The sequence below is a fragment of the Trachurus japonicus genome, unplaced genomic scaffold, assembly GCF_045865225.1.
Source record: "Trachurus japonicus isolate A0001 unplaced genomic scaffold, Traja_1.0 AP030749.1".
NCBI classification, from domain to species: Eukaryota; Metazoa; Chordata; class Actinopteri; order Carangiformes; family Carangidae; genus Trachurus; species Trachurus japonicus.
The window spans coordinates 592627-736805 of NW_028220882.1; the positions used below are offsets into that span (position 1 = coordinate 592627).

The following is a 144179-nucleotide window of genomic DNA, read 5'->3' on the forward strand; positions in this document are numbered from 1 at the left end:
ATAACTGTTTATAATAATAATTATCACCTGATTCATTCAAAGTTCTCCACTGAGTGTTTCATGTCAGTGACAGATAATTGTCATAGTGTCTGGTTCAGTTCACCTTCATGTTAATGTTGTGTGTGTGATAAATGTTCTTTGTTCACTTTGGATTTTATTTCTTGGAGCAAAGTGCAAAGAAGCAGAAGGTAATTAGTCCATGAGCCAGACCACCAATCGCAATCGAAAGGGTGGGCAAATTTTTGTTGCTATTTTATTATTCCTATATATGTCCATATTATTAATTGGTATGATAACCTTTGCACAAGAGTAGCTTAACAATATTTATCATGCATTCACTATTTTGACCATAAAAATGCCATATACACCAATTATGGCCATTCTCCGATGTTGCACATTTCATAATTTGTGTGCCACTACTGATGATTTAGAGCACCTTTGCAGTTGCAGAAAGGCCCTGCAGATAATATTTGTTTGCACCACTAGTTGGCGCTAATTCCACTGGGTGCATGAGGGAGCGAGGGGGAAAATCAGCTTTAATACTGCTGTTAGCAGGAAGTAGCAGAGGACTTTTGTGAAATCATATTATAGACCTTTTCAGAGAGTATAAACAAATACAGGTGTTACCAAGGATACTAATTAAGGCTCCATTCCATTTAGTGTACCAGAGCGTTTTCTAATGAGCCACACCTGTCTTTGTTTATACTCTCTGAAAAGGTCTATACAGGGAACATTTTTAATGGTTTATATATACATCCAAGGTTAAAGCAGATATCAGTGGAATGTTTTTGTTAATATAAGTCCTAAATAGTCCTATTTTCCGTCAGCAATCACTTACATGAAGTATTTCAGCCTAAACACGAGTCTCTCCGTCACTCTGCTCTGCTGTAACCTGAGGAGAAAATTTTCCTTGTGGGATACAAGTGTTATCCAATGAGGGGAGAGAACGGCATGAAGGGCTGTGTGTGCAGCCAAGGGATGCGCGTGAATGTGGTGACGTAGCACGAGGACCAATTGATGCCTGACAAGGGCGGGGGCTGCTAACTCATGGTGCGTTCAAGGAAACTCGTACTTTGTGTTTTTCCTTCCTGTGAAGTCATACCAGTTCGATCTGGTACGAGTTCACGGGTCGGAAGTTACGAGTGGCCGTTATAGGGAACTTTCACAGACAACAGGACGGTAAAAACACGAGCTACGGGTTACCTGGAACGCTACCAAGTCGTAGTTGTGACTTGAAGCTGTAACTTACGGTTTCAAAAGCCTGCCTTGAACACAGCATTAGCCGAAACGGCCGTGCCGCTGTTATCTGCTTTAAGAAGGCTAAGATGTAGTGAGTAAAGATGACATTAACATTATAGCATGTTACATCCATAGGTTTAGGGTTATTTAGGGGGAACTGGGGCATTGTTCATTAGGCTGACTGCAGAGACGAAGAAACTGTTCTTGTGGTGTGAGGTCCTGGTCCGGATGGACCAGAGCCTTTTGCCAGAGGGGTGGGACTGGAAGAGTTTGTGTCCAGGGTGAGAGGGGTCATCAGCAATTCTGGCTCTGGTATCCGGGTCCTGGAGATGTACAGCTCTTGAAGAGATGGGAGGCTGCAGTCGATCGTCCTCTGGGCAGAGTGAATGACACGCTGCAGTTTGGCCTTGTCTCTGGCAGGAGCTGCAGCACACCAGACTGTCATGGAGGATGTGAAGATGGATTCAATGGTGGCAGTGTAGAAGTTCACCAGCATCTTCACAGGAAGGTGAAACTTCTTCAGTTGCAGCAGGAAGTATATCCTCTGCTGAGCCTTCTTGGTGAGGGAGCTGATGTTCTGCTCCCATTTGAGCTCCTGGGAGATGGTGGTGCCCAGGAAGCAGAAGGACTCAACCAGGGTCGCTGTAGAGTCACAGAGGATGACAGAAGGTTGGGCAGCTTGGTCCTTTCTGAAGTCCACTATCATCTACACTGTCTTCAGAGCGTTCAGCTCCAGGTTGTTCATGCTGCACCAGGACACCAGACGGTCCGTCTCGCTCCTGTAGGCCGACTCGTCCCCATCAGAGATGAGGCTGATGAGGGTGGTGTCAGCAAATTTCAGGAGCTTGACAGACTGGTGTCCAGATGTGCAGCTGTTGGTGTACAGGGAGAACAGCAGAGGAGAAATCCCTTGAGGGGATCCAGTGCTGATGGTCTGGGTGTCAGAGACATGCTTCCCCAGCCTCACCAACTGCCGTCTGTCTGTCAGGAAGTCCGTAATCCACCTGCACATGGAATCAGGCACATTAAGCTGGGAGAGCTTGTCACGGAGCAGAGCTGGGATGATTGTATTGAAGGCAGAGCTGAAGTCCACAAACAGTATCCTGGCATAGGATCCTGGGGAGTCCAGGTGCTGGAGGATGAAGTGGGCCATGTTTACAGCATCATCTACAGATCTGTTGGCTCTGTAAGTGAACTGTAATGTAAGGTGGGTCAAGACGAGGCACTCAAAAGTCTTCATGACCACAGAAGTCAGAGTAACGGGTCTGTAGTCATTAAGGCCTGTGAGCCTTGTCTTTTTGGGAACTGGAGCAATGGCTGAGGCCTTGAAGCAAGCTGGCAAATGACAGGTCTCCAGTGAGGTGTTAAAAATGTGTGTGAACACCGGAGACAGCTGATTGGCTCAGTGCTTCAGGGTGGAGGGGGAGACTTATACTCCTTTCCCACTGGCCAAAAACCCCGTTTAAACCCAGAAACAATCGGCTTTTAGTGGCAGAGAGAAAGGCGCAGCGACCCGCGTCAACCCGGGACATCTGTCTGACTACCCATTTCTCCGACCATACATTTCTTTATTTTTGCGTCCATTAGTCCGACCTCCCATTTCTCCGACTTAAGTAGCCCTAACCCTCAACCTTACCCTAAACCTAACCTTAACACTGTAGCACTTTTGGGCAGTCGGACTGATGCATGCTCCCCCGTCGACCCGCGTCAAATGACTCGGCAAGAGACGCGGGTTAAAATCGCCTTAAATCGGCCCGGCTCCGATCGGCTTGCAGTGGGAACACCAGACCCGGCTCAACCTGCTAATTTATATGACATTGGGCGTTACGTGACGCCACATCATCGCACCAGTCGCGAAACTCTGCTTGCATTCAAGACTAGGATTTGATCAAAAGATCAAAGAACACTGACCAAAAAAGATTGAAGAAAAAGAAGCGACAGTCTGTTTAACTGACATGTTGTGCCGCGGACGTGCATCATAAGGCGGCCGCGGCAGACTCGCTGTCCTCCGTGACGGGTGGCTGGGGCATGACACGGTGTTTCTCACACTGCAAATGAAAGCGGGGCAACTGGTTTATGCGGGGGTTAGACAGACAGACCCGGCTCATTTTGGTCAATGGGAAAGGAGCCAAATGCCGATTGTTAGCGGGTCGACCCACATTTAAAAAACCTGCGTTGACCCGCTGATTTTAGTAGGAACATGGCTAGAGTTTGGGCCTGCAGCTTTGCAGGGGTTCAGCCGTTTAAACAGTCTCTTCACCTCTCCTTCTTTGATTTGATTTGATTTGTATGATGGAGAGAGGCGTGAGAGGTGTGGGGGGGGGGGGTGGCACTGGGGTGTGGGGCTGTGTAGGTGATCCAGGTGTGGAGGAGCTGTTGCTGATTGATAGCTGGTGGTCGGAGGTGTGGGGGATATCAGGTCTGTCCCATTGTCTTTCTAAGCGGCAGTAGAACTCGTTAAGGCTGTTGGCCAGGCGTAGGTCGTTGACAGAGGGACACTTGAAATACTGTACTGACAGTATGCTCCACATTATTTGTGACAGGAGGAGCAAGCTCTTTAGTTGATTTCAATTATGTAAAAAAAATATTTGTTTGTTCTTGTTATTGCATGAAAAGTAAAACACTTTAAAAACGTTGGCTATTTCATGTATGTTCTAATTTTTAGCACATTTTGATTCACATATTCCTGAGGTGAGTCTATTATTATTAATAGTAGTAGGGTCTTGATAAAAGGGAAAAACATCCTTGAAGTGATTTAGGCACCCTGAGTGGTCAACAAACAGCATAATACCGAACAAGCGCTATACACAGTTTTCAAGTTTCCACTCTACCGGTCCACCTATTCAACACATGATAACCACCACTAAGCTACCTGTTTGCAATGGTTATCATGCCAAACTGTTCACTAGAGATGTCTACCAAGTCAAAAAAACAAACTAGAAATTGCCCACCCGTTCGATTGCGGGAGGCCAATTTTGGGGTCTTGGCTCATGGACTAAATTAATCCAGATAAGATAACATCATGACGAACAGTCACAGTTCAAAGTGTTAAAGTTGACCTTTGACCCAGCGGTTGTGTCGCAGTTTATTTCCCCGTGTGAAGGTAAGGTGAACAGTCTGAATGTTTTCCTCGTTAACACCTGTCGTTACCTGAGTTCTCTGCCCTTCAACGTGTCGTTGTGTTGTTGTTGTGTTGTTGTTGTGTTATTATAATGTTACTGTAGCTGAGTCAGAGCTGTAACTGTAAAGTCTGGACCGACAGAACCGTGTCCTCCATGTTGTGTGGATGTTGTGGGTAGAACCGTGTCCTCCATGTTGTGTGGATGTTGTGGGTAGAACCGTGTCCTCCATGTTGTGTGGATGTTGTGGGTAGAAGCGCTGGAATAAGAGCAGAAGCTGTTACTGCCTATATCACTGATCAATACTGACAGTTTCTTTATTGATGATGCAGCCGCATCTTTTACTCAAGAGGCTAATAAGTGATTTTAATTTGCCCCACCAGATTGTCTTATGGTTGTCAGATTTTTTAACCAACAGAAAGCAGAGGGTTTATGTAAATGGTTGTGTTTCAGACTCCTTATCTTTGTCCACCGGTTCACCACAAGGGTGTGTCCTTTCCCCCCTACTTTTTATTTTATATACAGACGAATGCAGGAGCATTAGGCAAGGCAGCTACCTAGTCAAATTCTCTGACGATACTGCACTGCTGTCTCTTCTTCAGGGATCTGAAGCAGGACACGGGGAGGCTCTTGTTGATTTTGTTTCATGGTGTGACAACAACTACTTAGACTTAAAGCAACATTGCGGAGTTTCAGCTCAGTGCTTCCACCATCTGGTTGAGAAGCGCTATCGTCTGGGGGGGAAAAGCGTTTATTCCCATTAATAAACGACAGTATTTACCACATACTTGCAAGGAGACTGTGTGGCGGGTGGTCGGGGGAGGGGAGGAGGGGGGTCGGGGGGCGGTGGTGGCGGCGGCAGCGGCGACGACGACTGGAGGGGAACGTAAGTTTCGCTTTTACCCACTACGTCTCTCTCCGACGCAGAGGGGAGGGGGGAGGAGGGGGGGCAGTGATTCGTACCCGTGCAGGGAAGTTACATAGTGCAGTTTCAGCCGACGCGACCCCGCTCAGGCTGCGGCGGCAGCACCATTCATCCTATTAACCATTTTTCTATCACTGCAATGAGTCTGGAAACATTATTTTAAGGCCGAAAAACTCCGCAATGTTACTTTAAATGTGTCCAAAACAAAGGAGATTATAATTGATTTTAGACGCAACAAAATCCCAGCTGCAGATAGCACCATCCACGGTGAAACTGTGGAAAGAGTTCCCTCATACAAATATTTAGGTACCTTTCTTGATGAGAAGTTAAAATTTGATGTGAACACTGCGGACATTGTAAAGCGAGGGCAACAGAGAATTCATCTTCTCCGCAAATTGAACTCTTTTTCTGTCAGCCCTGTTATCCTGTGTCGTTTTTACCAGTCTTTTATGGAAAGTCTCCTGTGTTTTTCCTTTATGCTGGTTTCCCAGCCTCACAGTGAAAGATAAAAACAGCTTGTATAGCATTATAAAAACCTGTTCCAAGATCACAGGAATGAAACTTAGGGACCTGAACAGTTTTTGTGACCAACAAACTTTGAGGAAAGTAAATAACATTTTGTCTTCTCCTGGTCACGTGCTGGCAAGTGAATTCTCTCTGTTCTCTCTCTCAGGTCGTCGCTATGTTTCACCTGTCTGCAAGACAAACCCTTTTTTGGAGTCTTTTGTCCCCTCTGCTATTCGCCTCTTTAATTCTTTGTAATGATTTTATCCTTCTTGCCATGCACATTTTTATTGGTCAAACATGTGCAACTTATGTACTTATTCACTCATTCAACGGATCTTTGACTACACTGTACCCATGGCATCCTATTCTATCTATTTATTTACCTTATCTGTTATATGTATTATTGTGTGTACTCGTACTGTGTTTTTTGTGGACTGTGCAAGCTGCTGAAATCAATTGCCCCTGGTGGGATTAATAAAGTTGTTTGAAGTTGAAGTTGAAGTTGATGATTGATTTCCAGTGTTGATCAATGTTCAGCTTCAGGTCCTTCACAGTAACTGAGGACATTTAGTGCAGTACAGTTGTGAGGTACTTGTACTCTCCTTGAGTATTTCCTTGTTGTGCTACTTCCTGCTTGTACTGCAGCTCATGTACCCAGGGGCGCCGCTAGGGATTTTGGGCCCCATGAAAATAATCTTTACAGGGCCCTCAACACAGCGGCAAAATTTTTTGATGCTGTTTTACATACAATTATGCACTGTAATGGTATTTTTGACAATGGTTTTGAGACTGTAGTAAATGTATTATTATTATTACTATTATTTTAATTATTAATATTATTTCAACACACACAGCTGCTCACCTCCTTCCTCATGTGGGGGCACTGGGGCTGGTTCAGGGGCAGGGGAAGTTGGGGGCTGACAGAGAGCTGTTGCTGCAGCTGCTGGTGCACTTGACTCTGTTCAGAATGAGGCATCATTTTGACAGAAGGGAGGTCAACTAATTGAATAAGAACAGCTTGATAAATGTTTGACTGGATTGATTATTTAACTAAAATAACAGTGAAATGTAAAAATCCAGAGTTTTCTTGAGCTAACATGGTGAGAAAAGTGAGCTAGCTTATAGACCACAGACAGGGACACAGTTAATATTCCATAACTATCCACAACAACTAACAAACCCACCTTTTTTTCTGAAATACTGGGTGACATATTGTCGAACCTTCAACTCCTTCTCCTCTCTTAATTTCTTTTCTTTTCGTTTTGGGCTGCCTGCTATTTGAGGCCTTCTCCTCCACCTTGCCCGTTGTGGCGCTGTCTGTGACAAACCGCAGGTGAGCTGATCCAGTCGGACTAAACCATTTTACATAAATAGAGGGGGGGAAGGGGGGGCCCTGCAGGCGTTGATGTTTCCAAAACAAATAAAGTTATCATTACCAGGACATTGAAAATAAAACATTTGTGATTATATGTTAGTTAATGACTTGGTGTCATTATTCTTTTCTGTATTATCATTTCATCATCATTAGGGGCCTCTCTGGGCCCTCCTCAATCATGGGCCCCTAGAATCCGTCTCCTTTACCCCCCCTTTTCGGCGCCCCAGCATGTACCTGACAGGTGAAGCTACTGGTCACTTTGCAGCTGCAGGTTGTAGATTAAAAACACCTGATGAGCTCAGAAACACACGATTAAAGATGAAACCACAGCATGTTTGTCCTGTGACTCTGTAGGTTACATCAGCTCACTGACTCATTTAAATCTATGAGAAGAGGAGCAGCTGGACACTGTCTCTGTGTCCTCACCATTCATGTCTGTGGTTACACACAGCTAACACTCTGGGTTATTGATTATTGGACACAAATCATTAATATTGTTGTGGAGAATGTTTTAGAGCTGCAACAGTTGTTCAATCAACATTTTTCAAGCAGAAATTTTCAATTTTCAACCTCAAAAATTGAAGATTTCCTTGTTTTCTCTGTTTGATTTGACTGTAAACTGAATATTTCTGTCTCTTTGATTGTTGCTGTGACAAAATGAGACATTTGAAGACGTGGCCTCAGACTGAGAGGAACTTGAACGCATCATTTGTATTTTGTGACATTTGATGGAGCAGACGATGAATGGATGGACAGAGACAATCAGTGGCAGTGGCAGCTGGAGAGTGTTTTTCTCTCTTTGAATTTCCAGTGTGAGTGAAATGACTGAATGTTGTGATAGTGGAGCTGTGAGGTGAAATAAGTGGAGGCCCAGTTGTTGTGTGTGTAGCTTGTTTGGTCCAGTGGTTTTCTACAGGGACGCTGTCCACACAGAGACTGTGTCACATCAACTCAGTGGATCTCAGTCCTTGTGTGTGTCAGTGGATGGAAACAGTGGTCCATGGATCATGTTGCTGGGCTGCAGCTTCATGACGCCATCTAGTGGACTGATAGTAGAAGTAGAGCAGCTGATGGCAGCTTCCTCTTCCTCACTGCTGTGTGACTGCATTCAGCTGACACTGATATGAAGCAGAGGAGAAGAGCCAATCAGTGGAGGAGCAGCTGGAGACATGATGGACATGTGAGCTGCTGTGCAGATGAATGATGTGTGTTTCCTCTGCAGGTGAAGCTACAAAGTGTGTGTGAGCTGATGTGGATGTGAGCTCAGCAGCATGGATCAGTGTGAGGACAGAGAGGAGGGAGCCCCTCCCTCTAAAACCAAGAGCCAGACCACAGGTCAAAGGTCAGATGAGCATCTCTAACTGTCCATGACTCAGATCACTGCTCCATCATTATTCACACTCAAAGCTCTGTGTGTGTTGTGTTCAAGGCCGAAGCAGCAGCACAAGACACAGTCTGGACCTGGACCTGGACCTGGACCTGGACCTGGACCTGGACCTGGACCTGGACCTGGACCTGGACCTGGACCTGGACCTGGACCTGGACCTGGACCTGGACCTGGACCTGGACCTGGACCTGGATCCAGCGATGAGCCCATTGGTCGTCATCAGTTTAACAAGATACGATATTTATTTGAAGGGTCAGAAATTAAAACAGTCAGAAAGACTTTTCTCTCTAGAAGTCAGTTGTTGTGTTTATTAAAAGATTGAAGATATTTCTCATCAGTTTTTCTCCAACATGCACATTTATCAGTTGTGTTGTTGTTTCAGGATCCAGCAGCAGAGACCAGACTCTCCTGAACCCAGCTGTCTGTCTTTAAAGAGCAACCACTCAAAGGACTTGAAGATTAACTTTAAAGGAGGACGTGGATCAGCTGATCAGATGTAAGAGACAAAACTACATTTCAAAGGTTTTGAGTTTCTGTTGAACGTTCTTCCTGTGGAGTCACATTTAAACCCGCTAACAACCGGCTTTTGGTGGCAGTGACTCGGCAAGCGACGCAGGTTAAAATCGCCTTCAACTGGCTCAGCTCTGATCGGTTTGCAGTGGGAACGCCAGACCCGGGTCAACTCGCTAATTTACGTGATGACGTTGAGCGTTACGTGCCGCCACGTCATCGCGCCAGTCACGTCTCATATCACGTACCAAAACAAAGCTCTGCTCTCATTCCAGACTGGGATCAAAAGATCAAACAACACTGACCTAAAACTATTGAAAAGAAAAGAAGCAACAGTCTGTTTAACTGACGTGTTGTGCCACGGACGTCCGTCATACGGGTCTGCCACGGTCCTGGTGCTCCAGGTCAGCCAGACGCCTCGTCTGCCTCGGCGGACGGGCCTCACACTCCGCAGCGGGCGGCTGTGGCATGACACTGTGTTTCTTGCACCGTGGATGAGAGCGGGGCGACCGGTTTATGCTCTGTCTGAACCCCAGCGGGGGGGCAAAAAGAAAAAACCTGCGTCGACCCGCTAATTTTAGTGGGAAAACAGCTAATGATTCTCATTACAAACTGAGTCATAACTCAGACACATGTTCAGTGAATGACTGACAGCATCCCATGCATCTTTCTTTCTGTTATTGCATCCACTGCTGACGCTGCTAAATATAACAGCAGCTTTTTGTTCACTTCCTGCAGCAGTCGCTCCACTTCAGCACTAAAGTTCTTTCTATGTTTGGAGTCCGACGCTCCCTGTAGATTTTTGTTTGGACATTTTACATTTTCTTCTCAACTCACAGTCTCTGGCATTCTGGATTTAACAACACGTTCATGAATCTGACGTAGAGTTTGCATGTTCTCCCCGTGCATGTGTGGGTTCTCTCCAGCTTCCTCCCACAGACCAAAGACATGCAGGTGAACTGGTGACTCTAAATCGCCCATAGGTGTGAATGTGTGTGTGTGTGTGTTGGCCCTGTGATAGACTGGTGACCTGTCCAGGGTGAACCCCGCCTCCTGCCCAAAGTCAGCTGAGAAAGGCTCCAGCTCACCCTCCACCCTAGTGAGGATGAGCTGGATAGAAGATGAATGAACTTAAAGAGATATTGGTGAATGAGGCCCATTGTTACAAAATGTAGGAAAAGGAACTCATTCACATTTGTAACCCTTAAAATAACTTTGCAGAGAATTATTTTGAAAACCTAAAACTGTCAAACATGAGTTGTGTTGTTGTTTCAGGATCCAGCAGCAGAGACCAGACTCTCCTGAACCCAGCTGTCTGTCTTTAAAGAGCAACGACTCAAAGGACTTAGGCATTGAGTTTAAAGGAGGACGTGGATCAGCTGATCAGATGTAAGCTGTAACTGACAGTCAGACTCAGGTTATTGTTCAACCAGTTTGTACGACGTGTTGTTGGACCAGGTCTGAAACCAAAGTGTCTCTGTCTGTTGTGAACGTCCTCAGGGGACATATAAAGTCCATCTTGTATTATCTCTCTGTCCTGATGTTGACTTGACACTGATTCCTCCACAGAGTGGACCAGGAGAGCTCAGAGGTTCCCAGTGGTCAGTCTGCCCAGCAGCATCAAACACACCTGGACTCCATATTTATGGTGAGGACATGTCCAACAGCTGCTGTCACATCTGTTGTGTTCACCATCATCTCCATGCTGCACTTTGACACCAGTGGATTGTCAGTCTGTCCAACATGGATCTGATGTTTGGCTCCATGGTTTTAGTTTGATGCTGTCACTCATAGAGTTTCTGTTCCAGCTGCTGGAGGAGAACATGGTAACTTTTGTCAAGAACGAGCTGAAGAAGATCCACAAGGCTCTGAGTCCAGATTACCCAGAATGCTCAGGGAGTCAGAGGGAGGATGAGGAGGTGTTGGACGGTGAGGATGAAGAGCAGAGGAGGAGCAGCAGAGAGGCATTAGTGAAGATCACAGTGAACTTCCTGAGGAGGATGAAGCAGGAGGAGCTGGCTGAGCGTCTGCAGAGCAGTAAGAGGATTTCTCTAAAGATTCAACATGATGAACAAATGAGACGTTCACTGACATCAACACATGGAGGGAAACATGTTCATATAGTCGTTATTTAGGATAATAAAAATGTTATATTGTCTTAATGATCTAATTTCTTGCGTTTTCATTCAGAATATTTTGCTCCAGTTTGTGGACGTAAACTCAAATCTACCCTGAAGAAGAAGTTCCAGTGTGTGTTTGAGGGCATCGCTAAAGCAGGACACCACACCCTTCTGAACCAGATCTACACAGAGCTCTACATCACAAAGGGAGGGACTGGAAGGGTCAATGATGAACATGAGGTCAGACAGATTGAAACAGCGTCCAGGAAACCAGACAGACCAGAAACAACCATCAGACAAGAAGACATCTTTAAAGCCCCTCCTGGAAGAGACCGACCAATCAGAAGAGTGATGACAAAGGGAGTGGCTGGCATTGGGAAAACAGTCTTAACACAGAAGTTCACTCTGGACTGGGCTGAAGAACAAACCAACCAGGACATACACTTCACATTTCCCTTCACCTTCAGAGAGCTGAATGTGCTGAAAGAGGAAAAGTTCAGCTTGGTGGAACTTGTTCATAAATTCTTCTCTGAAACCAAAGAAGCAGGAATCTGCAGCTTTGATCAGTTCCAGGTCGTCTTCATCTTTGACGGTCTGGACGAGTGTCGACTTCCTCTGGACTTCCACAACACTGAGATCCTGACTGATGTGACAGAGTCCACCTCAGTCAACGTGCTGCTGACCAACCTCATCAGGGGGAACCTGCTTCCCTGTGCTCGCCTCTGGATAACCACACGACCTGCAGCGGCAAATCAGATCCCTCCTTACTGTGTTGACATGGTGACAGAAGTGAGAGGGTTCACTGACCCAATGAAGGAGGAGTACTTCAGGAAGAGGTTCAGAGATGAGCAGCAGGCCGGAGAAATCATCTCCCACATCAAGACCTCACGAAGCCTCCACATCATGTGCCACATCCCAGTCTTCTGCTGGATCACTGCTACAGTTCTGGAGGAGCTGTTGAAGACCAGAGAGGGAGGAGAGCTGCCCAAGACCCTGACTGAGATGTACATCCACTTCCTGGTGGTTCAGACCAAACTGAAGAAGGCCAAGTATGATGGAGGAGCTGAGACAGATCCACACTGGAGTCCAGAGAGCAGGAAGATGATTGAGTCTCTGGGAAAACTGGCTTTTGAGCAGCTGCAGAAAGGAAACCTGATCTTCTATGAATCAGACCTGAAAGAGGCAGAGTGTGGCATCGATATCAGAGCAGCCTCAGTGTACTCAGGAGTGTTCACACAGATCTTTAAAGAGGAGAGAGGCCTGTACCAGGACATGGTGTTCTGCTTCGTCCATCTGAGTGTTCAGGAGTTTCTGGCTGCTCTTCATGTCCATCTGACCTTCATCAACTCTGGACTCAACCTGATGTCACAACAACAAACAACCTCCAAGAAGACTGAAACAACAGGAGTCAAATCTGCAGAGACAAACTTCTACCAGAGCGCTGTGGACGAGGCCTTACAGAGTCCAAATGGACACCTGGACTTGTTCCTCCGCTTCCTCCTGGGTCTTTCACTGGAGACCAATCAGAATCTCCTACGAGGTCTGATGACACAGACAGGAAGTGACTCACGGTCCAATCAGGAAACAGTCCAGTATATCAAGAAGAAGATTGAAGAGACTCCCTCTGCAGAGAAAAGCATCAACCTGTTCCACTGTCTGAATGAACTGAATGACCGTTCTCTAGTGGAGGAGATCCAACGGTCCCTGAGATCAGGACGTCTCTCCACAGATAAACTGTCTCCTGCTCAGTGGTCGGCTCTGGTCTTCATCTTACTGTCATCAGAAGAAGATCTGGACAAGTTTGACCTGAAGAAATACTCTGCTTCAGAGGAGGCTCTTCTGAGGCTGCTGCCAGTGGTCAAAGCCTCCAACAAAGCTCTGTAAGTGTAGAGATAGTTGGACTTATTCATCATTAGATAAAAACCCATCTGTCTTTTCAACAGGGCAGATAATAAACTCCTTTCTTCTTTAATTCCTCATTATCATCTCTTCAGACTGAGCAGCTGTAACCTCTCAGAGAGAAGCTGTGAAGCTCTGTCCTCAGTCCTCAGCTCCCAGTCCTCTAGTCTGAGACACCTGGACCTGAGTAACAACAACCTGCAGGACTCAGGAGTGAAGCTGCTGTCTGGTGGACTGAAGAGTCCACACTGTAGACTGGAGACTCTGGACCTGAGTAACAACAACCTGCAGGACTCAGGAGTGAAGCTGCTGTCTGCTGGACTGGAGAGTCCACACTGTAGACTGGTGACCCTCAGGTGAGGATCCATCCAGCTGTTTATCTGATGCCACTTGAACACAGCAGCAGGTGTTGACAGAGGGTTCCTGTGTGTTGTTGTGTGTGTTCAGTCTGTCAGGATGTCTGGTCACAGAGGAAGGCTGTGCTTCTCTGGCCTCAGCTCTGAGCTCCAACCCCTCCCATCTGAGAGAGCTGGACCTGAGCTACAACCATCCAGGAGCCTCAGGAGTGAAGCTGCTGTCTGCTGGACTGGAGGATCCAGACTGGAGACTGGACTCTCTCAGGTATGGAGAGGCTGCTGCAGCCACACACACTGTCTGATAGAGGAGGAGGAGCTGGAACATTTTCTATGGCCCCGTTCACACCTGGTCACACCTGGTATTAACATCTGTCTCAGGTGATCCAGGCATTGATGACATCAGATCCCATCAATCTGACCATATCCAGAGGTGGTGTAGGCCACAGTGAAGCTCCGCCCACTCCACTGACGTCCTCTGTCTCAGTCTGACTCGTCCCAACACAGTTTATACTGAAGCCAAAGTCTCAGAGTGTTTCAAACATGATCTGTGCAGCTTTCATCAGTCACAGTGATGAACTACTGGGATCAGGAGTTTCTCCTCATGATGACTTCAGTGTCTCATCATGACTCACTGTGTCATATTCAGGAGAAGAGATGTCAGTGATAAAAGCAGCTGTTGGCAGCTGTGCTCTGAGTCTCTCCAGATGTTTGGATCAGACTTTATTTCAGAGTGTATCAGGAAACATTTCAGCTGCAGCTGGTTGAACTGCTCCTGAACCAACAGAGTGTTTGACCTGAACAGTCCCAGAGACTGTAGACACCTGTTGAGTGTGGACACACTAATAACAACACAGCAACAAGAATCAAAGCATGTCCACTGCTCAGAGACATTCGTCTCCCAGCGTCTCCAACCAAGGAGGAAATAAGAGACAGAAACCAGGCGGCACCATCAGGTCTCTGTCTGGTCAGATATTGATGATCAATAATCAGCTCAGTCTCTCAGAGATCCAGATCTTGTCCTGATGAGATGTGTTGTTGTGTTGAGGAGACAGTCAATCACAGTGTGACATCCAGATGTCCTCACTGTCCAGAGGTCTGGAGCTGTCAATCAGAAGACAGTGAGTGTATAGTCCAGGCAATTTAGCTCATTTTGGACCCTAAAATAGAAATAATTGTCACAGAAGGTTTTTCACCATACATCATTTCTATGACGTGTCTAGAACAACATACTAAAAGTCCCAAGAAATCCTAGTTGGGGAAATATGTTTAATTCGAATCATTGTTTACTGTATAAAGTCTATGGTGCCGACAACAATACACCCCAATGGGGCTATTTTTTTCCTTTACTCCTATCACAATGAAACTTTACATGATGAAAGTATCCATGAAATGTAACATTTTTTGTATTACAAGTTTCTTTGAAAATGAATTTGAATATGCAAATGAGCCTTACACTAATCAAATATGCCCAAAATACACCCGAATAGGCTTATTTTCATCCTTTACTCCTACCACAATGAAACTTCACACAATAAAAGTATACATGAAAAGTAACATTTCTGTATTTCAAGTTTCTTGGAAAATTAATTTTAAATATGTAAATGAGCTCAACACTAATTGACTTATGGTCAAGAAGCCATAAAGCTGCAAGCAGCAAAAACAGGGGCCAAATAACTTAGTTCTTAGTCCCGCTCATATGTTGTTGAACATAACAGCATATTTAATATAACATCACATACAGTCGTTGAAACGACTTTGATGAATTCTGACTTTCTTCTGATGTTCTCTGCAAACTGGGAGGAAAGTCGTTAGGTAAGGCTTGTTCGCTAATAATAAAAAAAGAATTAAAAAAAGAATTTAGAAAGCAACTGGAGACAAGACTGTGCAATTAATTCTTAAGGTCAATATAGGTCTTTTAAGTGTGGCAAGTGACAGCACTCAGTGCATAGGCTAACTTATTGAATGAACATTAATGTGTTAGTTATTTGGCCCCTGTTGCTGCTTGCGGCTTTATGGCTTCTTGACCATAAGTCAATTAGTGTTGAGCTCATTTACATATTTAAAATTAATTTTCCAAGAAACTTGAAATACAGAAATGTTACTTTTCATGTATGCTTTTATTGTGTGAAGTGTGATTGTGGTAGGAGTAAAGGATGAAAATAAGCCTATTCGGGTGTATTTTGGGCATATTCCATTAGTCTATTGCTCATTTGCATATTCAAATTCATTTTCCAAGAAACTTGTAATACAAAAAATGTTACTTTTAATGTCTATTTTCATTTTGTAAAGATTCATTGTGGTAGGAGTAAAGGAAAAAATAGCCCCATTGGGGTGTATTGTTGTCGGCACCATAGACTTTATACAGTAAATAATGATGCAAATTAAACATATTTCCCGATTCCGAACTAGGATTTCTTAGGACTTTTAGTATGTTGTTCTAGACACCTCATAGAAATGATGTATGGTGAAAAACCTTCTGTGACAATTAGTCTGTCGTAAAACGCTATTTTGCCTGGACTAGTAGTGAACAGTGTAATAATCAGTGTTTGTGGCTGAATGTGTGTGTGATCAAACAGCTGTTTTCAGACTGTGTGTGTGCTGACTCCAGATCAGATGAAGCCACAAAGTGGCTCCTTAATGAAAGTCTCCAGCAGCTGGAGCTTCACTTCCTGTCTGAGTCCATGTGCTCTGAGCTGAGCCTGCTTCTCTCTGCTCTACAGTTTCTCTGCTTCCTCTGGACTCTGACTTCAAGTCCAGTCAAAATGTGTGGACAGGTTTGATGGAGCTCAGGACTGGTCCTGAGGACGGCTGCTTTATTCCACATGATGTGACTGATCTCAGTGAGTCAGTGTGTTGCAGCTGATCTGTGTGAAGAGCAGAGAAGAACAGAGTCATTGATCATGAGATCCTGATCCGTCCTGTCACTGTGATCAGATGGTTTCTATTAGAGCTCCTTCATCCACTCACTGCTGCTGTGGCTCCTGTGGAAACCTGCTCACAGCCTCATTCTTCAGCTTCCTGTGGAGTTTTCTTCAGACAAACACAAGTTGTGTTCACACTCAGTGTTTCTCACTAAACTCACTGTGTGTTTCACTGAGCTCTAACAAACGTGTTGAGTGTGTTTCCTTCCTCATCAAACACTGAAACCACACTGCAAAAATTCAAAATCTTACCAAGAATATTTGTCTTATTTCTAGTCAAAATGTCATTTCTAGTCAAAATAAATCTAATTCTACTTAAAATAAGACTCATCACATTTAAAAAGTAGCTTGTTTTTAGACACTTTTTAATTTTTTCAAGCAAATTTTCCACTTTAAATAAGTAGAAAAATCTGACAGTGGAGCAAATTTTTCTTTCTTATTACAAGCACAAAAAACTTGCTTTCACTGGCAGATTTTTCTACTTATTTCAAGTGAGAATTTGTTTGAAACAAGTGAAAATGATCTAAAAACAAGTTAATTTTCTTATTTTAAGTGGAAAGAGATTAGTTTTGACTAGAAATTAGACATTTTGACAAGAAATAAGACAAATATTCTTGGAAAGATTTTGAGTTTTTGCAGTGCATCCACTCTTCACAGCTGCACTGTTCTTCTTTCCTGGTGCATTGTGGGATATCTGGGCTGGTCAGCTCCACCTGTTGTGTCTTCATCTTCTTTGCTGTGACGTGTGTTTGTGCAGCTTGAGAGTCAGAGAGTGAAAGTGTGTGTCTCACACTGCAGTGACATCAGATGGAGAAAAGACATGATGAAGTGTTTCCTCCTGGTCTCCTCCTGCTCTGTATCATCACTAGATAAAGACTCCAGCTCCTTCTTCTCTGTGCTCAGTGTTCATCCAGACATACCAGCCTCCATGTGAACACAGTGATAAAACAGTGTGTGTGTGAGAGCCATGTAATGTCCATGTGTGCATGCTGACAGAGAAGGTGCTGCTCTGACCCCCCTCCTCCTTTCAGGGTGGAGCCTGCTGGAGTCCCATGGTTGACACCAGGTCTGAGGAAGTGTAAGTCTGTTTTTACTTTGATTCATGGAAACGAGGGATGCACATGTTGAACCGTTTAACCGTTAACCGATAACAAGAACTTTGACCGATTAATACTATCAGTTTTTTTTTATTAGCTCCTTGTCGTCAACTCACGGGGGCGTGTCGACACGTGCAGATTTCCACGTGTCTTCAGTCATATCTCACGGTAAAAAGTTCCACAGGAGGACTGACAGTATGTGCAGCAGCCCCCGTGAAGGAAGGTCAGACCATAAATGTAGCTACACAGACATAGATGTGAATCACCTGTAACAACGGCGCTGAAAACAATGAAAAAAGCTAAATAAAAGAGGAGGCTGATGCAGCTCTCCTGCAGCTCCACAGAGGAGCTCTGCTGCTCCTTCAGTCTGGTGTTTGGCTGCACTTTGTAACTAAAACAGTTCTACACTGGACGATCTAACCTCCATATGAGAGATCAGCTGAGACAGAGCAGAGTGGATGTGGCACTGATCAGCTGTCACAGCACACGTGTGTATTTAAAGGGATAGTTCAACATTTTGTCAAATTGGCCCATCACCATAATCCCTATAGTCATAGCAGCAGGTTCGTTACCTTTAATTGTCGGTGCAAGATATTTTTAGAACGGCGGAGCAGAGCCGTGAGCTGCTCAGAGCTACGCTACGGAGGCTCATTATGGGATTTCTTGGTTTCCCTCATCAAACTCATCAAATACAAAATCCAACAACTCCACAACGCTCTGGTGGACAAGTTGTGAGCTGCACATTCACCACGCTATGAGATAATAACACAACGTTACCACACAGAGTTGTTTTAGAGGGAAATACAGAGACTGATGATGAAAAACTGTCCCTGAAGGCAACGTGCATCAGTGGTTTTGCATGAATTTCCCTCTAGTCTAGTTTGATGAGGGAAACCAAGAAATCCCATGAGCCTCCGTAGTGTAGCTCTGACCAGCTCACGGCTCTGCTCCGCCGTTCTAAAAACAGCTTGCACCGACAATTAAAGGTAACAAACCTACTGCTATGACTATAGGGATTATGGCAATGGGCCAATTTGACTAAATGTTGAACTGTCCCTTTAACTGCAAAAAAAGAATAATTGGAGCGTAATCTTATCGGTTAACGGTTAATAATCGGTTAACGAGCGTCGGTTATCGGTCAGAAAAGAAATTCAAAATGTGCATCCCTACTGGAAACAAAGCAGCACATTCAACCATCTTCACACTGTCACATCACTGACCTCATGAGTCTTCATCAAACTGTCAATAACTGATCAATGATCAATAACTGCAGCTGTGTCTTGTTCTCTCCATCAGATTCCTGTCCACTCACAATCGACACAAACACAGTGAACACAAAGATCAAACTGTCTGACAACAACAGGAAGGCGACATGGGTGAAGGAGCATCAGTCATATCCTGATCATCCAGACAGATTTGACGAGTGGTCTCAGCTGCTGTGTTCAACTGGTCTGACTGGTCGCTGCTACTGGGAGGTCGAGTGGAGAGGAATGGTTGATATATCAGTGAGTTACAGAGGAATCAGCAGGAAAGGAAACAGTGATGACTGTGTGTTTGGAAGGAACGATCAGTCCTGGAGTCTGAGCTGCTATGATGGTGGTTACAGTGTCAGGCACAATGACAGACTGACACGTATCACCTCCTCCTCCTCCTCCTCCTCCTCCTCCTCCTCCTCCTCCTCCTCTGTCTCTAACAGAGTAGCAGTGTATGTGGACTGTCCTGCTGGCTCTCTGTCCTTCTACAGAGTCTCCTCTGACTCACTGATCCACCTCTACACCTTCAACACCACCTTCACTCAACCTCTCTATCCTGGGTTTGAACTCTATCCTGATTCCTCAGTGAGTCTGTGTTGAGTGAAGCAGAGTCTCCTCCTGTCACAGAAACCTTCTCTCTGTTGAACAGACAGTTCAGTCTCTACACGTCTGTCTCTGCCTCTCACTCACGTCGTCTTCACAGGACAGAGATGAACACAGTTTAATAATGAACTCATCAGCGTCATGGCAACAGAAAAATCACTGGGACCTGAAAAACAAGAAGAAGTTTATGAGAATCACTGAGAAGAGTTTAAAAAACCAACTGATTTAATCCATGAATGTAAATAATCTGATGTGAAATAAACAACAACGTGATTTAATAAAGAATCAGTAAATAAATGAATTAATAAACAAACATTTACATGTCGACATTTATTACTGGATTTATTTTGAGATTCATTTCCTGACAGATTTTAATTCATTCATCAAGTTTTGACTAAAATGTCTCTCCATAGGCGTCAACGTCTTATTCTGAAATTGTTCACTGCTGCCAATGTGTGACTTGACTTTGTAGAATGTTTATCAGTTGTTTTTCTCTAGTTGTTAAAGGGATAGTTCACCCAAAATTCAAATTTCTGGGAGAAGTTTCAGAGTCCTCCGTGCCTTCTCTGAGTTACGGGGGGTCGGCGCAGCAGTATTTGTCCATATAATGGTTGTCAATGGATACCACTTTTCTTCGTCCAAAATGACACACCAAAAAACATCCAAATACCTCCATGCTGCTCGTCTGTAATGTCCCTCTTGTATTGAAGCCCCGACATGAGAAATTGTTCCGTAAAAAATGAAATAAGTCTATATTTTAAGCTTGTTTGTAGCGGAAGCTCCCAGTGTCTCAGTTCACTGCTCTTCCTGTGTCGCGGAACAATTTCTCATGTCGGCGGCTACCTAAAGCACCAGAAAAGAGACCAAGATGGATCACTGCAATCCGGAGAAACGGCTGGGCTCCTGGCAACGACACCTGGATTTGCAGTTCACATTTCGTGTCAGGTAACTTTAAATGATGTTGTATTTTTGGGCAGAATCATTTCATTACATGTATTGGCCAACGTTTCCCCAGTAAAACTCTGAACACTAGCGTCTTTCATTTAGCTACATCATAAAAATAAAACTGTTTGACTTTATTTCCTGGACTGTCATCATTTATGCTAATTACCTGTAGTGGGAATAACAGTTGGATTGTTTCAGTGGCATTTTTAAAAGTGTCTAATAAAAAAAAAAAGTTTACTCTGTTGGTCCTGCCCACAGTTAAAGCTACTGCAGGTATATTCATAACATCATACAAGCTTACTATCAAAAAAAAAAAAAAACACTGAAAAATTAGAAAAGTAGCGTTTTATTTAGCCTAATATATAAAGAAAGTGACTAAACCTCCATAAATTAATTTTCCTTTGGGGTTAATAAAGTAATTCTTATCGTATCTTAAAGTCCAAATTTAGGTGTAGGTAATACTTTTGGTAACACTTTACAATAAGGTTCCCTTAATTAACGTTAGTTAGTACATTATTAAGCATTAATTAACTGTTTACAGATATATTAACAATCATTATTATGTATTACTTAGGGTTAGGAAACACATTAATTAATGTAGCCTATTAATAAGCAGTTAATTAATGTTTACTACTCAAAGTTAGTTAATAAATTAAAAGTTGAATAATATAATTATTTATCATTATGTATGCATTACTCAGCATTACTTAACACATTAGTTTATATATAAATGCTTAGTAATGTACTAACTAGCGTTAATTAAGGTAACCTTATTGTAAAGTGTTACTACCCTTTTTTCTAATTGTTATTATTCATTAATCATACTCTATTACAAATACTGCTTTCTTTTTATTGCTGTTGCTCTTTATTATCTGTACTATACTATACTTCCTTTACTGTTGTCTGCTGCTGCAACCTTGTAAATCCCCTCCTCTGTGGGACAAATAAAGGATGATCTTATCTTAACCCTAACCCCTAACCCTGTAACTAAACTTACATAATATTATTTATAGTGTTTCTAATGGTTCTTCTCCCTGGCTTTCTGCAGACGACCACAGCCGTGATGTTTGTCTTTGCCTCATAAAGCAGGTCAAAGGTCAGAGAGGACTGAGGCCTTGAACTGAGCCCACTGGCAGCAGAGACATTTACAAACCACAGGTCTATTCTTACCACTCACATGATGAACCTATTTCTGTGCTGTCAGGTAGGGAGGGGGAGGGGGAGGGGGGGGGGGGTCAGATGATCTATCTCTACAGATCACAGATAAATAAACACACACAGACAAAAACATCAATCATATATAAGAAATTTTTTAATTTTTGTAGAAAAAATAGTTTATAAATCATGCAGTCGGTACATCTCTGGAGCCATCTCACATTCAACACATCATCATCATCATCATCATCATCATCATCATCATCATCATCATCATCATCATCATCACAAACACTCCCCACATGAAACTCAGACTAGAACCGTTCTCTTTAAAAGCAGTGAATATAGTTCTTTCTTATGTGATCGTCTCAAAACCGATATTTACACTTGAACTAAGTCATAAATATGATAAAATGAGAATAATGTTTAGAAATGAAGATAAATACGCTGCCAGGAGGCCAGGAGGAGGCACTGTATCTATTAAACAGCTGAGAGATTCAAGTAAAAACTCTTCACTTTGACTCCAGCTCAAAAAACAGAAGAATAAAAACTATTTCTTTACTTCTTTGAGCTGCAGAGGTCAGACACTGCAGCTGCTGCTACTTCCTGTTTGAGATCAACCAATAACAACTCTTATAATAACCATAATAATAATAATAATAATACATCAGCTAAAAGCAGCATCAATAACAACAGCTTGAAGATTTGTATTTATCAAGGTTTCAGATTAAATCTGGCATGGATTTGATTCTCTATCACAGTCTAAACATCGTCACTGTCTCAGTCTTGTATCATCAACAGGTTTCCTGTCACATCGTCTCTGTTTGTGTATTTATATACAACAAATACATCACATTGTTGGTATTGTTAGTGACAGTGGGTTTTCATACTTGCTCAGCTGCATTTCAGAAATAACACTTACACTGCTCTTATTGCACACATGAGAAAAAACAACACAAACACCCTTTAGCTTTGTAATAATTCAGCAACTCTTATGTCCAGCATCGCTCTCTAATAATAATGACCAGAGCATAGTGTAACAGGAAGAAGAAGAAACAAAACACTGCCCCCTACTGAGCAAAAAGTAGTAGTTACAGTACAGTTAGTCCGTCTGTCTAACCTGCCTCTGCCCTTCACTCTTATATTTATATTTATATTTATATATTCTACTATAATATACAACATGTGTTTGTCTGTGCAGATGAAGAAGTCTTTAAACCACGGTGTGCAGGTTAGTAGCTGAGCCTCGTCTCTGGTTTTATACCATGACGTCATGGTTTTAAAGATTAACAATCTATATATTGATTGATTGTAACAGGAGGAATCCTGACACCAGCGATATGGATTTAAGTTCCCTGATGTAACGACGTCGACTTTACAACAGGAACAGAGTGAAAATATCTTTAGTTAAAGGTAGATTATTAAAAACAGATATAAACCAGCCACAAAAAAAAAAAGTAATGTATCCCTAACAACAACACATTGACATTTACACTGGTTAATGTTTGATGGGGAGTCTGAAGTCACACCTGGTTTAGTTTCTACTAGATACCTGAGCAGAACCTGAACAGTCTGGTGCAGTCAGATCAGATCTGGTCTGAGTTGTTGCGTTGTGCCCTTCGTCACAGACCATCATCAAGGTTTCTTAGTGTGTTTGTATTGGACCCTGGTCGTACAGCGATTGGTGCAGCCGACTGTGTCATCACATCATCGTCATCATCATCATCAAAGTCTGAGGCCCTGGGGGCTTGAAAACGCAAAAAAGTGACACTGCCACCTCGGCGCCTGGCGTGCTACAACATTCAATTCCACAGACTTTTGCGTCGCCGTGTGCACGCGGATTTCCACCCTAGAAACGCTCGTCTAAACGCGGAATAAAAAGTGAGAACGGAACAACGCCACTTCACACTGCAAAAACTCAAAATATTTCCAAGAATATTTGTCTTATGAGACTCATTTCTAGTCAAAACTAATCTCTTTCCACTTTAAATAAGACTCATCACCTAAAAATTAACTTGTTTTTAGATCATTTTCCTGTGTTTCAAACTAATTTTCACTTGAAATAAGTAGAAAAATCTTTTTTTGTGCTTGTAATAAGAAAAACTTGCTCCACTATCAGATTTTTCTACTTATTTTAAGTGAAAATTAGTTTGAAACAAGTGAAAATTATCTAAAAACAAGCTGCTTTTAAATGTGATGAGTCTTATTTTAAGTAGAATGAGATTGTTTTGCCTAGAAATAAGACAAATATTCTTGGTGTTTTGAGTTTCTGCAGTGCAGGGTTTTCTGTTCTGACCGTTTCCGTGTGAACGAACTCTTTAACGGGTCAATAATGAAAAGCAGGAGCTCCTCTCAGCTCTCTGCTTCCTGTCTGATCCTCTCAGCTAATTATTATTATTACATTCAGTCTGTTATCTCCTTGACAACATCCAGAAGCTTCACCTCAGACTCTGCACAGAACGTGTTTTTTCTCCCTTCGTTGTGTAGAAACTGAATATTCAGAGGTTTTCTGACTCTTGAAGACATTCCTCATCTGTCATGGTCGTTTTCAGACCAAAATAACTGATCAATTAATCAATATAATGATCGATCAGTGATGAGATAGTTGCGTGGTGTCGCTGTCATTAACTACATCTGGTCCATGTTATGTATACACTCTCCATAAACGGGTGTTTTATTTTGAAGGGTGCCGTGCCGTGCCGTCTTTTCAAAGTAAAGGTCAGCGCAGGTTCACAGGTTTAAATAAAAGGCACTGACATGAACATTCAGTTGAACTCAGGTGTTCTCTCTACTAGGGATGTCACCATTACTTGTTTTCACAGTTAATGTGGTATTAAACGCCACAATTAATTAATCGTAAAGATTCCTAAATACCGTCACCGTCCAAAAAAAGATTATGTCAGAACCGTATCGGCAGATGTGGCACCAAAGTAAAGGTAAATGCTCAGATACTGGTCCATACGTAACATTGAATTGGGAGGAATTTAAATGCTAGAGTCAGTGTCATTTGTAATAATAAAAAAAAAAGATTAAAATTAACTTAAACATTTGGTATAGATAGAGACAATTAATTAATGACTTATATATTTCGATCACTTAATAACTGGTCATATTTTAATAGATACTTTGTGGAAATAATTAGTAATGTAGTTATATTTTCACTATATTTGATTTTAATTGATGCAATCATGATAATCGTAATCCACCTTTTTCCGAACGTCAAAAACCTAAGCCGGTTCTGCTCTTCCGGTGGAATTTTATGTTCACGTTTCCATGGTTTCGGTAGTCGAGGTAAATGCATGGATTTTTTTTCGTTTGTTTTTTCCCCCCAATGCAAATCTGTAAAACGCATGGATCATCACACCAGCTTTTTTTAACAATGGAACTGTAAAAGCCAGCGTTAATAGATCCGATGCGTTTACCGTAACTATGACGACAACGACTGAAAACCACGGAAACGTTTAAACGTAAAATTCCACCGGAAATGCAAAACGTTCGTTGGGAAACTTGTTGTGGGCACTGTGATTATTTCTCTGATGATAATCGTGACATCCCCAGTCTCTACTCTCCATCTCCTTCCTCTGGTGTTGGCATCGGGCGTCTGTGTGTGTCTGTGTGTGTGTGTCTGTGTGTGTGTGTGTGTGTGTGTGTGTGTGTGTGCAGGGCCGTTGTATAGGGGAGAAAGGTGATGATAACTCTAGGGGCCCAGCGCCCAGTGGGGCCCATAAAAAACCCCAGTAGTCTAATCTCTGTATGACTGAATTATTCTGCGTAAGACCCTGACTAATACTCATAGTACACTGTAAAAACTCAACATCTTTCCAAGAATATTTGTCTTATTTCTTGTCCAAATGTCTCATTTCTAGTCAAAACTAATCTCTTTCCACTTAAAATAAGACTCATCACCTAAAAATTAACTTGTTTTTAGATCATTTTCACTTAAATTCACAATAAATAGAAAAATCTGCCAGTGAAAGTAAGTTTTTTGTGCTTGTAAGAAAAACTTGCTCCACTATCAGATTTTTTCTACTTATTCCAAGTGAAAATCTGCTTGAAAGGAGTAAAAAGTGTCTAAAAACAAGCTGCTTTTTAATATGATGAGTCTTATTTTAAGTAGAATGAGATTTGTTTTGACTAGAAATGACATTTTGACTAGAAATAAGACAAATATTCTTGCTAAGATTCTTGAGTTTTTGCAGTGTAATGCTGCATTAGCATCAAAACAAAGAAGGCTAAATAAAAAACGATAATACATAACAGTAGTCTAAGAAAAAAAAGGAAAAGTTAGGGGGAGGGGCCCACTTTAGTATTCTTTAAGGGGGCCCAGATCTCCTAGCAACGGCCCTGTGTGTGTGTCTGTGTGTCTGTGTGTGTGTGTGTGTGTGTGTGTGTGTGTGTGTGTGTGCGTTGCAGCAGGGGGCGGGGCTACGTGTGGTGGACCTCGTGGAACATCAGCTCTCGGGGGATGGCGGTCTCGGCGCCGTAGACCTTGGAGGCTCGGCGCTCGAACGCCGACACCATCTGCTTCACCACCTCGTCGAAGAAGACGTGAGCCAGCTGAGAGTGGAGCAGCGAGCGGAACTCAAAGGAGATCTGGGTGAACAGACAAAGAGCCAAACTCAGACACGTGAAAGAAGCAGCACATGGAGACAAGAGACAGGAGACCTCATACACACACTTTGACATACTGATGTTTTCAATATGGGATTAATTCTTGGTTTCAGACAATTATTGATCCATGACTTTGTTAATCCTGAATAGTCTGTATCTGGATCAGACTGGTCCCGTCCACCTGAGCTTTTAACAACTGGGATAAAAGTAGAGACAGATTACATAATCCTGTACGGATAAACCAGGGATTTCTAAATCCAGTTATAAAACAGAAAGGTGAAATCCGGCGATCTGATTGGTTGTTAACCGTGGTATATTGAGCATATACCACTGTAGCTACTATTCTAAAGCCTTATCACAGTGTAGGCTATCACTCCGCCTCAGGCAACGTATGACTGGTATGGATGGAAGTTGTTGTCATGTATCCATGACAACGGACTGTTGCAGTCGGTAGCAAAAGACAGTCGATGTTTTTACGATGTTAAAAAATGTAGTAAAGTAGTGTAATTGACATGTTGAAGGTGAACTTTGACCTCCAGAGGGTTAACAACGGTAGAGGGGACTGAGCAGTGACAGAGGAAAAGACCAGATGCAGAGCTAACTTGGAGCTAACGTCTGGAGACAAGGGACTAGTTTTTTATTGGATAATATGTATTTCTGGTTGAATAAAACTACATGAAATGGATTGTGTATCCCTCTTTCATATTGTCATTATTGGTAACCGTTTTATAAAAGCAATAAATCACTCCAGTCCGTGGTATATGCTCATTCATTATGCCACTCTAAGGCGGTAAGAACGCCCCTTAGCCGTGGTATAATGAGCATATACCACGGCCTGTCGTGATATATTGCTTAGATAATCGATCAGTTCTGACCCAGTGAGCAGAAACAGATCTCTAACAGATCTCACATTGTTTGTCCTTCTATGTACTTTTCATTTATTTTTCTTTCTTTCTCTCTGCACTAAGCACTTACGTATGTATTTTTTTGTATTTCATTTCCTCTGTACTTGGTTTTATGTAAAGCGTCTTTAAGAGCTGTAAAAGTACGACAAAGTATTAGGGCCATATTGAGAGAAAAAAAAACACAGACTTTGAGAATAAAGTCATAAATTTACGAGAATAAAGTCGTACATGTCATACGAGAAAAAAGTCATAAAATTGCAAGAATAAAGTCATAAATTTACGAGAATAAAGTCGTACATTTAATACGAGAATAAAGTCGTACATTTAATACGAGAAAAAAGTCATAAAATTGCAAGAATAAAGTCGTAAATTTACGAGAATTAAGTCGTACATTTAATACGAGAAAAAAGTCATAACATTATGAGAATAAAGTTGTAAATTTACGAGAATAAAGTCGTAAATTTACGAGAATAAAGTTGTAAATTTACGAGAATAAAGTCGTAAATTCACGAGAATAAAGTCGTACATTTAGCCTAATATGAGAAAAAAGTCATAACATTGCGAGAATAAAGTTGTAAATTTACAAGAATAAAGTCGTACATTTAATACGAGAAAAAAGTCATAAAATTGCAAGAATAAAGTCATAAATTTACGAGAATAAAGTCATAAATTCACGAGAATAAAGTCGTACATTTAATACGAGAAAAAAGTCATAATATTATGAGAATAAAGTCATAAATTTACGAGAATAAAGTCGTAAATTTACGAGAATTAAGTCGTACATTTAATACGAGAAAAAAGTCATAACATTACGAGAATAAAGTCGTAAATTTACGAGAATAAAGTCATAAATTCACGAGAATAAAGTCGTACATTTAATACGAGAAAAAAGTCATAACATTATGAGAATAAAGTTGTAAATTTACGAGAATAAAGTCGTAAATTTACGAGAATAAAGTCATAAATTCACGAGAATAAAGTCGTACATTTAATACGAGAAAAAAGTCATAACATTATGAGAATAAAGTCGTAAATTTACGAGAATAAAGTTGTAAATTTACGAGAATAAAGTCGTACATTTAATACGAGAAAAAAGTCATAACATTATGAGAATAAAGTCGTAAATTTACGAGAATAAAGTCATAAATTCACGAGAATAAAGTCGTACATTTAATACGAGAAAAAAGTCATAATATTATGAGAATAAAGTCATAAATTTACGAGAATAAAGTCGTAAATTTACGAGAATTAAGTCGTACATATAATACGAGAAAAAAGTCATAACATTACGAGAATAAAGTCGTAAATTTACGAGAATTAAGTCGTACATATAATACGAGAAAAAAGTCATAACATTACGAGAATAAAGTCGTAAATTTACGAGAATTAAGTCGTACATATAATACGAGAAAAAAGTCATAACATTACGAGAATAAAGTCGTAAATTTACGAGAATTAAGTCGTACATTTACGAGAATAAAGTCGTAACATTGCGAGAATAAAGTCATAAATTTACAACTTTATTCTCGAAGTTTGTGATTTTTTTTATTTGTCAATGTGGCCCTAATGCTCTGAAAGCACTGTATAAATAAAATGTATTATTATTATTATTATTCCAATTAAAGGAGTAGATGTACTTCATTACATTACTTAAGTAGTTTTTTTTGAGGATCTTGAGTTTTGTTTTTTTACATCAGGACGTGACCGGTTGATGTTGAGCAGCTGTGGTCATTGGTCATGTGACAGAGACAGAGAAGTGTTTCCTCCACTCACAGAGAAGTCCACGGTGCAGGTGCGAGGGTAACCAGGGAGACCGGGGCTGAAGCGCCAGACCGTCTCCAGGTGGTTGAAGAGTTTCCCCTCCGAGCAGGAAGCCTGACGACACAGTTAGGAAACACTGACTCAGCTCTCTGTTACACTGCATTTTCTACATCCGGGGGGAAATCCCAGATGTTTTCAGGTTCAACATGTTCAGGTTTTTAATATCAAACTGTTCAGGTATGAAACCATGAAGGGAAACCAACAGGAAGGATGAAGACTACAGTTAGCTGAAATCATATAGTTCTACATTTATTTTAGAGCTAATCTAATCAATACAAGTTGTAGCAGAGAAGGTCAGCAGGTCACCCTACAGACCCCGGATGTTGATAACAGCTAACCCCGGACTCAGAGGGGAATAGCACTAGCCTATCAGAACTAAATATTGGTGAAATGAAGGAGTTTCTCTGCAGATAATGTGTTATTTAGAGGCTGCATTCTGCTGCCCTGTAGACTCCATTATACGGATATACGCGCCTCTCGGCTGGAGCTCATTTCATCACAACCACTTGTAATGACACCAAAGTTATCTGGGGGAGGAAATGATCGGATTTTATGCTAGAAATAAGGTCCAGATAGGAAAAAAAACGCTAATTATCCTTTAAAGATTCCTCATGGACTCTCACTGAGTTGGTCCAGTCAACAGTTTGGTGATTGTGACTTTGATCATTTGTGACCTGATCCATCAAAATGAGTCACAGTGACCCAAATTTCAATGTTGAGATTTTGGTATCAATGGAAAGATTAGAAAATAAGCTTTAAAATGATTCCCCAGTCAGAGTCATACATTTGATGGTTTTCTAGATGTGGCCATTTGAATTACGTTCTCCTACTCTCTTATTCTGTTCTAAAACCTGAGAAAACTGCAGTTAAAGTTTTTGCCGGTGACTCTGGCATCTGTTCCTGTACCACGTGATTACACGCACCCTTTACGGCCCCTTGTTGTCATGGAGACGCCATTCAATGACCCTCGGAAAGCAGGGAATCTCACAATTCAGATGCTGTTTACAGCTCGTCTCTGTCATAAACGGTTCAGAAGTTGTCATGTTTTGTTGACGTTTTGTAAAACATGTGCAAGCGTGTACGTTCGGGCTAGCATCGTTGCTACGTTCGGTTTAGCATCGTTGCTACGTTCGGTTTAGCATCGATGCTACGCTCTGTTAGCGTCGATGCTACGCTCTGTTAGCGTCGATGCTACTCGGTTTAGCATCTGTTTCTGTACCCGTCCCTTCTCGTCATAGAGGCACCATTCAATGACAGAAAGCGGAGAATCCCGCGATTCAGATGCAGTTTACAGCTCGTCTCTATCATGAACGGTTCAGGAGATATTTCAAGTTTTGCACCGAAGCAACACTCATTTTCAGAGGGTTTAAGTTGCAAGTCAACTTTAATCATCATTTACCTACCTGCCTTTTCTCAATTATCTAGACTGTGAAACTTTGGGAGATTGTTTTTGAATGTCATTGCTTTGAAATTAGGGTAAAAAATGTTTTTTGATTTTCTATGGGTTTTCCACGTTATCAGCTGATTATCTAAAAATTGAACGTTGCGACTTCTTTTGATGGAACGGGTCACATTTGGATCAACGACCTTGAAACAGTGGATGTGGAGGCTTCAGGACGGTTGTGGGTGCAGGTGTTACCTTGACCAGGTGGGGGCGCACGGTGGTGACCAGGGAGGTGTAGTTCTCCATCACGGGGGGGAAGCCCACGGCCAGCTTGGCCTTGCTGAACCCAGACCTCTTGAACACCACGTCAGACTTCTTGCACCAGGGGACAAAGTGTTTGTAGTTTTCCACGCCGGCGACCACGTCATAGATCTCCTGCATGGAATACCTGGAGAGTCAGGGAGCGGGGGAGAGAACCATGAGTCCTAAACACACACACACACACACACACACACACACACACACACACACACACACGGAGGAGCTGCAGGGCTGCACGTCAGGAAGCAGCTGAAGGTCAGTGATGGTGACATAACACGACACAACGCAACGCTGCTGGTGACCCACTTCTGATCAATGTGATTCTGACAATACAAAAAAGAAAAGGAAAAAAACAGTTTCCACATCTAAAAAGACCAGATCAAGTGCAACACACCTGAGAGAGGTGTACCTACCCTATCCTATATGATCAATGGAGAGAAAAGCTAAGTCTTACAAGATACAGAATATATATAAAACATTTTAGAATCCCATAGTTCATATTCCATAAGGTTTTTAAGATAATTTCATGGATTGGGTGCATTTAGAAATACTAAGATACATTTTTTTTAAAAGACACATACGTCATCAGTCGTCTCTGCTGGCTTTCACATAAGCAGACGTGAGGAGCTTTTGCCACAAATCCTCTATTCAAAACCATGTTAACTTAATAAAATAAAATAAAATTTAATGCAGACTGATTGGTTCATTGTAAAACATTTATTTATTGATGTAAATGTGGTGATTTCTGTATAGGCTACAGATCCCCCAGGCAGTGCTGCTTCCAAAACACATGAAGCTTCACTTTTAATTCAAACAAATTAATGCGACAATTGTTACATTTCATGAATGAGACCAGCATTTATCTCCTAAAAAGAATGTAACTACGCGGCGGTAAACCTTTAAAAACCTGCGGGTAAGTTAATTAGCGATCGTCTTTTCTCCCGGGATGACGACGGAGGTTGGCCGGCTGGCTGCTCTACTAAGGATGTGGCTGTCTTGAAAAATTGCAGTCATCTTGAAATTTAAAGTGGTCAACTTGTCGGTTGACCGATGGAGTCAACTCATTCCAGTTTTCATGCCGGTACCACCACAGCAACTTCATATAAACATGTGCCGTCCAAACGGTGGAATTTATGCAAATTTATGCAAATTTGCTCATGTTAACAAAGAATTTCAAAAAAACTTGTAATACATTTTTTGTTTGTCTTAATGTAAGTAATCAACTCAGTAATTTTCATGGAGATATCTAAAGGTTAAAAATTTTACCCTATTCACGTGAAAAACATTTTTTATATGCGTATAAATGGGATATGTTTGGGTGTTTTTCTAAACTTTCCCCTAGTGGGATTCTTCGGGGCTTTTTTTCCCTCACTCAGGACATGTTGAGGATACAAAACCAGATGAGTTTGCTTCTGTTGCAATTTGTTTAACCGTTTCTCATAAAATGACTGAAATGAATTTAAATAGTTTGATCTGCTTTTCAGGGTTTCAGGCAGCTTGTTCCATTCTTTGATGGCTGTCCGTGAAAAGGCAGATTAGGCAGCAGAAAAGGCAGCTCTATGAATGATATATCAACAATCCCCTCAAACAAACAAAACCTTCAGAGTATAGAGAGGAATAAAAAGTAATGAATGAGAGGCTGTTATGTAAGTGAATGCGTCCAGCTGAGACGGCGCGGCTGCCACTCGGCTCTATTCATAGCAGCAGATTTAGTGATGATGACCTCTGGCCGGGACACGGGACGGGACATCTAGTGCGTCACTCTGGAAACTCACACACACACACACACACACACACACTGCTGCGCTTCTACTGGGATGGTTTTCTACTTTAAATAATACAGATTAATGGTTGTCGTTAGGGAGGCACGGTAACTTCCTGTGATAGATAACCAATAACATCTTTAATAGTTTCTATCCACAGATGTACTAGTAGAGTAGAGATGAATCTATATAACTTTAGAGCTCTGCCTTATCATTCTATTACTCAACAATCAACATTCATGTTCATTCTGTTCTGTGTGTTTATTACTTGTACATTTATTTTGCTATTTGTATGTTCTCCTTGTTTGCCATTTGTATATTTTGCTACTGTACTGTTCTAATGTTTTCTGTTATGTATGTTGTGTAAGGCGACCTTGAGTGCCCTGAAAGGTGCCAACAAATAAAATGTATTATTATTAGCATTATTATTAATGTTTCAAATCAACTTAAGGGGCAAACGGACTGAAAATGAGAAAAAAATCTTAGGAAATAATCAACAAAAACTGTCATATATCAGACTTGTCCGTGTATTTTGGCTGATAATGATGTGAACTGATAGTTTTCATGCATCCCTTAATAAGCTGTATGTTGCTTTGGGGTTTCTGTGATTGTGCACCATCAATAAACTATTATTATTATGGGATATACTGGTAGTGACAGCAGTGTCAGGGCCCTCATGCACAGCCGACTGTGTTGTGATGACTCCTGTTGATACCGGTCAGTGTCAGAGACTCGTCTCACACTAATCTCACACAGTCTGAAGTTCATGTGAAGTCTAATCCTCTCTCTGACACATTAACCCTTCAGAGAGAGGATGTAGAAAAAGATATATGATATAAAGATATAAAAAACAGAAAATAACTCACCTACATTTGTTGGAAACACACAGAAAATTATTATAAACTTCTTTTTAGACACTACAGAACTGTTATTTGAGCTCTTGGGGATTAGGGAGAAAGGAATAAAGGCTCAGACTATGATACAAAATATATTATATACACAGTGGCGTAACATCATGGTGATGGGCCCCGGTGCAAATATTTTTTTTGTGCCCTATACCTGTTGCCCTAAACACAAGCGCGCACGCACACACACACACACACACACACACACACACACACACACACACACACACGGACACACACACACGGACACGCACACAGCCACTTGAGAGAACTGCTACACAAACTGGTGCAAAAATGACACATTGTTTCATTTTGCAGCCCATATGTATTACATTCACACACGTTTGTTTTTTCTCTGGTCCAAACCATGGATGTGTTATGATCCAAACGCTGCACCACTGTCAGAGCGTCATGTTTCCATCATGACAACTGACGAGAGAAAGACGTGTGGCACGTTGTCATGTTTACATGAGCTCAAACTTGTGGCGCACACTGAGCAGAAGGCTCGAGGTCCGGCTGCTTTCACATACACGGACCGCGAGCTCGACTGCAGCCGCACCGAGACCTCGCGCTGCTCAGACTCACGTGCGTATTCTGTCCGCGTCAGTCCCGACAGGGATCGACACGGTCCGCCGAGAAAAAATGCAGGTACTGGCGTATTTTTTGCGTGTCAGCATGTAGAGGTATCAGTTCTCGTGGCAACCCCAGTTACAGGTGACTGGCCACAAACTCACCCTGCAAACCAGCGCTTAAGCACCACGGACAGCAGCTCCATATCAACACCAGCCTGCCCTGAGCTGGGCTCAAACCGCCGCTCATCTTGACTGACAGGTATCAAGGTGATTGGATAAATGATAATTTCCTCCTCCCATACCAGCCACTCAGCGTTACCTTATACCGACCCGCGTCGAGCTATGCCATTCACAAAAACAGGGGCCTGTGGCAATTCTGGACAGCTGTTTTCTCTCTCTCTCTCTCTTCCTTCATGGGCCCCTGACGGCGCCTGGGCCCCGGTGCAGCTGCACCGGTTGCACCGTCGATATTTACGCCACTGTATATACATGTTTTACAGAAATGCCCCACTGGCCTGGTGTGAAAACAGTTTCAGTCTGCAATGACAGAGGTTTTTTGTCTTGTTTTCCTGCAGTAACAAACTTTCCATATGATATGATCCCATGTCTTAGTCTTAGCTTGTGTAAAATGCGTTGATGCTAATCTGCGCATTATTTATCTCATCTACGGCCGATTTTCTGATAATGGTGATCATACAACAGCAGGACTGAGTCCAGACTAACTTTGTTTAACCCTAATTTAAGATTTTAGTAGCGTACACCATACATCAACTCACAAAGCAAATTTCAAAGCACATTTCCTTTTCATCCATGATCCTCCCATACATCGGTCTGACACCTGAGATGTCAGATTACAGATTCTACGAGTCGTCCCGTCCACGTTTCATCACCAAAAAACTCAAACTATAACTGCAAATGTACTGGTTGCACACGTGCGCAAGTAGATGAAATATTTACTTGTACTGTCTCAAGTTTTCGGGTTAGAGTCTGGAGGCCTGAACAGAGCAACAACCGTCTGGATGTCAATGAACTGAAGGCTGAAGTGTCTCGCTTTCAATAAAAAAATAATTACGTCGCTATCATTTAAAGGTATAGTACGTAGGAATTCCCCCCATCTAGCGGTGCGGTTGCATATCTGAACGTATTCTTGATGTTGCATTCAGGTGAAATGGGGCAGACGTCAGACAGACAACAGACGCTGCATGTAACAGGATAAACAAGTGGTCTGACAATGATGTGGTATTGTTTTACCGTCTTTCTCTGGTGGAGTAAAATGACATCCGGTTGGCCTGTTTTCTTTAGCAAGGAGATGCAACTCAACTCACCTACTTCTCCTCCGGGAGCCGCTCGTTGGTGAGGAAGCCCTGACGAGTCGATCACCGAGTGCACCGGAGTTCCGCAGCTCTTAAAAATGCTCATTTGCGCCTATATCGTGGCCAGCACTCGATAATAATAGTTATAAAGTGATATGCAAGATAAAAAAAAAAAAACTCTGATTGTATTTCCACGAGGTAATTGTTGATTGAGCTGCGGAACTCCGGTGCACTCGGTGATCGACTCGTCAGGGCTTCCTCACCAACGAGCGGCTCCCGGAGGAGAAGTAGGTGAGTTGAGTTGCATCTCCTTGCTAAAGAAAACAGGCAAAGCTAGCAGATGTTTGACAACTCGTACTACGTGCTGGGACCCTGTGTGTACTATTGATGACATTTGGTGCAGTTCTGAGCATTATTTTGGGCAAATGGTGGCGTTTTGGTTGCGGTCAGACAGTGGATCCGGACAGCGCCGTGTGTGGCGATATTGCGGTATTTGCTGAAGTTGGTGGATCTCGTGAATGTAGCGGTCGGGCAAATTGATCTCTCGAGGGGGGGTCTAACTCGGTGTTACGGTGTGTTTGACCATGGTTTACACTTACGCCGGAATTTCACTTTAAGTGTCATTCGGTAAGTTATGTCACTTTTGATGCAAAGTTGACATTGTTTGAGATGTTTTTGTTATGAGAACTTGACATCATTTTTAAAGTTTGTCCATTAGGTCTGCTATGACAGTTTAAATTGTCTTTATGTCAAGTTGCCAGAACAAAAACATCTCAAACAATGTCAACTTTGCATCAAAAGTGACATAACTTACCGAATGACACTTAATGTCATAAGTATTCATTGATGTTTATGACAGCTGTTATGTCAATCTTATGAAAACCTATTCAAGTAAAGTGTTACCACTCATTCTAAGGAACCAGAAAGCTTTCATTTGTATGCGGCTGTGATTCCACTTCAGTGAAATACGGATTCATGAAGGACAGATTTGATTTTTGATCATAAAAAGCCAAATAAGTTACACACTGGGGCTTTAATGTTCTGGAGATAGACAGAAAAGAGTGAAACAAACATGTCCTCCGTGTCAGCTGTGCATGTGGACTCACCCGATGATGCGTCTCTCCGAGTACTCCTTCCTCTTGGAGAAGGAGTCGGCCAGGTTGAAGAAGCTGCGCGCCGGCATCACGGCGCCGCCGGCCGGCGAGGTCACGCTCAGAGGGGCGGGCGGCCGCGTCATCAGGATCCCACATGACGACAGATACCTGGTGATCACAGAACACACAACGCCGTCACGCCGTCACCATGGAGACCAGCTGCACCGGCACAGGACAGGTCAGTGTTGCTGTAGAGAATCAGTCTGACTCTGTCTCTGATGAGTCTAGAGCTGAAACTAAACATTATCTTCATTATCCATTAATCTGTTGATTATTTAAACCATTAAAGGACAATTCCAGGCGAATTCAACTCGAGGGTGTATTTTCATATCATTTTAGGTCTAAAAGAATGAATCTAAAGATTTTCAGTTTAATTGCTCCTGTTTTGCGGTAGCTGCGTCTGTCCGCGCATCGCCACGGCAGCAATGAATGGGAGTGGATGTAAGTTCTGCTGTTTAGGCTGTTTCCAGCCCTCAAAGCCACAGACAGCGTCAGATGGAGACTCAAACATGCACCGAGAAGTTTATTTACTTCAAGCAAGCCGACATGTTTGTAAAACTAGATCTAATTCAAAGTCTCCCGGAGTCTCGCGCGAGACCCAGTTGCCGTGCTCGGTGTGTTCAGGAGCAGTGGGAAAAGCTACCGTTTGTGTCATAAACACAGGAATATCAACTCTTGACTTGCTTCAAGGAAAAAAAACTTCTCGGCGCATCTTTGAGTAGCCACCTGACGCTGTATGTGGAAAAAAATGTACACTTCAAGCAAGTAAAGAGTTGATATTCCTGTGTTTATGACACAAGCGGTAGCTCCGACTGCGCCTGAATACACCAGCACTGCAACTTCGGGCTTGCGCGAGACTCCGGGAGACTTTGAATTAGATCGACTTTTACAAACATGTCGGCTTGCTTGAAGTAAATAAACTTCTTGGTGCATGTTTGAGTCTCCATCTGATGCTGTCTGTGGAAAAAAATTGCGGCTTTGAGGGCTGGAAACAGCCTAAACAGCGGAACTTACATCCACTCCCATTCATTGTTGCCGTGGCGATGCGCGGACATACGCAACTACCGCAAAACAGGAGACATTAAACTGAAAATCTTCAGATTCATTCTTTTAGACCTAAAATGATAGGAAAATACAGCCCTGAGTTGAATTCGCCTGGAATTGTCCTTTAATTCATTAGTTGTTTGGTAGGGGTGGGAGAAAAAAATCGATTCACATATATATAGCGCAATATCTTTTTTGACGATTTTTAAATAGATTTTTTTTTTCAAAAATCGATTTTTTAAAAACTTTTTATTTATTTATTTATTTTTTTACTTTTTTTTAATATTGTGCAATGTGCATTTGTTAGCCTTTTTACATACAGAGAGTACAAGTTTTGAAAAGGGTTTAAGTTCACTTTATAATGGAGTATGTTAATTTATAGGCTCCTACAGTGTTTGTGTGCAGATAAATGTTAAAAATGCTAAAGACTAAAAATCATAGAGAGAATCTGCAATATCGTAGAATCGCAATTTAAATCGAATCTCCATCCAAAAAATCGTAGAAGAATCGAATCAGGAGAAAAGCATATCATCCCAGCCCTATTGTTTGGTCAATAAAATGTTAAAAAATGTTAAAAACATCAACCAGTGTTTCTCAAACCACCAGACGACGTAAACCGACTCAAACTTATTATTAGATTATCAAAATAGTTGACGATTAATTTAATAATCGATTATTGTTTGATTAATCAATGAACTGTTGCAGCTCTGAATGTATTTAACAGTGTATTGCTGCCTGAGTCCATGAACACATCATATTGTGATTATAAATTGTTTCTTAGTTCTGGGTTAAATTTAAATGATGTAAAGATTTCATATTTATATTATAGACATAAACTATACAACAAATATATATCATTCATAACTCATAGTACCAATATTATATCTCCAGCATTTATCTGTTATTTTCATGTCACTACCTCATCGTCTATTTTCATTTACATGTGACTGCGCAGTACAATCTGCTCACTTTACTTTATTTATCTTATTTTATTTAACTTTTTTTGTACTATTCTTATTTTTATTATTCTTTAACTTTTTGTTCAGTTCTTGTTGTTGTACGTCTTCAACGTGCAAGTCAGAGAACTATGCAAACCAGAGTTAAGTTCCTTGTAAGTGTGCAACATACAGGTCAATAAATACGATTCTGATTCTGAAATTAATTAATAAATAAATTAGTCTGAAAACCCTGTTGCTCCACAGTTCATCCAGATGTTGCTCTGAGAACAGCTGCTGTTGCCCCTGACAACAACACAGTGACATCAGTGAGAGTGAACCTGCTGCTGCTGCTTTAACCTCTTTAATTAAAGCCTTAACGAGGACAGGAAGGCCTCGTTAGGATGTCGGGGGTTAATGTGGATCAGTGCACCAGTTGGACTCAGCCGCTCACTAGGGGTGGTTAATTGGCCCAATTTCCCGATTCGATTCGATTACGATTATTGAAGTCTCGATTCGATTACAGACCGATTTTCGATTATTAACGATTATCGATTCGATTTTCGATTATTAATGATTATTGTTATGATTATTATCAGTCAGTCAGTTGCTGAATTATTATTAGCCTATTATTATTTATTGAAAACCACAGATTGATTTTCTCTTTGTGCGTTGATTGCTTGTTGGCTCATTTTTTGATTCTTGGATTTTTTGTTACAATAAGTTACTTTAACTGATCATGGACACTTTGTATTTTTGGACGTGTCACAAATGAGATTTAAATTAGTAAGTCTATTTTTTTGAAAGACAGATGCAACACATATTTTACTGTAGCCTTTAGATAATGTACACATAAAAACAGAACACAACACACGTAACTAGTGATCAAATAATATTGCTCCGGAACAACCAGCTTACACATATTTTACTTTAGCCTACTGTTATAAAAACAGAGCACGCTGTGTAACTTCAACTTCAGTGATCAAATCATTGCTCTGGAGCAACCAGATTCTTATGGAGGAAGACCAGCTGGTCCTCATGTTGTGACGTGTTAACAGCGCTAAAGCCAGAATTAAAACAGCTTTTAGCAGCTTTACTGCTATGGTTGTAGCGATGCTAATTTCTGTTAGCCCGTCTATGGTGTTTTACATTATACAACGTTAGCATTAAGCTAGCGGACTTTATGCTTCAAAAGCAAGCTTAGCTCACTGCTGTCTGTCCCATAGAAAAACATGACAGCGGCAGCCTAGTTTGGAACATGAACCACGTGACCGCGCTGGCGGCGACATCAAAAGCTGTCGCCACTCAATTGTATCAATCTTTGTCCCGCTCCGTATTACAATTTGAAAAATATAAATAATCGATTTTTGGAAAATTAATAATCGATTATGGATTTTTTTCACCACCCCTAGCTACCGCTCACACGCTGGCTGCTGCTACACCTGAACACCAGCGCTGCTCATTCAGATAAAACCAGGAGGGAACGAGGTCAAGGTCACTGACGTTTCCTCTTTGAATGGAAAAACACACAACACAACACGACACCAAATCCACAACGACTGCTGCAGCCTGAGAACTTATCAACTAAAATTAAATACCAACTGATTAACCAAACAAGTAATAAATCAATAGAGCTGCAAGGAGCAATTATTTCCCATATTAATTACTCCTCAGTTGTTTTTGCCCTATTGCACCTACAGCCTTCAGGCAAATGGTGGATGAGCTGCCAGACTGATGGATTTACCTTTGGGGGTAAATAAAGTTCATATTTATTGACTTATTATTCTTATTAATTCCAGTTATTAGGATGTGATTAATCCCCACAGCCCAGGGTGATGTATTCAAACAGTCTGTTTTATAGGGGTGGGAGAAAAAAATTGATTCACATAAATATTGCGATGTCTTTTTTGACAAATTTTTTTTTAATATTGTGCAAGGTGCATTTATTAGCCTTTTTTACATCCAGAGAGTCCAGGTTTTGAAAAGGGTTTAAGTTCACTTTATAATGGAGTATGTTAGTTTATAGGCTCCTACAGTATTTGTGTGCAGATAAATGTTAAAAATGCTAAAGACTAAAAATCGAGAGAATCGGCAATATCGTAGAAGAATCGAATCGGAAGAAAAGCATATCGTCCGAGCCCTACTGTTTTATTCAGTTTTAGTCACAGAGCAGCAAATCAGCTGCACCTACAACATGTTTGTGTTTTTTTTTTGTTTCTTTTTGCAAGATTAGAAGCCAATTTCCTTCCTGCTAATCAATCATTGCAGCTTTAATAAGTCTAATTCCCCGTCCTGAGCAGGAGGATCGAGTGGATCGTGGTTAAAGCTCCTCTCTGACTCCATGAATGGGAGAGGACTGTTGATAAGATTACAATCTGCCTGGTAGGTAACCTTCACCGGAGTTAATGAAAGTCTAAATGAAGCCTCTGTTTCCTGCAGCAGCAGCAGCAGCAGCAGCAGCAGCAGCAGCAGCAGCAGCAGCAGCAGCAGTCTGCAGGGTCACCGTCCTCCTGAGTCTGGCGGACGTCCAGGACACCTGTGTCCCTCCGTGTCCCTCCGTGTCCCTGGCACGGCCGCAGGTTTGGCAGCACAACTCAGCTCTCAAGGTATAAGATTAGATTTAACTACCAAATGATGTCACAGCTCGGCGCCCTGCCTGCAGCAGTGCAGTGTATTAAAGCAGTGGTTTTCAAAGTGGGGTTCGGGGACCCCCAGGGGTCCTTGAGAGGGTTCAAGGGGGTCCCCAGGTTTTTTCTAGAATTTTAAAGGGACAACGAGAAGTTTCTAATCGGTTATAAAAAAGTCTCACGTTAAAGCAGATATCAGCGGCAGGGCCGTTTCGGCTAATGCTGCGTTCAAGGCAGGCTTTTGAAACCGTAAGTTACAGCTTCAAGTCACAACTACGACTTGGTAGCGTTCCAGGTAACCCGTAGCTCGTGTTTTTACCGTCCTGTTGTCTGTGAAAGTTCCCTATAACGGCCACTCGTAACTTCCGACCCGTGAACTCGTACCAGATCGAACTGGTATGACTTCACAGGAAGGAAAAACACAAAGTACGAGTTTCCTTGAACGCACCATGAGTTAGCAGCCCCCGCCCTTGTCAGGCATCAATTGGTCCTCGTGCTACGTCACCACATTCACGCGCATCCCTTGGCTGCACACACAGCCCTTCATGCCGTTCTCTCCCCTCATTGGATAACACTTGTATCCCACAAGGAAAATTTTCTCCTCGGGTTACAGCAGAGCAGAGTGACGGAGAGACTCGTGTTTAGGTCAAAGAATTTCACGGTGCGGAGGCTCATAAATGTAGTGAGAAAACACTTCGCTTTTCCAAAACTCCTAAACTAAACTAAAGTTTTTTTTTATTATTATTATTTTTAACATTTATATATAAATATATAATTTGAAATTTGACCACTTTTTCTACATGTATTTATTTATTTTCCTTTTTTAAAGAAGTTTTACCAGTTTCTTCTAGGATTTTCTGTTTTCCAGAAATTTCTCTACAATATTTCCAAAGATTCCTGCCATTGGCCCTAATTGGAACATACATTGACTAAAAAAGTTATGTTCTTCAGTCTCATAACAAATATTTGTGTATTTGCTTCAAAAGTCTGTCCAATGGGGGTCCATGCTCTGATTTGTGTCAATTTAGGGGTCCTTGGTGTAAAAAGGTTTGAGAACCACTGGATTAAAGCATAAATAGGACAGGATCACATGTTGTGTTTGTTTCAAACAAGGTGGAATATATTCGCGTAGTACAATTTGCACAAACAGTTTAGGTTTCTTCAAGTAAGAATATCTTACTAGAAATGAAATATGATCATAATAATAATCACAAAATTAAAGCAGAAGTAAGTGATATATTTGTGTTAATATAAGTCTTAAATAGTTATATCTTCTGACAGCAATCACTAGACCGAATCTCGTTGTTGTTTACATTCTACTTCCAGGTAGAAAACCAGCACGTAATTTGAATGAGATCAATAGTAACTAACGAGAGTTTAGCTATATATCATATTTTTCAGGCCCTATCACCGTTTAGACAAATCTGAAATGATTGAAGAAACATTACTATTTCTGTGTGTGTGTTTTGTGTTGCTATGTGTTGTATTTATTCAGTTTGGGGGAATCACGGTGTCTAGAAAGCATCAGTGGCTCAGCTGACAGGGACAGCTAACGGTAGCTAAGCTAACGGTAGCTAAGCTAATGGCGGCAGCAAAGCTAACGGCGGCAGCTAAGCTAACAGAAGCAGCTAAGCTAACAGAAGCAGCTAAGCTAACGGCGGCAGCTAAGCTAACGGCGGCAGCTAAGCTAACGGTAGCTAAGCTAACATCAGGACGTCAGCTGTTAAAACCCTCCCGTTGTGGGACACGACATGAAACTACTCCAGTTAGCTCAGTCATGTTGTAACTCAGATATCCGCTGGAGAAAATATTTTTTCATGGAGCGTTTATTGAGTCACTGAGTTATTAAAGTTAAACAGGTAGCTAACCGTTATCTATGATAACTATGATTAATTACATAAATGTGCACACAGAAATAGTAATGTTTGTCCAATCATTGGTTTTATAAACTTTACAAACATCAGATTAGTCTAAACGGTGATATAGAGACATGAAAAATTATAGTGAAACTCTCGTCCGTCACTATTGTTCTCATGCTGGTTTTCTACCCGGAAGTAGTTGTAAACAACAAGGAGATTCGTCCTATAGAGTGTTTGGTCTGAAACACGGGTCTGTCAGTCACTCTGCTCTGCCCTGAGCCCAGGAGAAAACTTTCCTTGTATCCTACAACCTTTATCCAATGAGGAGAGAGAACGGCACGAAGCTGAGATTACTCAGCTCTCAAGGTTAGGGATGCAAACAATTAATCGACTATCGATTAATTGTCGATAAGAATTTAATCGATTAAATTAAATTACTTGCAATTAATCGTTCCTTTTCAATGGGAGTTTTACTGTGAAATGTAAACAAGCAAAGCCGACATAATGTAGCAGATCTCTGTGTAAACGTGTGCAGCGCTGCGCACTGCAGCACACAAGGGAGAGAGGGAGAGGAGGTGAAAAGAGACAACACTGTTACCTGTTGTAGCTATACGGGACTCAGGCTGTACCATCGCTAACACACAGACGACCGGTGAGTAACGAGTCAAAAAGCCGCCGACACGGAGCTGCCTGAGGAGTTGTAATGCAGCCTGAACGCAGCTCAAACCGACCCGGTGCCTCAGCACGGCGGACAAGCTTTGATAAACACACCGGATCCGCGCTGGTTTACAGTATCCTGCCGTAGTTTAGCCGGTCGCTACCGGAGCTTAATTTAAAAAAAAAAAAAGAAACGAAAAAAAAAGCGCTCGTTGCGGTGCCGCGGAGAACAGCGCGTGTGTCCAAGCTGTGTTGGTTTATGTAACTTGAGGGGACAAATGAACCACATGTTTATTGTCATGCATTGCTGACCTGGGCATTGTTTCTCAATAAATTAGAAAACCCTTTCCTACCATTCCCCTTTTCCTTGCATGGTTGAAGGAGACTGGCTCGCATCCACGCTCCCACTCCTCCTGCGCCGACATGTCACCTTAAGTCACATAAACCAGTACGGGTGTGTGGACACAATATTGTTGTCAGCGCGACAGCGCCTCATCACCGCTGGTGTTAAAAGGCTCCGTTCTTTCTGCAGTCAGGTTAAAGCGCACATCCGCTGTGTTGGTAAACAAATAATCCCTCTATATCAACGGAGGCAGCCGTGCTTGAGCAGCTTGGGTTGGAGGTGGTGTGAGTGCGGGCCAGCGGGGGACAGGGGGGGGGGGGGGGGATTCGGGCTTCAGCACGGTACGGAACAACTGGCCCGTGTGAGTGCGTCCTTATTTGTGGCCGCTGCAGCGCCACACGGGCTTTGCCTTTCAGCAATCAAGCGCTGTTTTCGTCTTTGTTAATAACAAACAGCTGTCGGCAGCTGAGATTGCTGTGCCGTCACCATAGAAACGCAAGACGCATTACGGCTCATTCGCAAAATACCTTTCAATGGAAACACCCGCAAATGGCAATTGCACTTTTTCGAAGTTTCAGAAATATCGCTTTTATTTTGCGAAAATCTGTAATGGAAACGCAGCTCTCTCACCTCATCTCATCTCATTATGATAGGACTTCAACCTCAGAGCTCTCTGTCCCAAATAACGTGCTACTTAAACATTTTCATTGTGCTGTGCTCTTAAAATAAATTAACAAATACCCTACTAGTGTAAAGTCCATAAGGAATTTTCCCCTTAAATTTAGGTTCTCAGGAAAATCCCCGCTTATCAATTAATCGATCATCGATCGATAAGGTCTATCAACTATCGATTAATGAATTACTCGATAATTTGCATCCCTACTCAAGGTATAAGATTAGATTTAACTAGCAAATGATGTCACAGCTCGGCGCCCTGCCTGCAGCAATATCAATGTCAATGTCATCATCATCATCGTTGTCGTCGCCGTCGTTGAGCTTCAACCCACCGAACCTATTCTGTGCTCGCCGTGACGCGCTGCTTCACATTCCTGCTCTGGGACTGACACTTCAACCAGAGAGACGGAGAGACAGGGAGACAGGGAGACGGAGAGACGGAGAGACAGAGAGACAGAGAGACACAGAGACAGACAGAGAGACACAGAGACAGAGACACAGAGACAGAGAGAGAGCGTCCACTACAACCTGACATGTGAGACAGCAGCTGAGCCTGAGGCCGGGCTGGCATTGACCTCACACTGACAGAGTTATATATTATAGCAGTCACAGAGCTGCACCACTCCACTCCAGAGCAGAGAGGAAGGACACTGTGTGCACTTTACACATCCCATCATCATCATAAAGGACTAAAACCAACACACAGTAAACTAATTATAACAACATATTTCAAACTCCCGTAAGTTTAATGAAGGAACTGTTGATCAACGCTGCTGTCAAATTCAACTTAAATGTTTGTGCAGTGATGGACAGAAACACAGTAAAACACCAGGCAGCTGTTCCCAGATGTTAAAACTGACATGGCAACTCCATGATCCATAACACCCTGATCAGGTTAGGCTGCAGCTGCAGGAATGTAGGTCAAACACACACCGGTATTCCAGTTTTTCTGCTACTTTGAACTCACTGCACGCTGACAGCTGACAGCTATAATTCAAACGCCAAAAAATTAACATATAGCCTAAACAGTATGATAATTTAATAATATAGGCTGTATCTTGCAGATTACAGCAGCAGTTTTCTTCTTGATGATGCATCAGTACTTTGGATGAGTTTGCAGTTTTGTTTTAGTTTAATAGTGAGTGATAATGTTAATGCTAGGCTACTTCCAGTTTTCTTGCACCTTGAATTAGGACATGCATTAGCCTAATGTTAATAGCAACTAGCCTAACTAACTTGTATTGCATCATATCATAACTTGTTTTCAGTTTATTCAGTATAATGCAACACAGTTCAACAGCAACACACATGATACATCCACCAAAGTGGAAACTAAACATTTCTATTACAGTTTCAACACAAACTGAACATTATATACATAAGTGAAGCAGGATTTATCAAAGAACTGTTGTGTTAAACTGTATTATTATCATCTAGGTGTCCCTAAAAACTGCAAACTGCATATATTAGCCTATATTGTTATATTTTGTCATATTATTATGCATTATCTGTGCACGCAACAGTCTACACGAGTTATTATAACAATTTATGAACTCATTTGCCTAATAAACGTTTTAGAAAGTACGTTGTTGGTTGCATTCACTATTGATCAACAAGTGCAATAATAACTATCTCAAGTGATTAAATGTCTTTAGTAGCATTTCTGTTGACAAAACAGCTTTCACTTGTATATCTATGTGTATTTTGTCATATTATTATGTGCATGCAACAGTCTAAACGAGTTATAACAATTTCTGAACTCATTAATAAACGTTGGCTGCATTCACTATTGATCAACAAGTGCAATAATAACCCTCTCATGTGATTAAATATTCTGTTGACAAAGCAGCTTTCACTTATCTATGTCTATTTTGTCATATTATTATGTATTATCTGTGCATGCAACAGTCTCCAACAATTTCTGAACTCGTTAATAAACGTTTTAGAAAGTACGTTGGCTGCATTCACTATTGATCAACAAGTGCAATAATATCTATCTCATGTGATTAAATGTCTTTAGTAGCATTTCTGTTGACAAAGCAGCTTTATGCTTTATGCTTATGCATTTGTTAAATGTCTGTCAACTGTTTATAAAAGCTAAATATGATGTTACCACGTTAGTTAGTCGATGTTCAAGTTAAAATAGGCGTGTTTGTTTAGTTTGCTGCGTGTGAACTAAGTTGAGCTGAGTGAGGAGGTGAAGTTACGTTACAGCCTAGTTTTCCTTTTCCTCGACACTTTGCAGCGTTAAAGTGCAGTAAAACAGTTAAAATACTTTACCTAACGCTGTTCCTGGTGTGTATTTCCCGGCTGGCTGTAATAACTGTTATGTTAAACTGTATAATTATTATTATTATTATTATTATTATCAAAGTGTCCCTAAAAACTGGCAACTGCATATATCTATGTGTATTTTGTCATATTATTATGCATTATCTGTGCAGGCAACCATTTCTGAACTCGTTAATAAGAGTTTTAGAAAGTACGTTGGCTGCATTCACTATTGATCAACAAGTGCAATATAATAACCCTCTCATGTGATTAAATATTCTGTTGACAAAGCAGCTTTCACTCCTATGCATTTGTTAAATAAATGTCTGTCAACTGTTTATAAAAGCTAAATATGATGTTACCACGTTAGTTAGTTAGTTAGTTAGTTAGTTAGTTAGTTAGTTAGTCGATTTCTTGTCAAAGTTAAAATAGGCGTGTTTGTTTTGTTTGCTGCAAAGCTGAGTGAGGAGGTGAAGTTACGTTAACGTTACAACGGCTGTTTTCAGCTGTTAGTTGTTGTTTTCCTTTTCCTCGACACTTTCCAGCGTTAAAGTGCAGTAAAACAGTTAAAATACTTTACCTAACGCTGTTCCTGGTGTGTATTTGCTGCTTCAGACAGTCGGCTACTCTTCTCAAGCTCCTGCCGCCTCTCGCCATCTTTCTTCCCTTCTTCTTTCTCTCGCTTCGCTTCGCTTCTTCAGTTCTCAGGGATCATCATCATCACACAGCAACGGCAACGACTTGTTCCCGCCCACCGCGCTAGGCCACGCCCCATTCGAACGCCACGCCGGCCTCCCATTGGCCAGAGCCCGAATCCGCCGAGCGTTCCCCATTGGTCAGTCGCGCCGTTCGTCACACAGGGGCATTTTTTTTTACAGACGTTGACGTTGGTATCTGTATCTGTCACGAGATGTTGGCTCAGGTTGCACTGGGTAACCTTTACACACTGAGCTCCAGTACACACACACACACATTCTCACGCTCATTGGGTGGTCTTTGACTTTTTAATCTGGAAAACATTTCAGTCATCTGTTTCACACATAATTTGATGACATCAACTGTAAATGTAATAAACTTTTTTTTTTTTAATTGACAATTTGACAAGATATTTCAATGTAAAAACAATGGAATAGGCTATTATTGTATTATTAATATAAATATTTTTATATTATACTTTTATAACATTATATTAAAGCAGAAGTAAGCGATCCAGTCGTTTTGGCTAATGCTGCGTTCCAGGCAGGCTTTTGAAATCGTAAATTACAGCTTCAAGTCACAACTTACGACTTTGTAGCGTTCCAGGCAACCCACTCGTGTTTTTCCGACCTGTTTTACCTGTGAAAGTCACTATAACGGCCACTCGTAACTTCTGACCCGTGAACTCGTACCAGATCGAACTGGTACGAGTTCACAGGTTGGAAAAACACGAGTTTCCTTGAACACACCATAACAGTGCTCGTCCCTACGTCGCCACATTCACGGCGTCCCTTGGCTGCACACACAGCCCTTCATGCCGTTCTCTCTCCTCATTGGATAAAAACTGTAGGATACGAGAAAAGTTTTCTCCTGGGCTCAGAGCAGAGCAGAGTGACTGACAGACCCGTGTTTCAGTCCAAACACTCTATGTAAGTGATTGCTGTCGGAAGATAGAACTATTTAAGACTTATATTAAAGGTGTACAGAAAAGAAAACTGAATTTGAGCCCACTCTGGATCATAAAATTAATGTGATAACTCATCTTTCAGACGATGTAGACCAAACTTTGTGCAAAATTCTATTTTTGAGTAAATCCGGGATGAAAGTGTGTATTTTTTTTTTCGCATTGGATAACGCAGGCGCACAGATTATACGTCAGCCTGTACACGATTCACTAGCCACTGATATTGGATCCGTAATCCGTCATTCAAACGTCTGAGACACGCACACACACACGGAGCTCGGCCTCGCCCCAAGCTTTGAATATCCCGCCCGCTCAATAACGACCAATCAAATTCATTTTCCTTACTCGGGTAAACTCGTGTTGCAGCTCGTGACAACTCGGCGCGACAAACAGGACAAACGGCCATTTCTGTACACCTTTAACACAAATATATCACTTACTTCTGCTTTAATATAACACTGTTCAGGTATCACAAATATTAGTTGTTGTTTTTTCATTTTCTTTGTTTTTTTGGTCTTATTATGACTTATAACATGTTGTCGTTAGCCTACACTGCACAACGTAACAGTGATGTGATGTAATAGAACTCTATCCCGCTGACCACTTTGTGTATTTCTCTAGATTGTGCAGTGACCTGACATGCTAGGATAGGATGAATTTTTAGGGCACAAAATAATGTTTGCAATGATGTAAGTTATGTTTGATGGTCACAAAAGGATAAAAAGCTATTCGTTGTGGAAGGGACATGGTAAAGTGAAATTCTTACCCTAGTAAAAAGACTTTTGCTGATATCTTTGGTGGTTTTCCTATTTATAGGAAAGATATTTACACATATCAATGTATAAATTGAATAAATCACACAAAGCAACAACTATAGACTGTATATACATAGGCAAAAAAATAGGACAGGATCACATGTTGTGTTTGTTTCAAACAAGGTGGAATATATTTGTGTATTTGCACAAACAGTTTAGGTTTCTTCAAGTAAGAATATCTTACTAGAAATTAAATATTATCATAATAATAATCACAAAATTAACATAATAATGCAATGTGATGATGACCCTGTGTTTAGTGGTCAGGAAAATAAGATATATCATGGCACAGAACAAATTTCTTATACTTTGTGGGACAATAAAGTTCATCTTGATGCATAATTAGCAGGCAAAGTTTTGTTTTTGTTTCTGTATAATATTATAATCTGTTTCACACCATTTACAGTGTTTTTTCTATTAACCAACAAACCAAAAAATGTGTATTAATGCATAAGTAGGTCAGGATCACATGTGGAGTTCCTATAGTTCAAAGGTCCATAGTTGGATTATTCACAATTTACAATTCACACAGTTACAGTGATTTAAGTTTCTTCAAGTAACAATACTATCTTTACAGTAATTAATAATAATCACTAAATTATTAAATAATGTATTGATGATGTGACTCTGTGTTTAGTGGTCAGGAAAATACAATATATCATTCATAATTAATTAGTAGGCCAGGTCAAAGATACTCTACTATTTCTTACCTGTCACTGGCTCAGTTTAATTTTAGTTTCAGTATAATATTTTTATTCATATTGTTTACATTTTAATCACAATACTTTGATATACAGTTTTGAACGCATGGCATTTTCTTTCAATTGTATTTGAAGAATGTAAATTTTCCACTCTGATATTTATTTATTTTTAAAAATCTCAGGATTATTTTATTTTATTTTATTTATTTTTTTAAACCTTATTAACATTTATGTACAGAACAATTATTATTATTTATATTATTTTATATAGATATTTTTTTATATATATATACATGGTAAGCATAATCTCTTTTTATATTTATATTTTATATATATTTTTATTTTTTTATTTAATTTTTTAATTTAATTTATTTATATATATATATATATATTATGCTTACCATGTATATATAAAAAAATAAAATATCTATTATGTATATTAAAAAAACAAAAAAAAAACATTGAAGTAAAGAAGATCATATTATCCAAAATAAAATTGTTTGGTGTTTCAAGTCCTTTGGTGTCGGTGCCATACTGAAAAAGCTCTTTCAAAAAAACTGCAAAGTTTGGTTTTCCGTCAGTCCATTTTCTTTTGTGAATGTGAAATTTTCCTAAAAATAAAACAAGTTGTACAAAAAAATTAAATCATTATCCAATTCTCAGGATAGTTTTACCTTTTACAACTAATGTTTATTGAAGATGTTGTAAACTGATCTGGGAGCAGCGGGAGAAGACGGAAGTCTAGATAACGCACTTCCGGTTCCAGACTCAGACAACCACCACCAAAATGGCGAAGATCGCCAAGACGCACGAAGGTAAATTAATTGCAAAATAAATATTTAAAAGCCTAAATTTCCAGATCTTTTTTTGCCTGTTTATATTGAGTTAGTTGTTGCGGTTCATGTTGCAGTGACTGAAGCTCTGAGTGTTTTAGTATTTAGTTGTTTTTTAGCAGCGCGGCCTTGTGACGACGCAACGCGGACGTTGAGATAATGGCGCTGGTTGTTAGCATGTTAGCTTCGGCTAGCCTACGACGCCGTGCAGGATTTAACGATTTACCGCTTTAAAAACGTGTAGTTAGCGAACATGTAACTTCAAAATCACACAGTCCCCTTCCTTAACAGTATAAATCAATATATGTTTAGTCGTTGGTGGTTATTTAATGCCGTTTTTGCTGTGTTATTGTGTTGCTTTCTGCTGTAACGTTAACTAACCCAGTTCACAACACGCTAACGCTACTCAACCACACGGAGCTAAAGTTAGAAGAAGCTGCAGCTCTTAGGTTTCAACCAGCCTGGTGGTGTGAATTAAAGATACCTGTGATTCTCTAGTCTGGTTTAATGTGTTTAACACTTGGTAAGTTAAGCCTGAGGAGCAGTGTTGTGTGGTTTAGACCCGGTCTGATGATGATGGGATGTGGTCTGATTGAACATAAACAGCCGCACCGCCATTTTCTGCGTATGTAGCCCGATGTATTAAACACAAGTACAGCGTTTCAGCCAAAATGAATGAATTAAGTTGAGTTAAAATGTGTTCCCTTTTGAGATATTCAACCACAATGAGTTGTAGATCAATTGTAGTAGCATGTGTTGACAACTATGATGCTTTTGTGATGATTTATACTGATTAACATTGAGACATGTGAAGTGGCTGCGACTGGGGAAGGTCGTGTTTACAATAATGTAATCATGAGTCATGAAATCACCACATAACAACACGCAAGAGCTCCAGTCTGCATCAAAATGGAGGCGTTTTGCCCCTAAAATTTGAGACGGTGCAAGTAAATTGTTCATCTACTTGCGCATGTGCAACCACAACCAGTCTATTTTTCTAACCTTGGAGAAGCGTGTAGGCCAATGTGTGTGAGGATCATGAATGAAAAGGTGAATAGTGAAAGAAATGTGAACATATTGTATATTTTCTGGGGCTATTTTGCCTTTTAATTTCACAGTATAGTAGTTGAAAGAGAAAGAGAGAGGGGGAATGATGCAGGGCCGGCTGCAGCAAGGGCTGTGACCTCAACCCACTGAGCCACACATGCTCCTAAATGTTTAATTAAGGGGCGACTGTGCCTTCAGTGTGAGAAAAGTTACTCTGGAGCCCTGTATCTGATTGTTTTAAAATGCTTGTTCAGATTGTGTCCCCATGCATCACAGCGATGTGAAGCTGGAGCCTCGGTATCAGTGGACACAGCTGAGAGTTAACTATGAGCTGGTGGTGATGTCCTCTCCTTGATCCTATCAGGTGGAAATAGTTGGAAAACTTGAGTTTTTCCTCCCTGAAATGTTTCCCAGTATTTATAAAAATACTTCTTGTTGTGGTTCATTTTCTCCTCTTCTCTAAACTGTCCAGTCGCTGCTTCCTTGTTCGCCATAATCTTGTTGACATCTCCTGGTGCTGTGTGGAAGGCACAGTGAAAAGATTTTATGACTAAAGCTCGACACAAATATAAAATTATTGGTCCAGGAAAAAAAAAAAACATTATGTATAATTTAAATAATATAACACCTTTATATCAATACCTTTATATCACCTTTATATCAATACAATCAGTTCAGTTAAACACAATCATGATTCATATACATATGCCACCAGACAGGCAACACAAGGCCGGTTCACCAACTTTTTGAAGCACACAATAGAATACAGATCAATTAAAGCATGGAACTACTCCTTTACCACAGCCAATAACTAAACTCACACACAAACTAACATTCAAAAAGCATATAAAGCAATATCTTGGAATTTCATATCTGTAAAATAACATATGCAAGGGTTTTATTTAGGGTAATAGGGTCTCTTGTTGTCATTTTCATTTGTTTTACCCTCTTATTTTATTCATTTTATTTTATAACTGCTGTACATCGGAGTTATCTTACACATGTTCTTTGATGTGGATGACAATCTGATTGTACAGATTGTTGACTTGTCTTTTTCATGTTGTGATTGCAGATTTATGTTTAAATGTAGCTACTGGTTTTAACTGAGGACCCCAGGAAGACTAGCGCCGTTCTAGAGCGCAGCTAATGGGGATAAATAAATCAGGCGATTACATTTTTCAAATATTATAATTTGTCACTTTTTGATGATTTTTTTTCCCTCGTGTCCGTTTCCCCTTGCAGACATCGAGGCCCAGATCCTGGAGATCCAGGGGATGAAGGCCACCCTGCTGGAGGAGGGGGAGCAGGGGGTCGGCCTCGTCTCCACCGGGTTCTTCGACCAGGAGATCTACGGAGGCAACGACAGTCGCTTCGCCGGATACGTCACGTCCATCGCTGCCAACGAGCAGGAGGATGTAAGTGTGTTTTCTAGATCCAGATCTCTCTCAGGAAGCTGCAGGAGGTTTGTTATTCTGGCGCCGACCGCTGCAGCTGGAAGTGCTGCAGGCCTCACCTCTTATGCTGTTAATTATAGATGATAGATAGAAGGCACAGCTTTGTGCAGCATTTAAAGGGATAGATAGTTCACCCAAAATTGAAATTGCACTCATTATCTCCTCCCCCTCATGTGGACTAAGGGCTGGGAGAAGTTTCAGAGTCCTCCGTGGCTTCTCTGAGTTACAGGGGGTCTCGGCGTAGCAGTGCATGTCCATATAACAGTTGAAAATGGATACCAACTGTCTCCGTAACAAAAAGACACACCAAAAAAACATCCAAATACCTCCATGCTGCTCGTATGTAATGTCCGTCTTGTATTGAAGCCTCGAAATGCGAAATTGTCCCGAAAAAAATTAAATAAGTCTATATTTCAAGCTTGTTTTGTAAATTTGGACGAACTGGGACGAGGACAGACCCTGGTTTGTCCAAATTTGACGAACCGGGAAGAGGAGCTTCCACTACAAAACAAGCTTGAAATAGAGACTTATTTAATTTTTTTCGGGACAGTTTCGCATTTTGGGGCTTCAATACAAGAGGGACATTACATACAAGCAGCATGGAGGTATTTGGATGTTTTTTGGTGTGTCTTTTTGTTACGAAGACAGTTTGTATCCATTTTCAACTGTTATATGGACATGCACTGCTACGCCGAGACCCCCTGTAACTCAGAGAAGCCACGGAGGACTCTGAAACTTCTCCCAGCCCTTAGTCCACATGAGGGGGAGGAGATAATGAGGGAAATTTCAATTTTGGGTGAACTATCTATCCCTTTAATGCTTCAATTCACCAGTTTCCAAGTCAAATCTTCTGTGGTTTCCTGTGAGTTACGGCTCAGAGTCCAGATGAAGTTGTGTCGGTTGTGTTGTTGCAGTCCCACGGTTGTTTTGTTGCCGGAGCTCGACTGCTCCTCTCTGCCTCTCTGTGTCTGAGCTGGGAGAGTCTTGCCTTCCACGGTGAGATTTGACCAGACTCTCGTTTCTCTTCCTCTTCTCCTCAGGACGATGAAGACGACACATCAACGAGCTTGTTGGGACAGAAGAAGCCCGGCTACCACGCGCCAGTAGCAATACTCAACGCCATTCCTCAGTCAGATGAACAGGTGTGTGTGTGTGTGCAAAGAAATAACAAATCCCCCCAAAAAATCAGCATTGTTGCTAATCATTGACACTTCCCAGACTGTAACTACAACGATTCTACTTTGCATTCCATATATTAAAAATACTGGCACCTAAAATGTTAAAATTAGCACTTAAAGCCTTCAAATTGGCATCTATGAATGAAAGAACTAGATAGTTTATTTTGGTCACAAATCACCAACGTCAAAGTCAACCATTTTGCACATAGCATACATAAATTGAATCATACAGTGACCGAAAAGGGAATAGTCTTATATTTGCTTATCCTGTACACTCCATGAGATTAGATTAGATTGGTAGTTATGATCAGGACTGAAGTGAAATAAAAGATTTATCATATTAACGTATGATATTTTTTCACCAGTTCTGTATATTTACACAAAACATTCAGGCGCTGAATCTAGTGTGCAGACTCTATTTCACTATTTTTGATTCATTCATTCAGTCCAGCACCTAGTTTTAATGTTGAGGATGTGCATGCTTCGCGATTCTCTAATATTGGCACCTAAAATGTTAAAATGAGCACCTAAAGCATTCAAATTGACATCTAAAGGGTTAAATACTTGAAAATAATTGAATACTTGGTAGTTATGATCCGGACTGAAGTGGAATGAAAGATTTATGACAAAGATGTGGAAAAAAATATTAATATGATATAATAAAAATGTCTCTTTTCTTAATTGAAGGAGGTAGGAAAATTGTGTAGTATAGGATTTGTGTTTGGACCAAATATAAATAGGAACACCACATCCGGTGTGAAATCGGAGGAGAACGTGCATTAGAACAGTTGTTCTTGAACTTTTTTACATCAAGGACCCTAAATTGACACAAATTAGACCACAGACCCCCATTGGGCAAAATTTTGAAGCAAACACCAGAACTACACAAATGTTTGTTCTGAGACTGAAGAACGTTACATTTTTTTGTCAATGTACATTCAAATTAGGGCCAATGGTGTGAATTTTTTTGAAGTATTATAGAGAAATATCTGGGAAAAACTGATACAAGAAAAAAGTAGTAAAAAATTTCAAAAACAGAAAAATTCTAGAAAAAAGTGGTAACATTTAAAAAAAAAAAAAAGTAAAACATTTTCCAGAAAAAGGTGGTAAGATAAATACTTTTTTTTTTTAAAGTGGTAAATATTTCTCAAAAAAGAAAAAATCTAGAAAATAGTGGTAAAATTTATTTTAAAAAAGTAAAACAAAAATCCAGGAAAAGGTGGTTAAATTAATTTTTAAAAAGTGGTCAAAGTTTCTCAAAAAACTTGTAAAATTCTAGAAAAAGTGGTAAAATATTAAGAAAAGGTTTTCAAGAAAAAGTCCCCGGACCCAAGTTGCATTAGAAAGTGTATTACGGTTTAACTCAGACCCACTCACTCTCGTCTCCTCCGTGTCTGTCCTGCAGTACGACCCGTTTGCGGAGCATCGCCCACAGAAGATCGCGGAGCGGGAGGACGAGTACAAAGCGCGGCGCAGACAGATGATCATCTCGCCGGAGCGTCTCGACCCGTTTGCAGACGGTAAATTTCCCCATGTTTTGTTCTCATTACATCTTCCCCATTTCCTCCCCCTTTCCTTTTTTTCATGGTTCACTTTTTCGTGACCCCCTCATGACTGCCAATGGTTTTGACACCCGTAGTTGTGCTGTTCAACCCTTCGACCACAATGCAATAGCTTGCCTCCCAGACTCTCAGCCTTCCCTGTGGTCAATCCTGTGTGGTCAAACTCAACTCTCTCTGTGTCACTCTACCTTTTTGTTTTGTTTTTTCTCTTCCCAATAAACGATCATCTACATTCACACCGACTTCCAACTTTGCAGCAAATGACAGTGATGGCTCATAGTAGTTTGTCTTGATTTGTCAAATAGTATTTACTGTCATAATCTCAATAATGTGCAAAATAAAAAGTTTCCCCCGGGTGTGTGCCTTTTAAAAGATTTATATAAAAAGAAAAACCAAACCCACTGTGGGGTTACCATGCTTTTCAGTGGGACAGGTGGTTAGGTGTTGAATGTTCAACAGAAGGAAAGTCACCTAACACACATGGGTCGCAGATGTTTTGTGTGTGAGTCGAAGGGTTAACAATCCCATGTTAGGAAGAGGCAGGAGCAGCTCTGGTGGAACTGACTCTCTGATCCCAGAGCAGGAGAACACACAGACAGGCCGGATTATTAGTATTATTACAGTTTATATAAATATTAAAGGGATACGCCAACATTTTTTTTGTGTGTGTCTTGCCTCACTCCCGAGTCCATGACCAGCAGATAGACACCATCCTTTCTACTGTGCGTGCAGTAACAAGGGAGATAGAGCCGTATCGCCGCTAATTAGCTTAGCTCAAACACTGGAAGTGTATGGGTAGTGTTAGCCTGCCTCCTACCTAAAGTCGCTAATTAGCTTAGCTCAAACGCTGGAAGTGTATGGGTAGTGTTAGCCTGCCTCCTACCTAAAGTCGCTAATTAGCTTAGCTCAAACGCTGGAAGTGTATGGGTAGTGTTAGCCTGCCTCCACCTAAAGTCGCTAATTAGCTTAGCTCAAACACTGGAAGTGTATGGGTAGTGTTAGCCTGCCTCCTACCTAAAGTCGCTAATTAGCTTAGCTCAAACGCTGGAAGTGTATGGGTAGTGTTAGCCTGCCTCCTACCTAAAGTCGCTAATTAGCTTAGCTCAAACGCTGGAAGTGTATGGGTAGTGTTAGCCTGCCTCCACCTAAAGTCGCTAATTAGCTTAGCTCAAACGCTGGAAGTGTATGGGTAGTGTTAGCCTGCCTCCACCTAAAGTCATCAGAGAAACTCTTCAGCAACTCTAAACGGAAACCGGCGGGCCGATCTTCGTCTCAGAGCTGACAAAACTCTCCGGTAAGGCATCTTGAGCGGTCAAATGCCGCTAACGGGACGAGATCGGTCAAAACGGAGGGTTCAAGCAAAGACGCTTTATTTTGGTTCAAGCTAGCTACATCGAGGGTAGGTTAGCTTCCTGTTTCAAAGTAAAAGCACAAATTCTATCCTCATGGTTTTCTGTATGTAAAGGGCAACGGGTGTTTTATTTTGTGAAAGTAACCAGAAGTGCGTTGGTCACAACGGCTAGCTTGAGTAGCGCCGAATTCGTCCCAACAAAATAGTAAACAGCTGGTATTTAGACAAATTAACGACACACTGCTGATGTAAACGGCTACTTTCTCACCTAAACATGTTTGAAATGTGGATAAAGTGATAGATTTACAGAGTTTAGAGCTAAAATGAAATCAGCTTCTGACTCGGGTAGGAGGCAGGCTAACACTACCCATACACTTCCAGTGTTTGAGCTAAGCTAATTACGGCGATACGGCTCTATCTCCCTCATTACTGCACGCACAGTCGAAAGGATGGTGTCTATCTGCTGGTCATGGACTCGGGAGTGAGGCAAGACATGAAAACAAAAATGTTGGTGTATCCCTTTAAATATGAATGAACTCTCCCAGTTCCTCTTGTGTCTGGGTTAGTGATGGACAATAAAGTAACTGCTCAGCTTGTAGAGTTTCTGTAGTTTATCCTGAATGATCCTGCTCTTAGTTAACGCTGCAGGAATGTTTTAGTTTAAACACATTAAATGATCATTATAGGATAGTTTTTAGTTTTATTCATTTAGCTGCAGCTCCACCTGCCCTGACCAGCTGCTGAGCTGGAGGGGCCGACCATGAGTCCGCCTTTATCTGAAGAAGCCTGCATGTAGAGACGAGCTCTTTGTACAAAAAAAAAAGTTGTTGTGTAATAAATAATATATTTTTATTTTACAACTCTCTCTGTAAAATAGAAATATGTTACCAAAGAAAAAATTGTGTTACCACGATACCACAGGCCCATACTAACTGTCCTTAATTTCTCTCCTACAGCAGTACTGCTTTGCCAGTCCTGTACTGCACTCTGTTAAGGGTGCAGCAACTCATCCTGTGTAGGTTATGGGGGAAAGAAAGAAAGAAAGAAAGAAAGAAACACAGAGAATCACTGTCACTTTTTTTCTATTTGGCCTTTAAAAGAAAAAAAAAGAAAAGAAACCAGCATATAAAAGCTGAAAGCCGAACATTAGACTCCAGATTGGACCTTTTGTCCTGAGAGGGAAACAGTGAGCAGTGCTGTTGAGACTCATCATCATCTCTTTTTTAATTTTTTAAATATTTTTTTAAATATTTAAATGTGCTAATGTGAATCCTAGATGATATAAAAACCCCAGAGTCTCTTGACTTGACTTCATCTCTGAGCTGCTACTGTAAATAAATACACTGGGAATCTGGCTGATGATGATGATGATGATGATGATGATGCCCCAAGAAGATGCTTTTATTTTTTCTTTTTTACATTTTTTTTTTGAGTGCCGTTAAATCAATGACACCCAGGTGGTATACTGTTGTGTGTGAGTTCAAACCCTTTTCCAAAGTGTTACTAATGGTAAAGAGAAATTTTCTAGGCTTCTTTTCTGCCGGTTGAAGTCTGACTGCAGAAGGACCCTTGGCACTGAAAGTGTACGTATTCTGAAGAGCGCAGCCCAGGACCCTGCATCAGTGATGGCTATAACTTCTTAATCCACTTAAAGAAAAGCACCACAACCACAGCTCTGCTCTCTATGTATCTGCTTGTTTTTCCACTAGATTGATGCATTGACTGTATGTAAGAAAGACCATGTATATTTGTATGTAATTCAGTATGACTTTTGTTTGTGAATCAGCTAAGCAGGAACTTAAAAGTTAATCTGTTGGTAACGAACGAGTCAGGGATAGCTGGCTGTGTATAAGAGTGTGCGTGTGTGTGTGTATACAGTACATATATATATATATGTGTGTGTGTGTGTGTGCTGGCTGTGTTTGTAGTCACCGGGGTGCAGGAGTGTGTGACTGATGAGTGTCCTTTGTTCTTGTTCGTGCTCTTTCGCGCAGGGGGCAAAACGCCGGACCCCAAGCTGCAGGTCAGGTCGTACGTGGACGTCATGTTGGAGCAGAACCTGTCCAAAGAGGAGGTGAGCACACATGTTCATTCACATATCAATTCACCACCAATTCCCTCATCCATTCATCTGTAAATTACAACTGAAATGCACAGTAAATAACACATCCACTGCAAAAACTCTACATCTTTCCAAGAATATTTGTCTTATTTCTTGTCAAAATGTCTCATTTCTGGTCAAAACTAATCTCTTTCCACTTTAAACAAGACTCATCACCTAAAAATGAACTTGTTTTTAGATCATTTTCACTTGTTTCAAACTAATTTTCACTTGAAATAAGTAGAAAAATCTGATAGTGGAGCAAGTTTTTCTTTCTTATTACAAGCACAAAAAAAACTTGCTTTCACTGGCAGATTTTTCTACTTATTTCAAGTGAAAATTAGTTTGAAACAAGTGAAAATGATCTAAAAACAAGTTCATTTTTAGGTGATGAAAGTGAAAAGAGATTAGTTTTGACAAGAAATTAGACATTTTTACAAGAAATAAGACAAATATTCTTGGAAAGATTTAGAGTTTTTGCAGTGTATTTGTCTTATTTCTTGTCAAAATGTCTCATTTCTGGTCAAAACTAATCTCTTTCCACTTTAAACAAGACTCATCACCTAAAAATTAACTTGTTTTTAGATCATTTTCACTTGTTTCAAACTAATTTTCACTTGAAATAAGTAGAAAAATCTGATAGTGGAGCAAGTTTTTCTTTCTTATTACAAGCACAAAAAACTTGCTTTCACTGGCAGATTTTTCTACTTATTTCAAGTGAAAATTAGTTTGAAACAAGTGAAAATGATCTAAAAACAAGTAAATATTTCGGTGATGAGTCTTATTTAAAGTGGAAAGAGATTAGTTTTGACTAGAAATGAGACATTTTGACAAGAAATAAGACAAATATTCTTGGAAAGATTTTGAGTTTTTGCAGTGTATTTGTCTTATTTCTTGTCAAAATGTCTCATTTCTAGTCAAAACTAAACTCTTTCCACTTTAAATAAGACTCATCACCTAAAAATGAACTTGTTTTTAGATCATTTTCACTTGTTTCAAACTAATTTTCACTTGAAATAAGTAGAAAAATCTGCCAGTGAAAGCAAGTTTTTTGTGCTTGTAATAAGAAAGAAAAACTTGCTCCACTGTCAGATTTTCCTACTTATTTAAAGTGGAAATCTGCTTGAAAGAAGTAAAAAGTGTCTAAAAACAAGCTGCTTTTTAATGTGATGAGTCTTATTTTAAGTAGAATGAGATTTGTTTTGACTAGAAATATATAAATATTCCCAATCTTCTTCCCTTAAAACTCGATTTCCTTCCCTTTCCGATTTCTGTATTTCATGCAATGGCTAACCATGAGTTGTATTATGATGATGATGATGATGATGAAGCTGTGACTGATCCAGATGTTTGTTCCTCCTCCAGAGAGAGATCCGTCAGCAGCTGGCAGAGAAGGCCAAGTCGGGGGACCTGAAGGCTGTCAACGGGTCCGCAGCCTCCCAGGCCGCCGCTAAACGCAAGCGCCGCTGGGACCAGACAGCCGACCAAACGCCCAATAACGCCACGCCCAAAAAGATGTCCAGCTGGGACCAGGCTGACAACTCCGCTGAGGTGAGTCAGGTCGAGTTCACCACTGGGAACGGTCTCTGGTTCATTAACAAGTCAAGATTTTAGACTCTTTATTTCAATTAATCAATCAAATCTTATCTGTAGAGCACTTTTCATGAAAAAATAAAAACATAGAGGACATTTACATGCACATTTGCATAATCATGCATCACACCCAAAAATTAAAACACTGAGGGAACTCTGTCTTACACTCGACAATTTGTACTTTGCAGTGGGGAAAACACTAGAGTGGATAAAAATTAAGATTAAGGAATATAAATAGATACAATACAAAAAAGAACAATTAAAACAATAAATAGTGCTATAAATCTTAAAATAATAAAATTCAGTTAAATGCCAGACTGAAAAGGGAGGTCTTAATTTTGCTTATATAGTCATTAGAGTTACAGTTACAACAAGACTGAGCTGTCCCTCAAATAGCACTTAGATTAAGATTAAACAATATAAATAGCAAGATAGGTAGATAAATGGGTAATTTAATTATCCCAGGGGTCCCTTGGTCCTTCTTTTTTGATTTGCGGATCATTTTGGCTGTGTTACAGCTAAAGGTATAGATTTCTGCAAGAAAGTTTCTTTTTTGACAAATCTTTTGAAATTTAATGTCAGTTACTTTTCAGTTCAGTTACATTTATACACTGGGAACACTTTTTGCACCCTTTCGGGACACTCCTGTCCAAAAATGGACACACAGAAGAACTGCTATAAAATCATCATATCAATATTCTTTTCAGCCAGTTTGAAGACTTAAAGGGATAGTTCAACATTTTGGCAAATTGGCCCATTGCCATAATCCCTATAGTCATAGCAGTAGGTTTGTTACCTTTAATTGTCGGTGCAAGGTGTTTTTAGAACGGCGGAGCAGAGCCGTGAGCTGCTCAGAGCTACGCTACAGAGGCTCATTATGGGATTTCTTGGTTTCCCTCATCAAACTCATCAAATACACAATCCAACAACTCCACAACGCTCTGGTGGACAAGTTGTGAGCTGCACATTCACCACGCTATGAGATAATAACACAACGTTACCACACAGAGTTGTTTTAGAGGGAAATACAGAGACTGAAAATAATATTGATATATGATTTTATAGCAGTTCTTTTGTATGTCCATATTTGGACACGAAGGTCCTGAAAGGATGTAAAGTGTTATTTAAATACATAAAAACACCAACAAGCTGTTTCTAGTTCTAGTTTCTAGTCGTTTCTAACTCCTCTGTTTGTAGTTGTTTCTGTTTCTAGTCGTTTCTAACTCCTCTGTCTGTAGTTGTTTCTGTTTCTAGTCGTTTCTAACTCCTCTGTCTCTTCTGTTTCCTCAGCAGACACCAGGACACACCCCCGCCCACACGCCGTCCAACAGCCGCTGGGACGAGACCCCCGGCCGCCCCAAAGGCAGCGAGACGCCCGGCGCCACGCCCAGCACCCGCATGTGGGACCCCACGCCCAGCCACACGCCGGCCGGCGCGGCCACGCCCGGCAGGGACACGCCCGGCCACGCCACGCCGGGACACGGCGGCGGAGGAGGAGGGGGAGGAGGAGCCACGGGCAGCGTGCGTAAGAACCGCTGGGACGAGACCCCGAAGACGGAGCGAGAGACCCCGGGGCACGGCAGCGGCTGGGCCGAGACGCCGCGCACCGACCGGGGGGACGAGTCGGTCGGGGAGACGCCGACGCCCGGCGCCAGCAAGAGGAAGTCGCGCTGGGACGAGACGCCGGCCAGCCAGATGGGCTCGTCCACGCCGCTGCTCACGCCGGGGAAGACGCCCATAGGAACTCCTGCTATGAACATGGCCACGCCCACGCCAGGTACACGCCGCTCACACGCTGCTCACACGTGATCCGATTGGCTCTGTAGAATTATTTTAATTTTAAAATGGATTATGTGACATAACATCGATTCAGAATAGTCAGAAATTGAATTGTTAACATCTGGTAGCTGATTATTGCTCATGGTACGGAAGTATTAGCAGTTTAGATAAAGAAAAACTTTATTTTTTAGGAGTTTAGTGAAGAAAAATACTGCACATTAAAGCAGTACTAAAGAACTTTCAGTTTTGGTTGAGTTTGGCGGCGCCAGTGGTCCAAAGCGGTAGTGTTTTGCCTGAAGGAAGACTCCATTTCCCATGAACACTAGCACGTAGCCCCGTAAACATCCTGATCTCCTGGTGCATGGAAATTAACAGAAGACGTCCAAACTAAGTTTCTGTTTCCAGCGGATCATTTCACAGTAAACACACACACACAATCATTGCTGTTCCCTCCTCGTCGTGACTCGTGAAAGTTAAAGTGAAACTTAGGTGAGAGCCGGGTTCCTACCATGCTCCTCAAAGCTGCTTAGTGCCAGTGAAGGCGATACAGACCATAATGATACAGACCCCCTCAGACCATGACAGAGGTGTCATTCAACCTGTTGTAAGTCGATGTACCATCACAAAAGTTATGAAAATATTATATGAAGGTTGAAAAGTTCCTTAGTGTTGGTTTAAGTTTAGATTTCTCTGGGTTTACAAAAAACAGAGCCAAAGTGGACTCTGTTTACAGGTTTAGAAGTGCAACTGTGTATTTAACCTCAGCTAACAGATGTAAACGCTGTGTCCAGGTCACCTGATGAGCATGACCCCCGAGCAGCTGCAGGCCTGGAGGTGGGAGAGGGAGATCGACGAGAGGAACCGGCCGCTCACCGACGAGGAGCTGGACGCCATGTTTCCAGAGGGATACAAGGTCACTTCCTCTATTTCATCCTCATCCTATTCTAACCCAACTTTTTCTTGAAATGTTACCACTTTTTACTAGAATTTTAAAAGTTTTTTTTTTTTTTTTTTTTTTTTTTGGAGAATCTTTTACCACTTTTTTTTAATATATGTGTATTTTTTTTTTTTTTTTTTTTAGGAAATTTTACCACTTTTTCTAGAAGTTTTTTAAAAACTTTTTTTTTGTGAGAAATTTTACCACTTTTTTCTAGAATTTCTAACGGTTTTTTAGGAATTTTTTTTAACCACTTTTTATATTATTATTTTTTTCCTTTTTGTTTTGGAAATGTTACCACTTTTTCTAGAATAGTTTTTTTGGTGAATCTTTTACCACTTTTTTATATATTTTTTTTTACTTTTTCTAGAATTTTTTAAGTTTTTCAAGAAATGTTTTACCACTTTTCATATTATTTTTTCTTGTACTTTTTGTTTTGGAAATTTTTACCACTTCTTGTAGAATCTTTTTTTTACTTTTTTTTTTTAAAAAATTGAGAAATTTTACCACTTTTTTCTAGAAAATTTAAAAATGTTTTTGGAGAAAGAAAATGTTCTCTACAATATTTCCAAAAATTCACATGCATGGACTAAAAAAGTGACATTATTCGGTCTCAGAACATAATATTTGTGTCGCATTGCTGACGTCTCCATCTCTCTCTCTCTCCTCCTCCTCCTCTTCCTCCAGGTGTTGCCTCCGCCTGCAGGCTACGTGCCGATCCGAACGCCGGCCCGTAAGCTGTCGGCCACGCCCACTCCCATCGGAGGCATGACGGGCTTCCACATGCAGGTGGAGGATCGCACCACCAAGCAGATGAACGACCAGCCGTCAGGAAACCTGCCCTTCCTCAAGCCCGACGACATCCAGTACTTCGACAAGCTGCTGGTGAGTGAGTTTATTATTAAGATCCCCATTAGCTGCAGCAAAGCCACAGCTATTCTTCCTGGGGTAAATATACAGTTGAAAACATAAACATTATAAAAATTAAAAACAAAAAAACAAGTGAGCGATAAGCTGAACCTAACAAAACAAAAACAGAGTCAAGTGTTTACATTTCTTAACTGTGCTTCATTCATTCTTCGTTATATTAATTGTTCACATACTGATCCTATTACCCACATTTCTACATATCATATATGTATACTGTACATCATTACACATCACACATCATACTTGTATATACCTTCATTCTACAGAATATACATTATAATAACACATATCATATATCCATCGAAATATACTCCATAATGATGTGGCAACGGCAGCGTTAAACCTGGTTTCATTTCATTCATTTATTTCTTTAGATCTCCATTAGCTTTGGCAAATAAGGCCATCATGGCTATTCTTCCTGGAGTCTACCTGCACAGATTAACTCTCCATTGCAGTAGATAATTACAGAAACACATCACATTTCCACATTTCCACAGTGCAGCTATTAACCATAGTAGTGAAATAGTCAGATGTTCAACAACATACGTTCCTCATAATTACATTAACTTACAGAAACAGTACCCGATACATAAGCAGACTTAAGATATTTCAAGTAAATCAGACAAACACTAATTGATTCAATTGTACCAAATAGCTTCAGCTAGATAGAGAGCTGTTTGACTAATAAATGTTCTTTCAATAGATCTTTACATCTGTATTTGTTATGTTCTTGGATAATATATCACCACGGCCCTAAACATTACCGTGCTTTTCATCTGGTTTGTTTTCACTTTGGGTATAAGGTGAATCTACCCTCCGTAGCATGTCTTGTTTTGTAACAGTGTTCATCTGAACTGAAAGACAAACGTTTTGTATAAGAACCCTTGGCCATATCGTCACAGACCGTCTTCAGCTGCTACCGAGGCAGTGAATCTGTTGTTGACGTTCAACCGAGCGAGACAGTTGAAGCATTTTCATGTGGTTGTGGTCGTGACAGGTGGAGGTGGACGAGTCCACGCTGAGCCCCGAGGAGCAGAAGGAGAGGAAGATCATGAAGCTGCTGCTGAAGATCAAGAACGGGACGCCGCCCATGAGGAAGGTCGGTCTCACTCACAGCACATTACTTTTAAACAGTGGTTAGTTTTAGTCACAAGTTACTTTCCACAAAAAGTAACAGAGTTAGTAACTGAATTACTACATTATAAAAGTAACTAATTACCAGGAGAAGTAAGGATTGCGTTACTTTTTTGTAAAATGATCAAATATGTCAAATTACTTGGAATCGCCCCAACTAGAAACAGAAATTGCGATTCTACGATATTGCTGATTCTCTCTATGATTTTTAGTCTTTAGCATTTTTAACATTTATCTGCACACAAATACTGTAGGAGCCTATAAATTAACATACTCCATTATAAAGTGAACTTAAACCCTTTTCAAAACCTGGACTCTCTGGATGTAAAAAAGGCGAACAAATGCACATTGCACAATATTTAAGAAAAGAAAATTGATTTAAAAATCGTCAAAAAGATATCGCAATATTTATGTGAATCGATTTTTTCTCCCACCCCTAATAAACAGTTTTTTTCTGACCAGTGGATGAACAGAAAAATTGTGTATATAACATAACGTACACTTTAACAGGTGTATTTTTATTTAGTGACGGGACTTCTTGAGTCAAGTAACCGAGCGTTTTATTTTTAGTAACAGTAACAGTGTTATAACGGGGGAAACGGTAACTTCTTGGATTACTGTCACTGAAAAAAGTAGCGTCATTAGTAACGCTGTTATGTCCCATCACTGATCTACACACTGTAGCTGTGTTTGAAATCTCTACTGCACTACACATCCAAACAACAACAGGCAGCATTTTCTTTTAAATAAAGAAAACCCTACAGTATTTGGCCAAACTGGACTTCCACTCAATCGATATTTCAACCAATTAATTGATCCAGAAATCCAACAACCACCTACTACCTGCAGAATCACATCCTCACATGTTCCCGTAAGAAGAAAATCTCCTTTAGTCATTATCATATAGGACACGATGTGGTTACTACTTATTACTAGCAGCTCGATCTTCATTTAAAACAGGGGTGTCAAACTCATTTTAGTTCAAGGGCCAAATTAAGTGCAATGTGATCTCAAGTGGGCCGGACTGGTAAAATAATAGCATAATATCCTATAAATAATAAAAACTCTAAACTTTTCTCTTTGTTTTAGTGCAAAGAAGCGCATTATTAAGATGTTTACATTAAAGAACTATCCTATTACAAAACATATTATGACCAACCTGAAAAATATGCAATTTCAACAACATAATGCCTCTTCTGTCTTCTAATTTTTAAATCTGGTAAATTCATCCCGCGGGCCGGATTGGACCCTCTGGCGGGCCGGTTTTGGCCCGCGGGCCACATGTTTGAGACCCCTGATTTAAAAGATCTGATATCGATTCATAAAATGGAGCGGAGTGGGTCATGTTAGATAAATGTGCATTAATGTTGCTGCTTTTTGGTCAATTTAATGTAAACATGAATATTTTTTAACAATACACCAGGTTAGAGAGTTCCATCCTTGTATAAATTACAGCATTAGTTTAGTGAAAATCTCTTTCATAACCAAGCAGCTTGGCGTTAAAACAGTCTCATATCTATTAAAACATATCTCTAAATTAGACCTGAACACACACAGGATCGATCGTCTTATTGGCCGATGGATCATCTGAGTAACCGATCCCCTCCTCTCTCTGTCTCTCCCTCCTCTCCCTCCTCTCCCTCCCTCCCCTCTAGGCGGCGCTGCGTCAGATCACAGATAAAGCCCGTGAGTTCGGCGCCGGTCCTCTGTTCAACCAGATTCTGCCGCTGCTGATGTCGCCCACGCTGGAGGACCAGGAGCGCCACCTGCTGGTCAAAGTCATCGACCGCATCCTGTACAAGCTGGACGACCTGGTCCGGCCCTACGTGCACAAGGTGCGTTCAGCTTCACAGCTCAGAGGAGGGGGGGGGGGGGATCGCACAAAACCTACTGTAGATAAGGGATTAAGCCGAGATGTGTTGTAGGGGGTGGGCGATATGGCAAAAACATATCACGATTTTTTTAAAATGAAGTCACGATTTCGATTTCATCACGATCTTAAATCGAAAAAAGGAAAAATAGACAATTTAGGCCAAAAAACCTTTCTGAACAGATTTTAATCTAAATAGTTGCAGTTTTGCCAACATGTGCAAACAACGTAAACATAGTAAAAGGTAAACAACAACAACACTCTGATAAAGTGCACTCTTGCAACATAAAAGGTAGCTTTCAATAAACATGAAAGTAAAATATTAATTAAGACATTACTGTTTGTTTTATTCAACACAGTCATTTTAACAGGATTTTAAGTATCAAAACACTAAATAGCTGATTGAAAAGGGTCAAATAAAGTAACTGTTATCTCTTATAGCAAACTTTGCAAATGTCCTTTGTTTGCGCTTTGCAGCATAGAACTGCAGTTTATAGAATGAGCCCCAGACGATCCTACGATCTCTGCACTTTGGCAGATCGTCTACACGCTCTAATCCTTCACCATCTAAAATCGCCATATCGCCCAGCCCTAATATGTTGGTTATCCTCCTGGCTGAATTTAAGTTCAAAGTTCAAATCTTTATTGTCCCAGTTGGGAAATTGATTTGCAGCCAGGATGTCCAAAATACATAAAAACACACAATACCAATAAATACACATGAAACACACACACAGAGCAATCAACCTCTGTTCGGAGAAACAGCACACAGTGTTTCCCCTAGAATATGTTTTAGGCCCGGTGGTACCCAAGGAAAAACCCTGAACAGACCCCCCCTCTATTAAATATAAAGGAGGCCCACATCAGGGTCCGACGTTAAGGTTTTTTCCTACTTGTCCTGTCAGGCAAGTACTTCTCAAATCTACTTGCCCCATCTAAATTCTTACTTGCCCTGCCTAAGAGGCTTTTTTTTCTGGCTGTGTGGTGCATACTTTAGCTCATGACTTATATATCTTACTAAAACTGAATGCAACACTACACAACAACACTTATATCTTCAGAAATCAGTATTTATCATTATTTATAATTATATTTAAATGGCAACCATTGCAGACATGTAAAATTAGGATGAGGATTACTACGCCAGAGTGGAGGGCAGAGAGATCATCTCTAACCTGGCCAAGGTAACGACAACGTGGTTAAAAGCTGCGAACTATTCTCGCCTGGTCGTCCTGTCCGTGGTCACATCAGGGCTAGAAGTTCGCTAGAGAAACACACCGACACGAGAACCAGCAGACGAGACGCCGCCTCCTCGTCTGTTCTCACCCTGCACCCGTTGGTCACAAGCACTCATTCATTCATCTGTCCTTCTTTTAATGAATGAAACACAAATCATTAACACATGGTTCATGTTCATGTTTATCAACTGCTAATTGGTGATGTAATGAGTTTTAATTCACTGTGTTTGTGTTTTGATTGTGTGAGAATGAACTTAAACTTCAGTTTAATCTTTCGAGTTGACTTCATTTGTCACATAAGTAATTAGAGTGAAATGTTTCCTACTTGTCCTGTCGGGCAAGTACTTCTCAAATCTACTTGCCCCATCTAAATTCTTACTTGCCCTGCCTAAGAGTGTTTTTTTTCTGGCTGTGTGGTGCATACTTTCGCTCATGACTTGTATATCTTACTAAAACTGTATGCAACACTACACAACAACACTTATATCTTCAGAAATCAGTATTTATCATTATTTATAATTATATTTAAATGGCAACCATTGCAGACATGTAAAATTAACTGCTATTTCACATTATTTGACCAGTAGCAGACAGTTACACCCTCCATGCCCTGTCTGAACAGGTGAGCCACCTGTTTACTGCCCGATCACAGTTGAAATCTTGAACTGAAGGGCCTTTAAAGGCTAAAAACATTAACCTGGACAACATTTTAACAGATAGCTGACAGACTGTGTGGTCAACACAGCTGTCAATGATCTCACTGTTTAACACTGTTCAGCATTGTATTGTATTTTTATTTAGCACATAAAAGATGTATAAAACAGCATATTAAAAAAAGTGGAACGACAAGATACAGCTGCCGATATGATTTTTTTTTCCTAATTGCGGGCTGCAACAGTGCACTTACTGTAAGTGTTCACACTACACACAACTGTTTTTTTCATATGTGATAATATGATGATATTTATGGTGGCACATGTGAGAGTGTGGTCTCTCTGATAACAACCGAAGAGCTGCATCCACTGCTGACTCTACTAAATATAGCCTAAATATAAAAATATAAACTAAATATAAGCCTTTTGTTTGTTTCTTAGTTTCATTCCTGCCACAGTAGCGCCACTTCACTACTAAAGTTCTTTTTACGTTTGGAGTCTGGTGCTCCCTCCCAGATTTTCATTTGAGCATTTCAACTTTCTTTCTCACTTCACCTTCTCTGCTCAGTGCCTGTGGGTGCTGTGTGCACACGGCCCTGCAGTCTCATGCCCTTTTACCTATGCTAATCCTATGTTAATTAGACTCACCTGGCACACGCCCTCAACTTACGAGGAGATGGCATAAGAACACAGCTGCGAACAATTCTGAGGCTTACGAACGCGTTGATGAATCTGACGTAGGGTTTTCTTAAGGAACTTCTTAAGAACAACTTAAGAAAGAATCTAAGAAGGTTCTTAAGAAGATATTGGTGAATGAGGCCCATTGTTATCAGTAATTTATTGAAGCACCAGACATAATGCATAATGTTTTTATATTTAATTCATTTTCACCTGTTGCACTTTTGGCCACTTTTGCTGTGTGAACTTGTCTTACTTATTGTTATGTACTTCAGATTATATTATTATGAAGGAATCATTAAGGCAAAGTGCACAACTGTTCATTTGTGAAAGGAACTTGGGTTGTGATTATAGTTTTCAGTCTGCAGTTGTCTACCTTTGTCATTATGGTTGTTGTTGTTATGGTAACCGTCCTCTCTCTCTCTCTCTCTCTCTGTGGTTAGATCCTGGTGGTGATCGAGCCGCTGCTGATCGATGAGGATTACTACGCCAGAGTGGAGGGCAGGGAGATCATCTCCAACCTGGCCAAGGTAACGACAATGTTCACAACGTGTTCAGGACAACGTGGTTAAAAGCTGCGAACTATTCTCGCCTGGTCGTCCTGTCCGTGGTCACATCAGGGCTAGAAGTTCGCTAGAGAAACTCCAACACGAGAACCAGCAGACGAGACGCCGCCTCCTCGTCTGTTCTCACCCTGCACCCGTTGGTCACAAGCACATATTCATTCATCTGTCCTTCTTTTAATGAATGAAACACAAATCATTAACACATGATTCATGTTCCAGTTTATCTGATCAGAGAGTTTCAACTGTGATGAACTGCTAATTGGTGACGTAATGAGTTTTAATTCACTGTGTTCGTGTTGTGATTATGAGAGAATTAACTGCAACTTCAGTTTAATCTTTCAAGTTTAAGTAATTACAGTTAAATTCTTACGTACCTTTTGTTCATTGCATAGAATAAATAAAAGTAGAAAAATGAAAAAAGAAAAATATTTAAAAACAATAGAAAAAGTGGTAGTAGCTTTTAATACAATAATAACAATAATACAGTACAAAAATCTACAATTGTCAGTTTCAGCTCTGATTTAGAAATTAGATTATTGATTAAAATGTCCTTTTAATGAATGAAACACAAATGATTAACAAATGGTTCATGATTATCAACTCTGATTAACTGCTAATTGGTGACGTAATGAGTTTTAATTCACTGTTTGTGTTTTGATTGTGTGAGAATGAACTTCAACTTCAGTTTAATCTTTCAAGTTGACTTTATTTGTCACATAAGTAATTAGAGTGAAATTCTAACGTACCTTTTGTTCATTGCATAGAATAAATAAAAGTAGAAACATATAAAAAGAAAAATGTTTAAAAACAATAGAAAAAGTGGTAGTAGCTTTTAATACAATAATGATGATAATACAATAGACAAATCTACAATTGTCAGTTTCAGCTCTAATTTAGAAACTGGATTGAACTGACAATTTCAATTTGTATTTTAAATATGCAACAAACACAAAATGACAGACAAGAAATAATGGTTAATTAAAAGAGAAAAGCAGTCAGTCACAAAATTAAAATGACAATGATGATAATTATAGTCATAGACAATGATAAAGCAAATACATTGTCAAACACTCACTATCCTATAAGCTGTTTGTTACATATTGAAAATAATAGGGGGGAAAAAAAAACATATTTGATCCCATTTTCCCAAAACTCATTAGTCATTAACTCATTGAGTGCCGTGCTCCTTTCCAAAGTTTTAGTCAAGTGTACCGGCAATTTAGACCATTTTTGACGATTTTTGTAGAGCCACAGTGTATTCTATATAACTGCCACCAACACATACTGTGGCTCATTTGAAAGGTGAAACTTTCTGCTTCAAATGACCACAAACCGTTTGTTTCTACGTGCCTCTGTTCCTGAGAAAAGTCAAGCTAAACATGAGCTGTCATGAGTTTTTGATCGTCATCTATTTCAGTTCTGCTCGTCGTGGAGTCCCCAAATTTACCGTATTTTCCGCACTATAAGGCGCACTTAAAAGCCTTTAATTTTCTCAAAAAACGACAGTGCGCCTTATAATACGGAGCGCCTTATATATGGATCAATTGGTTAATTGGTTGATTCATACTCAGCTCCATCTAGGGGATGCATAACGTAACCCCAGTTTGACTGCAGTATCTTCTATTCTACCGTAGATGACCAAATACGCGCCTGTGCTCTAATAGCTGCCGGGGTCCGAGCTCATTTGGCAAAATAAACGCCGGTTCAATTAAACGCCCGGGCGATTAAGTGTTTACCATAGTCTTGCACAGAAAAAAAAGTTTTTTTAACAGCGTATCACCGGCTCTCACCTCTTCTGTCAGTCAGCCCCTCCTCCCGCTCTCTCTCGCATGCAGGCGCACACACACACACACACACACACAAACACAGGTGCGCCAGCGGGACAGGTCGCGCTGGACTACTAATAGACAAAGACAAATAGATAAATGCGCTAATGTACAGTGTTGAAATTACTGCGATCGACCCCCCCTCCCGCTATCGTTCATAACACTGATATGATCAGCTCCTTGTGTCGCGGTAACACAAACTGTCTTTTAATTTATGTCAATGTCAATAAAGATGTCGGGAGTAGTTTTGTTCCAGCGGGTGACCACCTTGTTCTTTGCATGATGGTCTGGTGCTGCTCATTGCAAAAATAAATTGTAGCCTGTTGCAGATACGCGCCTGGCTCTTATAAACGCCCGGGCTACTAAATGGTCATCTACGGTATGCGCCTTATAATCCGGTGCGCCCTATATATGAAAACAGTTCTAAAATAGGCCATTCATTGAAGGTGCGTCTTATAATCCGGTGCGCCTTATAGTGCGGAAAATACGGTACACATAAAGGTGTGTTAAAGTGTCTAGTTTCATAATAAATAAATAAAAAGCAAAAAAATTTAAAATTACGTCACTGGCACTCAATGAGTTAACACTCAGATTTATACAACATCATCAGCTGCTTACAAAGAAGATAAACTCAGATAAAAAAGATAATAAATAACAAAATAACTGTAAAAAGCCGATATGAACAGACATCTCTCCTCCTGCTCCTCCTCCTCCTCCTCCTCTCTCCTCCTCCTCCTCCTCCTCCTCTCCCCCTCAGGCTGCGGGCCTGGCCACCATGATCTCCACCATGCGTCCCGACATCGACAACATGGACGAGTACGTGAGGAACACGACGGCGCGGGCCTTCGCCGTGGTGGCGTCGGCGCTGGGCATCCCCTCGCTGCTGCCGTTCCTCAAGGCCGTGTGCAAGAGCAAGAAGTCCTGGCAGGCGCGCCACACCGGCATCAAGATCGTGCAGCAGATCGCCATCCTCATGGGCTGCGCCATCCTGCCCCACCTGCGCAGCCTGGTGGAGATCATCGAGCACGGTCAGTCAGTCTCCATGGCGACCGGCGGCTACGACCGGCCGCCGTGGCGACTAGCTGTGGTTAAACCAGGGTTCTTACCAGGGAGCCTTAAAAAGTCTTAAAAGGCATTGAATTCATTAATCTAATGTAAATGACCCCACTGTGGGACAAATAAAGGAATCTTCACTTAACTTAAAGGGATAGTTCAACATTTTGGCAGATTGGCCCATTGCCCATAATCCCTGTAGTCATAGCAGTAGGTTCGTTACCTTTAAAGCAACAACGAGGAGTTTTGGAAAAGCTTCTTTGACCGGCGCAAGACAGACTCATGTTTTCATTCATCAAGAATTAAAGTCAGAGGTTGGAAGACGATCACATACCGTCGTAGTTCCCACCATAAACGGAGATTCGGCGGCGTTATTCTCATGACTCGCCACGAAACCGAAAGTAAAGAAACGCTGGTCGGCTCGCCCAGCATTTCCACCACCACTAATAATAACAAAATAACCATAGAGACAAAACCATAGATTTATCTAAAATGGACCATTAACAAGTGGTAATGGAGATTCATCCACATTAATATCAGACTTTTTTATAACCAGATAGAAACTCCTCGTTGTCCCTTTAAAAAGACTTGAAAAAGTCTTGAATTTTGATATCTGGGTCTTAAAAGTTGTGCTGTGTTTAACTTCTCCGTATCGCATTTTTCGTCAAATGTTTCATTTGTCAACTATGAATATTTTTGATTAATTTTCTTTGTGTTGACTTATGGATAGTGGAATAAATCTAGTACTGTGGAGCTTATATGGTATTTTCATACAGTGAGATTTTGATATCATGATGCCTTACGATACTGCACTAAATAATATCATGGGCTTTTTATTGAGGTATTGTAATATTGTGAGATTTTGATATTGTTACATCCATATAGAGAACAAAGAGCAGAAAAATAGTGGGATGATACAGTTAATCTACAGTAAACGCTCTGAAATTCAAATTTTTCTTTGCCGGTAGGGCCGTGAAATAGGTATTAATTTCTGATATAAATGGTCTTAAAAAAAGTCTTAAAAAGACTTGAATTTAACCTAAAGAAACCTGTAGGAACCCTGTAAAAGGCATTGAATTCATTAATCTAAAAACAAGGCCTTAATTGGCATTTAAAATGTCTTAGATCAATTTTTTAGACGTCTTAAAAATGTTAACACTTGGTAAGTGGGATTTTATGATTATAATTAGTCTCAAATCTCAAAATAATTCGTAACGATCCGACATAGAGAAGTTAGTGGCGGCCGTTAACCGCTCAATTTCTCACCGCCACCAGCTCCCAAGTCAGTGTTTTTTTTTCTCTGAACTTTTTATGCATTTATTTTGAAAAGACAGCTGCGGAAAACCCGTGTGAGTTTGTAGTTTTCACCAAAGTCGGTACTTTTTAATGGAAACACACAGAACTCAAATTTCTTTAAATGCGCATTTCCCAGTTATTTGGATCAGTTTGGATGGAAACATACAGCACCGACTTAAATTTCATTTCAAGTGGCTTTAAAAACATCTTAAAAAGTCTTAAATGTAACTTCAGCTGTACTAGGAGCCCTGTAGACGTGCTCAGGCTCTGACTGCTGTTGTCTGTTGTCATGGCGACCGCTCCTCAGGTCTGGTGGACGAGCAGCAGAAGGTGCGGACCATCAGCGCTCTGGCCATCGCCGCTCTGGCCGAAGCCGCCACGCCGTACGGCATCGAGTCCTTCGACTCGGTGCTGAAGCCGCTGTGGAAGGGAATCAGGCAGCACAGAGGAAAGGTACCGGCTGCACACACACTTACACACACACTACACACACTTACACACACACTACACACACACTACACACACTTACACACACTTACACACACACTACACACACAACACACACTACTAACTAGGGATGTCACCATTACATGTTCTCACAATCAGTATTTTTTTCAGTTTAGTTTATTTAGTTTCTTGGTTTCTAGCAGGACAGCGTGCACTGCAGTGACATTAATTATTCAAAGAAATAAAAAGATGGCTGCACCAGATTTAGTAAGGACGCTCATTTCCATCTGTAGTCCTTGACATAAAACCATTAGAAACAGACTGTAAGTGCAGGTTAAAATACACAACTCAGGGTTCATTATTCAGATATTTTTATTGGTTTTCACATTATACACTCACAGTAGAACTCGATACCCCAGACAAGAGGGAAAGCAGAAAATAAATAAATGAAGTATATAAATAACAATAATGCAATAGATATTCATAGTAATACTGATAATTGAAAATAAATGAAAAATCAGGAGAATAAAACAGACGTTACTCAGTATCAACAAAGTAGTCAAATAAACACACATATATGTATGCATACACAATCCAGGGTTCATTAATAACAGCAATCATAACGGCCTGAAGATAGATGTATTGTCATAAAGTTCTTCATTTGGTGTAGATGAGAGTTCATGACTTCAATACTGTCACAAGGCAAGGCATCTTTATTTATATAGCGCATTTCATACCAAGGCAACTCAATGTGCTTTACATAAAGACAAAACTTTTTTTTTTTTAAACCAGCACTAAGTAACTTTTCAACCTTCATAAAATATTTTCATAACTTTAGTGATGATACATCGACTTACAACAGGTTGAATGACACCTCTGTCGTGGCCTGAGGGGGTCTGTATCATTATGGTCTGTATCTCTTTCTCTGGCACTAAGCAGCTTTGAGGAGCATGGTAGGAACCCGGCTCTCACTTCAGTTTCACTTTCACTTTTGCAAGTCACAACAAGGAGGGAACAGGCAAAACGGCACTTTAGCAATGGATTATGTTTGTGTTTTCACTTTGAAATGATCCACTGGAAACAGAAACTTAGTTTTGATGTCTTCTGTTAATTTTAATGCAGGATATTTACAGGGCTTCACGCTAGTGTTCATGGGAAATGGAGTCAAAACACTACCGCTTTGGTCCACAGGCGCCGCCAAACTCAACCAAAACTGAAAGTTCTTTAGTACTGCTTTAAAGAGAGAAGCATGAAAACAGAATAAAAACAAACACAAAAAACAGAGTTAAAAGCAAGAGCAAATAAAAGAAAATAGATAAAGTTTTAAGTTCTTAAAAGAGCTCAGCTATAAGCACATGAAAAGAGAAATGTTTCTGATTTCAGTTCAGCTGGTGGTTTGTTCCAGTTGTGTGCAGCATCACAGCTAAATGCTGCTTCACCATGTCTGGTCTGAACTCTGAGCTCCACTATCTGACCTGAGTCAGTAGATCTCAGAGCTCTACTGGGTTTAGACTCTACTGACATGTCATTCATGTGTTCTGGACCTAAACCAACTCCCTTGCCCAAGACAAATTTCCCCTGGTGGGACAAATAAAGTTGATTTGATTGAACACTGTGAAGGTTAAAGGAGACTGACCGTGTCCCCCCCCCCCAGGGTCTGGCTGCCTTCCTGAAAGCCATCGGCTACCTCATCCCCCTGATGGACGCCGAGTACGCCAACTACTACACCAGGGAGGTGATGCTGATCCTCATCAGGGAGTTCCAGTCGCCCGACGAGGAGATGAAGAAGATCGTGCTCAAGGTGAAGTCACGTTTTATTCTTTTATTCTTTTATTCTTTTATTTTCTATTCTTTTATTGTTTTATTGTTTTATTGTTCTTGTGTGGGTGCGACTCTTCTCGCCTGCTCGGCCTGGCGGTGGCCGCCGCAGGGCTAGAGGCTCGCTACAGGAAACAACCAACACGAGAACCAGCAGAGAGGACGACGCCGTGTCCTCGCTGCTCTCACCCTGCACCCGTTGGTCACACTCACTCCTTTTTTTCTTTCTAGAATTGATAACATTTTTCGAGAAATTTTTACCTTTTTCTTTTACTTTTTTCTCAGAAATTTTACCACTTTTTTTTCTAGATTTTTAAAAAAAACTTTTTTTTGAGAAATTTTTACCATTTCTTCTAGATTTTTTTTTCTTACTTTTTTTGACAATTTTTAACATTTTTTCCTAAAATTGTCTTTTAGAAATTTTACCTCTTTTTCTAGATTTTTTTTTTTTTTTTTTTTTTTACTTTTTTTTGACAATTTTTAACACTTTTTTCTAGAATTTTTTTTGGGGGGGAATTTTACCTTTTTTTCTAGGATTTTTTGAACATTTTTTTATTTTAAACACTTTTTTCTAGAATTACTTTTACTTTTTTTGAGACAATTTTTAATTTTTACCACTTTTTTCTAGAATTTCTTTTTTAACCTTTTTTTGAGAGTTTTTGTCCCTTTTTTTTTTTCTCGAAATATTTAAACATTTTTGGAGAAATTGTACCAGTTTTTTCCAGAAATCTCTACAATATTTCCAAAAATTCACGCCATTGGTCCTTATTTGAACGTTCATTGACTAAAAAAGTAACATTCTTCAGTCTCAGGACAAATATTTGTGTATTTCTGGTGTTTGCTTAAAAATTGTCTCATGGGTCCGTGGTCTAATTTGTGTCAATTTAAGGTCCTTGATGGAACAAACTGATCCAGATCCCGGACTAAAGTCAAGACTAAACCTGCACAGAGTTTGTTTCAGTGTAAGAAGAAAGCATTTCCCTGTCTGACCAGCTGTTTGCTCTGTCTCTGTCTCAGGTGGTGAAGCAGTGCTGCGGCACCGACGGTGTCGAGGCCAACTACATCAAGACGGAGATCCTGCCTCCGTTCTTCAAGCACTTCTGGCAGCACCGGATGGCTCTGGACCGACGCAACTACAGACAGGTGAGACACAGGGACAGGGACAGGAAGTGAAATGAAACATCTGTGAGCTCATAACAAACACGTTTAGCTTCATAACAACAGAAGTCGTGGCGGACATATTGAACGTATGACAAACAAACACTGCATGTCTCCAAAGTAGCCGACTCATTTCAATGTAACAATTGCCGATCAGAACTGGTGTCGAAAAGGAAAAAAAAATAAATAAATCACAGACTTCATGATCGATTACCATGGCAACGAACGAAGGATGTAGTGAAGTGCAAGATGGACAAGTACCCATGTTTAGCAGCATTTAAAAAGAACGTTTTAGTAAGTAAAAGGAGTAATTTGTTCGTCCATTCAAAAGAACATGATATATACATATATATTTATTTATATTTTATTTTTATTTTTAGATATTTATAATCTGTTTTCATCGTATGTGTGTGTGACTGATTCTTCTGTGAGCAGTTGACCACACCTGAATTTCCTTCGGGATTAATAAAGTAAATCTATCTATCTATCTATCTATCTATCTATCTATCTATCTATCTATCTATCTATCTATCTATCTATCTATCTATCTATCTATCTATCTATCTATCTATCTATCTATCTATCTATCTATCTATCTATGAATTTATTTAAAACAGGGACAATGCACAAAAAACATTAATCTTGTAAAACAAGAAGAGATGCTTTGAGCAGGTAAAGTGGGAACAGATACAATATTAAGATTAATTGAAATAGGACAAAATAATCATAATATTTTAAAAAAAAATTTACAGAATGCACTAATAAAAGCAGGGAAACAGGAATATCTATCTATCTACAATTTTGATTTTTATATTTCTATATAAGTGTGGAGGTAAAGGCGTAGGCTGAAGCAACGGCTAATTTTTGCCCTGTTGCCCCATTTACAAGGAGAAAAGTTGCAGAAACAGACACATCGTAGAATCGCAATTTAAATCGAATCGCCATCCAAAAAATCGTAGAAGAATCGAACCGGGAGAAAAGCGTATTATCGTCCCAGCCCTAATAAATATTAATCTAAGCAAAAAAAACGGTTTAAAAAACAGTAGATTGAAGGATAATAAATAAATACTAAATACTACTAATATTAGAAGCTGCAGCCGTTTGTCTCTGAACTGAACTGACCGAGTGTGTGTGTGTGTGTGTGTGTGTGTGTGTGTGTGTGCAGCTGGTGGACACGACGGTGGAGCTGGCCAACAAGGTGGGCGCGGCGGAGATCATCTCACGCATCGTGGACGACCTGAAGGACGAGGCGGAGCAGTACAGGAAGATGGTGATGGAGACCATCGAGAAGATCATGGGCAACCTGGGGGCCGCCGACATCGACCACAAGCTGGAGGAGCAGCTGATCGACGGCATCCTCTACGCCTTCCAGGAGCAGACCACCGAGGTGAGTGACAGCACCGGGGTTCTCCACTAGTCTCACTCTGGGCTCCACATCTTCCCATGGTCATTACAGGGTTCCTACGCGAGTATGGAATAATATGGAATTTTATTTTATACATTTCCAGGTCTTGAAAAGTATGGAAAACGGAAACTAATGTATGGAAATATATTTATCTTAATACTTATCTGGGTTTGGTCTCATTCACATTATTACTTTGTAGCCTATGCGCTATTGTACCTAGCTACAATATCCTGGAAATGATTTGGTTTCATAATGGCATACCAATTCAGAATAATGAAAACAAATGATTAATTGCATGCTTTATTAACGTGAAACACATCTATTTACTCAAATGTCACAAATTATTTAAAAAAAAATTTACTGAGACACTGCAAAAACTCAAAATCTTTCCAAGAATATTTGATTTGCCTTATTTCTTGTCAAAATGTCTCATTTCTAGTCAAAACTAAACTCTTTCCACTTAAAATAAGACTCATCACCTAAAAATTTACTTGTTTTTAGATCATTTTCACTTGTTTCAAACTAATTTTCACTTGAAATAAGTAGAAAAATCTGCCAGTGAAAGCAAGTTTTCTGTGTTTGTAATAAGAAAGAAAAACTTGCTCCACTGTCAGATTTTTCTACTTATTTTAAGTGAAAATCTGCTTGAAAGAAGTAAAAAGTGTCTAAAAACAAGCTACTTTTTAATGTGATGAGTCTTATTTTAAGTAGAATGAGATTTGTTTTGACTAGAAATGACATTTTGACTAGAAATAGGACAAATATTCTTGGTAAGAGTTTGAGTTTTTTGTAGTGGAAATCAGGAAATTAGGGTCTGGAAAAAGTATGGAATTTGGAAATTTAAAATGTGTAGGAACCCTGACACAGGCACCTTATCCCCCAGGAGGAGGGGGGGGGTCTGTTCTAGGATGAGTTTACCACAAGCTGTGTGTCTACTTGTTCTGTTATTGGTCAGTGCAGCCTAAACATTAACTTTATATTTTCAATATTTAAACTGTTGCACAATAAAATGTGAATTTAAAACATTATAGTTTCTGCATTTATGCAGTATTTATCAGTAATACAGTGAAAATTAGAGGAAATGTGCAAATTTACTTTGCAAGTCGATTTCGGTGTGCGCCCCTAAATTTTCTGCTTGCGCTCCTAAAATTTTAAGTTAGGGGCCACTGTGCTCCTAGTCAAAAAAGTTAGTCTGGAGCCCGTTGTTATTGTATAAATAGACCTAAAATAATCCTTCCAGGGAATCAAAGTGTTAAACTCGTCTTCCCAAAAGGAGCAGGCTGCATGTGGAAAAAAAGAAAGACCTCTGCTAAATAAGAAAAAATGATACGTACTTTTTGTTAACGATGTGAGAGTTTTTAGAGCTGCAGCACTAACCTCTGTCTCGTCTCCTCTCCCTCCAGGACTCAGTGATGCTGAACGGCTTCGGCACGGTGGTGAACGCGCTGGGGAAGCGCGTGAAGCCGTACCTGCCTCAGATCTGCGGCACGGTGCTGTGGCGCCTCAACAACAAGTCGGCCAAGGTCCGGCAGCAGGCGGCCGACCTCATCTCCCGCACGGCCGTGGTGATGAAGACCTGCCAGGAGGTAAAGACGCTCCCAGAGACACCGAGTCGTAGAGCTGTAGCGAACGATGCACGTGTCGAAACCCAAACCGCATTCACCCAGTCCAACGCTCCGTGGCTGTTTGTTTTCTCTGTCTGGACTCGAAGCAGCGCCCGCTAAATGTTGAAAACAGCCGTGGTACGAGCTTCCTGTAGCTGGCCCTTCAAATTAAAAGCCCTATAGCCTTTCATATACAGTTCAGTCGTATTGATTTTGACTTAATTTTGACAAGACACGGCTCAAAATGGGTTTTTTTTCCTGCGACCAATCGACCAATGAGATTTTGGTCGGCTAAATTGCACTGTATTATAATTGCTTAACTATTGTAAAGCGACTATTTGGGGGCAGCCCTAGTTATAATTGTTAATGTTAGGCTATATATATATATATTGTTATAATAAATAATCCAGTTTTTGCTATCAGAATCTCTTCTTTTTTTTAACCTTAATAAAATTAGAATCAAATCGTGTATCAAACGAAACAAATCGTGACTTTGGTGAATCGTTACAGGCCTAAACACTGAGACAGACAGATGTTGTTGTTGATGACTCAGAAACTGAACCCTGTGTGTGTGTGTGTGTGTGTGTGCGCGTGTGTGCCTGCAGGAGAAGCTGATGGGCCATCTGGGCGTCGTGCTGTACGAGTACCTGGGAGAGGAATACCCCGAGGTGCTGGGCAGCATCCTGGGAGCGCTGAAGGCCATCGTCAACGTCATAGGTACGTCTGCTCATGACGTCATCGCGGCTCCAAAACACACACGCAGAGCTTCTTCTATTTTTGCCGTACGATGAAACACGGCGCATAAATTCAGCTCAGACCTAGGGGTGTGACGATACACTCATCTCACGAGACACGAGATTGGGTTCACGAGAACGAGACAGTGACAAAATATATGACTGAAGCAACAGACTTTTATTTAACAGAGTTGCACATGCATTTTGAAATGTTTTATTACATGCATAATGTAAGCATGAGCTTTTAATAAACTAAAACTATAATTTATAAAAGTTAAAATAAAATAAATAAAATGAAATATTCCTTTCTTTTACAATATTATGTGCAGTGTTTCCTCTAGGATTTTTTTTAAGTAGTGGCAGCGATTGTTGCATATCCTACTGTGCCTATCACTGCTATTGCTTCTGATGTACAGGTGCATTAGAATATTATGGGAGAGTTTATTATTAAGGCCTATGTCACTAATCCAATTCAAAAAGTGAAACTAATACATATATATGTCCATTACACATGAATTAACCATCCCATGTCTTTATTTATTCTGTTTATTTTAATAGTAGCCTAATAATCATGGCTAACTTTCAGTGAAGACCTAAAATTCAGTATCTCCCCAAAATTTTTAAAGCATTTTTAATATAGAAATGTTGTCCTCCTGAAAACGATGTCCATCTATATGCACTCAATACTTGGTTGGGGTTGAACTACTGGAAACTGACTTTTCCCCCCGCCAGACAATTCCTGTCTTTTTTGGTCCTGACCCGTTTGCATCCCTGTAAAATAAAACTAACCCTGAGAACGTGTGTTTTTAATTGTTTAAAACTATCGACAGTCTCTGATCGGATTTTAGATTTTGATGTGACAGAGTTCTTGAAGTATTGGAGTATTATAGACTTAACTGTGCTATTCTAAAGCTTCAGTCGTAACATATTGCTTTTTTATAAAGTCCTGGATGTGTGTATCTAAAGTCTAACACCTCTGACCTCAGGGATGCACAAGATGACCCCGCCCATCAAAGACCTGCTGCCCCGTCTGACCCCCATCCTGAAGAACAGACACGAGAAGGTGCAGGAGAACTGCATCGACCTGGTGGGGAGGATCGCTGACAGGTGGGTGGAGTTAATGATGTCATCCCAGCCCCTGACCTCTGACCTGTGACCTCTGACCTCTGACCTGTGCTGTGCTGTGTGTGCGTCCCCCAGGGGGGCCGAGTACGTGTCGGCCAGAGAGTGGATGAGGATCTGCTTCGAGCTGCTGGAGCTGCTGAAGGCTCACAAGAAGGCCATCCGCAGAGCCACGGTCAACACCTTCGGATACATCGCCAAGGCCATCGGGTGAGTTGCACCTATCAATCAACCAATCACTGACTGACTGACACCAGCTCCTCATATTGATGTTGATAGATACCGGTGTCAAAGTCTCACACAGTAAACTCTAAACAACTGTGATGTGAAGCTCTTGACTCCAGCAGGAAATAAATGTAGAAACGAAACGTGGATCAGAACAAATCCAGTTTAAAATAAATTTAAAGCAGAAGTAAGTGATATATTTGTGTTAATATAAGTCTTAAATAGTTGTATCTTCCGACAGCAATCACTTCTATAGAGTGTTTGGACTGAAACACGGGTCTGTCAGTCACTCTGCTCTGCTCTGAGCCCAGGAGAAAACATTTATCGTATCTTACAGTTTTTATCCAATGAGGAGAGAGAACGGCATGCAGGGCTGTGTGTGCAGCCAAGGGACGCCGTGAATGTGGCGACGTAGGGACGAGGACTGTTATGGTGCGTTCAAGGAAACTCGTAACTGGTGTTTTTCCGACCGTGAACTCGTACCAGTTCGATCTGGTACGAGTTCACGGGTCAGAAGTTACGAGTGGCCGTTATAGTGACTTTCACAGGTAAAACAGGTCGGAGAAACACGAGTGGGTTGCCTGGAACGCTACAAAATCATAAGTCGTGACTTGAAGCTGTAATTTACGGTTTCAAAAGCCTGCCTGGAACGCAGCATTAGCCAAAACCACCGGATCGCTTACTTCTGCTTTAAGGATCAAACTTTATGTTAATGTTAACATGAACGTACAGGAGAAAAGGGAGTGAAGGATTGAACAGAACGACATGAGGAGGAGGAAACATGTGACAGAAGGAATGTCAGCAATGATCCAGAGGAAATAACTTCACATCAGATCCACACACAGAAACAGGAGCTCAGAGTCTAAAGCTTCATGTTCACTAGTTGGATGTGGCTCCTCCTTTATGTTTGTTTATAATATAGTATTAATAAACTTTACTGCAGCTGCTGTGGAGCAGGTTTTCATACCAAGGGGCAACTCAATGGGCTTTATATGAAAACAAAACATTTAACGTAAGAACTGGAAACAAAAAAAAACATACTATTAAAGAAGATAAAATTAAAATAAAACCAAAAATATTGTAGAGACATTTCTAGAAAAAAGTGGTAAAAAATTTAAGACATTCTAAAAAAGAAAAAGTAGAAAAAAGTAATAGCATTTCTCAAAAACAATTCTAGAAAAAAATTGGTAATTTCTCAACAAAAAAAAATTCTAGAAAAGGTGGTAAAACATTTCTCCCTTTTTTTTATTCTAGAAAAAGTTGTAAAATGTCTTAAAAAACATTAAAATAATTAAATAAAAAGAATCGGTAAAAAATTCTCAAAACATAAAAAAATTCTAGAAAAAGTGGTTACATTTCTATATATAAAGTGGTAAAAATTTCTGTAAAATAAAAGTGGTAAAAATTTCTTTGAAAAAAGTAAAAAAAAAAAAAGTGGTAAAAATTTCTATAAATAAAATAAAGTGGTAAAAATTTCTATGTAAAAAAAAAAAAAAAAGTGGTAAAAACTTTAAGGATTCTAGAGAAGTGGTAAAATGTGACCTCTGTCTGTTTGGCCCCGCCCCCTCCCTCTCTCTGGCCCCGCCCCCTCCCTCTCTTTGCCCCCCCCATCCCTCCCTCAGGCCCCACGACGTGCTGGCGACGCTGCTCAACAACCTGAAGGTGCAGGAGCGCCAGAACCGCGTGTGCACGACGGTGGCCATCGCCATCGTGGCGGAGACCTGCTCCCCCTTCACCGTGCTGCCGGCGCTGATGAACGAGTACCGAGTCCCCGAGCTCAACGTGCAGAACGGCGTGCTCAAGTCCCTCTCCTTCCTGTTCGAGTACATCGGAGAGATGGGCAAGGACTACATCTACGCCGTCACGCCGCTGCTCGAGGACGCGCTCATGGACCGGTCAGTCTCCCTCTCCGTTCACCAGTTCACCAGTTTTCCAGTCAGGGAAAACACATGAAGGTTCACATGATGGTTCATTTGCAAAAGCAGATCAGTGCCATTTTGAAAAAAATGAGCTGAGGCTTTGTAATTATTCTTTGCATAGTGTTGTTTTCAATAAAACTTTATTTTTTTTTAGATATATCTGTTTTGTTACATCTCAAAGTCACTCAACTTTGGTTTGACTGATATCACCTTATGTAAAAAATGAAGATTCTAGATTCTAGAAGTTATCTGCTTTTGCAAATGAACTCTTCACATGGAAATTGAGGAAAAAATAGTCAAATGTCCTGGAAAAGCTTTGAGTTATCCCAGAAAGTTATTTATCACATCATGACAGCAGCTGCCAGAGCTCAGTTTCGCTCCGGTAACACTTTACTTGAATAGGTATTCATAAGATTGACTTAACACTGTCATAACTAGGGGTGGGAGAAAAAATCGATTCACATAAATATTGCGATATCTTTTTTGACGATTTTTAAATCGATTTATTTTTTCAAAAATCGATTTATTTATCTTTAGTTGAATTTTTAAAAATATTGTACAATGTGCATTTGTTCTCCTTTTTTACATACAGAGGGTACAGGTTTTGAAAAGGGTTTAAGTTCACTTTATAATGGAGTATGTTCATTTCTAGGCTCCTACAGTATTTGTGTGCAGATAAATATTAAAAATGCTAAAGACTAAAAATCAAGAGAATCGGCAATATCGTAGAATCACAATTTAAATCGAATCACCATCCAAAAAAAATCGTAGAAGAATCGAATCGGGAGAAAAGCGTATCGTCCCAGCCCTATAATTAATGCATAATAATGGAAACACTGTGATTATTTCTCTGTCAGTAATCGTTTCACTGACCCGTTGTCCCCCAGAGACCTGGTCCACCGGCAGACGGCGAGCGCCGTGGTGCAGCACATGTCGCTGGGCGTCTACGGCTTCGGCTGCGAGGACTCGCTCAACCACCTGCTCAACTACGTCTGGCCCAACGTGTTCGAGACGTCGCCGCACGTCATCCAGGCCGTGATGGGGGCGCTGGAGGGGCTGAGGGTGGCCATCGGGCCCTGCCGCATGCTGCAGTACTGCCTACAGGTCAGATATACACGTACACGTCTCTCTCTTAGTGTCTTCACATTCACATTCACAACCAGAACAAACTCAGAAAACTGCTCATATTAAAGGGATAGTCTCATTTTTTTAAAGTGGGGTTGTATGATCTCCAAATAGCCCCTAAGTACTTTAATTGCAGTAGAAGACTCTCTGCACTCCTCCCGTTAGCAACGCCAGCCCATAATAGCCCTGCCCAGAGATTTACAACATACAGTGTTGTGAACAGACCCAAAGAAACGGCCTATTTTCACGGCCTAAAAGAGGTTTTACCTGAAAAAAAAATACACAGTTCCATTGTTCGCTATAATATAATATTTTCCAGCCCTTCAAAGTGCAGGAAAAACACAGTTTTTATTTGGACCTAACCAACTCACGTATCCCTCCGCCCAGGGTTAGCACCCGCCGATCAGCAGTTGGTTAGGTCCAAATAAAAACTGGAAAAAATTATATTATAGTGAACAATGGAACAAAATAGAGTAAAATGTATTAATTTATATTAACAAGTGATATCAATCAATCAATCAATCAATTTGTTTATTTCGGGCATGTCAATTAAAATCATCATCATCCCACTTTATCTTAGTTCCAATAATGCAATACACATGGCCGAAAGGGAAAGCGGGAGAAGCAAAAGCTGATCTAGTCCCGCCCCCATTACCCACAGAATAAAATCTTTTCATAATCAGGTCATATCATAATCTTTTTCTTGTGTTTTTCGCTTTTTTACATTTTGATATAACATTCTTTTACTTATGACATTTGACATAACATGTTACAGCAGTAACTAATATTTATCACATTATCAACTATTTCATGAGTTTGAAAAGCATCAGTTTAATTTAATTACTTTTTAACTAGTTTTATCTTTATTGGTGTCGGCTGTGATCTTTTTTTTTTTTTTTAATAGTTAACGTTTTTTAATGAATTACATTATTTTAACATCTTATTATATCACTACATGACGGTGAGTCTGTCTTCTGGACATTTTCTGAACATGAATGGAACTGATCCTGACCTGTTGTTGTGTTGTTGTGTTGTTGTTGTTGTGTTGTTGTTGTGCAGGGTTTGTTCCACCCGGCAAGGAAGGTGCGAGACGTTTACTGGAAGATCTACAACTCGATCTACATCGGCTCTCAGGACGCGCTGATCGCTCACTACCCGCAGGTCTACAACGACGACAAGAACGTCTACGTCCGCTACGAGCTGGAGTACGTGCTGTGAAGTCAACGCACCACTCTACTCCTCCTTCCTCTTCCTTTCTCCTTCCTCCTCTTCCTCTTCCTCCTCCTCTTCCTCCCTCTTTCAGTTTAGGACGAGCCGGTTTTCCTTTAGTCCGTGTCCGCTGCACCACGTTATTGATCACTTATTGATCGGAACTGAAACTATAGGGGAAGTAACAGAAGCATCATGGTCGAGTCTCTACGTACGTATGTTGTTTTGTTATTTTTTTCTTCTTTTTTTTTTTTCTTTGAGTGTTTTTCCTGACGAACGAACGATCGCAGTGTTTTTAAGATTTGGAATATTTTTGTTTTGTGTATTGATTATTGATCGGCTCCTGTTATCAGCTGTAAACACCCCCACCATTACCCCCCCCCTCTACTCCTCCTCCCATGTTCACACCTCCTCTGTTCTTATTAGACCGTTGCTTTATTTAACCAAATAAAATGTTTGTGTATAAAAATCAACGACTTGAGTCAAGATTCATGTTTTTATTCTTCAAGAGGTCAAAGAGTTTAGACGAAAGACGTTTAGACAAGACTTTAGTCGCCTGAACATTTTGAAATTCAGGGACTTAGTTGATTACGTTACAATACAAACCATGTACAAAGCAAAAAATAAACTTCTTCCCCAAGATATCCAGAATTAAAATGTTTAAAATGAAGGATTCCAGTTCTAACCTGAGAAAACCACTATTATTTCAGAAACCAAAGACTCCAACTACTGTAAAAAATCCCTGTCTTTCTGTTAGAGGGGTTAAAACATCTGGAATAATTGTCCTGAAAATATTAAATTCTGCTGTACTCTAGTCAGCTTTAAAAGACTTTATAAGAACAACATCATTTCTCGTTACAGTATGGACAATTAAGTTCAATGATTTTGTACTATTTTGGGTTACGCGCTGTGTACAATTCTTTATTTTGTTGTGATCAGAAATGTAAGTGTACCGATTAATTTCAAATGTCTGTGATCTGATCCTTTCGTATTAATGCGTATAATTTTTTAAGGTATAAGGGGTAGTAGGGGTATATAAGCTTCAACCTACACCCTTTCGGTTATATAAGCTTGATATACCGAAATAAATAAATAAATTCATTCAAACAGAAACAAAAATGAAACAGATGTACACTAAAACACTCACTGATGTGTTATAAATAAATATACCGGTACAGCTCTAATAATTAAGAGACCACTCCCAAAATGATCAGTTTCTCTGGTTTTACTATTTATAGCTGTGTGTTGGAGTAAAATTTAAAAAAAAAAAAAGTATTCCATCAACTACCGACAACATTTCTCCCAAACTTAAAAAACAAAAATATTGTCATTTAGAGCTTTATTGGCTAATGACTAAATTAGTCTAAAAAAATAGACATGCTGTGTTGTTTAGGAATAAATATGAACATGTTTTCTTTGCATTATTATTATTCTTCAAGGTCTAAAAAGACTTGATATTTTTGTTATTTAGTCATTTTCAGCCAATAAAGCTCTAAATGACAATATTTTTATTTCAATTTTGGGAGAAATGTTGTCGGTAGTTGATAGAATAAAACTAAAAATAATAATAATTGAATTTTACTCAAACACACAGCTATAAATAGTAAAAAATTTTCCAGAGCTGTATATAGTTACGACATCAATAAAAAGCAAAGAAAACGTAAAGACCGATCCAACGTGACACATTAAATAAACTAAACTTCAACAATTAAAGCAGATTTACAGCCTAAATAAAACATTAAAGAAAGAGTTCATAAGAAACAAAACAAAAAGATGAAATGAATGAAGTTAAATGCAGAACATAACTGGGTGTAATGTTTTATTTTCATGGAGGAAGAAAAGTATTATTTCTCTGACACAATCTCAACTTTTTGCACATTTTTTGTCAATCTAATCTATACTCAACATCCCATAATAACAAGGTGGAAACAAACTGACATTTCTATCAATTAAACACAGGAATCTCTCATTTGTCTCTTTTCTTTACCGGTAATTATCTCTTATTTTGTCACTGTGTGTGTTTCAAAATAAAACCATGTAGAGTCATGTAGAAACAGGAAGTCCTGTGTGGACTTTCAAAATAAAAGCGCAGTGATATGAGGGGCTGCAGGCTGAGATCAGTGTGTGTGAAGCTTCTTCTGCAGCTTTAAAGGATCAAACCAAACTGGACCTGAATGGGCTTCATCTTCATCATCATCATCATCATCATCATCATCATCATCATCAGTGGACAGGAAACAGGAAGTGAGGTCACAGACTGATTTTTATTAAATCTTTATCCGTGCTTATAGCTGAGAACTTAAAACTTTATCTATTTTTTTTTCTTTTTCTTTTATTTGCTCTTGCTTTTAACTCTGTTTTTAGTGTTTTGTTTGTTTTTATTCTGTCTTATGCTTCTTCTTTTTTTTTTCTAAATGTTCTGTCTTTATGTAAAGCACATACAGTTGCCTTGGTATGAAATGCGCTATATAAATAAAGATGCCTTGCCTTTATTGAAATTTGATTCAATTCAAGGATTTAAAGGCTTTGTGGAGAAATTAAATAAATAAAAATGATAAATAAGTCATTTTAAAAAATCACAATGCAAAAAAAACATACATAAGCATCCTGAGCATGAGGTACAAAACACTTAGTTCACAGAGAGGATTTGAAGGTTTTGTAGAGAGTCACAGTCCGCATGGCGTTCTTGTCCGTCAGTCCTGTTAGTGTTTCAAAGTACATCCTCATTTCATTGTTCAATTGGTGGATGTTGGGTTTCCTATCAGTCCATTTTTCATTTATGAATAAAGAATCTACCATATAATGTAATAATAAGGTTTAACAAAAATACTTGACTTTCAAAATAAAAAATAATATCCTTTTTTTGCAGGTTGATCGTATTAGTCCCACATACTGTAGTGTACTGTACATTCAAACATATTCTCAACATCGATCCAGAAGAACTTAACATGTTGTTTTAGTGTCAAACCGTCTGAAAGAGGAGGAGGAGGAGGAACACTGAGGGATGCTCCTCCTCCTTCTCCTTCCTTTTCTTTCTCCTCCTCCTCTTCTCTACGCCCCACTCCCCCTCTTCCTCCTCCTCCTCCTCCTCCATTCAGCCACTCATGAGCTCTGACCCAGATTCTCCTGACGAGATGAAGAGGAGGAGGAGGAGGAGGAGTGTGTGTGTTAGACAGTACTAATACTATGCAGTAAAAATACTCCATTACAAATTAAAGCCTGTATTGACTGTTACAGTGTTACACATATTATATAATATTGATATTACATTATAGATAGATAGATAGATAGATAGATAGATAGATAGATAGATAGATAGATAGATAGATAGATAGATAGATAGATAGATAGATAGATAGATAGAGAAAAAAGGGGCAGAGAGAGGGGTATGATACTGTAGATGGAAAGAGGTAGATAAGGGTAGACAGAAAGCAAAGAAAGAAGCAAGTAAAAGACAGAGAAAGGGGTAGAAAGAAAGAAAGAGGGGGAGAGATAGATAGAAAGAGATACATAGATAGCAATAGAAAGGGGAAGAAAGAAAGAAAGCAAGAAGTAGAAAAGATGCAGAGAGGGTAGAAAGAAAGAAAGAGGGGGATGATAGATAGATAGATAGATAGATAGATAGATAGATAGATAGATAGATAGATAGATAGATAGATAGATAGATAGATAGATAGATAGATTTATATTTTCTAAAATTAATAGTGTTTTCTACAGTTCTGTTGTTTTGACTCCTCCGGGCCACCGTAGCTTTGACTCTGTGTTTTATTTTCTGTTTTCAGGGAACAGTGTCTATCATGTTGTGCTTTTGCTTTTTGTTTTGTTCAAATCTGTTGCGTTGTGTTATTATTGTCCTATGGCTCCTCCGGGCCACCGTAGATTTGACGTTATTGCTGTGTTTTAACAGTTTATATGACATTTATATATATATATATATATATATATATATATATATATATATATATATATATATATATATATATATATATATATATATATATATAGGCCTATTTTTATAAACAGTTTTGTTTTAGGTGTTTCAGGTGTGTTGCTGTCCAGTGGCTCCTCTGGGCCACCGTAGGTTTGGCGTTATTGGTGTATTCTAACAGTTTATATGACATATATATTACTTATATATATATTTTTTGTTAACAGTTGTTTAGCCGTAGCTCGGTATGTAATGATCCATCTCAGCGGTTTGTGTGCATGTGTGTGTGTGTGCGTGTGCGTGTGTGTGTGTGCATGTGCCGGTGTCTCCGCTGGGGGCGGCATCGAGCAGGGGCCGCTGCTGCTGCTGCTGCTGGTTGATGCTGAGGAAGCAGCAGCTGAGGAGGAGAGAAGCTCCGACTTCCTGCCTCCTCTCTCCTCTCCTCCTCTGCGGGAGGCTGAGGCTCTGCGACCCGGCCACGACCCACCACACCGCGGCTCAGAGAGGAGCGAGACGCCGCTGCTAGAGAGAAACAAACCAACAAACCCTCCGTGCAACAGACCCACAACCAGGACCAGGACCAGGACCAGGACCAGGACCAGGACCAGAGGACCGGCTCTAGCTGCGGCGACCAGCGGCCTCGGAGCGGCCCAGACTCGGGCTGTTCACCGCAGCTGCTCCCCGGCGCTGCCTCCTCTCCTCCCCGGGACAAGGAGCAGCAGCAGCCGCACAGCGCGACGGAGCAGCCGGCCTCATGGCCTTCATCACCACCACCATCTTCATCTTCTTCTTCAGCAGCAGCAGCCGCTAAGAGGAGCAGCAGGAGGAGAAGGAGGAGAACCGAACAGGAGCAGGAGCAGGAGGAGGAGCAGGAGGAGGAGAAGGAGGAGGAGTAGCCGTGCATGGTGCCTTGCAGCCGGAGGGAGCAGCGGAGCAGCAGCCGCAGCAGCAGCCGGACATGGCGGTCCTCAAGCTGGTCGAGCAGGTAGCTACTAGCCGCTGTTAGCTCGGTTCACTTAGCCTCGGAGGGACCGGCTGGCTGGCTGGCTGGCTGGTTGGTGTGTGTGTTTGAACGTCTCTCTGCTTGTCTTGTCTTTGTGTTTCCGGTCAAACGGAGACGTTATTAAACCTCCAGACCTCCAGTAGCCGGGCACCGGGCCCCGGGTCACAGGGCTGCGGGGAACCGGCTGCTGCAGCCCGGGTGTCAGAGTAGAGACAGTGTCGGGGGTTTAGGTTCGGTTTAAAATCTATTAAGTCTCGTTAAAATGCACACAGACCGGTCCTCACACAGACATACTTCCTGTTTTGTCCTTCCGCACATGCACGCACATATATACACATGCACATATAGTATGCACATACAGGTGTTCTGCTGCAGCTCAGCAGCTGCTCAGGTAGCTGCTCTCACCTGGACCTGAGCCTCCAGCCTCTGGTCCTGTCTTCACACCTCCACAGCCTCTCTTCACTCTGATTACAGGCTTTATGCACAGCTCCACTACTTCCTGAACTTAAACAAGCTCCTTTAAATTTCCTGTCTTACATTATTGGACAAACTGATGAATCCAGGTGTGTCTGACCATTGTTGTGATTACATGAGGTCAGAGTCAGACACACCTGGATTCATCAGTTTGTCCAATAATGTAAGACAGGAAATAAAGGAGCTTGTTTAAGTTCAGGAAGTAGTGGAGCTGTGCATAGAGCCTATTATTGACAAGATAGATTAATCTGCTCATTAAAGGGACAACGAGGAGTTTTCTCCATCGGCAGAAGGAAAAATTCCGCGACAATAAAAAAGTCTCATATTAATGTGGATGAATCTACGTTACCACTTGTTAATGGCTCCATTTTAGATAAATCTATGGTTTTGTCTCTATGGTTATTTTGTTATTATTAGTGGTGGTGGAAATGCTGGGCGAGCCGACCAGCGTTTCTTTACTTTCGGTTTCGTGGCGAGTCATGAGAATAACGCCGCCGTATGAATCTCCGTTTATGGTGGGAACTACGACGGTATGTGATCGTCTTCCAACCTCTGACTTTAATTCTTGATGAATGAAAACATGAGTCTGTCTTGCACCGGTCAAAGAATTTCACGGTGCGGAGGCTCATAAATGTAGTGAGAAGACACTTCGCTTTTCCAAAACTCCTCGTTGTCCCTTTAATTATTCCCATTAATTGATTGGACATGGCAGCATCCTCCTGAGTCACGATTTATTATTGACTTACTGTGTCTGTGACTGTTGCTCTGACGATCGACGTCATTAAAATATGTTAATTTCAAGGCAAATAAAAGTAGAAACAACCACAGTTTGAACTAAAACTGTTGATAATTAGCTCCGCCCCCTCTACAACAGGAAGTGAACCGTTATTATCCAATCATACGCTGACAGTGAAACACTCACAGTGACTGTTTAGTTCTACTTCCTACATCTTGCAAATGCCTCATACAAATACTTTCTGTTCTTCTGCTGCAGTCAGCTCCTTAGTTAACCGGTTAGCCCCGCCCCTTTCTGCAGCTTTAACCGGTTAGCCCCGCCCCCTTTCTGTAGTTTCCATAGTGAGTCAGCAGTGAGTTCAGTCTGAAAACAAAAGATCTCCTGTAGAGAAGATGTCAACACCTGTTCAGGTCACAACATAACTCAACATAACTTGTTCGACCTGCTGCTCGTCTCCTAAAGGGGGCGGAGTCACATGACACAGATACAGGAAGTAATCGGAGAAACAGCTTCTCCTTTAAAGGGATACACCAACATTTTTTTGTTAGCCTGCCTCCACCTAAAGTCACTAATTAGCTTAGCTCAAACACTGGAAGTGTGTAGGTAGTGTAAGCCTGCCTCAACCTAAAGTCGCTAATTAGCTTAGCTCAAACACTGGAAGTGTATAGGTAGTGTTAGCCTGCCTCCACCTAAAGTCGCTAATTAGCTTAGCTCAAACACTGGAAGTGTATGGGTAGTGTTAGCCTGCCTCCACCTAAAGTCGCTAATTAGCTTAGCTCAAACACTGGAAGTGTATAGGTAGTGTTAGCCTGCCTCCACCTAAAGTCGCTAATTAGCTTAGCTCAAACACTGGAAGTGTATGGGTAGTGTTAGCCTGCCTCCTACCCGAGCTGAAATCAGCAGTCAGAAGCTGATTTCATTTTAGCTCTAAACTCTGTAAATCTATCACTTTATCCACATTTCAAACATGTTTAGGTGAGAAAGTATCCGTTTAGATCAGCAGTGAGTCGTTAATTTGTCTAAATACCAGCTGTTTACAATTTTGTTGGGACGAATTCGGCGCTACTCAAGCTAGCCGTTGTGACCAACGCATTTCTGGTTACTTTCACAAAATAAAACACCCGTTGCCCTTTAAAGCAGATATCAGTGGAATGTTTTTGTTAATATAAGTCCTAAATAGTCCTATTTTCCGTCAGCAATCACTTACATGAAGTATTTCAGCCTAAACACGAGTCTCTCCGTCACTCTGCTCTGCTGTAACCCGAGGAGAAAATTTTCCTTGTGGGATACAAGTGTTATCCAATGAGGGGACAGAACGGCATGAAGGGCTGTGTGTGCAGCCAAGGGATGCGCGTGAATGTGGTGACGTAGCACGAGGACCAATTGATGCCTGACAAGGGCGGGGGCTGCTAACTCATGGTGCGTTCAAGGAAACTCGTACTTTGTGTTTTTCCTTCCTGTGAAGTCATACCAGTTCGATCTGGTACGAGTTCACGGGTCGGAAGTTACGAGTGGCCGTTATAGGGAACTTTCACAGACAACAGGACGGTAAAAACACGAGCTACGGGTTACCTGGAACGCTACCAAGTCGTAGTTGTGACTTGAAGCTGTAACTTACGGTTTCAAAAGCCTGCCTTGAACACAGCATTAGCCGAAACGGCCGTGCCACTGATATCTGCTTTAAATACAGAAAACCATGACGATAGAATTTGTGCTTTTACTTTGAAACAGGAAGCTAACCTACCCTCGATGTAGCTGAACCAAAATAAACCGTCTTTGCTTGAACCCTCCGTTTTGACCGATCTCGTCCCGTTAGCGGCATTTGACCGCTCAAGATGCCTTACCGGAGAGTTTTGTCAGCTCTGAGACGAAGATCGGCCCGCCGGTTTCCGTTTAGAGTTGCTGAAGAGTTTCTCTGATGACTTTAGGTGGAGGCAGGCTAACACTACCCATACACTTCCAGTGTTTGAGCTAAGCTAATTAGCGACTTTAGGTGGAGGCAGGCTAACACTACCTATACACTTCCAGTGTTTGAGCTAAGCTAATTAGCGACTTTAGGTGAAGGCAGGCTAACACTACCTATACACTTCCAGTGTTTGAGCTAAGCTAATTAGCGACTTTAGGTGAAGGCAGGCTAACACTACCTATACACTTCCAGTGTTTGAGCTAAGCTAATTAGCGACTTTAGGTGAAGGCAGGCTAACACTACCTATACACTTCCAGTGTTTGAGCTAAGCTAATTAGCGACTTTAGGTGGAGGCAGGCTAACACTACCCATACACTTCCAGTGTTTGAGCTAAGCTAATTACGGGCGATACGGCTCTATCTCCATGGTTACTGCACGGACAGTCGAAAGGATGGTGTCTATCTGCTGGTCATGGACTCGGGAGTGAGGCAAGACACACAAAAAAATGTTGCCGTATCCCTTTAAGAAACAGTTGGAGAAAGGAGGCAGACCACTGTTACTGTTACTTCCTGAAAAACGATAATTCATTAACTGTAAACGCCTTAGTAATGCATTAAAACAAAGGGGAAAAAATAAAATCAAAGTTATTTTTATTTCTAGGTTATCATGCTGTTATTTTACTGGAGATCAAATTGTGCCGTTTGTGGCCCCTGAACTGACATGAGTGTGACAGCGCTGGTTTTAAATCGATCTGAAACCATTTATCAATTCAGTATTGATCGTCCAACAGTCTGACGTCAACATGGTGATAAATAAAAACCTTTATTTGTTGAAGCAGCCGGTTCTGGTTTCACTGCTGCTGCAGACGACAGAAGTTCAGAGATGAAAATATGAATTTAACATTTAAACTGAGATCAAATTCATCTTTTTACTGCTCATTAACATCATTACTGGGTGTTTTTTTTTGCACATAATCAAAAATGAGCAAGTGCAAATTCAAACTGCATGGACTTTTTTTTTTAACAACTTTATTAACAACAGGAGTATACACACACAGGACTGAATACAGTTAGATGAAATAAGTGTATACAACATTAATACACAATCAAACCATCATAGATATGGCAGAGACAGAAAAAACATAAACTTAAATAAATATTTTGTAAAGCTTACAAAGATCATATGTTTTAACAGCTTTTTTATTCTCACAATCACAGAGGGAGGAGATATATTGACCAACACATGCAGACTGTTCCAGGAAGTTTGGCTTCTTACCAGAAAACTTTGACTCATGTAGCCTATATAAAATTTGGATAAAATAATTAACAAATTAATCATATAAAACTGAGAATTTAGTTTTTTTAAAATCATATTCAGTGTAGCCAAACAAAACATTTTCCCAGCATAAATTGAACTGGGGATAAATATGATCAGTGATAAAGCGTCTGCTATATTCTCCACTCTGTCTGGTCTCTTCCTCATCCTGTAAAATCAAAGATGTCCGACCTCGTTCCGCTGCAGAGGAAACTCTTGAGTCAGCGCTGCAACGTCGCTGCTGCTGCTGCTTCCTGTTTCTACTTTAGTTGAAATAAGTTTTACTTTTTGGTGCTTTGACCTGGAGCAGATGAACTCTGAGCGACGTCCAAACAAAAAAAACACAAAATAAAAGTTCCTTTTTAACGTTTTAGTCCCCGAGGCGTCGACTCTGTCTGCAGCTCAGAGAGAGAAGGAGCTTTTTGTTCCATCACATGAGCTTCTTCCTCAGTGTGAACACAGCGTCACGGTGTCTGCTGAACACCACCATCATCACCATCATTATTAAACTGTTTAGTTTAGTTTAGTTTAGTTTAGTTCTGTCTTTATACTACAGTTTAGTTTAGTTTAGTTTAGTTGGTTTAGTTTAGTTTAGTTTAGTTTAGTTCTGTCTTTATACTACAGTTTAGTTTAGTTTAGTTTAGTTTAGTTCTGTCTTTATACTAAACTAAACTAAACTGTTTAGTTTAGTTTAGTTTAGTTGGTTTAGTTTAGTTTGGTTTAGTTTAGTTTAGTTTAGTTGGTTTAGTTTAGTTTAGTTTGGTTTAGTTTAGTTTAGTTTAGTTGGTTTAGTTTAGTTTAGTTTGGTTTAGTTTAGTTTAGTTGGTTTAGTTTAGTTTAGTTTAGTTTAGTTTAGTTGGTTTAGTTTAGTTTAGTTTAGTTCTGTCTTTAGTTTGGTTTAGTTTAGTTTAGTTTAGTTGGTTTAGTTTAGTTTAGTTTAGTTGGTTTAGTTTAGTTTAGTTTAGTTTGGTTTAGTTTAGTTTGGTTTGGTTTGGTTTAGTTTAGTTTAGTTGGTTTAGTTTAGTTTAGTTTAGTTTAGTTTGGTTTAGTTTAGTTTAGTTCTGTCTTTATACTAAACTAAACTGTTTAGTTTAGTTTAGTTTAGTTGGTTTAGTTTAGTTTAGTTTAGTTTAGTTCTGTCTTTATACTAAACTAAACCAACTAGTTTAGTTTAGTTTAGTTTAGTTTAGTTTAGTTTAGTTTAGTTCTGTCTTTATACTAAACTAAACTGTTTAGTTTAGTTTAGTTTAGTTTAGTTTAGTTTAGTTTAGTTTAGTTTAGTTCTGTCTTTATACTAAACTAAACCAACTAGTTTAGTTTGGTTTGGTTCTGTCTTTATACTAAACTAAACCAACTAAACTAAACTGTTTGGTTTGGTTTGGTTTGGTTTGGTTTAGTTTAGTTTAGTTTAGTTTAGTTTAGTTTAGTTTAGTTTAGTTTAGTTTAGTTTAGTTTAGTTTAGTTTAGTTTAGTTTAGTTGGTTTAGTTTAGTTTAGGTTGGTTTGGTTTGGTTTGGTTTGGTTTAGTTTAGTTTAGTTTAGTTTAGTTTAGTTTAGTTTAGTTTAGTTTAGTTTAGTTTAGTTTAGTTTAGTTTAGTTTAGTTTAGTTTAGTTTAGTTTAATTTAGTTAGTTTAGTTTAGTTGGTTTAGTTTAGTTGAGTGTAAAGACAGAGTCACTGTCCAGAGGTCAGAGGTCACAGAGTTTTATTAAAAATATTAATATCAGAGAAAGAACAGGAAATAGTTGACTTCTTCACCATCATCATTATCATTATTATTATCATCATCCTCATCTCTCTATCACTCATCAGTCTGCTGCTTGTTTTCTTCATCTATCAGTTTATTTATCGTCTCGGCTTCAACGTGTGAAATCTCTCCTCAGTGAAGCATCAGATCGGCCGAGCAGCAGAAACCACAGAGTTTACAGACTCTACGTTACGTTTTAACTCATCAGATCGGCTGAGCAGCAGCAGAAACCACAGAGTTTACAGACTCTACGTTACGTTTTAACTCCGTTAGTTCACTGTAATTATAATTATGTCGGTCATTTTAAGACTGAATGAGTTCAAAGCGGCGATGCCTTCAGGTGCCTCAGTCTGCAGTCAGAGTTTACAGTGACGTGACAGTCAGTGAAGATGTTTGTGACCAGATAAATAAAAGAGTAGAGCTCAGACTGAGAGTAGCAGCTCCTCCTCCTCCTCCTCCTCCTCCTCCTCCTCCTCCTCCTCCTCCTCCTCATGTGACCGTCTGTTGATCAGCACATGATAGAGTGAATGTATGAACCACAGAGCAGAGTAGAGACACGTTGCTGCTGCTGCTGCTGTTCCTCTATCAGCTCCATCAGCTGCTACTAACAACAGGAAGTCCCTCACAGAGAGACAGAAAAAAACCAGCTGCTGCTCTGGTCCTTGAAGGCAGCACAGATCTGATCACACACCACTGATACAGGCCTCGTATTACTAGTTACTACTATTGTTACCTACTATTACTGTAGCTACTACGTACTGCTACTGTTATTACTAGTCGTAGTGGTCGTGGTTTAGTTTAGTTTAGTTTAGTTAGTTTAGTTAAAGCAGAAGTAAGCGATCCTGTGGTTTTGGCTAATGCTGCGTTCCAGGCAGGCTTTTGAAACCGTAAATTACAGCTTCAAGTCACAACTTACGACTTTGTAGCGTTCCAGGCAACCCACTCGTGTTTCTCCGACCTGTTTTACCTGTGAAAGTCACTATAACGGCCACTCGTAACTTCTGACCTGTGAAGTCGTACCAGATCGAACTGGTACGACTTCACAGGTCGGAAAAACACCAGTTACGAGTTGCCTTGAACGCACCATAACGTCTTGTCAGCAGATGGAGTTAGCAGCCCCCGCCCTCGTCATGGATCTATTGGTCCTCGTCCCTACGTCACCACATTCAGGCGCATCCCTTGGCTGCACACACAGAGAGGACTGCCCCTTTATGCCGTTCTCTCTCCTCATTGGATAAAAGGTTGTAGGATACAAGGAATGTTTTCTCCTGGGCTCAGAGCAGAGCAGAGTGACTGACAGACCCGTGTTTCGGTCCAAACACTCTATGTAAGTGATTGCTGTCGGAAGATACAACTATTTAAGACTTATATTAACACAAATATATCACTTACTTCTGCTTTAAGTTAAGTTAAGTTAAGTTAAGTTAAGTTAAGTTAAGTTAAGTTAAGTTAAGTTAAGTTAAGTTAAGTTAAGTTAAGTTTAGTTAAGTTTAGTTAAGTTTAGTTAAGTTTAGTTAAGTTTAGTTTAGTTAAGTTTAGTTTAGTTTAGTTTAGTTAAGTTAAGTTAAGTTAAGTTAAGTTAAGTTAAGTTAAGTTAAGTTAAGTTAAGTTTAGTGTAAAGACAGAGTCACTGTCCAGAGGTCAGAGGTCACAGAGTTTTATTAAAAATATTAATATCAGAGGAAAAACAGGAAATAGTTGACTTCTGACTTTCTGCCTCAGCTGCTGCTGCACCGTGTGTGTGTGTGTGTGTGTGTGTGTGTGTGTGTGTGTGTGTCTGTTTGTTCTGTCTGAAGACGACTATCTTGGAGGACGTGATGTCATAGTGTCAGCTGAGCTCCTCTCTGATTGGACGACAGCAGGAGAGAGTGTCGTTGACCCGGTTATAGGCCGTCGCCTTGGCAACGAGACAAATATGACTTTTCCTTTATGATCCTGTGTGTGTGTGTGTGTGTGTGTGTGTGTGTGTGTGTGGAATGAAAACAGGTTTAATCTGATGGAGGAAGTTTGTGTAGGACAGAGGGGGAAGTGTGTGTTTGTATATGTATGTGTGTGTGTGTGTGTGTGTGTGTGTGTGGTCACGACTCAGTTCCTCAGACACACACTCTGCTCCTCCGTCTCTTCTCTTCTCTAACACACATTCACTGTTAAAGGGATAGTTCACCTAAAATTCAAATTTCCATATGCATGATGTCCATATAACGGTTGAGAAAGGAGCTCACTTTTCTTCGTAACAAAAAGACACACCAAAAAACATCCAAATACCTCCATGCTGCTCGTCTGTAATGTCCCTCTTGTATTGAAGCCCCGACATGAGAAATTGTTCCAAAAAAAATTAAATAAGTCTATATTTTAAGGTTGTTTGTAGCGATTTTGATTTGCACCGGTGTCAATGCAAATCACTCGAGATTTGGTGAGTAGATAATGAGTGAAATTTGAATTTTGGGTGAACTATCCCTTTAAACATTATTGATCTGTGATTATTGGACACTGATCAGATTCACTACTTTAATCTGGACTTTATTTATGTTTCTTCATTATTTAAAGGTGTAGGCTACAGAAATGGCCGTTTGTCCCGTTTGTCGCGCCGAGTTGTCACGAGCTGCAACACGAGTAAGGAAAACGAATTTGATTGGTCGTTATCGAGCGGGCGGGACATTCAAAGCTTGGGGCGAGACCGAGCTCCGTGTGTGTGTGTGTGTGTGTCTCAGACGTTTGAATGACTGATGACGGATCCAATATGAGTTGCTGATGAATCGTGAGCAGGGCCGTTGTCTAGGGGAGAAAGGTGATGATAACTCTAGGGGCCCAGCGCCCAGTGGGGCCCATAAAAAACCCCAGTAGTCTAATCTTTGTATGACTGATTTATTCTGCGTAAGACCCTGACTAATACTCATAGTACACTGTAAAAACTCTACATCTTTCCAAGAATATTTGTCTTATTTCTTGTCAAAATGTCTCATTTCTAGTCAAAACTAATCTCTTTACACTTAAAATAAGACTCATTACCTTAAAAATTTACTTGTTTTTAGATCATTTTCACTTAAATTCACAATAAATAGAAAAATCTGCCAGTGAAAGTAAGTTTTTTGTGCTTGTAATAAGAAAGAAAAACTTGCTCCACTCTCAGATTTTTCTACTTATTCCAAGTGAAAATCTGCTTGAAAGAAGTAAAAAGTGTCTAAAAACAAGTTGCTTTTAATATGATGAGTCTTATTTTAAGTAGAATGAGATTTGTTTTGACTAGAAATGACATTTTGACTAGAAATAAGACAAATATTCTTGCTAAGATACTTGAGTTTTTGCAGTGTAATGCTGCATTGGCATCAAAACAAAGAAGGCTAAATAAAAAACGATAATACATACGTAGTCTAAGGGAAAAAAAGGAAAAGTTAGGGGGAGGGGCCCACTTTAGTATTCTTTAAGGGGGCCCAGAATTCCTAGCAACGGCCCTGATCGTGAGCAGGCTGACGTATAATCCGTGCGCCTGCACTATCCAATGAGAAAAAAAAAAAAACACACTTTCATCCCAGATTTACTCAAAAATAGAATTTTGCTCAAAGTTTGGCCTCCATCGTCTGATAGATGAGTTATTACACTCATTTTATGACCCAGAGTGGGCTCAAATTCAGTTTTCTTTTCTGTATACACCTTTAATAGATTCAGTTTGATATTAATTTTATTGTTTTATTATATTTACTCTTTATCTAAATGTGTTAACAGCCGCCAGCCGATCAGTTCTATTGATTATTGATGATTGATTGAGACGATGTGAAGGCTGACGGAGCAGAAACACAACGCAGCGTCGACTTCTGTCTCCACTTCCTGTGTGTTTCTCCTCCTGCTTCACTTCCTGTTGCTCAGAAACCAGTTTCACTTCTCTACAGCAGCAGCTCAGATCAGACCACTTCCTCCTCCTGCTCCTCCTTCACCTCCTCTTTACTCCTCCTCCTCCTCCTCTTCCTCCTCTGTTTGAATGTCTCTAACGCCACATCATCACATCATCATCTCGTCAGTTTAACGGCTCTGATCTAAACTCCTCCCACTTTTCTCTCTGACGACTGAACTCATGTGATGAAGCAGCTTCAACTTTCCTTTTATGGAGAAACATTTGTGTCTTTATTATTCAATCAGATAGAACACATCTGCCACCAAAAAATAGAGATTTAAGAGCAAAAGAGAATAAGTGGCAATCAAAAAAAGTATGACATTTTACTGATTTATAAGGAAAATGATCACACGTTTTTACTTGCAAACATTAGTTTTGATTGAAGTTGAAGAAATGTGCTCTCAAAACAACTTTTTGAATGAATTGCAACCTATTCTATAGAGTTTTTTTTTTTGATTGCCACTTATTCTCTTTGCTTTCAAATCTCTTTTTTAGTTGTAAATCTCAAGACTCAAGACTACTTTATTAATCCCTTAAAGGGCAATTCCATTTGGTGGCTCGCACACCACATGCTCATAGCACAAACACATCACATAACATAGCATAGCGTAGCATAACATAACATAACATAGCATAGCATAGCATAGCATAGCATAGCATAACATCATATAACATAGCATAGCATCGCATCGCATAACATAACATAACATAACATAACATAACATAACATAACATAACATAGCATAACATAGCATAACATAGCATAGCATAGCATAGCATAGCATAGCATAACAGAGCAACCAGGAAAGAAAAGAGAGTTGGCAGCTTTGTGTAAAGTCTGCTAGTTGCATGTAAGAATAGGAATTCTAATAAATATCACCATTAAAAATACATCTCTAAGTCTCTGGGTAAAAAAAGAAATACATAAAAGTACACAGTACCCAGTGCACGCCACGTGCAGCACACAATTTCAGTTAAAAAATCTGTTCTATTTGATTGGATAATAAAGAGACAAATGTCTCTGCAACAACCTTTATTTACCAGGTGAATCAGTTCAGAACTAGTTCTCATTTACAGTGACGACGACATGTCAAATACAAACACACTTCAAACAATGAAACATTCATGTAAAACTCCGTTGTTATAATAACGTACAGCATGTAAAACTAACAACCAGACAGTTAGGAACAGCAGAGAGCTGAGCTTCCACTTGTCTTGTTGCATCATGTCTTTGTTAATAAAGTTATATTATTATTAGATGTGGCTGTAGTCGGTCCACTTCCTGGTTTTGTGGAGCTGTTGAACAGTTTGTGTTGTTGTGTAGGATGTGTTTAGTGATTAATGAGGTCACACTGCAAAAATCTTTCCAAGAATATTTGTCTCATTTCTAGTCAAAACTAATCTCTTTCCACTTTAAATAAGACTCATCACCTAAAAATGAACTTGTTTTTAGATCATTTTCACTTGTTTCAAACTAATTTTCACTTGTAATAAGAAAGAAAAACTTGCTCCACTATCAGATTTTTCTACTTATTTCAAGTGAAAATCTGCTTGAAAGAAGTAAAAAGTGTCTAAAAACAAGCTACTTTTTTATGTGATGAGTCTTATTTTAAGTAGAATGAGATTAGTTTTGACTAGAAATGACATTTTAACTAGAAATAAGACAAATATAAGATAAGATATTGAGTTTTTGCAGTGTAGAAACATGTCGAACATGATAAGAATATTTTAAAATAGAAATAAAGTAGAAGTGAAGTTCAGCAGCTTCCTGTAGAAACTCTGAGCTGCAGCTTCAGCTTCCTCCCGCAGCCTCTATCTACCTGCTGTGTGTGTGTGTGTGTGTGTGTGTGTCTGTGTGTGTGTGTGTGTGTGTGTGTGTGTGTGTGTGTGATGTGTATCTGTAAAGGAGTTCAACAACAGATTCTCTTTGTCCGAGTCTGAGACACAAAGTTTAAAAAAACCCCATTAAAAACCCTGTGGGTGATGAAGAACGCGTTGTCACGGCAACAGATTAAACAACACTCCAGTTATTTACCAGAGGGAAGTAAAAAACAACACATATGACCGACAACACACACACACACACACACACACACACACACACACACACACACACACACACAACACGACAGAGGCAGAAGCAGCAACATGAAACACAAAGACACAAAACTAAACTAAAAGAGACAAAACTGGCGAAAAGAGACACAAAGGTTGTCTTTACACTGCACGGTTCAAGTGGCCCAATTCCGATTTTTTTCTCTCAAGTGGCTCAGATCGGATCTGTAACATGAATGTGTAAACGGGACAAATGCGCATTGAATCGGATATTGTCAGATCAGATTCAGCTCCGTTATATGTGGAAATAAATCAGATACAAATCGGATATCTGCCAATGCGTCTGCAGTCTAAACAGACAGATCGGATCTTCCCTGGCAATGCGTGTCATACGTCATCAATGATAATATTAATTCACGTGCTCACGCGTCTCGCTGAACCTCTGTAGCCTGTGATTGACACGTGGGGCTGACCTGGACTACCGTGGCCAGCTGTGGCCAGTTGTAATCACTGTCACAGGCGTTACAGTAGTTGGGTTTCCATCCACCTTTTCTTATGCGCATTTTGTGAAAATGCGCATAAATACTTGAATGGAAACGCCAGAAATTCGAATAAAGGCAGTAAATGCGCATCAAAGTTTATACGCTTGGAGGGGGTGGATTTGTCAGCGTATCGATTAAAGGAAATGCGAGTTTTTGTGATGGAAACAGATGATGTGAATTGAGGCAGAGTTTGTGGGTGAAGCTGCTGGACTTCACCCAGCGACGCCCCGGTGTCCCAGCTCTCCTCTCTGCACTGCAACACAAACACGCTCCGTAACCCATAATCTTTTGTTTATGACGGTTAAGACAACACAAACAGACGCCGTAACATCGTTATGTAACTTATTGATTTTTCACCGACTTCGTATGTAAACAGATGCACATGGGGGAGAGGAGTGTAACCAGAACAGACTGTCACAGTTCTACTGTCTTTCTGTGTAAATATCTCATGTTACAACATGAAAACCTGCAGCTTATATTCAAGTGCGGCCTAGATATGTATTTTCTTTTAAAATGTAGCTGGTGCGGATTATACAGGTGCGTCTATAGTCCGGAAAGTAATTGTCCATGATGTTGAGTGTCAACTGAGTGTCAACTGTTGGATACATTCACGCTCAATATGACGTAATCTCACGGTGCACTCCTCCTAATCGCAAAACAATAATGAATGGAAACGGGCATAAATTCGCTTTGCTTTTTGCGCATTTTCACAAAATCCGCTTTTAAATTCGATACGACTTGGATGGAAACCCAGCTAGTGTTTAATAAACTCGTCGTCCCTGTAAATGAGGGAAACCTCAGTGACCAACGAGTTAAAATAAAGGTTTAAATAAATAAAAAAATATTTTTTGTGGTGTCCGCGCGTCTGTTTTTTCCCCCTCACTAGTTCTTGTTTTCATATAGCCACTACAGTAACATTCATTTCTATGCGGATCGATACGAGGGCAAGCGAGGGAGCGTGAGATAAACACCAGATTTCACGTTTTCCTACCGGCAAAAACTGAACCGAGCCGATAAGAAATCAAGAGAGGAAAAACAAACATTGTATACAAATGTGTGAGGCTGTCCCGTCCTCACTACGTGAGCGACGGAGGATCGAACGGTGGCACAACTGTCACCGTCACTCAGCTGCTCATCTCACAGCAGCTCTGCTCCACGCAGCCACTTCACTAACGTTATTTTGTAACGTTCACTTTGTAAGTGACGTGTTGGATATAAACTCTGAACACCAGACTCACCTTTATTTAAAAATATTCTTATATTATTACGTGACAATTTCCTGAAATCACTAGTTTATTTCCAGCGGGTTGTTTCATGCAGCACAGCAGGTGTAAATGCAGATTATCAGATCTGGGTCACTTCTGATAGAACATGTAAATAGACCGTCAAAAAAATCGGATATAGGCAACAAATCGGAATTGGGCATCAAGACCTGCAGTGTAAAGACAGCCAAAAAGACACAACACGGCAACAACACAACGACACAAGAAGATCATGACACACACGGACACACAAAGACACACAGGCACACACAAAGACACACACACAGACACACAACATGACAGAGGCAGAAGCAGCAACATGAAACACAAAGACACAAAACTAAACTAAAAGAGACAAAACTGACGATAAAAGAGACAAAACTGATAAGAAGAGACACAAACGAACCACAAAAAGACACAACACGGCAACTACACAACGACACAAGAAGATCATGACAAACAAAGACACACAAAGACACACACACACACAGACACACACACACACACACACACACACAACCACTGTGACTTCCTGTCAGATTCTCCTCTCTCTCTCTCTTCGTGTCCAGAGTCACAGTCGTCCCCTCGACTCCAACTATTATAAACACAGCAGCTGCTACACACACACACACACAGACACACACAAACACACACACACACACACACACACACACACACACACACAGACACACACACACACACACACACACACACACACAGGCCTCCGTATCGTGGGAAGGATCTCTCTCTTGTGTAACGTGCTGGTCTGGTTTGATCCTCTCTGAGACTTGATCATGTGTAGTTGTGTGTAGTTGTGTGTAGTTGTGTAGTTGTGTAGTTGTGTGTAGTTATTGTGTAGTTGTGTGTAGTTGTTGTGTAGTTATTGTGTAGTTGTGTAGTTGTGTATTGACCCCCCCCCCCCCCCTCTCTCTGTCCTCAGCCCCCCCTCATCCAGGCCATCTTCAGTGGAGACCCTGAGGAGATCCGCATGCTCATCTACAAGTCTGAAGACATCAACGCTCTGGTGAGGAAGGGGTTAACACACACACACACACACACACACACACACACATACACTAATGTCTTAAAGGGATAGTTCAACAGTTTCAAATGCAAATTGGCCCATTGCCATAATCCCTATAGTCATAGCAGTAGGTTCGTTACCTTCCTTCACTGCAAAAACTCTAAATCTTACCAAGAATATTTGTCTCATTTCTAGTCAAAACTAATCTCATTACCTAAAATATGTATATTTATACATATACATAGTTATATATAAAAAGCAGCTTGTTTTTAGACACTTTTGACTTATTTCAAGTCTATTTTCATCTTTCTTTGTGGCAATGTTGTATGTATCGTCCCTGCAAAATAAACATTAAAATAAATAAAAATCTGAAATAAGTAGAAAAATCTGATAGTGGAGCAAGTTTTTCTTTCTTATTACAAGCACAAAAAAAACTTGCTTTCACTGGCAGATTTTTCTACTTATTTCAAGTGAAAATGAGTTTGAAACAAGTGAAAATGATCTAAAAACAAGTTAATTTTTAGGTGATGAGTCTTATTTTAAGTGGAAAGAGATTAGTTTTGACTAGAAATGAGACATTTGGACAAGAAAAAAGACAAATATTCTTGGAAAGATGTAGAGTTTTTGAACTGGGTGAAAGCTCAGAAACATCCTGTGTCCACTGCTCCCATGACATCATCACTGTCCTGTGTGTGTGTGTGTGTGTGTGTGTGTGTGGTCCACGTGGTAACGGAGCTGAAAACAACCAGTGTGTAACCGATCACCTCCAGAATAAAAACCTGTTGTAGTTGAGCACAGAGGAAATGATCTGAGTGATGAAGACAAAACATTAAACATAAAAATGCTGTTTTCAGAAAATATAAAAATGTCTTTTTTAGAAAATAGATGAGAAAAACAATAGAAGATGTGATGAAACCAGAGTTTTAATCCTGAACTCATCACACGTTCAGTTAATAAATCACATGAGGTGAGTTTGACCTCAGGACTTTCAAAATAAAAGCCCTGGTCAAATGGTGTTTTTGTGTTTTTACAATCAGCTGACTTCTTCCTCCTCCTCTTCCTCCTCTTGTTCCTCCTCTTCTCCTCCTCTCTTCCCCTCTCTCTCTCCTCCTCCTCCTCCTCCTCTCCTCCTCCTCCTCTCCTCCTCCTCTTCCTCTCCTCCTCTCCTCCTCCTCCTCCTCCTCTCCTCCTCCTCCTCCTCCTCTCCTCCTCCTCCTCCTCCTCCTCTCCTCCTCCTCCTCCTCTCCTCCTCCTCCTCCTCCTCAGGACCCAGAGAAGCGTACTCCTCTCCATGCAGCAGCCTTCCTGGGCGATGCTGAGATCACTGAGCTCCTCATCCTCTCTGGTAAATAAACTCTCAGCATTAACCCTTTAGTAGCCTGGTCTGTCACCTTAAAGGGATAGTATCATTTTTTTTAAAGTGGGGTTGTATGATCTACAAATAGCCCCTAAGTACTTTAATTGCAGTAGAAGACTCTCTGCACTCCTCCCGTTAGCAACGCCAGCCCATAATAGCCCTGCCCAGAGATTTACAACATACAGTGTTGTGAACAGACCCAAAGAAACGGCCTATTTTCACGGCCTAAAAGAGGTTTTACCTGAAAAAAAATACACAGTTCCATTGTTCACTATAATATAATTTTTTCCAGGAAAAACGCTGTTTTTATTTGGAGCTAACCAACTGCTGATCGGCGGGCGCTAACCCTGGGCGGAGGGATACGTGAGTTGGTTAGGTCCAAATAAAAACTGTGTTTTTCCTGCACTTTGAAGGGCTGGAAAAAATTATATTATAGTGAACAATGGAACTGTGTATTTTTTTTCAGGTAAAACCTCTTTTAGGCCGTGAAAATAGGCCGTTTCTTTGGGTCTGTTCACAACACTGTATGTTGTAAATCTCTGGGCAGGGCTATTATGGGCTGGCGTTGCTAACGGGAGCAGTGCAGAGAGTCTTCTACTGCAATTAAAGTACTTAGGGGCTATTTGGAGATCATACAACCCCACTTTAAAAAAAATGCTACTATCCCTTTAATGTGTCCCCAGAGACACTTGTGTTGTTGTGTGTGTCTTCTTATCTCTCTAACCCGTGTGTGTGTTGTTGCAGGAGCTCGGGTCAACGCCAAAGACAACATGTGGCTCACACCGCTGCACAGAGCGGTGGCGTCTCGGAGCGAGGTGAACACACACACACACACACACACACACACACACACACACACACACACACACAGAGGGGGCACAGGTGTGATGTTTTACCTGAAAACACAGGAAACACACAGTCAGCAGGTTTTTCATCGACGTCGTCTCTATGAGCTTCAGTCAATGTGGGTCAAAGTTTTGACTCAGCAGCTTCAAAACTGGTAAAACAACCTGACAGAGGTTAAGATGTTCACATTACACCTGTTCAGGTAAAATGTAGACAAGACAAAATGTTAAAGCTCCATACACTGCAAAAAGAATACAACAACAATACAACAAAACAAGAATATTTGTCTCATTTCTAGTCAAAACTAATCTCTTTCCACTTTAAATAAGACTCATCACCTAAAACTTAACGTGTTTTTAGATAATTTTCACTTGTTTAAAACAGATTTTCACTTGAAATAAGTAGAAAAATCTGCCAGTGAAAGCAAGTTTTCTGTGCTTGTAATAAGAAAGAAAAACTTTCTAACACTGAGTTATTAAAGTTAAACAGGTAGCTAACCGTTAGCCCGGCTAATCTATGACAACCATGACTAATTACAAAAACGTGCACAAGTAAATAGTAATGTTTGTCCAATCATCGGTTTTATAAACTTTACAAACATCAGATTAGTCTAAACGGTGATATAGTGACATGAAAAAGTAGATAAATATAGTGAAACTCTCGTCCGTCACTATTGTTCTCATGCTGGTTTTCTACCAGGAAGTAGTTGTAAACAACAAGGAGATTCGACCTGTTGTTCCTACACTAGAGCTCCAGAGAGAAGCTGAGAGAGGAGATGGAAAACTGCACTGAGATGGTTTTTAGATCCTAGTATCCACCACTTTCCGGAGAATGGCGCCAGGTGTTGCCATGACGCTCCATTCCACCGTTACTGTATTGTTGATAGACATCGGCCGTGATGACTTTATTTATAATCATCACATCATTTTAATGAGAACAATACGGACGAGGTTTTAGCTTTATGTCACATTTTCACGTCACTATATCACCGTTGTGACTACTCTGATGTTTATGAAGTCTATAAAACGAATTGTTGAACAAACATTTTAGATTAGCTGGGCTAACCGTTAGCTGTTAGCCGTTAGCAGTGTCAATAAACAATAACTCAATAAACGGTCCATGAAAATTTTTTTTTTCTCCAGCGGATATCCTAGTTCCAACATGACTGAGCTAACTGGAGTAGTTTCATGTCGTGTCCGACAACAGGAGGGTTTTAACAGCTGACGTCCTGATGTTAGCTTAGCTGCTGCTGTTAGCTTAGCTGTCAGCAGCAGCAAAGCTAACAGCTACGACAACCACGACTAATTACAAAATCGTGCACACAGAAATAGTAATGTTTGTTCAGTAATTCGTTTTATAGACTTAAAGCAGAAGTAAGTGATATATTTGTGTTAATATAAGTCTTAAATAGTTGTATCTTCCGACAGCAATCACTTCTATAGAGTGTTTGGTCTGAAACACGGGTCTGTCAGTCCCTCTGCTCTGCTCTGAGCCCAGGAGAAAACATTTATCGTATCCTACAGTTTTTATCCAATGAGGAGAGAGAACGGCATGCAGGGCTGTGTGTGCAGCCAAGGGACGCCGTGAATGTGGTGACGTAGGGACGAGGACTGTTATGGTGCGTTCAAGGTAACCCATAACTTGTGTTTTTCCGACCTGTGAAGTGGTACCAGTTTGATCTGGTACGAGTTCACGGGTCAGAAGTTACGAGTGGCCGTTATAGTGACTTTCACAGGTAAAACAGGTCGGAAAAACACGAGTGGGTTGCCTGGAACGCTACAAAGTCGTAAGTTGTGACATGAAGCTGTAATTTACGGTTTCAAAAGCCTGCCTGGAACGCAGCATTACCCAAAACGACCGGACCACTTACTTCTGCTTTAATAAACATCAGATTTAGTCAAAACGGTTTTGGCAGCCCGGAGCCCCCACATTTGGTGCCTACACCGGTGGCTAACGCTACCAGTTAGCCGCTAACGCTACCAGTTAGCCGCTCGCTAGAACGCTACTAAAACCCACTTCCGTTGTGGTGTGACGCAATGGATCATGGGAAAATAAAGTGGTGGATTGATCAACCCTTTTAACCCTTTAACCCCCCCTCCCTCTCTCTCTCTCTCTCTCAGGACGCGGTCCGTGTTCTGATCCGTCACTCTGCCGACGTCAACGCGCGGGACAAGAACTGGCAGACGCCGCTCCACGTGGCCGCGGCCAACAACGCGCTGCGATGCGCCGAGGTCATCATCCCGTTGCTAAGCAGCGTCAACGTGTCGGACCGCGGCGGCCGCACGGCGCTGCACCACGCCGCCCTCAACGGCCACACGGAGGTACTGCAGCGCGGTGGCGTGTTGTTGTGTTGTTGTGCTGTTGTGCTGTGCTCAGGCCCGGCCCCTGGCATAAACCCTCTATGTGGTTGTTTAGGGCCACAGCCGTTAGGTGGGGGGCCACATGATCAGAAAGGTACCGGGGTTCATCAAGTCATTTAAACATCCTGAGGTCTGCACGTGCAGCTATGAGCTTTATATGTAATGTGAAGTCAATATTCAGCTTCTTTTATCTCACATTTGAGACATTTGGTGAAAATAGAACGGCAGAATGACAACATTTGTGCTCAAAAAGCAATCTTACAAAATGTCATTTTAGACTTGTTTTCTACACTTATCTATTACTGTATTCATATCCTATTTCAAGCACCAAAACAGTTCATTCTCATGACTGAAGGAGTGTTTTCACAAGGGATTGGACATTTTTCAAAAAGCAGACCTCAAATTTCCAGCATTTGGCCTAAATTATTTCTTTCTACAGTGTTCTAGGACAAACTGGCCTCAGTGTGCTTACAGCGGAGGTTCTAATATTTAGACATAAAACACTTGAGTATTGTTACATCTGCAAGTATCTTAAAAAGATAAATTTAAGAAAATATGTTAAATTCGAGAAAATGGCCTCAAACCTCAGAGGGCATAAACACGTCTGTATTCAGTTTTAACCAGTGATTTGGTGTTTGAGCTTAGAGTGCAGGGCCACAAACAAAAACCTTGTTTAGGGGGCCACCAACATCCTAGGGCCGGCCCTGGTTGTACTGCAGCGTGTTGTTGTGATGTTGTGTAGTGCAAACAGGAAGTGAAGCTGCTTCATTCACTAACGTGCTGAATCTAAAATTAACAGTGAGAGGCGTCAGATCTGTGTTTATCTGCTGTTATATAAAGAGCCCACACACACACTGATGTACGTGTGTGTGTGTGTGTGTGTGTGTGTGTGTAGATGGTGAACCTCCTCCTCACTAAAGGAGCCAACATCAACGCCTTCGACAAGAAGGACGGACGAGCGCTGCACTGGGCCGCCTTCATGGGTACCACACTACACACTGATCATACTGGGCATACTGTTATATACTTATATCATACTACCTTATCCTTATATGATATTATTACATCCTTATATCTTACTATATTATATTATATTATATTATATTATATTATATTATATTATATTATATACTTATATCATACTACCTTATATCCTTATATATTATATTATATTATATTATATTACATCCTTATATCATGTTATTTTATATCCTAATATCATATTATATTATATCCTTATTATATTATATATCCTTATATCATATTATATTATATTACATCCTTATATCATACTATATTATATCCTTATATCACACAGTAATCATAGATTAACATGATCACACATCACGTCTTTATTTATTGGAAACATGAAGCAGAGTGAAGGTTTTTATTTTCACCAAAACAAGACAAACAGGAAGTTACATCACATTCAGTTTGACAGTGACCTGATGATGTCATTATGTTTGGCTTAACTCACATATTTCACTTAATATCTATATGTATTACTATTTTAAGTAGCTACTTTTATTATGCTTTATAGTATTTCTGTTTCATTTAGTTATAAAATCATGTTCTGACCTGTATTACTGTTGTTCTTGGACCTGCAGGCCACCTGGACGTGGTGTGTCTGCTGGTGAGCCAGGCAGCAGAGATCAGCTGTAAAGACAAACGAGGCTACACGCCGCTGCACACGGCCGCCTCCAGCGGACAGATCGCTGTGGTCAAACACCTGCTGAACCTGGCCGTGGAGGTACACACACACACACACACACACACACACACACACACACACTGCAAAAACTCTAAATCTTTCCAAGAATATTTGTCTTATTTCTTGTCAAAATGTCTCATTTCTAGTCAAAACAAATCTCTTTCCACTTAAAATAAGACTCATCACATTTAAAAAGCAGCTTGTTTTTAGACACTTTTTACTTCTTTCAAGCAGATTTTCACTTGAAATAAGTAGAAAAATCTGACAGTGGAGCAAGTTTTTCTTTCTTATTACAAGCACAAAAAACTTACTTTCACTGGCAGATTTTTCTACTTATTTCAAGTGAAAATTAGTTTGAAACAAATGAAAATGATCTAAAAACAAGTTAATTTTTAGGTGATGAGTCTTATTTAAAGTGGAAAGAGATTAGTTTTGACTAGAAATGAGACATTTTTACAAGAAATAAAACAAATATTCTTGGAAAGATTTTTTGCAGTTTTTGCAGTGTATTTGTCTTATTTCTTGTCAAAATGTCTCATTTCTAGTCAAAACTAATCTCTTTCCACTTTAAATAAGACTCATCACCTAAAAATTAACTTGTTTTTAGATCATTTTCACTTGTTTCAAACTCATTTTCACTTGAAATAAGTAGAAAAATCTGCCAGTGAAAGCAAGTTTTTTGTGCTTGTAATAAGAAAGAAAAACTTGATCCACTATCAGATTTTTCTACTTATTTCAAATGAAAATAGACTTGAAAGAAGTAAAAAGTGTCTAAAAACAAGCAACTTTTTTTACGTATAACTATGTTTATGTATAAAGGTACGTATTTTAGGTATAATGAGATTAGTTTTGACTAGAAATTAGACAAATATTCTTGGTAAGAGTTTGTCTTCACTGTCCCACTCGGCTTCACACTTGAGGAAAATGACTCACACTCTGTCCAACTAACACAACAACGGGTCTTATTGTGTTGTCACTGACCAGATGGCCCCACACACACACACACACCCCCCCCCCCCCTCTCTGACTCTGTGTCCTCTGGCCTCAGATCGATGAGTCCAACGCCTTCGGGAACACGGCGCTCCACGTGGCGTGCTTCAACGGCCAGGACGCGGTGGTGAGCGAGCTCATCGACTACGGCGCCAACGTCAGCCAGCCCAACAACAAGGGCTTCACGCCGCTGCACTTCGCCGCCGCCTCCACGCACGGAGCGCTGTGCCTGGAGTTCCTGGTCAACAACGGGGCCGACGTCAACGTGCAGGTACGAGGGCAGGGGCTCAGGGGGTCAGGTGACACGCTTCACTGCAAAAACTCAACATCTTTCCAAGAATATTTGTCTTATTTCTTGTCAAAATGTCTCATTTCTAGTCAAAACTAATCTCTTTACACTTAAAATAAGACTCATCACCTAAAAATCAACTTGTTTTTAGATCATTTTCACTTGTTTCAAACTAATTTTCACTTGAAATAAGTAGAAAAATCTGATAGTGGAGCAAGTTTTTTGTGCTTGTAATAAGAAAGAAAAACTTGCTCCACTGGCAGATTTTTCTACTTATTTCAAGTGAAAATCTGCTTGAAAGAAGTAAAAAGTGTCTAAAAACGAGCTACTTTGTATGTGATGTGTCTTATTTTAAGTAGAATAAGATTTGTTTTGACTAGAAATTACATTTTGACTAGAAATAAGACAAATATTCTTGGTAAGATTTTGAGTTTTTGCAGTGTTCCTGTCCCCAGTCCAGTTTTTACCAGGGCTGGGCCGATACGCTTTTGTCCCGATTCGATTCTCTAATGATTTTTTTTTGGGTCCCGATGATTCGATTTAAATTGCGATTCTGATTAAACAAGTATTGCGATTCGATTTTACCAAGTATTGCGATTTTATATTTCAATTATTGTGATTTTCTGTCCTTAAACAAGAGCAGGTTGAACCAAACACTTGATAATACATCATAAGTCATAAAAAACAATACACACATCACATCAGTTTGTCTGTTGTGTTCGTTTGTTCACATAGATATCTGTGAACAAACCAACACAACAGGCCGGTTTGACTTTGTCAAGTGTAATGGCACAGAATACATGATCGTACAATAAAGATTGGTCGTCCTAAAAAAAAAAAAAAATATATATATATATATATATATATATATATATATATATTTTTTTTTAAGAATCGAAAAAAAATTGCCAGAAAAAAAACGCGATTAATATAAAAATCGGGGGCCAGGGGGCAAAGCAAAAAAAAAGACACGGAGCGTTGTAAAAGGTTTGGCGAAATGATGTAAATGCAAATATTTAGGTACAACAATGTCATAAATAGTCATACAACTATAACATTTGGCAGAGAGTATCTTGACACATATGGGGAGGCAGGAAAAAAAGATTCTGGGGTTTGTTGCAACTCCATTTTAAGATATCACCCTCAACTAGGGATGTCACGATTACTTGTTTTCACAATGAATCGTGGTATTAAACGCCACAATCAGTTAATCGTAAATATTCCTAAATACCGTCATTTTCCAAATAAGATTATGTCGGAACCGTATCGGCAGATGTGGCGCAAAAATAAAGGTAAATGCTCAGATACTGGTCCATTTAACTAACGTAACATTGAATTGGTAGGAATTTAAATGTTAGCGCGTCATTTGTATAAAAAAAAAAAACACAAAATAAAACAAAAAATGATTAAAATAAACGTAAACATTTGGTATAGATGACAATTTATGACCTGAATATTTCAAACATTGAATTAATAATTGGTTATATATTAATAGATACTTGAAATATTTTGTGTAAACAATGAGTAATGTAATTATATTTTGACTATATTTGATTTTACACATTCATAGTGTTGTGAAATTAATTAAAAAGACAAAAAAGACCAAAAAAAGTACTGTTCGCCTGACAAATTCTAATGAAAATTATTATTTTTCAGCACTTTATGGAGAATATCTATGCCTAACATGTATATAGAAAACTTCCTTAATTCATAAGCTTCCATTTGAGTCCCAGATAGCCTTTCTACTAGCTACTGGAAAGCTACAGGCAGACTCCAAACAATGCAACACCTATTGTGAAAAACTATCTGGAACAGATAGATAGAGAAGACCGTTGGCCACAGCAAGTGGGGCTTTGGAGATAGAAAGGCTATCTGGGACTCAAATGGAAGCTTATGAATTAAGGAAGTTTTCTATATACATGTTAGGCATAGATATTCTCCATAAAGTGCTGAAAAATAATAATTTTCATGAGAATTTGTCAGGCGAACAGTACTTTTTTTGGTCTTTTCTGGGATGTTGAGGGTGATATCTTAAAATTGAGTTGCAACAAACCCCAGAATCTTTTTTTCATGCCTCCCCCTATGTGTCAAGATACTCTCTGCCAAATGTTATAGTTGTATGACTATTTATGCCATTGTTGTACCTAAATATTTGCATTTACATCATTTCGCCAGCAGAATGACCCCAGAAAGGGGTTTTAGCCCCCTGTATCTTTCCAGCAGCTAGTTGACCGGGTTGTCCACCCAGGTTTTAATCCTTGAAGGTCCTAGATATCATTTCTGCTGTCAAACCTTTTACAACGCTCCGTGTCTGTTTTCCAGAAAACTGTGATTTTGCCCCCTGGGTATTTAGACGTATCGATGTTTAAATGGAGCAGACGGACGCGGCGGCTGCAGAGCCTCAGGCTGAATCTGCTTTTACAGGACGGTTTGGTTATTACCCAGAATGCACCGGGTTTCCCTGCTGCTGATTGGTCGGCGCATTGACAGGAAATCAATCGGCAACAATTCTGTTAATCGATCGTTGAGTCGTTATGTAAAAATCCACCTGCAGCAGCTTCAGTCTGTTTTCATCTACGCTGCAGTTCTGGACCAAGTTAAAGTGAACTGTGATGCAATGAATTCTGGGTAAATTAGGACTATTTCAAAATAAAACTAAATGACCGCCAGAGGAACCAAATCATCTGTTTGTCACTTTTTTTTGGTGAGTTTTTGCAGAGCATGTTGTGAGTTGAGCCCTCAGGGCCACCGTACAGAGTAACATGAATGGTTAAATATGTCTGTAGGGAATAATGAGGATATTTTACTGTAAACCAGTAAATTAATTCCAGTTAATAAAGTCCAGACTAACTTTTTTTTTACGAGGATAGTGGCCCTTGACTTAAAGTTTTAGGAGTACAAGCATTAGATTTCGGGGTGCATACTGTAATTCAACTTGCAAAGCAAATATTCACATTTCACATAGTTGCTGATAAATAGTTTGATGATGATCCTCATGATCCTCTGGTTCACTACGGTTACCAGGGAGGAAGTATTCATCCATTGTTCACTTAGCCAACGTCAAAATGACTGGTTACACATGCAGTACACTGCAAAAACTCGAAATCTTTCCAAGAATATTTGTCTTATTTCTTGTCAAAATGTCTCATTTCTAGTCTAAACTAAACTCTTTCCACTTAAAATAAGACTCATCACCTAAAAATTAATAGATATAATAGAAAATAATAATAATAATAATAATAATAATAATAATAATAATAATAATAATAATAATAATAGAAAAATCTGATAGTGGAGCAAGTTTTTCTTTCTTATTACAAGCACAAAAAACTTCCTTTCACTATCAGATTTTTCTACTTATTTCAAGTGAAAATTAGTTTGAAACAAGTGAAAATGATCTAAAAACAAGTTAATTTTTAGGTGATGAGTCTTATTTAAAGTGGAAAGAGATTAGTTTTGACTAGAAATGAGACATTTTGACAAAAAATAAGACAAATACACTGCAAAAACTCAAAATCTTTCCAAGAATATTTGTCTTATTTCTTGTAAAAATGTCTCATTTCTTGTCAAAACTAATCTCTTTCCACTTAAAATAAGAAATAATAAAAAATGTACTTGTTTTTAGATCATTTTCACTTGTTTCAAACTAATTTTCACTTGAAATAAGTAGAAAAATCTGCCAGTGAAAGCAAGTTTTTTGTGCTTGTAATAAGAAAGAAAAACTTGCTCCACTATCAGATTTTTCTACTTATTTCAAGTGAAAATCTGCTTGAAATAAGTAAAAAGTGTCTAAAAACAAGCTACTTTTCATAACTATGTGTATAAATATACATGTTTTAGGTAGAATGAGATTTGTTTTGACTAGAAATAAGAAATAAGAAATAAGATAATAAGAGTTTTTGCAGTGTAGTTGTGAAAGATTTACTTGCACTGTCTAAAATCTTAGGGGCAGAATGCCTCCATTAAGGGGTAAAAGTCTGTTGTAGTTTCACCTGCCACTGTCTCACCTGTCTCACCTGTCTGCTTTGTCCTCCACCCTCTCCAGAGTCGGGACGGGAAGAGTCCTCTCCACATGACGGCCGTTCACGGACGCTTCACTCGCTCCCAGACTCTGATCCAGAACGGTGAGACCTCGTCCGCCTCGATCCTCCAAACCTCCAGCTTGTTCAGAATCAGAATCAGAATCAGAATGCCTTTATTGTCATTATACTACTGTATAACGACATTTTTAAGCCCTCCCCCCCTTCAGTGCAAACAAGCATACTATAAAAATACAATATAAAAACACTTTCAATAATATAAAAATAAATAGATAAATTCACTGCAAAAACTCTACATCTTTCCAAGAATATTTGTCTTATTTCTTGTCAAAATGTCTAATTTCTAGTCAAAACTAAACTCTTTCCTCTTAAAATAAGACTCATCACCTAAAAATTAACTTGTTTTTAGATCATTTTCACTTGTTTCAAACTAATTTTCACTTGAAATAAGTAGAAAAATCTGCCAGTGAAAGAAAGTTTTTTGTGTTTGTAATAAGAAAGAAAAACTTGCCCCTCTATCAGATTATTTTAAGTGCAAATCAGCTTGAAAGAAGTAAAAAGTGTCTAAAAACAAGCTGCTTTTTAATGTGATGAGTCTTATTTTAAGTAGAATGAGATTAGTTTTGACTAGAAATAAGACAAATATTCTTGGTAAGATACTTGATTTTTTGCAGTGTTGCTGTGTGTTTCTCTCTCTTTTCTCTGAGCCAAACTTTGTTTATTTCATTCCAGGAGGTGAGATCGACAGCGTGGACAAAGACGGCAACACCCCGCTTCACATCGCCGCCCGCTACGGCCACGAGCTCCTCATCAACACGCTCATCACCAGCGGAGCCGACTGCACCAGGTTCGATCTCCACCTGCTGAGAAAGAAACTAGATACAGTCAGATTATTAGATTATTATTATGCAGTGAAGTGTGTTTATTAAAGGACTGTTGTGTTGTGTTCTGTGTGAAGGAGAGGAGTCCACGGCATGTTCCCTCTGCACCTGGCCGCCCTCAACGCTCACTCTGACTGCTGCAGGAAGCTGCTGTCCTCAGGTACCAAACATGGTCCAGTAGGTAGAGACAGAGTCTTAATCTATCAGGTTGTCTTCACCTTAAAGACTGCCGACCTTCACCGACCCCCAGAGGCCGCTTCATTAGCTGCACGTCAGTTTATTAGCTGCACAAAAAATATATATATTAGCTGCACAGGTTGTTAGCACATCAATTTATTAGCTGCACATTAGTTTATTGGCTGAAAATCAGTTTATTAGCTGCACAAAAAAAAAAATTAGCTGCACATCAATTTATTAGCTGAAAATGTATTAGCTGCACATCAATTTATTAGTTGCACATCCATTTATTAGTTGCACATCCATCTATTAGTTGCACATCCATTTATTAGTTGCACATCCATTTATTAGCTGCACATCAATTTATTTATTAGCTGCACAATAGTTTATTGGCTGCACATCAATTTATTTATTAGCTGCACAACATGCAGTTTATTGGCTGAACATCAGCACATTAGTTTATTAGCTGCAATTTATTAGTTACACATCAGTTTGTTAGCTGCACATTTAACCTAGCTCCTAGCTAAAACTGTAACAGTCAAATACAAAATATCTACAACAAATCAAGGTTCTAATGTTGACACTGTTTGTTTATAAAGGAACAGACTCAACAGAAATGTTCTAACTGAATTGTGTTGTAATGTGTGTTATAGGCATTTCTTGTTTATCTGCTAGCATGTCTGGCTAACTATCTTACCACTAACAGTTAATCTTTCACTTCAAAAGCTAAACGTTAGCTTAGCCATCTACCAACTGTGGGGATGCAGGTTGTTAAGCTAACACTTAGCTAACATTAGCTGCTCTGCTCATTACAGAGAGCCACAGGAATTAGCAAAGTAGTAATATTTAACTTCTTAAGCTAACTCAGGTTAGCATGTCATCATCTACCGACATCAGTTTATTGGGTTTTTAAAGCTATAATCTGTTATGATGGGGAAAAATAAAAATCAAGATTCAGGAAATACAGGAAACAGGGATCGGCCTAATAGGAGCTAAATTTAGCAGCTAGCTTTAACTAGCTGTTAGCCTATTTGTTGGATAGTTTTGTTAAGCATTTCTGAATGGATCTGATCTGAATGGATCTGATCTGAATGGATGTCTTTCTCCCCCAAAAAATGTAGGCTAACTAACCGGCACTGATAGTGTGATATTTTTCTTGGCACGGTTGATGTGAAGCTTCATGGACTGTGAGTTGTTGTGGATGCTAATGTAGCATTAGCTTTGGTCAGATTGTTGTTAACCAGTGTGATTTTCAGTAGTAAAACCTTTAATAAGTAGCTAAATCAGCCTGAAGGTGCTGTGGTTGAATCATGATCTGATCAGTTTGTTGGAGCTCGTCAGTCGTCAGTCTGTCGGTCTGTGGACGTTGACCTGGTATTTGCTGCTGATCCAGGGTCTGTTTCCGCCTCCTCCAGTGTGTTTATTTCTTTCTGTGGACAGGGTATCCGCGGGGTCTTGAAAAGTATTAAATGGTGATAAATCAATTTTGGGAAAATTAAGACCCTTAAAAAGTATTAAAAAGTCTTTTCACGACTTTATAAAGTCTTAAAATTTGAAGATATTTTTTTCTGAATCAGCTGTCCAAGAGTTTGAGTCCTAAAAAACATTGTAAAAGTGTGTGAATTTATGCATTTTATTAAAAAACAAAGATGAACCGGTACATAAAAAAGAAAAGAAGATTGTTATTTTTGTTTTTTTGAGAGTGGAGCAATGTTTTTTTTATTTTTGATAAACTTTGCCTTTTATTTGCCTATTTTGAATTCTGTTGTATCATAGTGGTCTATAGTCTTTATCACAAACTAAAACTGTTATTACGTTAAAAGTGTCACTGATGTAAATGGTTACAGCTTGAAGTGGTGGTGAGGTGTTAAAAAATATTGAGAAGGTCTTGAAAAAGTCTTAAAAAGGTATTAAAATTAACTTCCAGATTCCTGTATAAACCCTGCTGGAGGTTTGAGCTCAGTTGTTTTTCTCTCTCGTTCTCAGTCTCTTTCTCTCCGGTGAATTCCTCCACAAACGCTCTCATTCAGCTGCAGCCAAACTCAAGTCACAATGTTCCCCGAAGCAGACGAGCTCGGCCTCGTCGCTCGCTCTAATTACTGACGGGATAAACCAATAACCTCCCTGTCACAGCAGCAGGGCCGTTGCTAGGAATTCTGGGCCCCCTTAAAGAATACTAAAGTGGGCCCCTCCCCCTAACTTTTCCAGTTTTTTAATTCTTAGACTACGTATGTATTATCATTTTTTATTTAGCCTTCTTTGTTTTGATGCTAATGCAGCATTACACTGCAAAAACTCAAGTATCTTACCAAGAATATTTGTCTTATTTCTAGTCAAAATGTTATTTCTAGTCAAAACAAATCTCATTCTACTTAAAGTAAGACACATCATATTAAAAGTAGCTTGTTTGAAACAAGTGAAAATGATCTAAAAACAAGTTAATTTTTACTAATTTTTAACTTATTTTAAGTGGAAAGAGATTAGTTTTGACTAGAAATGAGACATTTGGACAAGAAATAAGACAAATATTCTTGGAAAGATGTTGAGTTTTTACAGTGTACTATGAGTATTTGTCAGGGTCTTACACAGAATAAATCAGTCATTCAAAGATTAGACTACTGGGGTTTTTTATGGGCCCCACTGGGCGCTGGGCCCCTAGAGTTACCATCACCTTTCTCCCCTAGACAACGGCCCTGCACAGCAGCAGCATCTCTTCTCTTCTCTTCTCCACACTGCGCTGCTTGTTTCTTAGGCTACATCTGAAAAGTTTCCTTGTTATTTTACTTTTTGGCCAAGAAATAATAATTTGTGTCTCTGCTCATCCCAACTTATTATTGTTGTCGAGGAGCTTTTTGTCTTTTTGTCCGGCACAGAGGAGGAGGGAAGTGTGTTGTTGAGTTAAACAGACGTGAAGTAGGAGAAGGATGACGGTCCAGAATCCTGTTGGTGGTTTAATGAGGCTCTGGCATGAGAGGAGGAGGAAGAGGAGGAGGAGGAGGAGGAGGAGGAGGAGGAGGAGAGAGGAGGAGAGGAGGAGGAGGAGGAGGGGGAGGAGGAGAGGAGGAGGAGGAGGGAGGAAAAGGAGGGGGGGAGGAGAGAGGAGGAGGAGGAGAGAGGAGGAGGAGGAGGGAGGAGAGAGGGGGAGGAGGAGAGAGGGGGAGGAGGAGGGAGGAAAAGGAGGAGGGGGAGGAGGAGGAGAGGGAGGGAGGGGGGGGGAGGGAGGAGGAGGGAGGAGAGGAGGAGAGGAGGAGAGAGGGAGGAGGAGGAGGAGGAGGAGGAGAGAGGGAGGAGGAGGAGGAGGGGGAGGAGAGAGGAGGAAGAAGAGGGAGAGAAGGGGGAGGAGGATGGAAAAAGGAGGGGGGAGGAGAGGGGAGGAAGAGAGGAGGAGGAGGAGAGAGGGAGGAGAGGAGGAGGGAGGATATGAGGGGAGGAGGGGGAGGAGGAGGAGGAGGGAGGAGGAGGAGGGGGAGGGGGAGGAGGGGGGAGGAGAGAGGTGAGGAGGAGAGGGAGGGGAGGAGAGAGGGAGGAGGGGAGGAGGGAGGAGAGAGGTTTTTATTTTTTTTATGCAGGAAAACACTTGGAGGGTTGGAAAATTCGGATAGATTATATCACATTGAAATAGGGGGGGAGGGAGAAAGAGGAGGAAGGAGGGAGGAGATGTAGGCAGGTATGGAGGAGAGAAGGGGGAGGGAGGGAGGTAGGGATGAGGAGCGATGGCGGAAGGAGGAGGAGGGAGGAGGGGGGGAGGAGGAGAGGAGGAGGAGGAGGAGAGGAAAGGAGGAGGAGAGAGGAGAGACGGTGGAGGGAGGAGGGAGATGAGGAGGTAGGAGGAGAGAGCGGGGAGGAGGGAGGAGAGAGGGGGAGGAGGAGGGAGGAAAAGGAGGGGGGGGGAAAGGGAGAGGAGCGAGGTGGAGGAATAGAGGAGAGAGGAGGATGGGAGTGAGACTGGAAGGAGGGGGGAGGAAGGGAGGAAAAGGAGGGGGGGAGGAGAGAGGAGGAGGAGGTGGAGGTGGTGGAGGGAGGAGAGAGGGGGAGGAGGAGGAGGAGGTAGGAGGAGGAGAGAGAGTGAGGATGAGGAAGGAGGAGGAGGTGGGGGAGGAGGAGAGGAGGAGCGAAGGAGGATGGGGAAAATTGAGGGGGGGAGGATGAGAGGAGGAGGAGGAGGAGGAGGCAGCGAGGAGCGTTAGAGGGGGGAGGACGGATGGAGGCTGGGAGGAGGAGGAGAGAGGAGCGGAGAGGAGGAGGAGGAGGAGGGGGAGGAGGAGAGGTAAGAGGAGGAGGGGAGGAAAAGGGAGGGGGGGGAGGAGGGTGGAGGAGGAGGGAGAGAGGAGGAGGAGGAGGGCGGAGAGCGGGGAGAGGAGGCAGGGAAGGACAAAGGAGGGGGGCGAGGCGAGAGGAGGAGGAGGAGGAGGGAGGAGAGAGGGGGAGGAGGAAGAGAGGGGAGGAGGAGGAGGAGGAGGAGTGGAGGAGGGAGGGAAGAGAGGAGGGTGGAGAGGAGGAGGAGGAGGGGGAGAGGAGGAAGGAGGAGAGAGGATTATGCAACCGCACCGCTATGATGGGGGCAATTCCTACGGACTATACCTTTTAAACTTAAAGTCTGAGTTGTTTAAATGACAAGACACTGATCTTGTTTTGATGAATGTGATTACGAATGGACTTTAAATTTATATAGCCGAATTCATTAAAAAAAAAAGAAGGAGAGAAAAAAGAAAACAGGTTTGTTTTTCTACGTTTAAAGTTTTTAAAATTGTGTACAAAACCAAATGAGTACGATAAAGCTGGCAAAACTATAAAAATAATCACTGCATTCATAATAACGAAAAACACATAGAGGCTTGTTTATCCTGTTACATGCAGCGTCTGTTGTCTGTCTGACGTCTGCCCCGTTTCACCTGAATGCAACATCAAGAATAGTACGTTCAGATATGCAACCGCACCGCTAGATGGGGGGGATTCCTACGTATTATACCTTTAAATGATAAAACTAATGAACTGAGTTCCAGTGATCCAGAGCTGTGATGACCTGTAGCTTCCTCCTGTTTCTGTTTCCACCTGAACCTCCTGTCTCCTCCTCACCTGTCTCACTAACACCTCCCTCTCTCTCTCTGTTGTCTGCCCCCCCCTCCCCTCCCTCCTGCCCCCGTCTACCCCCGCCCCCCCCCCCGTCTACCCCCGCCCCCCCCCCCCTGCGTGGCCCCCTGCAGGTCGGAGGTTTAGTATAATGTGTAACGACTCGGTCCTGTCTGCAGGCTTCCAGATCGACACCCCCGACACTCTGGGCCGCAGCTGTCTGCACGCCGCCGCCGCCGGGGGGTGAGACACACACACACACACACACACACACACACACACACACTGAGACACACACACACACACACACACACACACTGAGACACACTGAGACACACACACACTATTTATTATTATTATGGGAAAGAAGGAAGGAAAGACACAAGGAGGGAGGGAACAGATTGGGTCAATTGGGTCAAAAAGGAAGGAAGAAGGAAGGATGAAAGGAAGGAAGGAAGGAAGGAAGGAAGGACAAAGGAGGACAGAGATGGGAGGAAGTTAAGAAGGGAAGGGAGTAATTAGCTTTAATAAGAAAATGGGTGGGAAAGGATAGATGGAGGTATAGGTAATTGGATCAAAAGAGGAAGGAAGAAGAAAGAAGGATGAAGGGAAGGAAGGAAGTAAGGAAGGACAAAGGGAAAGATGAGAGGAAAGAAGGAAGGGAAAAGGGAAGGAAAGATAGAAGGAATGAGGGAACAGATTGGGTCAAAAAGGAAGGAAGAAGGAAGGACGAAGGGAAGGAAGGAAGGGAAAAAGTATTGTGGAAAGAAAATGGATGGAGGGAACAGATTTGTTCAAGGAAGGAAGAAGGGAGGAAAGAAGACACACACATGCAGACCTGCAGCTTTTCTTTATATAAAAATATGTAAATAAGGTTCAACAAGGACCATTGAAATTCTCTTAAAGGGACAGTTCAACATTTAGTCAGATCCTCCTCTCACCATAATCCCTATAGTCATAGCAGTAGGTTCGTTACCTTTAATTGTCGGTGCAAGCTGTTTTTAGAATGGTTGGAAGCCGAAGCATGACAGACCGTGAGCTTTGCCTCAGGAGCTAAGATCACGGAGGGCTCATTATGGGATAATTTATTTCTTGGTTGATTTCCCTCATCAAACTCAAACAAAATACACAATCCAACAACTCCACAACGCGCTGGTGGACAAGTTGTGAGCTTTGCACATTTTCACCACGCTATTATGGAGATAATTTAACAACCAACGTTACCACACAGAGTTGTTTTAGAGGGAAATTCATAACCGGAACTACTTTCCTGACACGGCTGCTGCTGGGCGGAGGGATGTCAGAAGAGAAAGTAGTTCTCTAGAGTATTTGCGTCATGCGTCGTAATGTTATATAATGTTACATGATTATCTCATAGCGTGGTGAATGTGCAGCTCACAACTTGTCCACCAGAGCGTTGTGGAGTTGTTGGATTGTGTATTTGATGAGTTTGATGAGAGGATCTGACTAAAATGTTGAACTGTCCCTTTAAGAATTAAATTCTGTAGTTTGATCCATAAATTCAATTATATAATAGTATTAAACGTGTGTGTGTGTGTGTGTAGGAACGTGGAGTGTGTGAAGCTGCTGCTGAGCAGTGGAGGTGAACACAACCGGAGAGACAACTGTGGCAGGTGAGACGACCACACGCTGGTCTGATTAAAGCCGAATTAACTTTTATTCCCAATAGGCCTATTTCACGACTTCCGGGTTTAGGTACTTCCGGTTTCCGTTACAGGGTAAAACTACTTCCGGTCGCGGAAGCGCAATGGGACTGAATACCAAAATATAATAGCTTCTGCTTGCGTAATATAATACACATCCATGTTGGCGTTTTTTTTTAAACACCTTTCAGTGTAACATATTTCTAGACTAATAAAAACAGCCGTACTTGCATTTCCACGAGTTTCCGAAAGATAGACCTGAGAAAGATAGAGTGTTGGGCTACTGCTAAAAAAAAGAAAACAAAAGCATAGACCAGCCTTCATTTCCATGCAGGTTTTTTCTAGCAGGGTAGGTCTCCTATACGAAGAGGATGATGGATAAAGTCTTTGTTTAGCAACTTGCTCTTTGAACGGCATAAATTATTAAAAAACTAAACCGTTTACACTGGTTTTCAACCGTTACTGAGTTACTGTATATCAAATGTCCAGTTCTCAACATAATTCTTCTTGCATCAAGGTTTTATTTGTCACTGTTCCAAATGGGTAAGATTATGTGGTTAATCATTAGGGGGCCTACTTTTAAATAATGCCATATGCATAAACCTTATTAAGCAGGAAATATGTATTGAATCATCAAAGATGTTCACTCAAACCCCACATTATTTGAAACATCCTTCAAACACTCACTCAGCCCAGTACCACTACGAAGCATAAAGTTCTTAGACTTAATGCCAAGTAAGCATAACGTCCGCTTAGCTTTAATGCTAACTGACGGGGCTAAAAAATTAGCATCGCTAACTCCGTTCAGACAGCAGTTTCAGTAAAGCTGCTAAAAGTTTTATTATTCTTTTAATGCGAGAACATTCGCTGTTAAATAATCCGCAGGCTGTTGTCATGATATTGCCTGTTAGGAAATGTGCTTGATTGTGGGAGAAAAATGCAGGAGGGTAGAAAATAGCATGGCGATACGGGGGGTGGGCTTTAGTTTGGACAGATGCTCGTTAGGCTACATCCAGGTAAATGGTAACTTTAAAATTCCACAGGTTTTTAGAGGTTTTACCAGTCCTCTTGACTGGATGGTTTTATTTTTTTAATACTTTATTTTAGTGAAGATTAATGATTAGTGCTCAAACTGATTATATCTTTTTGTGCGCGGTCGTTATTAGTTTGTTTGAAATGAAAAGTGTAGCCACACTCTTTGTCAATCGCTCTACCGCCGCTGCGACCGGAATACCGGATGTTGATTTACCCCTGTTTGTGTGTGTCGTCAACTTTCGATGAAAAATCTCGTTGAACTTAGGCCCTATTAAATATATTTTAATATTCAGGAATGAAAAGCTCTCATGTAAATGGGACAAATAATGTGATGAACGGACCAATCAGCTGACAGGAAGATGCTACAATGTTTAACCCTCCTGTCGTCTTTCTGTTTCCGTCCTCCATCCTCCTTCCTTCCTTCCTTTCTCCCTTCCTGCTCTCCACAATCCCTTTTCCCTTCCCTCCTTCCTTCCCTTCATCCTTACTTCTTCCTTCCTCTTTTGATCCAATTGACCTGATCTGTTCCCTATACCTCCATCTTTCTTTCCTTCCCTTTTCCCTTCCTTCTTTCCTCCCTTCTTCCTTCCTTGAACAAATCTGTTCCCTCCCTCCATCTTTCTTTCCTTCCTTCCCTTTTCCCTTCCTTCTTCCCACAATCCTTTTTCCTTTCCTTCCTTTCCTCCTTTTTGACCCCATTGACCCAATCTGTTCCCTCCCTCCTTCTATCTTTCCTTCCTTTTTCCTTCCTTCTTTCCTTCCTTCCTTCCTTCCTTCCTTCCTTCCTTCCTTCCTTCCTTCCTTCCCTTCATCCTTACTTCTTCCCTCCATATTTCTTTCATTCCCTTTTCCATTCCTTCTTTCCTTCCTTCTTCCTTCCTTGAACGAATCTGTTCCCTCCCTCCATATTTTTTCCCCTCCTTTTTCCCTTCCTTCTTTCCACAATCCTTTTTCCCTTCCTTCCTTCCTTCCTTCCTTCTTCCTCCCTTCTTCCTTCCTTTGTGACCCAATTGACCCAATCTGTTCCCTCTCTCCTTCTATCTTTCCTTCCTTTTCCCTTCCTTCTTTCCACAATCTTTTTTCCCTTCCTTCCTTCCTTCCTTCCTTCCTTCCTTCCACCCTTCTTTCTCCCTTCTTCCTTCCCTGAACGAATCTGTGCCCTCCCTCCATCTTTCTTTCCTTCCTTCCTTCCTTCCTTCCTTCCTTCCTTCCTTCCTTCCTTCCTTCCTTCCTTCCTTCCTTCATTCTTCCTTCCTACTTCTTCCTCCTACCTTCCTTCCTTCACTGAACGTATAAATAACGAATCAGTGCCCTCCCTCCATCTTTCTTTCCTTCCTTTCGCTTCCTTCCTTCTTTCCCTTTCCTTCCTTCCTTCCTTCCTTCCTTCCTTCCTTCCTTCCTTCCTACCTTCTTCCTCCCTTCTTCCTTCCTTGAACGAATCTGTTTCCTCCCTCCATATTTCTTTACTTGCTTTTTCCCTTCCTTCCTTCTTTCCCCCCTTCTATTCCTTCCTTCCCTTCGTCTTTACTTCTTCCTTCCTTTATGACCCAATTGACCCAATCTGTTCCCTCTCTCCTTCTATCTTTCCTTCCTTTTCCCTTCCTTCTTTCCACAATCCTTTTCCCTCCCTCCCATCCTTCCTTCCTTCCTTCCTTCCTTCCTTCCTTCCTTCCTTCCTTCCTTCCTTCCTTCCTTCCTTCCTTCCACCCTTCTTTCTCCCTTCTTCCTTCCCTGAACGAATCTGTGCCCTCCCTCCATTCTTTTCTTTCCTTTTCTCTTCCTTCATTCCTTCTTCCTTCATTCCTTCTTCATTCCTTCCTACCCTTCTTCCTCCCTTTTCCTCCTTTCTTCCTTTCCCTGAACCGAATCTGTGCTCCTCGCCTCCATCTTTCTTATTTCTTTCCTTCCTTCCTTCCTTCCCTTCCTTCCTTCCTTCCTTCCTTCCTTCCTTCCTTCCTTCACTTCCTTCCTTCCTCCTACCTTTCTTTCCCCTTCTTCCTTCCTTGAACGAATATTTCTGTTTCCGTCCACTCCATATTTCTTTACTTGCTTTTTCCCTTCCTTCCTTCTTTCCCCCCTTCTATTCCTTCCTTCCCTTCGTCTTTACTTCTTCCTTCCTTTATGACCCAATTGACCCAATCTGTTCCCTCTCTCCTTCTATCTTTCCTTCCTTTTCCCTTCCTTCTTTCCACAATCCTTTTCCCTCCCTCCCATCCTTCCTTCCTTCCTTCCTTCCTTCCTTCCTTCCTTCCTTCCTTCCTTCCTTCCACCCTTCTTTCTCCCTTCTTCCTTCCCCTGATAAGAATCTGTGCCATCCCCTTCCATCTTTCTTTCGTTCCTTCCTTCCTTCCTTCCTTCCTTCCTTCCTTCCTACCTTCTTCCTCCCTTCTTCCTCCCTTTCTTCCTTTCACCTGAACCGAATCTGTGCCCTCCCTTCACATCTTTCTTTCTTTCCTTCCTTCCTTCGTCCTTCCTTCCTTCCTTCCTTCCTTCCTTCCTTCTTCCTTCCCTTTCCTTCCTCCTTCTTCCTCCCCTTCTTCCTTCCCTGATACGAATCCCCTGTTGCCCATCCCTCCAATCTTTCTTATCTTTCCTTCCTTCCTTCCTTCCTTCCTTCCTTCCTTCCTTCCTTCCTTCCTTCCTTCCTTCCTTCCTTCCTTCCTTCCTACCTTCTTCCTCCCTTCTTCCTTCCTTGAACGAATCTGTTTCCTCCCTCCATATTTCTTTACTTGCTTTTTCCCTTCCTTCCTTCTTTCCCCCCTTCTATTCCTTCCTTCCCTTCGTCTTTACTTCTTCCTTCCTTTATGACCCAATTGACCCAATCTGTTCCCTCTCTCCTTCTATCTTTCCTTCCTTTTCCCTTCCTTCTTTCCACAATCCTTTTCCCTCCCTCCCATCCTTCCTTCCTTCCTTCCTTCCTTCCTTCCTTCCTTCCTTCCTTCCTTCCACCCTTCTTTCTCCCTTCTTCCTTCCCTGAACGAATCTGTGCCCTCCCTCCATCTTTCTTTCCTTCCTTCCTTCCTTCCTTCCTTCCTTCCTTCCTTCCTACCTTCTTCCTCCCTTCTTCCTCCCTTCTTCCTTCCCTGAACGAATCTGTGCCCTCCCTCCATCTTTCTTTCTTTCCTTCCTTCCTTCCTTCCTTCCTTCCTTCCTTCCTTCCTTCCTTCCTTCCTTCCTTCCTTCCTTCCTTCCTACCTTCTTCCTCCCTTCTTCCTTCCCTGAACGAATCTGTGCCCTCCCTCCATCTTTCTTTCTTTCCTTCCTTCCTTCCTTCCTTCCTTCCTTCCTTCCTTCCTTCCTTCCTTCCTTCCTTCCTTCCTTCCTTCCTTCCTACCTTCTTCCTCCCTTCTTCCTTCCTTGAACGAATCTGTTTCCTCCCTCCATATTTCTTTACTTGCTTTTTCCCTTCCTTCCTTCTTTCCCCCCTTCTATTCCTTCCTTCCCTTCGTCTTTACTTCTTCCTTCCTTTATGACCCAATTGACCCAATCTGTTCCCTCTCTCCTTCTATCTTTCCTTCCTTTTCCCTTCCTTCTTTCCACAATCCTTTTCCCTCCCTCCCATCCTTCCTTCCTTCCTTCCTTCCTTCCTTCCTCTTATCTCCACTCCTTCCTTCCACCCTTCTTTCTCCCTTCTTCCTTCCCTGAACGAATCTGTGCCCTCCCTCCATCTTTCTTTCCTTCCTTCCTTCCTTCCTTCCTTCCTTCCTTCCTTCCTTCCTACCTTCTTCCTCCCTTCTTCCTCCCTTCTTCCTTCCCTGAACGAATCTGTGCCCTCCCTCCATCTTTCTTTCTTTCCTTCCTTCCTTCCTTCCTTCCTTCCTTCCTTCCTTCCTTCCTTCCTTCCTTCCTTCCTTCCTTCCTTCCTACCTTCTTCCTCCCTTCTTCCTTCCTTGAACGAATCTGTTTCCTCCCTCCATATTTCTTTACTTGCTTTTTCCCTTCCTTCCTTCTTTCCCCCTTATCTTTCCTGCCTTCCCTTTCGTCTTTGACCTTCTTCTTCCTGTATGGACCCAATTGACCCAATATGTTCCCTCTCTCCTCCTCCCCCCCCCCGCCCCCCCCCCCCCCCCCTCCTCCACTCTCCTCTCCCCTCCTCTCCTCTCTCCTCCTCTCCTCTCTCCTCCTCCTCCTCCTCTCCTCCTCCCCTCCTCTCCTCCTCTCCTCTCTCCTCCTCTCCTCTCTCCTCCTCCTCCTCCTCTCCTCCCCTCCTCCTCTCCTCCTCTCCTCCTCCTCCCCTCCTCCCCTCCTCCTCTCTCTCCCCCCCTCCTCCCCTCCTCTCCCCCCCCCTCTCCCTCCCTCCATCAGAACCCCCCTCCACTACGCTGCAGCCAGTCGTCACTACCAGTGTCTGGAGACTCTGGTTTCCTGTGGCACCAACATCAACGCCACCGACCAATGGGGTCGCTCCGCTCTGCACTACGCCGCCGCCTCCGACCTGGACCGCAGGTGAGGCCTGTCGCCATGGTTACACAGTAACACATCGCCATGGTTACACAGTAACACATCAGCCTTTAGTCACAGTCACATCTGGAGGAGGAGGAGGATTAGATTGTTATTCACCTGAGGACAGGAAGTAGAAACCTGCTGCTGCTCTGTTGCTATGGTTACCATGGATACCATACTGGTGGTGACCGTGGTAACCAGATGTTTCTGCTCCTCAGGCGCCGCGTGGCTCTGGAGCCGGAGAGCGAAGGAGTTCAGGCCGAGAGAGAGAAGGAGGCGGCGCTGTGAGTAACACACACACACACACACACACACACACACACACACACTCAAACACACACACACACACACAGAGACACACACACACACACACACACACACACACACACACACACACACACACACACACACTACACATCTGGATCACACAAACTCTAAACATCTGGATCTCACACACACACACACACACACTCCAAACATCTGGATCGATCCGCTGTTGAAAATAGTTCCAGTTAATTCACATTTCCTCCAGCCAGATGTTTGAAGATGTCACTGACACATCTGTGTGTGTCTCTGTGTGTGTGTCTCTGTGTGTGTCTGTGTGTGTGTGTGTGTGTGTGTGTGTGTGTGTGTGTGTGTGTGTGTCTGTGTGTGTGTGTGTGTGTGTGTGTGTGTGTGTGTGTGTCTCTGTGTGTGGTGGTATCTGTGTGTGTCTGTGTGTTGGGGTGTGTTTGTGTTGTGTGGTGTGTGTGTGTGTGTGTCTTGTGTGTGTGTGTGTGTGTGTGTGTGTGTGTGTGTGTGTGTGTGTGTGTGTGTGTGTGTGTGTGTGTGTGTGTGTCTCTGTGTGTGTGTGTGTGTGTCTCTGTGTGTGTCTCTGTGTGTGTCTGTGTGTGTGTGTGTGTGTGTGTCTCTGTGTGTGTGTGTGTGTGTCTCTGTGTGTGTGTGTGTGTCTCTGTGTGTGTGTGTCTCTGTGTGTGTGTGTGTGTGTCTCTGTGTGTGTGTGTGTGTCTCTGTGTGTGTGTCTCTCTGTGTGTGTGTCTCTGTGTGTGTGTGTGTGTGTGTGTGTGTGTGTCTCCAGATGTTTAGAGTTCCTGCTGCAGAGCGGAGCGACAGCCTCCCTGAAGGACAAGCAGAGCTACAGCTCCGTGCACTACGCCGCCGCCTACGGCCACCGCCACTGTCTGGAGCTGGTAGGTCCCGTCGCCACGGCAACGCGCCGCGCTGCGTTACCACGGCAACATTCAGTTTAACGTAGGGAGCTGACATAGATGTATATATAGACCGAATCTCCTTGTTGTTTACATTCTACTTCCGGGTAGAAAACCAGCTGTAATGTGAATGAGATCAATAGTAACGAACGAGAGTTTAGCTATATATCATATTTTTCACGCCCTATCACCGTTTAGACAAATCTGAAATGATTGAAGAAACATTACTATTTCTGTGTGTGTGTTTTGTGTTGCTATGTGTTGTATTTATTCAGTTTGGGGGAATCACGGTGTCTAGAAAGCATCAGTGGCTCAGCTGACGGGGACAGCTAACGGCAGCTAAGCTAACAGTAGCTAAGCTAACGGTAGCTAAGCTAACGGTAGCTAAACTCCAGTTAGCTCAGTCATGTTGTAACTCAGATATCCGCTGGAGAAAATGTTTTTTCATGGACCGTCTGAGAGTTATTAAAGTTAAACAGGTAGCTAACCGTTAGCCCGGCTAATCTATGATAACCATGACTAATTACAAAAATGTGCACACAGAAATAGTAATGTTTGTCCAATCATTGGTTTTATAAACTTTACAAACATCAGATTAGTCTAAACGGTGATATAGTGACATGAAAAATGAGATAAATATAGTGAAACTCTCGTCCGTCACTATTGTTCTCATGCTGGTTTTCTACCAGGAAGTAGTTGTAAACAACAAGGAGATTTTGGTCTGACCAGATGCTGCGTTCCCAGGCAGCTCTATTGAGTGGAATGCGTCAACGTGGCGGCCATCTTGGTCAGGGGGAAGCCGTGTCTACTTCCTGCACTAGTCAACAGAGGCAGACGTCTATCAACTATTACGTAAAATCACCATAACTCACTGAATATTCAACCGATTCTCAAGCCGCTTGGTTTATTATAAATGTCAGACGTATATTTATGATACAACAAAAATTTTTTTTTTTATAATTGTTGTTTTTATGTATTAAACATACACTTTAGATACTCAGACACACACCCACATGCATAAATACAGTGAAGTGTGTTCTACAGGGTCTGACTGGTCTGTGGTCAGAACCCCCGACCAAGATGGCCGCCGTGTTGACGTACGCTGAGAAGCAGAACGCAGCATCTAGTCAGTATATAGTATATCTATGGGGAGCTGACAGGAAGTTCAGGTTACCGTAGAAACTCTGAGACAAGAGGAAGCAGGTCCAGATCAGACAGGAAGCACACGGCTGCAGCTTCAGCTTTTCACAATAAAAGCTTCATGTGTGTTTATGTGTTTATTTCTTGTGGCCGGCAGCTGCTGCACAGAGACGACAGTCACCATGACGACCCCGAATCTCCGAGCTCCAGGAGCCCGCTGCACCTGGCCGTGAGTCACCGAACTTTATTCATTTATTTAGTTTTATTTTTTGCTTTATTTATTTGTTTTTCAAATTATTTTTCTATTTGCAATATTTTTTTTTCAATATTTTTTAATTGTAACATTTTTTCTCCATTTCATTTTACAATTTTTAAATCCTTTCAAATTTCTTTAATTTTCTTTGTTAAATTTTTTTTTAAATTCAAAAAGATTTTTAGTTCTTCATCTTTTTTTTTATTTATTTCCACTTTATTTCTGAAGAGATTTCTTTATTTCTAGAGTTTCATATACATGATCCATAACAAACATAGAAACATGTGTGAATATGTAAATGAGGTGGGAATATTTGTTTTTCAACTTAATTTATATTTTCAGTTTAATAATTTGCATTTGTAAATTTTTTCTCCATTTCATTTGTACATTTTTCAATTCTTTCAAATTTCCTTAAATTGTTTTTTTTCCCCAATTTTTTTTAAAATAGAAAAATATTTTTCAATAATAAAAAACAGGAATTACAGTCTGTTTTTAGTTTTAATATTTATTTCTATGGATCATAGTTTCATTAATGAAACATTATCCATGTTAAACATAGAGACATGCAGATGAGTTGTGTGAATATGTAAATGAGGTAGGAAGAGTTCATTTGCAAAAGCAGATAACTCCGTTTAAAAAAATTCTAGAATCTTCATTTTTTATTTTTTATTTACATATAATAAGGTGATTTCAGTCAAACCAAAGTTGAGTGACTTTGAGATGTAACAAGACAGACATATCTAAAAAAAAATGCAAAGAATAATTACAAAGCCTCAGCTCATTTTTTTCAAAATGGCACTTATCTGCTTTTGCAAATGAACTCTTCGTTTTTCAACTCATTTTTCTATTTTCAATAGTTTTTTTTCATATTTTTCATTTGTAAATTTCTTCTCCATTTCATTTTACAATTTGTAAATCCTTCCAGATATCTTTAAATGTGTCTTGCCCCCCCCCCCCAGGCGTACCACGGCCACGCGCAGGCCCTGGAGGTGCTGCTGCAGGGCCAGAGGGAGGTGGACCGTGGTGACGAGCTGGGCCGCACGGCGCTGGCCCTCGCCGCGCTGCGCGGTCACACCGACTGTGTCCACACGCTGCTCGGCCAGGGGGCGTCGCCGCGCTGCACCGACGGCCGGCACGGACGCACGCCGGTTCACCTGGCAGGTGAGGCACAGCCAGGCCGACATCATCATCATCTTCATCAATAACCTCCATACAACTCAACACCTCCAAAACCAAAGAACTCAGAACAGATTTCAGACGCAAACCACCCCTCAAACATCACAATCACAGACTCCTACAAGTCCCTGGGCACTCATATCAGCAACACACTCAAATGGGACTTTAAAGCAGTACTAAAGAACTTTCAGTTTTGGTTGAGTTTGGCGGTGCCTGTGGACCAAAGTGGTAGTGTTTTGCCTGAAGGAAGACTCCATTTCCCATGAGCACTAGCGTGAAGCCCTGTAAATATCCTGCATTAAAATTAACAGAAGACATCAAAACTAAGTTTCTGTTTCCAGTGGATCATTTCAAAGTGAAAACACAAACATAATCCATTGCTAAAGTGCCGTTTTGCCTGTTCCCTCCTTGTTGTGACTCGCAAAAGTGAAAGTGAAAGTAAAGTGAGAGCAGGGTTCCTACCATGCTCCTCAAAGCTGCTTAGTGCCAGAGAAAGAGATACAGACCATAATGATACAGACCCCCTCAGGCCACGACAGAGGTGTCATTCAACTTGTTGTAAGTCGATGTATCATCACAAAAGTTATGAAAATATTTTATGAAGGTTGAAAAGTTACTTAGTGCTGGTTTAACACAAGCCATATAATAATAAAAAAGACCAACCAAAGACTAGTCCACCTCAGGCAGCTCAAGAAATACAAAGTCAAACGCAATCTCCTCCTCCAGTTCTACACAGCCATCCTATCAGCATCCTCACAGATTCCATCTCAGTCTGGACACTCACTCACGCAGCAAACTCCAACGTATCATAAAAAAAAAAAGCATCTCTAATCACAAACACTCCCCTCCCATCATTTGACTCACTTTACCATAAACACACAATAACAAGAGCACATAAGATAATCTCTGATCCAACACACCCAGCCAACCACCTGTTTCAGCTGTTGCCCTCTGGCAGACGCTTCAGGTCCATTTCAATCAAAACAACCCGGTTCAAAAGCAGCTTTTTTCCCACTGCCATCAGACTACTGAACTCCACTCATCTCCATGCTCCATCTGTGTTAAGCCAGGGACACACCGAGCCGACCGTCGGGCGTCTGGCCTCGTCGGACGGCGTCGGCAGCTCGTCTGTTTGGTGTGTTCCTCTCCGTCGGGGAGCCTCGGCTCTTGTCGGGTCTCGTCGGGGCCGATTGAACATGCTCAGTCGGGACTCGTCGGCCGTCGGGAGAGTAGACTCGTCGGGTACTCTGATTGGCTGTGTGCTAGCTATGGCGATTCTGATTGGCGGTGCCCTAAGCGAATCAGCGCGGTGTGTGGGAGGGACGGAAGTGACCACAGTAAACAAACGGTGTCCTAGCCTGTGCTACAGTAAAAATGGTATACAAAATAAAATAAAGCAATATATTAAGCGGCAATATATATATATTTAAACATCAAAGATGTTCAATCAAACCCACATAGTTTGAAACAACGTTCAAAACACACACAGCTCACAACTAAGCATATAAAGCCCGCTAGCTTAATGCTAACGTGTAATGTAAAACACCATAGACGGGCTAACAGAAATTAGCATCGGCTATCGCCAGTTCGCGGCAACCGAGCCACAGCAGTAAGCTGCTAAAAACTGTTTTAATTTTGGCTTTAGCGCTGTTAAAACGTGGCTGGTTAAATTGTTTTGGGGAGATTAATGTTGGTCTCATTGATGAAATTAACTGTGGCAGTGGCATTAGTTTGTTTGAATGAACAGTGAGCAGAGCTGCCCCTGGTCTGTATTGGTCTGAGTCCTCGCCACTCAGTCGCTCTGGTCGGCAGTCGGGGCGGTCACAGTGTGTTTCACTTTTTCCTTTCTCCCGACGAGAGGCGACAGACTCGTCGGCCAAAGCCGCCGGCGTCGGGACGCGTCGGGACGCGTCGGGAACATAGACTGTAAAAAGAATGGACGTAGCGTCCGTGACGTCCCCCATTGGTTGTGGGGAGTCGTTTTTGTGACTCCAATATGGCGGCCTGAACAGCGCCATGTTGGATTTACCCACTGGCCTCGAAGCAGCTGTCCACGGAGCTGCTCGGACCTGTCACTCAACGTTTCCGCGCCCTGATTGGCTAGAGTTTTAACCTAATAACAGTAAAACGGTAGAGTTAAAAAAAAATTCACCCCCCTCAGAGTGTGTGCGGGGGTAGAAACTATCGGTTGAGACCAGAAAACGTTCTGACACCAGGCTTTTAACATGTTTACTGAGGATGTAAAGTGGGTGATTTTAACATGGGGGTCTATGGGGAATGCTCCCTTCTGACACCAGCCCCCAGAGGAAGAAGAGGGGATTGCAGTTTGTTGAACGTGGAAGTGACTTCACTTCTCAGACCCACAACTGCCCCCTTGGTCGGGAAGCGTCGTGGCGGTGTGTTCCTGGCTTAAAAGGGATAGTCTGTATAGTATGTAAATGTCTGGTCTGATGTTGATGTCTGCTCATGTATGTTACTGTTGCCACACAGTAACTATGTGCTGCTATGCTGCGCCGAAAGCAAATTCTGCCGACTGGTTGTGCAGTCCTTAATAAATGAATTGAATTGACATCTTCATCATCATCATCTTCATCATTAACCCTCTCCTCCTCCTCCTCCTCCTCCTCCTCCTCAGTGATGAACGGCCACACGACGTGCGTTCGCCTCCTGCTCGACGAATCAGAAGCTGCAGATCTGGTGGACGCTGCTGATTCTCAGGGACAGTGAGTCATCACCTCCTCTTTCTCCTCCTCTTTCTCCTTTTCCTCGCTTCTCCTCTTCCTCCTCCCCCTCTCACCTCCTCCTCCTCTCACCTCCTCCTCCTTCTCCTCCTCCTCTCCCTCTCACCACCTCCTCCTCCCCCTCTCTTCCTCTTCCTCCTCCCCCTCTCACCTCCTCCTCCTCTCACCTCCTCCTCCTTCTCCTCCTCCTCTCCCTCTCACCACCTCCTCCTCCCCCTCTCTTCCTCTTCCTCCTCCCCCTCTCACCTCCTCCTCCTCTCACCTCCTCCTCCCCCTCTCACCACCTCCTCCTCCCCCTCTCTTCCTCTTCCTCCTCCCCCTCTCACCACCTCCTCCTCCACCTCCTCCTCCTCCTCCCCCTCTCACCTCCTCCTCCTCCTCCCCCTCTCATCTCCACCTCCTCCCCCTCCTCTTCCTCCCCCTCTCACCACCTCCTCCTCCTCCCCCTCTCTCCTCCCCCTCTCCTCCCCCCCTCTCCTCCTCTCTCCTCTTCCTCCTCCTCCCCCTCTCTCCACCTCCTCCCCCTCTCACCTCCTCCTCCTCCTCCACCTCCTCCCCCTCTCACCTCCTCCTCCTCCTCCACCTCCTCCTCCTCCTCCCCCTCTCACCACCTCCTCCCCCTCTCTCCTCCTCCTCCTCCTCTCTCCTCCTCCTCCTCCTCTCACCACCTCCTCCTCCTCCTCTCTCCTCCTCCTCCCCCTCTCACCTCCTCCTCCTCCTCCTCCTCCTCCTCCTCCTCCTCTCACCTCCTCCTCCTGCTCCTCCTCAGGACTCCTCTCATGCTGGCCGTAGCAGGAGGTCATGTGGACGCCGTGTCTCTGCTGTTGGAGCGAGAAGCCAACGTCAACATGGCCGACAACCACGGCCTGACGGCGCTGCACCTGGGGGTGAGTCACCATGACAACATCACACGTCCTCACCTGTCTGTGTTACGATGATGTGTGAACGTGGATTAAAGGCTGTATTCGAAACTGCATACTATACTGCTAGTTAGGGGTGGGAGAAATAGCAATACCTTTTTTTACGATTTTTAAATTGATTTTTTTTTTTCAACAATTTTTTTTTAATATTGTGCAATGTGCATTTGTTAGCCTTTTTTACATACAGAGAGTCCAGGTTTTGAAAAGGGTTTAAGTTCACTTTATAATGGAGTATGTTCATTTATAGGCTCCTGCAGTATTTGTGTGCAGATAAATGTTAAAAACGCTAAAGACTAAAAATCGAGAGAATCGGCAATATCGTAGAATCGCAATTTAAATCGAATCGCCATCCAAAAGATCGTAGAAGAATCGAATCGGTGGAGAAAAGCGTATCGTCCCAGCCCTACCGACGTACTGATTTGGCCAAAATGCAGTATGCAGTATGCGAAAAATTCCCGGATGTCGTACTGGTTCGAGAAATATCTCCAGTATCTGACCAATCTACATTGTGTCCTGTATCCCACAATGCAATGCTCCCCTGACGTCTAACCGTAACCAAAGACGGTTTAGAGTAGTGAAGTATCTTTGCCGTGGACCGTAACTATAGTTTAATAAAATAAAACTTAATGCAGACTGATCGGTTCAGTGTAAAACATTTATTTCTTGATGTAAATGTGGTGTCTCTTCTGTCCAATACACACAGGAAGCTTCACTTTACATTCAGACTAACTAATGCTACTGATACAGCTGTTAGATTTCATCAATGAGACCAACATTTATCTCCTAGAAATAATTTAACCAGCCGGTGGTAAACCTCTAAAAACCTGTGGGTAAGTTAATTAGTGATCGTTTTCTCCCCCGGGATGACGACGGAGGTTGGCCGGCCGAGCAGCTCTGCAGACCGGCTGCTGTCTCTGTGATGTCACTTCTCTGAAAAACATCGGAGCAAACTTCTAACCAGCCGTCGTTTGGATAAACTGGCCGTAGATTTGGGATCTAAACAGTTACTTTCTCACATGAAAACATATTAAAACTTAATAAAGTTACGTAATAACAGCGCTAGAGCGAGAAATAAAACAGCTTTTCACCTGTTTTACAGCTACCGCTACCGGTTGCCGTGAAATGCATTCTGGGAAACTTGTATACTGCATACTGCGGTGTGAACGGTGTCGGTCTGCTGAAGTAGCAGACTGAATCCTACATTCAGTATACAGTATACAGTATATTTAATGCAGTATGTAGTATATCTCTGATTGGCTTCCCCCTGCTCTCCTCTCTGATTGGCTTCCCCCTGCTCTCCTCTCTGATTGGCTGCCCCCTGCTCTCCTCTCTGATTGGCTGCCCCTGCTCTCCTCTCTGATTGGCTGCCCCCTGCTCTCCTCTCTGATTGGCTGCCCCCTGCTCTCCTCTCTGATTGGCTGCCCCCTGCTCTGCTCTCTGATTGGCTGCCCCTGCTCTCCTCTCTGATTGGCTGCCCCCTGCTCTCCTCTCTGATTGGCTGACTCCTCCTCTCTGATTGGCTGCCCCCTGCTCTGCTCTCTGATTGGCTGCCCCCTGCTCTCCTCTCTGATTGGCTGACTCCTGCTCTCTGATTGGCTGCCCCCTGCTCTGCTCTCTGATTGGCTGACACCACTCTCCTCTCTGATTGGCTGACACCACTCTCCTCTCTGATTGGCTGCCCCCTGCTCTCCTCTCTGATTGGCTGACCCCTGCTCTGCTCTCTGATTGGCTGCCCCTGCTCTCCTCTCTGATTGGCTGCCCCTGCTCTCCTCTCTGATTGGCTGCCCCTGCTCTCCTCTCTGATTGGCTGCCCCCTGCTCTCCTCTCTGATTGGCTACCCCCTGCTCTCCTCTCTGATTGGCTACCCCCTGCTCTCCTCTCTGATTGGCTGACTCCTGCTCTCTGATTGGCTGCCCCTGCTCTCCTCTCTGATTGGCTGCCCCTGCTCTGCTCTCTGATTGGCTGCCCCCTGCTCTCCTCTGCAGCTGCTGTGCGGTCAGGAGGAGTGCATCCAGTGTCTGTTGGAGCAGGAAGCGTCCGTGCTGCTGGGCGACGCTCGCGGCCGGACGCCCATCCACCTGGCGGCGGCGCGAGGCCACGCCTCCTGGCTGAGCGAGCTGCTGAGCATCGCCTGCTCCGAGCCGCCGTCGCTGCCGCCGCTCAGGGACCAGGCCGGGTACACGCCGCTGCACTGGGCCTGTTACTACGGTAACTACACACACACACATGGGCTGATGTCACTGTTTTTAGTTGTTTAGTTGTTAGTTGTACGCCAACATTTCTTTTCATGTCTTGCCTCACTCCCGAGTCCATGACCAGCAGATAGACACCATCCTTTCAACTGTGCGTGCAGTAACCATGGAGATAGAGCCATATCGCCGTAATTAGCTTAGCTCAAACACTGGAAGTGTAGTGTTAGCCTGCCTCCACCTAAAGTCGCTAATTAGCTTAGCTCAAACGCTGGAAGTGTATAGGTAGTGTTAGCCTCCCTCCACCTAAAGTCGCTAATTAGCTTAGCTCAAACACTGGAAGTGTATGGGTAGTGTTAGCCTGCCTCCTACCTAAAGTCGCTAATTAGCTTAGCTCAAACACTGGAAGTGTATAGGTAGTGTTAGCCTGCCTCCTACCTAAAGTCGCTAATTAGCTTAGCTCAAACACTGGAAGTGTATGGGTAGTGTTAGCCTGCCTCCTACCTGAGCTGAAATCAGCAGTCAGAAGATGATTTCATTTTAGCTCTAAACTCTGTAAATATCACTTTATCCACATTTCAAACATGTTTAGGTGAGAAAGTAGCCGTTTAGATCAGCAGTGTGTCGTTAATTTGTCTAAATACCAGCTGTTTACAATTTTGTAAACGGCGCTACTCAAGCTAGCCGTTGTGACCAACGCACTTCCGGTTACTTTCACAAAATAAAACACCCGTTTTAACACCAAAATAAAGCGTCTTTGCTTGAACCCTCCGTTTTGACCGATCTCGTCCCGTTAGCGGCATTTGACCGCTCAAGATGCCTTACCGGAGAGTTTTGTCAGCTCTGAGACCAAGATCGGCCCGCCGGTTTCCGTTTAGAGTTGCTGAAGAGTTTCTCTGATGACTTTAGGTAGGAGGCAGGCTAACACTACCTATACACTTCCAGTGTTTGAGCTAAGCTAATTAGCGACTTTAGGTGGAGGCAGGCTAACACTACCCATACACTTCCAGTGTTTGAGCTAAGCTAATTAGCGACTTTAGGTAGGAGGCAGGCTAACACTACCCATACACTTCCAGTGTTTGAGCTAAGCTAATTAGCGACTTTAGGTAGGAGGCAGGCTAACACTACCTATACACTTCCAGTGTTTGAGCTAAGCTAATTAGCGACTTTAGGTGGAGGCAGGCTAACACTACCCATACACTTCCAGTGTTTGAGCTAAGCTAATTACGGGCGATACGGCTCTATCTCCATGGTTACTGCACGCACAGTCGAAAGGATGGTGTCTATCTGCTGGTCATGGACTCGGGAGTGAGGCAAGACACGAAAAAAAAAAATGTTGGCATATCCCTTTAACGTGTGTGTGTGTGTGTGTGTGCAGGTCAGGAGGGGTGTGTGGAGGTTCTGCTGGAGCAGAAAGGTTGTCGCTGTATCGACGGGAACCCGTTCACGCCGCTGCACTGCGCTGTGTAAGTAGTGACCTCATCACCAGCTGCGTTTCGATTTCAGGTTTTCACAAAATATATAAGTGACATTTGAGAGGTTTTACTAAACGTGGCTGTTTCCATGACTTGTTTTTTATTGTGATATTTATGGAGCCATTTCCCTGACATTAGAAGTTGGCATTGAAAACAGAATTTGGCATTGTAATAAAAGTTGTATTGACACTGAAACAAGTATTGGCATTGAAAAATGTTGGAACACAGGCATAAAAAATACAATATTTTTTTTGGATTTTTTAAAAATATATTATCATGTCGTTTTCAATGTCAGTCTTCAGATTTCTTCTTCAAGTCCATCTTTTTCAGTGTGTTTTTTTTACACTGCATTTCCCCCCCCGTCTCACTGGTTTTCAGTTTCAATTTTCTTTTTTCTGTTTCAATGTTCCTTTTTTTCAATGCCAAGTTACTGTCAGGGTTTTGTCGTGGAGGGGAGGGTCTGAGGGGAGGGGCTAGGGACGCATGGAGAAGAAATCTGAAGACTGACATTGAAAACTACATGATAATATATTTTTAGAAAATCCAATTAAATATTGTATTTTTTATGCCTGTGTTCCAACATTTTTCAATGCCGATACTTGTTTCAGTGTCAATACAACTTTTATTACAATGCCAAGTTTTATTTTCAATGCCAACTTTTAATGTCAGGGAAATGGCTCCGTAGATATTTAGGTTTTGTGCGTTTCTAGAGGTTACTGGAAACACAACTAGTGACATCACAGT

The 144179-nt window shown here is 41.2% G+C and overlaps 4 protein-coding genes across 7 annotated transcripts in view; 3 read left to right on the top strand and 1 right to left on the bottom strand.

Moving 5' to 3' along the window:
• The first annotated feature begins 8382 nt into the window (after window positions 1–8382).
• Window positions 8383–19308, top strand: LOC146960066 (uncharacterized). Its single transcript, XM_085772650.1, has 11 exons — window positions 8383–8507; window positions 8935–9048; window positions 10338–10451; window positions 10632–10710; window positions 10871–11099; window positions 11253–11422; window positions 11999–13062; window positions 13177–13437; window positions 13529–13702; window positions 17390–17436; window positions 18752–19308. The coding sequence occupies exons 1-11, from the start codon at window positions 8437–8439 to the stop codon at window positions 19306–19308; spliced, it is 2880 nt and encodes a 959-aa protein (XP_085628776.1). The 5' UTR covers window positions 8383–8436.
• A 6489-nt stretch (window positions 19309–25797) lies between these two features.
• coq10b (coenzyme Q10B) lies at window positions 25798–47269 on the bottom strand. Its single transcript, XM_085772662.1, has 5 exons — window positions 47152–47269; window positions 36113–36268; window positions 30388–30580; window positions 28701–28802; window positions 25798–26004 (listed from the first exon to the last, which is right to left on the bottom strand). The coding sequence occupies exons 1-5, from the start codon at window positions 47226–47228 to the stop codon at window positions 25837–25839; spliced, it is 696 nt and encodes a 231-aa protein (XP_085628788.1). The 5' UTR covers window positions 47229–47269; the 3' UTR covers window positions 25798–25836.
• A 3242-nt stretch (window positions 47270–50511) lies between these two features.
• On the top strand, window positions 50512–88065 carry sf3b1 (splicing factor 3b, subunit 1). Of its 2 annotated transcripts, none has more exons than XM_085772655.1 (24): window positions 50512–50562; window positions 52870–53042; window positions 54122–54223; window positions 55665–55779; window positions 59167–59246; window positions 60639–60824; window positions 62157–62643; window positions 63437–63558; window positions 64270–64467; window positions 65510–65611; window positions 67302–67481; window positions 70529–70615; window positions 73235–73505; window positions 75134–75279; window positions 76928–77074; window positions 78109–78234; window positions 79415–79636; window positions 81058–81240; window positions 81864–81975; window positions 82979–83099; window positions 83193–83324; window positions 84962–85234; window positions 86146–86362; window positions 87443–88065. In XM_085772655.1, the coding sequence occupies exons 1-24, from the start codon at window positions 50535–50537 to the stop codon at window positions 87599–87601; spliced, it is 3969 nt and encodes a 1322-aa protein (XP_085628781.1). In that variant the 5' UTR covers window positions 50512–50534; the 3' UTR covers window positions 87602–88065. The 2 variants fall into 2 exon arrangements, with proteins under 2 accessions (XP_085628781.1, XP_085628782.1); XM_085772656.1 differs by having other exon boundaries at window positions 62160–62643.
• Window positions 88066–92382: 4317 nt separating this feature from the next.
• The window catches only part of ankrd44 (ankyrin repeat domain 44), a 57168-nt gene continuing 5371 nt past the window's right edge, over window positions 92383–144179 (top strand). For 2 of the 3 annotated variants that reach the window (XM_085772660.1, XM_085772658.1), the window contains exons 1-22: window positions 92383–92505; window positions 107387–107470; window positions 108737–108815; window positions 109572–109642; window positions 111794–111994; window positions 112929–113016; window positions 113641–113783; window positions 114793–115005; window positions 119069–119147; window positions 119796–119910; window positions 120022–120104; window positions 125326–125434; window positions 126757–126825; window positions 132196–132336; window positions 132552–132617; window positions 133412–133523; window positions 134839–134910; window positions 135894–136095; window positions 138746–138833; window positions 139621–139738; window positions 141757–141979; window positions 143339–143426. In XM_085772660.1, coding sequence (XP_085628786.1) covers window positions 92479–92505; window positions 107387–107470; window positions 108737–108815; window positions 109572–109642; window positions 111794–111994; window positions 112929–113016; window positions 113641–113783; window positions 114793–115005; window positions 119069–119147; window positions 119796–119910; window positions 120022–120104; window positions 125326–125434; window positions 126757–126825; window positions 132196–132336; window positions 132552–132617; window positions 133412–133523; window positions 134839–134910; window positions 135894–136095; window positions 138746–138833; window positions 139621–139738; window positions 141757–141979; window positions 143339–143426 — 2471 coding nt within the window. In that variant the 5' untranslated portion in view covers window positions 92383–92478. The remainder of the gene's footprint in view (window positions 92506–107386; window positions 107471–108736; window positions 108816–109571; window positions 109643–111793; window positions 111995–112928; window positions 113017–113640; window positions 113784–114792; window positions 115006–119068; window positions 119148–119795; window positions 119911–120021; window positions 120105–125325; window positions 125435–126756; window positions 126826–132195; window positions 132337–132551; window positions 132618–133411; window positions 133524–134838; window positions 134911–135893; window positions 136096–138745; window positions 138834–139620; window positions 139739–141756; window positions 141980–143338; window positions 143427–144179) is intronic. The other variant, XM_085772659.1, reaches the window with a different exon arrangement.

What these genes read in the sequence shown, in the direction of transcription:
- LOC146960066 (XM_085772650.1), top strand. Translation starts at nt 8,437, where the DNA reads ATGGATCAGTGTGAGGACAGAGAGGAGGGAGCCCCTCCCTCTAAAACC. An exon ending in ACCTGGACTCCATATTTATG is followed by an intron (nt 10,711 to 10,870) that starts GTGAGGACATGT and finishes TTTCTGTTCCAG; the next exon opens with CTGCTGGAGGAGAACATGGT. An exon ending in GACACCAGGTCTGAGGAAGT is followed by an intron (nt 17,437 to 18,751) that starts GTAAGTCTGTTT and finishes TCTCTCCATCAG; the next exon opens with ATTCCTGTCCACTCACAATC.
- coq10b (XM_085772662.1), bottom strand. Translation starts at nt 47,228, where the DNA reads ATGGCGAGAGGCGGCAGGAGCTTGAGAAGAGTAGCCGACTGTCTGAAG. An exon ending in CACACCAGGAACAGCGTTAG is followed by an intron (nt 36,269 to 47,151) that starts GTAAAGTATTTT and finishes TGTGATCACCAG; the next exon opens with GTATCTGTCGTCATGTGGGA. An exon ending in CCTGCACCGTGGACTTCTCT is followed by an intron (nt 26,005 to 28,700) that starts GTGAGTGGAGGA and finishes CTGTTCACCCAG; the next exon opens with ATCTCCTTTGAGTTCCGCTC.
- sf3b1 (XM_085772655.1), top strand. Translation starts at nt 50,535, where the DNA reads ATGGCGAAGATCGCCAAGACGCACGAAG. An exon ending in TCCAGGAGCAGACCACCGAG is followed by an intron (nt 79,637 to 81,057) that starts GTGAGTGACAGC and finishes CTCTCCCTCCAG; the next exon opens with GACTCAGTGATGCTGAACGG. An exon ending in GGCCATCGTCAACGTCATAG is followed by an intron (nt 81,976 to 82,978) that starts GTACGTCTGCTC and finishes CTCTGACCTCAG; the next exon opens with GGATGCACAAGATGACCCCG.